The sequence below is a fragment of the Mixophyes fleayi genome, chromosome 3, assembly GCF_038048845.1.
Source record: "Mixophyes fleayi isolate aMixFle1 chromosome 3, aMixFle1.hap1, whole genome shotgun sequence".
NCBI lineage: Eukaryota > Metazoa > Chordata > Amphibia > Anura > Limnodynastidae > Mixophyes > Mixophyes fleayi.
This window is the reverse complement of record NC_134404.1, coordinates 335,951,665-336,061,894: the sequence shown is the minus strand read 5'-3', so window position 1 is coordinate 336,061,894 and position 110,230 is coordinate 335,951,665. Positions and strand designations below refer to the sequence as shown.

Genomic DNA, 110,230 nt, shown 5'->3' with positions numbered 1-110,230 from the left:
TGGAGGAGAACCTTCCCTGGTCTGACCACAGCCTGGAGCAGAAATTGTGCATCTGGCTGCTATTGACAACACCGGATTATATAAATCTACCTGTAGAACGATCTTTTCCTAAATGTTTCCCATTGTGTATCACTAGCATGACGTACTGTACTATCACAGCACAGTTTGTAGGAGTTGGACACTGTTATCGGCTAACGAGGGTTGAACTTGGGGAAATTGTTCATCACAAAACTATTTCACCTTGTAGATGTTTTGGCAGGGGCTTATCTCACGCCTAGGCGCGTGCTTGACATACAGTACTGAGATCTGAAGCATTCAGCAGGAACTACTTTACAAGTGCGACTTCCAAACATGGAGCTTTTCACCCCCTTTATTTCAGACTCATTGGTGGCCTGAATTCCTTGTCTGGAGAAGATACAAGAATGTTGTGTTAGGTCTACCTCCCATTCAGCTGGGCGCTCATGTCCGAGGCTGACGTACACTAGTGGGAAACTTCAGCTGTAAAATAATGGTTTATAATTCGTACTTGTCTAACATTCTATGTCCAGTGCACCCATCTCATTGTAACTTGTCACAGACAGTATCAAATGTCGTGATTTAGGCAGGACGATCCCAATTTGAGGGGACTATACAGCCGGTCAGGACTTTTGTCCTAATTTCGGAACAGTTGGGTAAGCAACTTTAAGGCTATGCGTTATCTGCAGAAAATGGGTGTGACATTGAAGGGGTGTTTTGAGGGGAGTCGCTGACCATGCCCCTAGGCCTACATTTGGCTGCTGCCATATTAAGTTGCTAAATTAAATATGATCAAAGGCCTACAATAGAACAACGCCCCATATTTTGTAGATTTGTCATGAAAATGGTACAAGAAATGTTCTGCAAAACATGCAGCTTTCAAATCAATGCACCAGAATGTTTCTCTGAACCAGTGATGGGCATCAGATGGCCCTCCGGGCCCCCAGCTCAACCCTGCTTTATGCCCCATGTGCTCCTGTTCTTATTCTGAGATTAAACTTAAAAAGGGGACGCACTTTACCCTTAGAGGGAGGCACGTGAGGAGTATCCGGTTGCCTATCACTGCTCTAAACGTATCAAAAACCCCACTTACCCTGTTCTAAATGTGTCTGGGACACTGCGTTGAATTGTGAATTTCTGTAAATTTGACCGAATGGGACAACGAAACCAATAATCACTCGTATTTGTTGCAGCATTTTATGCCTGTAATAATGATTATTTTCCCCGTCACTAATATCTATTACAGCATTTAGAAAACTTTGCACACATTGGAAATGCAGTTGCCAAGAGGTATCCTTGATAGAACAACACACATTGCACTTGCAACACAAGTGGATACGATTCTATTTATAGGACTATAGGTTGCTTGGGTGCAGAATACAGCTCCCCCCGCTGGAGAACAGCTGCGGGTGCCAGATACAAATAGTTCAAAGACAACTGGCTGAGCTGCACACCGTGCTTCAGGGACAGCTGTGTGTGAATACAGGACACAATCCTGTCTGAGGAACACATGCTATGAAAAGCAAGACATTTAGGCAGACAGCGACTCCCCTGGGGCACGCACGAACCCTGCTCAGATATCAGCAATTGTTACTCAAGGCGTTGTCCTATTAGTCTCTATACTGGTTTCTACAAGCTTGGTCAACCTGTGGCCTCCAGCTGTTTAACTACAAGTTCAATATACTGTAATACTATCAACAACAACACGATCTCCTCATTTTTTGTGTATTAGTACAAATAGTTTGCACCTTTTAGAGATCTGCAGAACGTTTAAGTATTGTGCACAGTTAGTCTTGTTTAATAACACTTTAATACTTGTGGATTTACCATTGAGTGGTTGACACTGAATTTGAAAAGTTAAACCAGAGATGTTCGTGGCAGAGTTTACAAAGTAACTATAATCCGTCTACCACATAAGTCGGGTCTATGGTACATGTTTAGTCATTACTAGTGGAAAGCTGTACAAATATAGAGCAAAAGTGGTAATATCATCCTCACGAAAATAATTCTATACAAATCCTCGGTTACCTTGTACCAGACGCATGGATCCCTCACTTCCATTCTACTGTTTAATGTCATTTGTATCATTTTTACACTGTCTAATGGAACTAGGGTTCAATAAACATTTCTTTTAAAGCAATTTTATAGATGAAACTAACTTTCAATGGTATGTGGCCAATGTAATAATAGGTCCTGTTCTACAGTTATGGGACAATTAAAGCACATGCATATTTGTCAATGTTCTAAGTAGAAGTTTCATGAGATTATCAGAACCGAAGATAATAGGAGTTTCCGTCATACATTATAAACCTGAAATATATTATAATATCTTATTTTGGTTTGATTTAACTTTGCTTTAAACCCCTTTTTGACTTCCTTGTTTTGCTCCCGTCACCCTCTGTGACCCCACAACAGGCTTGAAGTGGGGATGCTGGAAGGATTAGGAGAAAAGCCAACAGCACAGGCAGCGTACAGAGAAAGTCTATAACGTCCGGCTTTCATTGCCGCTGATCAGGGCCACCCTCGGCTATTACACTTGTAGCACCCCAACGCTCTCCACACCAGGCTAATATGTGGTAGATATAAACTCGCCCGTATTCAGGTACAATCGGCTCTCGAAACGTTTCCAGTTGAGTATGTCTATACCTTACTTGCCTTATGCTGGAGGATCCACACCAGGCATATGTGCGATATAAAGTCTCACAACATATGGGGAAAAAATACAATAACACTTGTTATTAATATAATCATGAATACAAATCCATTTTTTTAGATGAAATACATATCTCAGGATATTATTCATCATAATCATCATCATTTATATAGCGCCACTAATTCCGCAGCGCTGTACAGAGAACTCACTCACATCAGTCCCTGTCCCATTGGAGCTTACAGTCTAAATCCCCTAATATACACACATAGACAGACAGAGAGAGACTAAGGGCAATTTTGATAGCAGCCAATTAACCTACCAGTATGTTTTTGGAGTGTGGGAGGAAACCGGAGCACCCAGAGGAAACCCACGCAAACACGGGGAAAATATACAAACTCCTTACAGATAAGACCATGGTCAGGAATCGAACTCATGACCCCAGTGCTGTGAGGCAGAAGTGCTAACCACTGAGCTGCCACATGACTAGTGTATATAAAATACATTTTTACAGTTGCTCTTAATTGCAAACACATGTTCTAGCAGTATACGTGTCAGTTATCACTGTCAGACGGCACTAGCACCTGATCTGTAACTAGTGCAAGTGATACGGCTAAAAAACACATACCTGAGAGATGCACAAAACTTGAATCGGACGCTGCTGCCTGCGCCCGAGCTCGGCACATCCTTACTGTACACCGACTACGTGCATACGCCCAGTCCCCACCACAGTTCCGCTATTCAATTAGTGGTTAGCACTTCTGCCTTACAGCACTGGGGTCATAAGTTTAATTCCCGAACATGGCCTTATCTGTGTGGAGTTTATATGTTCTCCCCGTGTTTGCGTGGGTTTCCTCCGGGTGCTCCTGTTTCCTCCCACACTCCAAAGACATACTAGTAGGTTAATTGGCTGCTATCAAATTGACCCTAGTCTGTGTGTGTATGTTAGACTGTAAGCTCTAATGGGGCAGGGACTGATGTGAATGAGTTCTTTGTACAGCGCTGCGGAATTGGTGGCGCTATATAAATAAATAGATGATGATGGTTCGAACTGTAGGCAGTCGGAAGTGTAATTTGTGTTCACTGACCTATAGTCAGTTTCTGAGCAAGCGCAGAGCAATTTAACACAAAATATGGTACGCTACGGGACTTACGGTCCTTAATGAATCAGGCCCAGGATAACCATCAGGTTAGAGAGGAGACATGAGATCAGAGCACATATAATAAAATCCGTTGCATGATAATTGTCATCATTCATCTCTATTTATATAGTGACACTAAAGCCGCAGCGCTGTACAGATAATATTTGTCACTCACATCAGTCCCTGCCGCATAGGAGCTTACAGTCTAAAAGATAACAGAACTACCACCACAAGTGAGCTGTAGACCACTTGTCGGTCTCGTGCCGGTCAGACGACAGCAAATACCCGGCTGTTTGTGGCAACATGCGATACAGTATTCGCCCTATGCCATGAAATAATCCTGGTGGTATCTGGGCACGTTGTCTCTACACCGACATCCCTCAGTGTATGAGGGATGTGATATTATTAGGGGTGATGGACGGATCTGTCTCAGGTTACAGAGAGTGAGAGGACACAATAACTTCTGTGCCATATGTCTGCTCATTAGCCGTCTCCGGCTCAGATTAAGTAATAGAGCTGAAAATGTCCCTATTGTCCTCTGGTCTGCGTGATACGGACTCCCGGTCTCTACGTGAGCAGCTGTCTCTTTCTCCCCCTGTACTGCGTTATTGGTTTACCCCTGACCATGGGGTCACAGGGAACAGATGAACGAGATCATATGCCGAGTGCCATTGTGTAATGATGATCTGCTGTCCAGTAAATATTGATATAGAGCCAACATATTCTGCAGCGCTGTACAAACAACTGCCCAGGCACATCAGCCCCGCTGGAGCTTACAACCGAATTTCCTTACTTTAGACTCTCAACTAACGCACACAGTTAATCACAAGTTAAGTAACCTACCAGTATGTCTTTGAACCATAGAAAGGAAATTAAAGTGCCCAGAAGAAACCCACGTGAACACGGAGAGAACATACAAAGATCACGCAGATCAGTACTGTGTTCTGGGTTTATTGTGCATATCCAAACCCAAGACCACGTTCTCCCTAACATATACACAGCAACAACATTAATAGAGGACTGTGCATCTGCAGACTGATTCTGAGGTTCTATGGGGGCAGGGCCCGTAACTTGGACTGTGCGAGAGGGGTGACGGCCCAGGACGCAACGTCCAAGAGGGGCGCAGTTTATGAATATTTTAGGCTAATTTGGTTAAAATTGAGGGCTAGAAGGGGTGGCAGTTTTTCTTCTTGCCCCAGGAGCTAACATTTTAAGTTACGGCTCTGCTATGGGGTTGGTGAAAGGACTGTATAAAATGCATGTGTTAGTAAGTCATACACCCCCCTCCCCACACTTGATAATAAGATTATTGAAATTTGACAATTATTGTTATAAACTTTTCTGCTTTCTGGAGGAAAAACAAACATTTTTTTTGCACTGACGTAAACGTACTGGACAATCAGTGAGATACAAGAGGAGCAGAAAGCTGAGATGTGTAGCAGACATTCCTCCGCAGACTGAGGCTCAGTGATTACATTACAAAGTATATTTCTGTTTATAATCCGTTCTTCCTTATATGGAGATTACATGGAGGAATTCTGCTCTGCAACCAGCAATGGACGTACATTTATGTTATACAAAGAGCATACGTTATGCATTTTTAACCATCGCTGTCTTTATTATAATTAGCTATCAGTTAAAAGAAACATTGAGTAGTGAACTCTGCATATAAACTACCTATATACCCTGCTGCCTTATTATAGGCCTCCTTGCTTTTATGTAATCTCTAAATACAAAATAAATAGGGAAAAATGATTCCCCTTCCTCTTGCTGACATCTGTTGTAATGTGCCAGGCTTTCTGGATGGAAATAAAACTCCTGCCCCTGTGACATCAGAGCCTGGTCTACCCCAAGCGGGCACATTTATGGTGTTCTACTGGGGATGCAGTTTTTCTTTCCTATCAAATGGGCAGATCCCAGTGATCCTGGCAGGAGGAGAAAACACCCTTCCTGTATCTGGCCTTATTCCTACTGATCCTAGACTTTATTCATGAAGACGCATAAGTAGAACAGGTTACAGCAGGGACCAATGATTTATATGCAGGACAGATCGTCTGAGCATGTGGGCAGGTGCACAGGGCTCTTAGTGGGCAGTGGGGCTGATGTTTGTATTTTGTTTATTGTAAGGTGGATGTCACAGTGAGCGCAGTCACAGAGTCTATGTAGCAGGTTAGTGTGTGATTGGATGATGTCACACAGTGAGTGCAGTCACACAGTCTATGTAGTCACCCAATCACACACTAACCTGCTACATAGACTGTGTGACTGCGCTGTGACATCACCATCCAATCACACACTAACCTGCTACATAGACCGTGTGACCGCGCTCACTGTGTGACATCACCATCCAATCACACACTAACCTGCTACATAGACCGTGTGACTGCGCTCACTCTGTGACATAACAGGAACAGCACAAAAAGAAATAACTTTGGTCATGGTGGCCACAAGTAATCCCTCTGATGTCTGCATGTGGCCCAATACATAGAATTGGTTTATGTGAATATAAATGCAATATTAAATTCTTAACATTTAACCATCCTGGTCACAAGCCAACGTCTTCCGGCTAATGTCTAAGGTGCTTCTATATTAAAGAAGAGCTGGAAGATTAATATGAAAAATTGTTGCACCAAATATATCAAGATAAATATTAATGTGGAACATTTTTCTTTAATCAACCTGAAGCACATAAATAAACAGTCTTGTTATTCTCTTGACACAATGTTGAAACAATATTTTCTGCATTCATTTTCAAATAAGGAATTCTTCTCTCTCCATTATGTGATTTATCAAGTTTTATTAACAACGTTACATCATAACAACAAATCCTCTATTATAAATTGATTACATCATTTTGTTTCCAAAAGGAAATTAGCAAAAGAAGGAAAAAAAACAAAAAGAAAAATGTTTGCTACTACAGGCATAATGGAAGCAGGTTATAGTTTTATGATTATATAATGTCACAGTAAATAACCGCATGCACGTGCAGATATCGATCATCTTCCAACTGCGATCTCCACCATGCCCAATAATGAGTATGGTTTGTGATGGGATCACTATCGGGTATTGCGGTTGTTTTGGGGCCACGCATGTGGTGATATCAGGCTAACTCCCTGAAATCCGCTGTCATATTGCAGAGTGTATCACCAGCTGGACTTGCTTTTAATGACTGACAACTGGACTTGTACTCTATGGGGTATATTTACTAAACTGCGGGTTTGAAAAAGAGGAGATGTTGCCTATAGCAACCAATCAGAATCTAGTTAGCATTTTTTACTACATTCTACAAAATGATAACTAGAATCTGATAGGTTGCTATAGGCAACATCTCCACTTTTTCAAACCCGCAGTTTAGTAAATGTACCCCTAACTCACCACTAGAGGGTGCAAGTTAGTTTAAGCCTCACGGATGAAGTCTGTCTGTATGTAAGATTCGGTTTAAGTGCTGGCCTGTGTTATAGCCGATTACTCTGACTCCAAGATCTACTATGTAAATCTCATCGCCCAGTAGTGATCTATCTTGTAAAAGAGTTGCTATTTCTGTTTACACTTCTCCACTCACTGTACAGATCTGCATATGGGATGAACACAACCAGTGTACAGCGGTCTATACCCCCCCCCCCTCTTTATGTATTAATGCCAGAGGCTACAGAGATCCATTCATGATTTAACAACATGTTGAACGAAAAATTTTAATGAATTGTACGGCTACAGGGGACCTGTCCAATCAGATACAACCAGATTGTACGTGTAAGCCTAGCCCCACACCTGGGAGATCCCCCAAAACTTGCAATTTCCATATAAGTTTAAGGCACATTTTTGTTACCTGAATAATAGCAGCATTTTCCTCTAAATGTTTCAAACTAGAATTTATTACTCAAATTAAGTCTCCCATGGCTTTACTGCATGGGCCCTGCAAGATGCTATCAATGTATTAATATAGAATATACCTCCCAAATATCACATGCTAATAACTACCTGTATTTTATTTAGTTATTTGGTTTTCATCTCTATATAAATACAGCAATTTCTGCACTGTAAGTAACGCTCTAGTGTCCAAACTATGATTATAAACGGTTCTAGAATTCTATCCAGCAGCAATGCTGATAGTTACATTGTATCTCCTCTATATATTACTTATTACACTCTAATTTCTGTTCCACTTTCTTTACAAACTGTTGGATATCTTGAGCCAGAATTTCGGGCTCTTCAAAGGCAGCAAAGTGGCCCCCTCGCGGCATGTAATTGAAGGAGACGATGTTATGGTGTTTCTGCTTGGCCCAGAGGAGAGGACAATGTACCAGCTCGTTGGGGAAGGATGCAATGCCCGTAGGGACAATGACAGGTATCCTGGAAGACATTAAGATAGAGAGAGAATGAATGGCTTACACTGCACGTAACACAGCCACTATCTGTTATTAAACTTTATTAATTAAAGGGGATCTGCACTCAAAAAAGTATTTCAAAATGACCTTTATCTCAAACTACACAGATTGCAGATTCTGCAGCTGTTTGTCCCATCTTTACTCTGAAGGTGTCTGTCGCTCCACCATCCCCTGGCTCTGTAACGACGGTGTTAGCGATTTCCTAGGTTTCCCAATTCCCCAGATCCAGCACAAACATGGGGATGAAAGTCATGAAAGGGGCAGGCTCGAACATCTATAAGGTGCTCACATTCTGCTAGATCGGTGCGGCCAACATAGGGCGAGTCGCCTGCTCTATCCATAAGTAACTTTTTACCAAACAACATGTTCACCCCATGTTTCCTCCAGGTGCTCCGGTTTCCTCCCACACTCCAAAAACATAATGGTAGGTTAATTGGCTACTATTAAACTGCCCTTGTCTCTCTCGGTCTGTATGTGTATGTTAGGGGATTTAGATTATAAGCTCCAATGGGGCAGGGACTGATGTGAATGAGTTCTCTGTACAGCGCTGCGGAATTGGTAGCGCTATATAAATAGATGATGATGATGATGAACATCCGTACGCAGACAATTAGCTGATGGAGGACATGGAATCCGTGTGGTTGTCAGACACTACAGATGAGAACAGAGCAGACGTTAAGTGTTACTGAGCAAGTGGTCTTGGTGTTTGCTGGTGGGTCTCGGGTTCCTTTCTGCTAGTCTGGGGTCTAGGTTTGGTGGAATAGAGGTGCTGTCTACTTAAGTACTGCATTGCATTCTGGGAAAACGGTTGTTATTTATTGGTCAAATGGGTGCTACATTGCATGCTGGACAAACGTGGTATGTCAGTATAGTGACTGTAATAAAAGGCTTGTGGCACAATAAAACAGTGCGTTGCCTAAAATGTTTGGCACTGCGCCAAACAAGGCCCAACCCCTGAGCGACAGGATCAGAGACTCTTTCTGACCGCATTGCCAACACATCCATTAATGATTCAATGTGATAATTGTTGGGGGTCATATTGGGACCACCTGGCGTAGGCAGCATTACAGACTTGCAATTGTGACAAAATATATATTAAGTCTTAGGGGTATATTTACTAAACTGCGGGTTTGAAAAAGTGGCAACCAATCAGATTCTAGTTATCATTTATTTAGTACATTCTACAAAATGACAGCTGGAATCTGATTGGTTGCCTATAGGCAACATCGCCTCTTTTTCAAACCCACTGTTTAGTAAACATACCCCCTAGTCTTAATGCTCCTTTCAGACCACACCCTAAATGTCTACCGCATTTATACAAAGTATTTTAAAGGGGATTCACTTCGACAGACGTCTTAAAGGCTTTGCCGTTAAATCTCAATACATTTTGATCTTTAAACGTGCAGCAGTGATATAGACATTATATGGATTATAGTCTTTCTATGATGTTTTTAACCTTCAGATGACATCTACTAAACACACTGTATGCATAGCTGTATTGTTATTTGCATCCAATGCATAGTGCAGAGCTTGGCTGTCATACCCACGGGCAGCGAAAAATAAACAATTGTGTCCGTAAGATATAAAGAATACACACAAAAAAACTGGAAAAAAATATATTAAATGTCGCAGGAGGACGTGTACATACCAGTAAAGTTACCCAAGGGCAGATGTCTCTAGTATAATAGGTCTCTTGTCTTTATTACATACACGGAGACTTCACCACAAGACTCGGAAACCTCTAGAACCACAACATGCACAGTACAGGACACTTACTTGTCATGTTTGGCCTTGCCAATCCCTCTGCCAAGATTTTCCTTGTAGAATCTCATGGACGACACAATGGAGCCGGTCAACCAGTAGATCATGACGTTGGTCAGAAGGTCGTCCAAGGTGTATTTTCTGGAATGTGCAGAGAACATAGCGTCAAACTGAGGTGCAATTAGGAAACCAAATTAATGTGCAATATTATAATAGAAGTACCTCTCCAGACCCCCATCCTCATGATCACAGAAAGCGGGGTCTGTCCAGGTAGAGAACTTCTCCAGGATATAAGCAGCAAGTCCAACTGGGGAGTTATTTAAGCCACAACCTGCAGAAGAAACATATTAGGTTTTAAGGGGAAGGAAGACCGAGTTGTACTTTTTCTGTTCTGTAAATAATATAAATCATTATACACAAATAACTATTTTCAGATTGAGAGTTTAGATAGCGAAAGCGACAATTTGATTGGTCGCTATGGGTTACAGCACACTTGTGCACAGTGCGCCGTGTTATTAAATAATCCCCAATATGTCGTATCTCAACTCCCCAAATCTGGAAGAATGGGAACCATAAGGGCTTGGATCTCGGTGGCCTCTGAGATAAGAGATTTTGTCTCAGACTTGCACGCTCGGAGATTGATCAGGTAAATATTTATTCTGGAGGGGGATTGAAGGAAAAATATAGTTGCAGGGTCTACTGGTGTGTTAATAGATAACTAAAGAACATGCACAACTTTAAGACTCTATGGTCCCTTTGCTGCGTGAACATGTTGTAAGAAATATGGGGGTAGATTTACTAAAACTTCTAAAAAGGAAAAGTGGAGGTATTGCCAATAGTAGCCAATCAGATTCTAGCTCTCATTTACATTCTTCAGAATGATCGCACAAATCTGATTGGCTGCTAAGGGCATCATTTCCACTTTTCCTTTTTAAGAAGTCTTAGTAAACTACGCCAAAGTGATCATGGGAAAGATTGACTCAGCTGCTGATTAGTATGCGGGTTACAATCCTCTAAGTGACGTCCGATTTAGGTCAATCTGCATGGTAAAACAGGAAACATCCTTGCTAAAATCGTTTTTTCTCTCGGTCTGACCCATGTAATGAAAGCACCAACAAAGCTTCAGTGAACCCCATGCTGGTTAATAGCCACACAGCCAATCAGGACCGTTTTCTTGCACCATTCAGCCAATCACAGATAGTCTGAGCCTCTCCAGGTACCCCAGGCCTTTACACGTCTGCAACATTTAATAAATGCATCACAATATTATTCAGGCTTCTTCTATGATTTTCTATGTTCCTAGTAAACAGACAGGTTAATTAAAATGTATGTTTATGTGTATTGATTAATATATATATCTACTATATAAATGCCTAGTGGCGTGTGTGTGTGAAAAAAAACAACAAGCTGCAGCGCCACCTGCTGGGCAGAGTTATACACTGACCTATATATTTCTTGAAGGAGAAGTGACAGTTGGGAGTGGTTGGTGGTTGCCGTGGGTGACAGTGGGGAGTTTTTAACACCTTAAGTAGCTTGATGAAGGATGTGGCGATGAAGATGAAGGATGAGGTGATGGAGAAAAATTATGAGGTGGTGACATGTGGACAAAACCACGTTAAAAAAGGGCGCTTGCGTCGGGAAGTAACGCTCTTCCCCTGAGGAGGCCTGGGCTAGGCCCAAATGCATGACAAGAACCTTTTTAACACCTTAAGTAGCTTGATTTGACTAGAATGCATGAGTATCATGCATGGGTTAATTATATATATATATATATATATATATATATATATATATATATATATATATATATATATATATATATACATACATATATACATATATATATACATACATATATACACATATATACATATATACATACATACACACACATACACACATACACACACATATACACACATACACACACATATATACACACACACACACACACACATATATATATATATATTCACATACACACACACACACACAGCAGTCAGCGGGTGACTTGGCTTACTTGTCATTTCATTAATAATTGACATTAAACTAGAGCAGATGCCGCTTCAAAACAGATCAAAGTTCCATTTAGCTATACATTTGCAATGAGGTGAAAGAGCATCGTCTAAGATCTAGAATCAATGGCCTTTATTCATGAATATGGCAAGACAGACTTTTCTGCTGAAATAACTGCATTAGCGCCATTGAAAGAGCGCAGTTTGTTTCTTTATTAGCACCTGTATTTTTCTCAGACAGAAACAATTTATAAATACCAGTTTAAAGGAAATGCTTATTTTTATTTTTTTTACCTAATTACAGTTCATAAGCCCAAAGAGTAATATTTGAGTATTGTACCCCCTGCCTGTTTTCTTTAGTTGGTTAGATACAGTCTCTGGCAGAGTGTACCCGGCAGCTGAGAAATCACGTATGTGTTCAAGCAACGTTCATCTTGTATTTGTGGTCGTTTAGATCTAAAACGTATGAAATTGGATCGCAGATATCAGCACAGGGCAAATTAGAAGACCGGAAACAATGCAGGATAAAGAACCTTCACTTTCAGATGTACATATACCAGAATAATGAATGGAGGCAGCTGTACTTACCATTATACTGACTATTCTCACATGTGGGGCGTTCTCATGCGAGGTCAATGAGCGGACACATGTAATATAATACACTCAACTGCAAGTCATGCTTCTACTACACCCTCAGCAATAAACCATCTTTACGACTATAAGCCAGAACAAAGATCCCGACATCTGGGAACGGACTGCGCTACATACGGGATAGAGATTGTGCAAAAAAAAAAAATCAAAACAAACCCACCCCCACTTGTGTTTGATTTATTTGACCACATATTTAGCCTGGTCTTCGATCTACTAAATAAAATGTCTGAGATGTGACAGTATGTTATGTTTATGAAGTATCTGTGGGTAAAGCCATAACTGTGGGAGATTGTGGTTAAGTACAACAGGCCCCCAGTGGTCCCTTCTGCCCCTGTAAACACTGTAGATGTATAGTTTGGGGCTGGATCAGGTAGAGACAGGGGCAGGCGGGCAAAGGGTCATTTGCCCACCGAGCTGGTCCCATACTGGGCTACCTTGGGCTGGCTCACTGAGCCACCTGCATTTTTTTTCCTTTAAAATGTTCCAAATAGGCTTCGTAGTCATCTCTTGCCCCCCCAGGGTAAAATTTGCCAGCCCTCCCCTGGGTAGAGTGAAGGGGGCATTGAAGCCTATACATTAAACGAAGGCCCCAATGCATGCACAACTTACTATAACCTACAACACGAATGACTATTAAAATATACTTGAGAATTAAATATAGGACCAATCTGCCGTTTGAAATCTTATTTTTCTTATATATGTTTTTGATTTGTTTTTTGTTTATTTACATTTTAGCTAAAGTGTTCTTAACATTTTATTGTTCAAACTGTATCACAATTACCCACCCCCCTGGATTTATTAGTCCGATTAAATCACACGGGAAAGCTGTAACAAAGAGGGATAAGAGTTCTTTAGAGAGGTTTTCTGATATAAAACAGAAATGTCCCCTGTAAACAATAAAATTATCTGGAAACATTGTATCTGGGGGGTTTTAATGGGACGTTCTAAATGCGGGCACTGTGAGTGATGCAAATCTACAAAACAAAATATTTTAATCATCCACTACCAGAAGAAACGACGTACATTACACACCCGTGTGACTTATCTGTTACAATGCACTTGCACTTCTTAAACAGCGACAAATTGCCTACACGTTTGACCAAACAACCAATACGATAGTTCACACATTTCTGTAAAGTTCAGGTTACAAGTCAGTTTTCAGAATGAATTGTAATTCATTCATTTGAATCATCTCATTGGTCATTAGCTGTACTGATAAAATTAGGAGATTGGAGTCCTTTGTTTTTAGGCTTTAAAATGGTGACAGCCAAAACCGGACACCTTTAGCTGAATGTAAGTTTAAACCTTTATTTTTATTTTTTTTCAAATAAAATTAAAATGTTAAATATAATTTTGGATTGCTCACACACTCATTTGGAGCAATAGTACATCTTTCCAGCAATAATTGCATTCCTTAATGGTATCTATTTGGGAATTTCCACTACCTGAGATACATGTAAGGGTTAATCTCTAGCAAGTTCAGCAGAGCCTGTGCCCTTATCACTTCTCCAGATCCTCCTCTGACCTGCGGTGCAGGAACTGGGAGTACTAGCAGCCTTTACACATACATGTCATGGCTTTTATTGTAGAATATAGTATTTTCTAGACTTCATACTCCCATAGTGAACATATGCTCTATTAAACATGTTCCCACACAGGACGGTTGAGGTGGGATTGCTGTGTACAACACCAGTGCCAACGTGTAGGATGCGCTATACCACTCCAAGAAGGACAGATGGCACCAAGAAGAGTTGGACAGCCAGAGGTATTATTCTATATTTTACGCCCTGAGGTAAAAATTGTCCCCCCCTGCGCCCCTTAAATCATAGTACAACATGCAGGTGTTATTTATTTATGTGCAGTGAATATTCTGTCTCTCTATTTCTGTATATTCACATAGGAATGTCTAATGTGGATGACGCCTCTACCACATTCTGGTACTGGCTGCCGTATGTAATACATACGGGGGATAGATTAACTCAAGCTTCTATAAAAGAGTATTGTTGGTGTTGCCCATAGCAACCAATCAGATTCCAGCTTTTATCAGGGACATTCTAGAACACTATAGATAGAATCTGTTTAGTTGCTATGGGCAACACCTCCACTTTTCTTTTTTAAAAGCGTTAGTAAATCTATGTATTGGATAATCGGGATCAGGGATGTAAACAGTGGTTAAGACTGCGATCAGCCAGCACCTATCAATGTGTCATTATTACCCTCGTGTTGAGCTCCACTCATCTGGTATCCATACCTCCAAACATTTGCAAATGAACAAAAAAAAAAAATAAAAATAAAAAAAAAATATCTAAAATTAAAAAAACAAAAAAAATCGTGATGAATTAGGCCCCGGAAACCATGCCCGATCTTTCGGTCCAACGTGTTGGTTGTTTGATCCCACTGAAGACTTCAGCAGTTAAAAAATAAAATAACAAATATTTAAAAAAAAACAAAACAACATAAAACAAAAAAAAACAGTTTTCCTTTAAAATCGTGTTTAAATTGCTCTAGGAACGTTTATCAAATTATCAGTAGAGTATGATGTACAGACATATGCTAATGAACGCTAATCCCACATAATGAGCTTCCTGGTATACAATGCATTTAATAACATTCTGCTGCAAAAAAAGTGCATTTGTATCATGTTTGAGGAATAACACACGACAGATAGTAGTCATTTCATTACGCACTTCGCTATTTATAGAATTTACACGTGACTGAGGAAGAACAACAGATGGAGTTTTGTTTTTCTACAAACTGCATTGTTCCAGCCATTAACAGACTCGGTTTATCGGTGAAAGCGTAAAATGGATAGAAATTGTCTCCTTTGCTTAATTCGCTGCTTACGTCATATCACGTTTCTACAACGTGACAATTTTCTATCCAGAGATTAGACAATTTCTTGCTTCTTTTTAGCTTCTGATGTAAAACAGTATTAATTAACATAACCATTCAAAAAAAAAAAAAAAAACATTATGCAGATGATAAATGACTAAAACATGTCAAAATCAGTCTTTATGTACATTTAAGTAAATCGGTTGCCTTCACATAGTGGAGGTGGTTATCTCCATACCTACAGGGATGCCAGTCACCGCTGGCTGCTTTATTATTGGTGGCTGATAATGCCCCACACACTTTACCCACCACCAGCTTCATTTGTTATTCCTCTAGTTTATGTATCACGTGTTCCCCACTTCTCATAGACTGTAAGCTACGGGGGGCAGGGTAATCTTTACCAACTTTCATGTCTTTGGGGGGAATTCAATTGCCGCTGAACAGCATCGCCATGTCCTGCTGCGCTTATTGCCGGTCATTACGGTAAGTAATATCCACTCATTTTTCCTGGCGCCTCTATAGGTTACGAGGGAAATTGAGCCGGGATTACAAAACACTGGCACAATGTGTCTCCGGAATGTCCACGGAGACACATCGTGGTGAACTGAATCAACCCCTTTGTGGGTGTCATGATCCCTTCAATGTTATAAATAAATAAATAATAATAATAATAATAATAATGTGCATATCTATGTAATACATCAGCGCTTTATAAATAATAGTAAGAATAATAATGATAATAAAGTTTAATGAATGAGCAATCTAGAAATTAATAGTAGTCACTGTACAGGTGGTAAACGGATAATTCCAAGGTTCCGGACAGTGTTTAGAAGCCAGGATGTACAGGTATTTAATACTCTGAGCAGACAGACTAGATGCCTTCACCTGGAAACCACTTAAAATGTAAATGATCCTACAACTTTGAAACCAATTCTTCGTTCTTACTGGTGCTCAACAGACACTGTAATATAACCCAGGACTTCAAATCACTTACGATACAAATGTTCAAGCCCCACTTAAGTAATATAGTGTTCAACAACTAACAGCGCTGGAAACGCGTGGATGCCATGACAAGGAATGTGCAGTGCTCCTCACCTGCTGTGTCCGGTTTGGTGGCCTGGAGGTGCATGTAGCCGCTCTCCTTCACAGTTTGATGGAATACTTTCTTCACAAAGGGGAACATCCTTCTCACATCCTCATCCTGAAAGCCGAACAGACCCGGGAAGTGTTGTCCGAGGAAGACGGAGAGCACCACGGGCAACTTAGGACTTAACGCGAACACCACATTAAGATGCAGACCTATGACATTGCTTAAGGGTGGAAAACAGATGAATAAGATATTTTTTTTTTGTGGCATGAAAATAGATCCAATACATGAGTGTTGTGCTTAGAATTCACACAGGATCCTCACCTGGGGGCGATCTGGGCAATGTTTGTGCAGATCAACGATCCCCAATCTCCCCCCTGAGCGTAGAACAGCCGGAAGCCCAATCTTTGCATTAACTTGTAAAAGATACGAGCGACAGCGACAGAGTTACATCCTGGCAGAGAGAGACATAAGGGCCTTTAAAATGAATAATTGGCGGACACAGCAAAGCACCAATGGTCTGACTAAAATTACAGTCATTCAAAAGCCTGTAGTGTGTACCTAGCTTAAGACATCATTTGTTTTGGGAAAACAAAACAACAGATAAGAGATACTATCAATTAGTAAAACAATGGAGTACAGCTGTAGTCTGCCTAAACTATACTTAGTGGGTTTTATCATTGGGAAACAATTACAGACAAGTTAACCCGTGCATGATACTCATGCATTCTAGTCAAATCAAGCTACGTAAGGTGTTAAAAAGGTTCTTGTCATCTTCATCGCCACACACACACGCCGCTAGGCTTTTATATATTAGATAATGCTAAGAATTTAGTAGGTCAGTGTAGTATATAACTCCGCCCAGCAGGTGGCGCTGCAACTTGAGCACTGTCACACTTTTTTCCACACAAACACACACACACACACACACACACTAACACAGCATGTGTGTGTTCATGAGGTAAAATTACCTCACGAAAATGAGTTTGAGCCCTCAACTCGTAAATTTAGCCTTTACTACCCCTCCCACGGGGGGGGGGGGGGGAAGGGGGGATGATGGAAGTTAACTGACTTCACTATTATAATTTTTTGGTCAAATAATGTCAGTATACCAAATTTCAGGTCAATTGGATGAGCCCTTTCTGACAAAATAGTTTTTTTTCACACACACACACACACACACACACACGCCGCTAGGCTTTTATATATTAGATTATATACCTAGCTTGTGAGACGCCTCTGAGAATCCGTAACCGGGAATGGATGGGCAGATGACCTCAAAGTATTCACTTAGACCGTGGCTGGCGGGATCCGTCAGGAGGGGGATTATTTTGTAGAACTCGTAGAAGGATCCTGGCCAGCCATGAACCATGATAAGGGGCTTGGCTTTGCGGCCCGCTGGGAGATTTACCGGCTTCACGTGAAGAAAGTGAATATCCAGGCCTGGGCGAGACAGACAAGAAATAAAATCTGTTAGTTCCACAAAAAGTCTATTTGACATTATACCACAATTCTCAGCTAAGAAAACAGGATGACCGTTACATGGAGTTTTCTGTGCATATGGCTCTGCTAAGCAGTCTTGTGATAAACAGGACTGTAAAACAAAGATTTAAAGATTATGTGGTAGATTTATCAAACCTTCTAAAAAGGTAAAGTGGAGGAGTTACCCATAGCAACACCTCCACTTTTCCTTTCTAGAAAGTCTGATACATCTTACCCCTACATTGGATTCTACTAATCTTAATTTAATAGCAAAATCTACGACAGGCACAGATGAAAGGCAGTTATATGACATGAGAGCTAGTTACTTCATGTTGGTGTTAATCATTCTGCTGAGGATCCATCTCATCTCCAGTTGGGTTAATAATAAGCCAAATATTGGTAAAAACAACTGAAGTTAACAGACAGCTCAAGCGAATGCTTCGTATTACTAATGAACTGGTATCCTGCAACTAGTGGGACTGTGGAAGTCCTATATCCAGGCTCTCAGGGGTCAGTAATTACTTATTGCATGACTGTGTTCTTAGACCAGCAGTGGGGTAGATTGGAAGTAAACAGCATCATTTGCATACAGTCATGGGCAAAAGTTTTGAGAATGACACAAGTATTGGTTTTCACAGTTCTTAGACCTTCTTGTCAGATGTTGCTATGGTATACTGATGTAACATTACAAGCATTTCATAAGTGTCAAAGGCTTTTATTGACAATTACATTAAGTTTATGCAAAGAGTCAATATTTGCAGTGTTGACCCTTCTTTTTGAAGACCTCTGCAATTCGCCCTGGCATGCTGTCAATCAACTTCTGGGCCACATACTGACTGATGGCCGCCCATTCTGGTCTAATCAATGCTTGGAGTTTTTCAGACTTTGTGGGTTTTTGTTTGTCCACTCGCCTCTTGAGGATTGACCACAAGTTCTCAATGGGATTAAGGTCTGGGGAGTTTCCTGGCCAAGGAACCAAAATTTCGATGTTTTCATCCGCAAGCCACTTAGTTATCACTTCTGCCTTATGGCAAGGTGCTCTATTATGCTGGAAAAGGCATTGTTCATCACCAAACTGTTCTTGAATGGTTGGGAGAAGTTGCTCTTGCTTTTGGTACCATTCTTTATTCGTGGCTGTGTTCTTAGGCAAAATTTTGAGTGAGCCCAATTCCTTGGCTGAGAAGCAACCCCACACATGAATGGTCTCAGGATGCTTTACTGTTGGCATGACACAGGACTGATTGTAGCGCTCACCTTTCTTTCTCCAGACAAGTGTTTTTCAGATGCCCCAAACAATCTGAAAGGGGATTCATCAGAGAAAATAACTTTACCCCAGTCCTCGGCAGTCCAATCCCTGTACCTTTTGTAGAACATCAGTTTGTCCTTGATGTTTTTCCTAGAGAGAAGTGGCTTCTTTGCTGGCCTTCTTAACACCAGGCCATCCTCCAAAAGTCTTCGCCTCACTGTACGTGCAGATGCACTCACACCTGCCTGCTGCAATTCCTGAGCAAGCTCTGCACTGGTGGTGCCCCGATCCCGCAGCTGAATCAACTTTAGGAGATGGTCCTGGCGCTTGCTGGACATTCTTGGGCGCCCTGAACAACTATTGGACCTCTCTCCTTGAAGTTCTTGACGATCCGATAAATGGTTGATTTCGGTGCAATCTTACAAACAGCAATATCCTTGCCTGTGAAGCCCTTTTTGTGCAAGCAAGGATGACTATACGTGTTTCCTTGCAGATAACCATGGTAAACAGAGGAAGAACAATTATTTAGAGCACCACCCTCTTTTTAAAGATTCCATCTGTTATTCTAACTCAATCAGCATGACAGAGTGATCTCCAGCCTTGTCCTCATCAACACTCACCTGTGTTAACGAGAGAATCACTGACCTTATGTCAGCTGGTCCTTTTGTGGCAGGGCTGAAATGCAGTGGAAATGTTTTTGGGACAAAGTTCATTGTCATGGCAAAGAGGGACTTTGAATTGCAATTCCTCTGATCACTCTTCACCACATTCTGAAGTATATGAAAATTGCCATCATAAAACCTGAGGCAGTAGACTTTGTGAAAAATAATATTTGTGTCATTCTCAAAACTTCTGGCCATGACTGTAGTTATCCATTAGATTAACACAGTGATGGATGGAAATAAGTGATTGGACAGAAACCACCGTCATCCAATCAGGTGCCATAATCACTGCTCAACCGTTCTCCATTCCACATTTGCATTATCTGCAAAAAAACCCTCAAGTTTCACCCTTTCATTTGCTTCCGTCGTCGAAACCTATTCCACTCACTTCTGATTGAACACCTTGAATCTGAATTCAGTGCACTTTATTTCTAAAGTTTCAAATAACCTTCTGTCTGCTAAGCCTAAGGGTCACTACTTATCGTTAATCCCTCTGGACATCTCTGCAACCACCGATACTGTACACCATCATCCCCATCTCATACAGACCCTTAGCTTCTTTAGTCTTTAACAACACTTTACAGACTCCTTTATAGAATATGACTTAAGTATAGTAACTACTTAAGTCACCGATACTCGTCTGCACCATTGTAACCGAATATCCCCCAGATTTGTTACAGGGTTTTGCTTCACATGGTTAAAAAACAAAAACGCACAAATTGCCAACATCAATACATATGTAATAACCCCTGTCTGTCCCGGCACTGTAGACGCTTAACTCTGTGTCGCTACAATGCACAGAATCAGTGTCTGAACATATAGTGGTGCCAGCTTTTGTGTACGCACACTTCCATTTATACAAGCAGATGTTAATGTCCAACAACAACAGGACGACTTGTGTTGTGACGTCAGTCTATGAGTTCTAACATTTCCCAACTCTGTAGGATGCACTCGTTATCAAAACCATTTGAGGGGCCCCTGACCGATCTGTAGGGGGAGGAATATTAAAGCAGGAACTTTTCTCTGCAAACTCAATAATTAGCAGTCCTGAAAACCACATGGACGGCCCTCTAGCCTTCAAAGGGGTCCGCACATTGTCCTTAACCTCAGTAATAAATTGGTGCAAGTTCTGAAATCTCTGAGACAATAAGACGACTGCGGAAAACATTAGTGTTTAGTTTGTGAACTATTTATATTACTTTGAGATATACACACTCACAGATTTAGATAAACCATATCACAATATAAAACACTGTACGTTGGAATCAGCATTTGGTGGAGAACACTATTTAATAACAATGAACACAGCCATTGAATTACTTTTACCAAAGCAATTGGGTGCAAATCACACACACAACACAGACAGTGATGTTAAGCTTTAGGAAACTAGACTAGATGCCAAAGGACACTCGCAAAACCTTTGCCCCAGTGGCAATGCATACATCCAAGAGAACACACGGATTGCAGCCAAGGTTTATAAATTCACAAAATTAAGCCTTAGGGCCTCATTTAGTTAGGAGTTAACGCTAAAGGATGCAAATTAGCACATGGACAAACCATGCTGCTATGTAAAGGGTACACAAGCAATGTCTGTGTGTTGTGTTGCATGTAATACACAAATACTGGGCAGCTTTATTTTCACTCTGCAATTCAGAGTTGAACTAGAGACTCCCCTCCCAATTCTAATTCCGTCCACGACATTTAAATTCTCCTCCCGTTCAGTGCAATATGGTTTTCCCCAAGGTGCAAAACTGCACTTTCTATCTGGATTTGCTGTGAAATAATCATTCTAGTATGAACTCCTTATTGATTGTTCATAGATTGTGCCGCAGTGATCACCAGCCCACATAGTCCTAGTGTCAGCAGCCACTCCGATCAGTCCGACAGATGGCAACGCCGCAGAAACACAACAATCCAACATTCTAACTGGACAGATAGAGACACTGGAGGCCACTCCCCTTATCTGTCCAGGACACACATATAAAATCAGAACTGTCCGAGGAAATGTGGCCAGTTGGTAGTTATGCAATAAAAGCCCCCAAATCCTTTATACATGCACCTTCAATTCCTAACGGTTTGCTCACAAAAAGATAACAAAAAATAAATGCACAACAGGATGCCTTCCTTCCTGCCAACCCAGGCCTGAACGTATTGATTGCACTCCACAGATTTAATTTTCTTCTTTTCATGTAGATGAGCGCCACTGTTCTCCGCTAACAATCCATTGCGTTAACCCCCTCCGTAAACGGGACGCTGGTCTGTGACATCCTGGTGCTTATCTGTATCAGATAAACTTCTTTACCAGTTACATAAAGAACTAGACTAATCAGTGCCCACATGCAGCAGGGGTTAACGCACCAGAACAGTATCGGGTAATGACGGACCACAAAAGCTTTTTTGTACTTGAGCTCTTTTCTAAACATTCCGCAGCTGGAATTTCTTCAGCTACGAAAATGATCTTGTGTTCTCCGTGGAGACCCGATACGTAGCCGGCTGGCAGAATTTATGGTAACCATATCCAGGCCTAAGAACTTGTCCACACAAGCCAAGTATTCACGTTGTGCTCCAAAAAGAAGTATACCTTATTCAAGGGCTCTATTGGTCCTTACGCTGTGCCAATGATGCCATCCACACGGACGTCAATAAGATATGCCGCTAGAAAGAGACCACAAGAAAACGATGCAGACACATTTGTTTGCCGTCGCTTCCCCGCTGCATATTTCCACGCTGTCTGTGTGGACATCTTACGTGGCACAGCGTGGAGATCAATAGGTTCCTTGCTGCCCGCATCTAACCAGAGGTTTAATCGCGTCACGTTCTGTTTGGAAAGTTGCAGTGACTTTTCCATCGATTATCTAAACAGATCAAAGTACGTGACAAATATACACATCAAAGAGGCGACATAAAAAAGCTGCACATTTTAAACTTAATTAAGCGTGAACTATTTTCACAGGCCGTCTCTAACTAATTCTGGGTGAATCATATTTAATTAAAAACCTACACTGTTCCCACATGTAAAATTCCCCCTGGATGTGGGCAGAGAAGTAGGCCACAAATGACAGCGGTAATGGAGGAGAGCGAGTCAATTAACGAGGATATGTCAGACGAGCTCTGTGCGTGTCTCAGCTCACGGATAATACATCGGCCGTCACGCTGGGAAGTCTATAACTTGTTATCGAACTTTTATCCGATAGCAAAAAGAATTCAGCGTAAGCAAAGAACTGTATACAAAACACAGGTTGTTTGATCAATTTATACGCAGCACAGGGTGCTGGAAAGGGAGGGGTTAAGTGCATATATAAAGAAAACAATAATGCATAAATCCCTAGCACTTATTAGCAGCCAACATACTAATAAAACTTCTGCTAAAGTAATAATAAAATGCAGAAGTGTCAGTTGCATAAATTAGCCAATAGACAGTAAGCCAACCACAGTCTATTCCTTCCATTAACTCTAAACAACAACTCCAGATGTAGTGCCCCATGAAACGGCTATAGGGCCCCGCAGTATAGGGCCCAGGTTCTGGAAGAACATATTTTTACAAATGCACTCGCTCTGGCTGCATATTATTTGCTTTGGATAGTTAGCAATCAGATCAAATAGTCCCTGCAGATAAACATATAGATAAAAAAATATATAGCATTGTACAGCAGTCATGTTAGTGCATAATGTTGGGTTGTGTATGTACAGTGCTCCAATTAAAATCATTTAGCAATAGCAGCTCAATAGTCTGACAACGGAGTTTGTGTCCTCACAGATGTGTATTTACAGACTGTGCGCCCATTTACACTGATCCGAACATGAAGCTGAATTTTGCAAAGGATGCTGGGTAGAGCTGGCAGACAGCGGACTTGCTTACCACTGTGAGATAGGTGCAAGGGATGCACCAGGCTATGTGGTAAATGAAAACTCAGGAGGGGTTACATGGAGCCTAAGCGAGGGTTAACTGGCAGCATTATTTGGTGAAAATCGAGGATTTACAACGTAGGAGTGTACATCTGTACGCATGGACGTCGGCACAATTATATCTATAGAGGCACAAATACACAACTTCTGCACATGTCTAATACGATACCTTCAATTTTGGTCTTGAAGTGCGGGTACTTGTTGAGGATTTCCAGTTGCTTGCTCCAGCTGAAGTTATTCCTCCAGTAAGACACCACTTTCCTGAGATGGTTGGAGTTGAAGCCATAGTTAAAGCGGCTGCCCTCCAGCGGATCGGAGAAACGCGTTGTATCAATCCGATGAAATAAATCCTGCAGGAGGGGCAGAAACAGATGTCATAATTAGAGAGACGTTGGAAAGCCCCTGTTAAGTATATTTATTCAAGAGGTGAACTAAATCCCCAATAATAGCACTTTGATTGGGGTCACTCCCCTAGGACTCCTACCTTTGCTATATTTAGCAGTTACAGTGGACTCACATATAGGCAGGACCTGTGCGGACCACCAGGAGGGAGATCGGACAGATTGGCTGGAAGGCTCTGTTTGGGCACTTAGTGCCTCTGCCGTGTATGCTGTTACCACCCCAAAGCCCTAACTGTGACCTATACAATTCGGTCTGACTACAAACCGATTGGATCTCTCACATTTTCTAACGCATATATATGTTTGTTTGTATCTAGCCGAGATCCGCGGAACGCTGCTGGGCATTAGGAGTGACCAAATGGATTACTCAGTGTACGGGCATCAGAGCGAACAATTATACACACAGCAGCCAATATAATTGTTTGAGGGCCCGGAGGCTCAGGGGCCCAGGAGAAAATATGTGCTTCTGCCAATGCGCTTAGGCTGTATTCTAATTTATTTAGATACCAAATCAGCCCCAGCTTCTATTGTGTATTCAAGGAATGTACATATAGTTCAGCCACTGGGTCAGATTGATAACAATGGAATTAGTCTTCTACAGTGATGGGAATGGAACAAACCAACTTTGGTGATTAAAGATGTGGGGTGAATTTAAGGTCAGATTTTGATCAGATGAATTTTTTTTTATCTTTCAAGACGGAAAAAAATGATCATTGTGTGACTTTATCAGCGGCAATCAGTCATATGTTATACTGCACTGATTAAGCCCCATAGCCCACTGATTAATAATGTATGGCCAGCTTTATTCAATAAGCCAGTGAATATATCACAAATGTCATGTCACCCAGAGCAACCAGTTAGATGTTAGCTTTGCTTAGTCTGCTATAAGTTATTATAATAAGCCAATATCTGATTGGTTGCTGTACCTGTAAACACATACGTGCACTTTGTATGATTTTATACAATATGCAACAGGACAGTCTGTTAGTTGTGTAGTTATCACACCCCTTTTCTCCATGTATTAAATGTAATCTGATTGCAATTTATTCTGAAACAAATAATTATGAATAGAATCGGTTCTAAGCTGTAGGTGGTCGTTTACACACATTGAACTACATGTCCCATGATCCTTAGCCAGTGATAGGTGGAACATCACCCAATACACTTAAGAAACCATTGTCAAAGTCATTTCTGCTCTAATTCGCATGTAAGCAATGTGTGAGTATGATAGATTTCATATTACTATTATCAGTCCGCCATTCGGCAGGCTGCCTTTGTTTCGGTCTCTGTCCCATAATCACCTCTTATTCTCTCACAATCCTCCTGATAATCTTGTGAATTAACCCCCAAAAAGTGGCCAAAAAGCACCAGGTCTGCCAGACAATGACTGTGACATCGATCTGAGCAGGTTATGGGTGGTTCGGAGGCATGGCCTACTTTGTCCTAAATCATGAACACTGGCAGGTATGTACTGAATATACATCAATTCCGACTAATCTTGTTATTCCAGGTGTATCAGGAATCAGAATCCTACTAAAAACAAACAAACAATCTATAGGGCTGGAAAACAGGGACAGTCCAAAGAAACTATAGGACATGCAAGACCAGCCCACCCCAATGCCGGATCCATCAGATAAATTTCTGATTGATTAGATGTGCTGGTCATTGGTCGGAGAGGCTTGATCAATCAGTGATTTACTGAAGCCATGATATCAGAATATACCACAAAGATGGCATCAGACACACATCACCACATGTCTCTGCAGTTCGGTACAAATATTAAGGGGGGTATTCAATTGTTCCTCTGGGCGCCGCCGGAACGAGCGCGTTAAAACTATTACCGTTTATACGGTAATATTGCGCGTAATTACCGTTCATACGGTAATTTACTCGCTCAATTTCAGCTCGCTGCTCAGGGAAATTGAGCGAGTAATTACCGTATAAACGGTAATAGTTTTAACGCGCTCGTTCCGGTGGCGGCCGGAGGAACAATTGAAAAAAAATATATATATATATATACACACACACACACACATATATATACAATATATATATACATATACAATATATATATATACATATACAAGTTAACCCGTGCATGATACTCATGCATTCTAGTCAAATCAAGATACTGAAGGTCTTAAAAAGGTTCTTGTCATGCATTTGGGCCTAGCCCAGGCCTCCTCAGGGGAAGATCGTTACTTCCCGACGCAAGCGCCCTTTTTAATGTGTGTTCATGAGGTAAAATTACCTCACGAAAATGAGTTTGAGCCCTACCAAATTTCAGCCCTTTGAATTTTTTTTCCCACACACACTAAGAATTTAGTAGGTCAGTCTATAACTCTGCCCAGCAGGTGGCGCTGCAACTTGGGTTTTTTCCCCACACACACACAGACAGACAGACGCCACTAAGCATTTATATATTAGATACACACACACATACACACAAAAGACAAAAGGACAAAAGAATACCAAAAGATTCAAGAGCACCTTACATTCAATTCTTCTTCCGAAGTCTCAATTGTAAAAGGACGGATGTCTTCATTCTCATCGTCGTGCCTTTGCCCAGCACCCCACCAACCATCTCCCATGGGCAAAGTCTCATCTTTTCTTCTGAAAACAAACTGGTACAGCAGTGCCCCCACTACCAGGGCTATGACGATCTCGAGCAGCATTATACCTGCAACAAAGAATTGTGTATTCAGCACAGACAATAAACATTCTTATCACATGGAACTGTGTTCTTGTTACAGCATCTTAACAGCGCATTGTATCCACATAAGTGATGCCTTCCTCCTATTAGTGGAAACGTGGGGATTCCCTCTGGGTGCCACTACAATTATCTAGATATAGCTTCTGTGATGGGTAAGGCTTTGTTGTTCTCCAGGCGTTGCTCCCTAAAGAATTTGCAAGAGGGGGGAGGAAGCAACTTGCGGGATCACCCCCGATCTGCTACCCAGAACACTTATGTGTATTTGCATGTACAGGGCAATCCTGCAATTGTTACTTAACACTTCCTTTATCTTATTTTCTTCCTACTACTCCATTCAGCCACGTTGTTATACGATCAGTACATTATCTTGCTGTCCTCGGATACAACACTAAGCTGCTCTCTACATAGTATGGTTGTGATAACTAATCTAGGTATGATGTAATGACATGGCTGAAAAGGAAGTTAGAGCAATGCAATTAGTACAAGTTGCAGAAAGGGCATGTACAGGCCAGTAAAGTAATCTGAAGGTGAGAGATTCCTTTTAGAGCATTTAGTTCATGCACCATAAGCAGCTTTGCTCCAGACTAGTTTTGGATAACAGGGAAGACTGCAATGTCCTTAATTGCTGCTAATCTACTCTATGAAATATCAAGAAGCCACAGCAAGTACCAGGCATAGGAATGTCAGGGAGACTTCTAAACTTCCCGCCTGATCAGATTGTGGTTTGCGATGTCACATCCGCCGCAAATATCACTTGGACCTCCCCTTCGGGACATCCAGATAAGCTGCAACTAATCTATATCTGTATTAAAAAAGCTCTCTGCATGGTGTGTTCTTCCAGTGGCCGGCTCTATCGGCTATAAAATGACAAAAACTGGTGATGTGACAATATTGATAATCTTCTTTAAGAACAAGTAAAACCCACTATGGGATTATTGGACTAAATAATAAACTTGGAACGACTGAGGTGGTTATACTTCATTAAATCTGCTCAACATGCGATCTGCCCCATCCTATTGTTGAAAGCAGACACCTCTGATCCAGCAGCTGGAAATGGGGTGTGGGTGTCGAATCTAAATCAGATTGTTCACCTGTAAGTGTCAGTTTATCAGTTATGAGCTCCTCAGCCGGGGAGATAATGACACAACAAGTTCAGTGTGTACAATTAGCTCTAATTTATTAGTTACAAGCTCGTGTCTTTATAGCACAAAATCACATATTACAGAAAACTACGCCCCAAAAGGTTTTAACCACTTTACTTAGATCTTGCTACATTCAAACATTTTCACACAGGAATACTCCCCAAGGAGGAGTTGGTTTTATCTCCATCTGCTATATCCAAGGCATGAGCACGGTTCTTGCAAACAATGAATTACTCCTACAAACTAGCTGTATCTAATCTTTCTTTAAGCTATAAGCGAATAAAATTACTATAAGGCAACAAGATGGTGTCAGCTTAGCAAAATCACATTTCTCTTGGGTATTCTCTATGTTGCATCACTCTGGAATGAGGATGAAGGTGTAAAGCCTGAACTTCCATAAATATCCATAATTGGCTAGCGGTCTCTTATGCAGCAGAAATACTTTGTACAGACTGATAGATACGAACAGTCAGAGTGTAATCAGTGATATTGCAGCAAGTTCAAAGGTGAATCTTTGACAAGCTGTGGTTTGTTTCAGCGGAAAGGTAAGAATGTACGTTGCATTTAGCTTCATACGTGAAAAAGTCAGTTTTGCTGCTTATTCATCTATTTTTAATTATTGCAGCCATTCACATGTTCGCCCTGCACTCACCTGGGACCCAGCCAAGATTCCCAGGGACCATCTGCAGTGATCTGTATGTTCTGCAAGGCATTGACTGCTATTCAGCAATACAATGATGCTCGTAGGCTCCATCATACAGGATAACACAACAGAGCAAGTGTTTTCCTGAACAACCCGTTACAAGGAAGATCAGTTGGTTTTGTTTACATTACAATTAAAAGAGGGAGTGTCCAGGAAACAGTGTTCTACGAACAGTAAGAGTAGAGGACAACAAGCGGCCCTGTGTTTTCTTAGTTCCTTATTATAGAAATACGCAAATAAGGCAACAAGGTTATGTCAGTGCCGCTACATTAACGCCGATTTCTGCAGAATTTTTGAATGTTGGAAACTGGTTATATTTTGTAGATTTCTTTCTATAACACGAGTTTCCTGTCAACATTTTTCCTGATATTCCATTGAAGTCTATGGGTGTTATTTCTTATTATCTCAGCTAAGTATACCAGGATATTTTCTTATTTTAAAGACGATCTGTCACCTATACACAGGGGTAGATGTAGCAAACCTTCAAAAAAAAAAAATGGAGGAATTGCCCATAGCATCCAATCAGATTCTTCGAGCTATCATTTATCTAGTGCATTCTAGAAAACGAGAGCTATAATCTGATTGGTTGATATAGGAAACACCTTTACTTTTCCTTTTTCAAAGGTTTGATACAACTACCCCACAGTCTCCACTCTGTAAAGGGGACAGGACCACTTGAAATAAAGACCCTCTCCCCAAAGTGTAAAAGCCACAGGTGTCCCAATAACTGACCTATTATTGGCATTGGCAATTTGCTTCTTGACAGGTCTGAGGTCAGTGTGTAGGAGGAGCCTTGAATAATGAGATGACCTACAAATGGGTTATACATTTCCCTGCTGTCTTACGGCTGAAGCATTTGCATAGATGCCAACATTCCGAATTAGAATATTTTTATTCTAGAACAGCTGGCGATATCGTGCGATAGGCCAAAGATTGCATTTTGTGTGCCCTGATAAGCCAATCAAAATCCAGAGACCCTGGAACAGAGACAGCCTGAGCGCTAAACGTGTTTATCTCATACAGCTTGGTCACTTGTTGGGACAGTGATTATAGTGCTCAGATCCATACGTGGCTAGCTATAACCAGTGGCAAACCTATTGCCCCACGCAATGGGTGAAGCGGCTATGGGCAGGGACACCAAGAGGGTGAAGAGAGCAGATATAAAGTACAAAGGTTCGGGCCTGTCTTTGTTGTGGGAGGTGTCACCAACCTGGTGTGGCCCCCGTCCCCTCCATTGGATACAATCTGTTATTAACCCTGACGCTAGAAGAAAAGTTTAAACGCTTTATTTCAAGATATGTGCATTTTTAGATGTTCCTGGCTCTCTAAAATGCAGAAAGAGAACAAGTTAAAGTAAGCAGAGGATTGGTTACAATTTGAAATTTAGAAAGCCCTGGAACTGCCCTATTCAGATTTTCTTCACGTGTTTTTATGACGTGACTCAGACACCTGACACGTGCCGCTCACTGTCTGTAGGCAGAAGGTGAGAGAGCAGAGTGCACGGGGGCGAACTTTACTTAGCGGGGTGAACTCTGTGCAGACAGACATTGATTCTGAAGTCCATGAACCTGGCAGCTGGAGTTCTAGATTATATCTGAGATGTCAGACAAAAGGATCTATAAACCGACATCCGGAGATAATGATTCTTATTGAAGCAATAACAAATCTGATATCACTGCAATTTATGAATAAAATCTCACCAAGGCAGCTGTGCGATACATTGTATGGAAGATTACTGCACAGGTATAACTTGCATTTCATTAGACTAATTATAACATCTATTCTTGTAAGCATTTACGTTAGGAAAGAGATCGGACAATATGTAAACATTTCGTGCATGTAACCAATTCTGAACTCACCGGAGGACCCCAGCAAAGTGATATAAAGTGACCTGACAATATATCAATGTTCTGCTCTGATAGAATATCTTTTTTGCTATTTGTACCCTCTTGATGTAATATACAGGGTTTTAGGACAAATAAGAATACTTACTACCCGTCATTTATTTTCAGGGGAGGGGGAAAATTTTTGGTCTAGGGGCTAAAAATTTTGGCCACAAGCAAGTGGCAAAGGATCTTCGACTAGAGCAGGCCTAAACAACCTGTGGCTCTACAGGTGTTGTGAAACTACAAGCCCCAGCATGCTTTGGCAGCAGATAGCTACACGATTGTTGGCAAGGTATGCTGGGACTTGTAGTTTCACAAACACCCGGAGAGCCACAAGTTGGCCAGGCTTGGACTAGAGTGTCGGAAAAATGGGTGTGACAAAAATTGTGGAATATAAATATCTGGGATATCTGGGGGTGTAAGTGCATATACTACCTTTATATAGGGGCAGATTCAAATGTCCCTCAGAACATCGCAGACCTGCTTTTTTACAGTTACTATTACTATTGTAAACAGTATCGCTGAGTTTTGCTCGCACCTCTAAAAATCAGCGTCAATTCTGCCAAAAATATCCACGCAAGGCCGTTCTGGAGGCACCTCGATCGGATATTTAGGAAATTAAATCTGCTCCTATGGTGACTTTATAATACAGACTTCCCCCAAATCTTTGTTGGGTTTTATAACGCAGATATGTCTCAGAGAACGTCAACGTACCCAATACACAGCTCCTAGCATTCTGATTGGTGGATAGTTCCAGCCATCCCCCACTTACTGTTTGGATACCTCCCAACATTCTGATTGGTGGATAGTTCCAGTCATCCACCACTTACTGTTTGGATACCTCCCAACATTCTGACTGGTGAATGGCCAGCACAGTCACCAATAAGCATGGAGGGTCTACTCTCTGCAAGGTATGGCTACGTACTGTACGGACCAGTTCAAAACTAACGGTACCGGCCCGGGTGTGAATGCCCTCCTGAGCCCCGGGCTCAGGCTGCTTATTTTCCTAAAAAACATGTATGGGACTAGCATTAATTGAGGGGTGCATATTACATTGATTTAAAGCGTTAAGTGTACTTTACTTTCCGGTACTACTAAACAATGGTAAGGGGCTGCTAATTGCAGTTTCATCCACTGTAATTTACTGCTGAAGCCTCCGGGATGAAAACCTCCCACCTACACTCAGATGTGCCTGGTTTTAAGTGACAGTCCTGGCAGCCCTATAGACAAGTCTGTCTCAAAACACATTAGCTGCTCCCACAATCCCCCAGTTATCAGAGATTAGGACAAACTGAGCTCTCAGGCTGCCAACAACAATACACAGAAGGGAGGGGGAGGGGGGGGTGTTATACAGAGGGAAAGTATGTTAACCCTGTCACTGGCTATAACATTACACAATGAGAGGCGTTACTGAGGATGTGTGAAAAGTATTTTAACCCTGTCCCTGCCAATTTTAATACATAAAGGAGTGGGGAGGGGGCACGAGAAGGTCTGTAGGGAGCTTGTTAATCCTGTCACTGAACAGAAGGGAGAAGCAAGGTCTGTATTCAACCCTTCCATCTCCAACACAGTTACACAGCCAAGTTACAACTGGAAAATAAGTGGGAAAGTCAGAAGTATACAATTCATCAGGAGCAACTATTTTTATAGCGCAACTAATTCCGCAGCGCTGTACAGAGAGCTCACATCAGTCCCTGCCCCATTGGAGCTTACAGTCTAAATTCCCTAACACACACGAGAGAGACTGGGGTCAATTTAATAGCAACCAATTAACCTACTAGTATTTTTTGAGTGTGGGAGGAAACCGGAGCACCCGGAGGAAACCGGAGCACCCAGAGGAAACCCACACAAACACGGGGAGAACATACAATCTCCACATGGATAAGGCCATGGTCAGGATTCAAACTCATGACCCCAGTGCTGTGAGGCAGAAGTGCTAACCACTGAGCCACTGTGCTACCCACACACAGAGTCATGTTGGCAGGGACGGGAGTCATTATGATAAGGTGCATTATTCTGCTCATGTTGAAATCTGTTTATTGGCATCACCGTACAAAGGACTGGTCATGTACCGAATAACTGTATTGCAGTGATAATACAGGTACTATACAGCAATGATGAACAATGACCCCACACAAGCAGCGATAGGGGCCCTCATTTGACCTGGTTTTATGTCATACCCAATCAAATACTGATGTGAGTGAGTTCTCTGTACAGCGCTGCTGGAATTAGTGGCGCTATATAAATAAATAGATTATGCTGATGAAATACGAACCAAAAGGCAATGGATTTTGATTGAAGTAATGGGTGCACACGGGATACAATTTGTCAATTTAAATTAAATATTTAGGACTTGTTCAAATCATTTGCCGTGTTCCAAATGGGAATCAATGTAAAAATGTGCTCCTAAGGCACACTGACGAAAGTTGCATTGCTGGCAGAAGCTGAACAGAGCTGGGGTTTTGTTTTTTTGTTTTTTTTTTTTAATATTAAGTGCTCGAATTGAAAAAGCTGCCTAATGTAATTTTAAAGAGAAAGTTTAGGGCCCCTACACATCCCAGTTTTTTCATCATTATATCCATATTGATGATGTTTTCAGACCTTGTAAATGAATTTTTAAAGCAACAGTCCGACATATACTTTTTTTTAATTATCTTTAAATAGCAATTTAAGTACCTTTTAAGAATATATTTTATTAGCTATTCTCCTAAAGATCAATATCCACTTTTCCAAATCCCTCTCATTGGCAAACAAAAATGTCATGTGATGGCAGAGGGGGGAGGGGTGAATGTCACAGTGCAGACAGAGCTCAGAGAGGCATATCAAAGCCTCTCTGCTCACTATATCATGTGACTGTGGTTTCCATGGTAGTTCAGAGTCATAAATTACTAATAGCAGCCTGAAAAGAACAAGACAAGGAAAAATTGTGGATGCCAACATTTTGTCTATTCTATAGCCTGTGACAGCAAGTTATGTAAAAAAAACAAAAACATGGGATTGCTGCTTTAAATTATGGTAACAAAACACCAAATTGACATAACATTTGCATTTTATCCCCACAATTTTTAAAAGGGCTGCAATATGTCCATCGTGAGCCGTTAGCGTGAAGGTTGAATCTGAGCGAGAATTTTGTATTTAAACCCCCCATGAGTGCAACTTATCTTATTTACAGCAACTTACCAGTGTGAACTGAGCCTTACCGTTTGTATCGAAAATATCACTCCCACAACAGCATTGTTTGTGTGAGAAAGGAGCCTTTATCATAACTTCTGATACAAATGTAATTCTTAAAATATTTCTATGCACAAAAAAAAAAAATACCAAAAAAACGAACAAACAGAAAACAGACAATAAAAAATAATGGCTTGGTCTCATTCCAGGATTTTGTGTGTCAAAGTTGAGGATTACATTAATCTGTTATACTACACCCGACTGAAATTCTATATCAAAGACTTGTTTCCCACTAGCGAATGTCACGAAGTCTAAGTTTGCTAGCACAACAAAAAATCCCACAGGTCTGAAATTCCACCATTAGGCACCTGCAAGCCACGACAAATGTTAAGAGACTTTGGTTGATTGAGAGGTCTTTAGTTTTACCGGTGCTTGTTAATTATACAGGCACCGCTCTAACTAACTATCGCAACGGCACTTCCACTTGAACGACTATTGCATCCATATAATTAAGTACCATTTAACCGTGGACCTCAAGAGCAGACTGCCGACTTGTGGGATGATAAAATTATTTAGGAGTATGTAATGAATCTGGAAACACTGATGATTCTGCGTGTATTGTATCTTGCACTATAACCTTTCTAAACTACAGAGGCAAAATGTACCAGATCAATTCACAAATAACCGATGTCAATATGTATAAACTCCTCTAAATAAAATCTCCAGAAAACAGTGAATTCTGATAACACCTCTTAAATTCTGCAAGTTATGATTAGGAAAAGGAATATAGTGTGTGTATATGGAATATATAGGCTAGATTAAGGGGCATATTCAATTACGATTCACGGGCGCGATTCCGCGCGGCTGCGCATATAAAGCGTCATTACGATAGCGCAATATCACGATGTTGCGGTACCAGGACCCGTGCGGCAGCGAATCGTAATTGAATATGCCCCTAAATGTGTATAGACGGATTAATGTTCTCCCTTACTGTAAACTATTAAAGATATTAGAAGTAACCTCTGATTTCTGTGACCTGTACAAAAGCACTTAGGGGTATAATTACTAAACTGTGGGTTTGAAACATTGGAGATGTTGCCTATAGCAACCAATCAGATTCTCGCTGTCATTTTGTAGAATGCACTAAAAAAAATCATAACTAGAATCTGATTGGTCGCTATAGGCAACATCTCCACTTTTTCAAACCCGCAGTTTAGTAAATCTAGCCCTTAATCTTGCAATTTTATATGATCACAGGACTCCATGGTGACTACAAATATCCATATAATTTTCAATAGTGAGGGCATTATCCAATGTATAAGGGCTCGTTCAGACAAGAGATTTGGCAAAATTTGCTTATGGTGAATTCCAGACACAAATCGGCTCAAGCAAATCTCACATGAGCTGTAGTGTGATCTGGAGTTAGAGCAACACAGTGGACCATACAGACCATGGACTAGTTAGGAGTGAGGCGGATTGTCATGAAAATAGTATATGTTAAAATGAAGTTAACCTATAAGCTGTGTCTGCGAAGTGGGTGTTATATCTCATTTATTAAAACTGATGCACATCTAGCTGTGCAAAAATGTTGCTGCGAGTTGTATCAACCGTAAGTTTGCTTTTATTTTCAAAACTGTACAAGAAAAAATATTAACATTTGATTTGTTGCTATTACAGTCCATTTTTTATGTACTTGTACCCATGAACAGGGTTAAAGGTGTCCCCCATTTTTGACTGCAATGACAGCAACGCATTCCATCATGCATCATGTGACGCAGACAGACAGGGTCTATTTACTGACAAAGTACAAAAGGCGGGGGCGGAGGGCTTGCCTAGCGTCTGGTGTTTAAAAAATAAAATAAAACTGTAAATAATTAAAATGCACATCCTTGAATTGAGACTGTGTCTACAGCACTGATATTTGCTATCTAGATCTTGTGCAAGGTTTCAATGGCCTTAAACGCAGAGATAAAAAGCTGATGAACGACCTATGAGCTTTTTTTTAAATTTGCAATGTAATGCTGAATCGAAAACGTCTGTGGTGCCCGATAGCAGTTGGATCTCACCAAATTTGGCTACCAAAAAGCTGAATCTCATTTAAGTGTATGCAAGTCCCAGGTTTTGAACTCCAGAGAAAATTGCTGGTATTGGAAAGACAGCTTTCCAAAAGCATGGATCATAAGTAAGAGCCGGATAAAGGTTCCCTGAAATGAATGGAGGGAGAGAGAGGGCCTCCATTCTTTAGGCCAATTTTGGGTCACCTGACCTGCCAGTCAGACAGCAAGATAATTAATAGTTGCACCTGCAAGATTGCTCAGTCAGTCTCTCTCCTTACCTGGGGAAAGTAAACTGCTATTTGTTCGTAACTTGAACTAAACTGGACATTTGCAGTTTGTTTGTGAACTAGACATTAGGCCTTCCACACAATGGGGTATATTTACTAAACTGCAGGTTTGAAAAAGGTTGAGATGTTGCCTATAGCAACCAGATTCTAGTTATTTATTTAGAACATTCTACAAATTGACAGCTAGAATCTGATTGGTTGCTATAGGCAACATCTCAACCTTTTTCAAACCCGCAGTTCAGTAAATATACCCCTTAGAGAGGGACTGTCTAATGAATTAGTTACAGCATTTATTTTGGTTACCCTCTTTAACAACACTGGCTGAGGCACCATGTACCAGAACACTGAATTTTTTTAGCGGCCACGTAGATAAGCCTCCTGATCTCGTGACTGCATATATATTCAACCGTAAGCACATTGTTGTAGTCATTGATTAATCTTATGTAATGGCAGGTGGATAGTAAAACTAAACACAACACAAAGAAGCACTGAATTAAAAAAAAAAAAGAATTAAAATAAAAGTGTTTGGATAAAAATCTACTTTAATGGTATGCCCAGAAAGACGTTTTGTTTTTTTTTGTTTTTTTTAGATGTCATAGGACACCCCTCCTCACATTATTATCTTTTATTTATAATGGCACCACAACAGGTCCGCAGCGCCGTACACAACAGATCACATGGAGGGGAGTGGAAGATAAAGCAGCCCTGCACCTGGCATGTTCTAAAAATAAATAAATGAAGGTTGAAAGGGTTTTTTTTTTTAAAGAATTCTATTCAAGTGAATAAACAGGGATTTCAGAGAATGCAAATAGCTTCAGACGCACTATCTGAACGCACAATTGTAGTAGCTGTGGACCATTACCCTCACAACTGATTGACACATTACTCACAATATCAGGACAGCACACTGTGGGGTAACTACAAATTACTGGTATAACAACGCTTTCAATGTCCCCTCCAAGACACACCACAGTCACACCAGCCCCAAACAAACCCAGAAATTGCAACTTACTAATTATAGTTTTACCAGCGTTACAGGTGCCTGAATGTTAATCACATTCCTTCTATTCTGCTGGATCCTGAAAAAGTAAATAGGAGCCAGGTTTTTACTATGGAGCCTGTCACATGAGCCATTTACACACATAGTGAAACCTATTGTCAGCTACAAAGTACTACTTATGGCACAGACATTATCCGCTCACTACGCACACAAACTTCATAGTAAAACATATTCAAGTCAACCTCTTGACACCCAGCTTTTATCACAGACTGTTTTCCTACACAGCATCATTAAATCATTTGTTGAACGTTAATTAATGTTATCATTAACACATTTTTGTATCAAACACAAACTTTCCCAGCATAGCTATGCAAAAATAGGCAACGCAAGAATTAATAACAGACACAATACCAGAGGGCTTGTCTACAGTGACTTGCAAACTTTATATCATATATTTACTACACCATATAAACTGCACTACTTACAAATGCTGCAGTACAGGCTTATGAAGTGTTTTATCACATGCATATAAAATATTATAGTGTTTTATTGACCTTATTATTGCATTTTAATAGTATACACTGTGTGACTGTGAGTTGTGTATTACTGACTTTATGACACATATACCATTATCAGATATAGTATGACTTAGCTTAATGCAGGTATATTAATATTAAAGTGTAATATTAGCTTATTACATTTATATTAATACAGCACAGGGTGTACTATGAGGCAGATTATTGCATGCATTATATTAGTAAACTACATAGAGTGTTATTGCACAGTATATTAAGGCAGAGGGGGGTAATGCAGGTACCTGGGTGGGCTCTGTCCTCCCTGGTGTCGGCTGGATGCTGTGCTCGGCGCTGTACTCTCCAGCTGTGTTGTAGTCTCTGCCCAGCACACACCTGTCCTGCACAAGCAACGTGTCTGCAGCTGACTTATCTGTATCTCCCTCTGCTGCATCATATACCAGAACAAACAAGAATGCCGCGGTGCATCACGGGACTTGTAGTCCAGAGTGGGGAATTTAGCTGTACACCAAGCCTGGTGTTATTATGTCATATACATGAACTTGTGGCCTCTGCTTCCTCTTATTTAATGCATTGCTCACAACTGAACAATGCATTTAATGTAGGAGGTGGAAAGTGTTTATGAATCCATCATAGACCTGGATTATTGTTTCCCTGAGATTAATATCTCTTTATCTGTGACATCTTTGTAGATTAGAACAAATGCAGCATCCTACCAGCTTTCAACTTGAACAAACAGTCCTGTATAATTAATGTTTATGAGTACATTTATAGTTATTGAATATAAATGTAACTATATCTGTTACAAAAAAAATATCTTTATATTTTTTCCATTGCTCTCTGCCCAAAGTATACAACATACTGTCAGATTACAATACTGTAAAATTGATCTTTCACTACTTGTTTATTATTTTTTGTCAGTGACCTGCAATGTGTGATGTTCTTTCATAGAAATATGGCAACACCCAACGATTAATTTCTGGTTGGTTCTATGAGAAACCCTAATACTTGGACATGCAAGTAAAGAGAATAACCCCCCATTACTCACGCAAACATGGGGAGAACATACAAACTCTACACAGATAAGGCCATGGTCAGGAATTGAAATCATGACCCCAGTGCTGTGAGGCAGAAGTGCTAACCACTGAGCCACCATACTTGTCTGTTTGTTGTGAAAATCTCAATAAAAATACTTTATTTACAATAAAAAATATTGTGGAGTACTATTTCATTATCATTGGGGCAATAATATTTTTTCTGATGTAGCAACACTTAATATTTCCAGATGGGGACACCATTTAAAGTACATATTTTGCGCTTGATTCACTTACAAAGTGATGGGTAATTCAGCTATTATATATTCAGTTATTATATAAATCTAATCTGCCTCCCTGCATTTGGATCTACCCACTTTTACCTTTGCTTTATATCCAGGTATATCATAATTCCCCCTAACTCCTGCAATCATCTGCCTGCAATAACTTGTATCATTTCCATTTATGTCTCTGCTGTGTCTAGTTATCTCTCGATCAGTGATGCAAATTTTATGACTCTAAACTAGCTTGATTGTTCTCAACCCCACTTAGCTCACCAATTTGTTCACACGGGCCTGTTCATGTAAGCCTAGGGGGGATGCATTTGTGATTTCTATGTTAAGAGCTGGAAATTCACAGTTGAACAAGCATTGAATACCCTCTAAATGCTGCCAGCAACAATCTTCATCTGCTACATCCGGAAACTGCAATCACCCTCTCGCTGCCCTGGACAATGATTTGCTTTCTCACTACTTCCTTTTGTTTGTTTGCTTTGGTCCCTTGCCACTCATTCTCAAGCCCTTATCAAACCCTACAATGCTCAGTGTTTGAGCTTGTTTTTCTGTTAGAAAGTAAAAAGATAAAAGCAATTTTTTTTCCTGATGCCTTTTCTAAAATGCCAGTAACAGAACAGATGTGGTGATGGTACGAGTGATAAACAAACTGCACTATGCAGAGTCATACCACTGATACCTCACCTTGCTGTATCTTGTGTTCTCCAGCTGTCTCTCATTCTCATTCTAGCTCACACCCTTAACCCTTTGACATACATCCCAAATATTTGAGAACCTGACAACGGGATAGGGGGAGTAGTGAATACTTCCCTACTCTCACGGAATGTTGGGGAGACTCCTGAATTCCATGTATGTAGCAGCCAATTCTCCCGCATTCTGTCTCTGGCGGGCCTCAATGATGCAATTCGTGGCGAATCGCGTCATTTTGGCCCCACCAAAATGATGCAATCCACTATACCCCTCTTCTGGTATCTCCTGGAAGGATCCAGCAAAAAGTAGGTAAATATGGAGTAGTGACACCACAACGGGACATAGTGACATCCCAACGGGGTGTGGTCATGTCACAATGTGGGCGTGGCTACTCCCCCAGGGGGCTGCCCCTTAAATATCTCCCTTCCCCTCCAAACACTGCAGCACACATCAACAGCAGGAGCGCGGCACCCATTCAATGCTGTTCTACTATCCGCAACTGGGAAGGGAAGATACCTCCTAACATTTCTACCCACGGGACAGTGGGACAGAGTCCTAAAATTGGGACTGTTCCAGCGGAATCTGGACAGGTGTGAGGTATGCTCCTGCCTCCACATCATGCCCTTCTTACCCTTCTCTCTCTCTCTCTGCCCCATTCAAAGGGCATCTGCATGGCAGCTTAGAAGACCCATTGTCTCTCTGGTGCCAGGGTGGCAGCCGACAGGGACATCTTCAAACAAAATCTGTTATTTTGTTGAGTTAAAATGTTGTTATATTAGCCCCAAAAATACTGTAATTTTCTTAATAAAGATGTTGTATTTAAAATTAAGGGCTCTATTTATCAAAGAGTGAAAAACTCTATATCTATTACCACTGGCGGGAACCACTTCAACATTATGTTTAGACAGGAAAGGCTTCTCCATGCGTTTGGATAGGCGGAGAGCCTAATGATCAAGGATGCAGGCGGTACTTCTACTGGCACAATACCCGTTTTGGTAACACCAGATTCTTTCTGAATATTTTCTTTTGTCCAGAAGAGCTGACTGGGGTCCTCTAGAGCGCTAAGTATCTCTTATGACTCTGGATATTTCTCCCTGTGGCAGCTGAGAATGACTAATACAATAAAATAACGATAAATCGGGGAGATAAGTCATTTTTTATTGCTGCGATAAAGAAAATGTCACTTTTCACAGTGATAACTATAACGATAATTTGAGCCCAAAGTAGTGATAATAAAATTATGGTAATTTCTCTGTTTTATTGTTGTTTTACATATTAAAATATAGAATAAATGGTAGCAGGTGTGTTTCCACTCGCTTTGCATAAGTTCTGATCACCTATTTTTTTGTATGGGGTAAAAAAACCTCCTATTACCCTATAGATTGTAAGCGTGTGAGTCGCGCCCTCTTACCTCTCTGCCTGTGAATACCCATTCTGAGTTCCTTCCCAATTGTAAAGCCCTGTGGAGTATACTTGCGCTACATAAATAAATGTTAATTATAGTAGGAGGCGCCATTCGTGTGATTATTTATAGCCAGCAATGTGGCCATCTCAAGATGGCGTTATCTTACCTTTACAATGGAGTCTATAGCCGTCCATTGGCAGGGGCGGATCTAGAAAATTGCTATACCCCGGGCGATTTAGGGGGGGGCGATTTAGGCCCTGTCCCCTTTTTTACATCAAAGGCTGCCGGCGGCTGCACAGTATGTGCAGGTCCGCTCGGCAGTGACAGTGTGCTATATAGTTACTATAGAGGAGGGTTCGTCAGGGCGAACCAATGAACCATACAAGAGGATACTTAATGCTGCCCACTATCCATCAATGATAAATAGACCAAATAGTGGTCCTTATTCATTAAGAAACGCAAGTCCATTTACATGGCGTATTTTGCCTATATCTCCGCACTGCGCATGTGTGAAACCAAGACTTCGTCAAAGAACGCAATGTATGTTCACATGTAACAGACACATACGACTGCCTACGATTTGAAGGTTGGAAGGAGGACTAACGTAGGCAATCTACAGTAGTACAATCTATCTAGTACATTCTACAAAATGACAGCTAGAATTTGATTGGTTGCTATAGGCAACATCTCCACTTTTTCAAACTTTCAGTTTAGTAAATATACCCCCAGTGTCTAATTATTTACTGCCCATGTGGCTTATCGCGTGGAGTCAGCCATGTTGGTACCAATTCACAAGGAACTAGTCACATCACTGAGGCGTGAGGCACTACTTATTTCATGCCTCAGTAATATCACTGGTTCCTGTAAAATTGAAAGTCTGTGTTCTCATGAATATTAGATAGCTCACAAAATGGCTGCCAACACTGTGTGAAGGTGACAGATAAGCTTTCAGCACATTACATCAGACCTAACAATCGAAATTTCATTGAAAATTCTGAACAATATGACCACGCCCCTGAACCACCCAAACCAGGTGTATTTTGGATGAGACCACACACTTTTTCCAATAAGGCCACATTGCTTAGAGTGCCAAAAACCTGGACTGACCCGTTAAAATTGGGAGTGTTGGCAGAAATGACAAATATGATACAGGTAAGGTTACTACACAAGACATGTAAACCAGGACACGTATGAATTACACCTGTGACGTCCCTCGCAGGTGCGACCAAAACATTTGTGAGTGCTCAAGTTACCTCACCCCTATATGACTGAAACATGCTATACATAGATGTCGTTAATGGCTGAGGGATATGTTTGGGGTGCCCAAAACCCACAGCACCCACATAGCTGGCTCCTATGGGTGTAACACGGATTGGTGTTTGATGTAGGAGGATGTGAGTGTACCGGATTAATGTTTAACTCTTTGGGCTGCACCAGCAGGCTGGTTTACCCACAGGCAGCCCTATGTACAGTCTTGGCACACCTGTGGGTACGAAGATCACCAAGCAAATAGCTGATTAAAATAAACGTACATGATATAGGAGTCGGCTGCTGTGATCGAACGTTATCAGATGTGCCAAAGAGAGGCGTAGAGCTGTGATTACCAGTTTGAAGGTTACAATGGAGCCTGAGTTAAGGATATGTCGGAATCCTAGGGCGCTGATTGGCACTAAGGTGAAGATTGGGTGTCTGCAATTAAGGAATCTAAAAAACCATTACTCTAAAGCTGCAGAGCAGGAGTGATGCTAAACAGGCTCAGTCCAAAATGAGTGAGTGTCAGCTCTGGGGACAAGTAAAGGTATAAGCTGCCAATAAAGGCAGGACGGTGGCTCAGTGGTTAGCACTTCTGCCTCACAGCACTGGGGTCATGAGTTCAATTCCTGACCATGGCCTTATCTGTGTGGAGTTTGTATGTTCTCCCTGTGTTTGCGTGGGTTTCCTCCAGGTGCTCCGGTTTCCTCCCACATTCCAAAAACATACTAGTAGGTTAATTGGCTGCTATCAAATTGACCCTAGTCTGTGTGTATATTAGGGAATTTAGATTGTAAGCTCCTATGGGGCAGGGACTGATGTGAGTTCTCTGTACAGCGCTGCGGAATTAGTGGCGCTATATAAATATCTGATGATGATGATGATGATGATGATAAAGCCCAGTAATGGGTGGGATGTGAAGTGATTTATACCACCAAATTTATTCATTCTGCAAGAATAATGCTGACCAAAGTGATTTATGCTTCATTGTGTATATATATGTATTTATCTATATGTATATATTGAGAATGTACAAATGACATTTATTCATCCAAGAAAGATGACTTGACACCAATTTTTTGTTTCATAAGGTACTCAAGCAAACAAGGGGTTCCACGGCTGCACTAGTATACACGTACGTTCAGTGCTTTTTTTGTAAGAAACAAGGTGCCGGAACTCACATCATGTAGTCAGTCACTGTACACACACCCGCACACGTCAGTTGTGTAACGAAACATAACGGTCGCCGCCGACAGTAAGCACTCGGCACATAACCACACGACCAATCACAAGCTGAGCAGCGCCACAAGCCGAGCAGCGCCATCACAACCAGCGCGGATGAAGCACGCATGCACCGGACTCGACACACAAGCAGCCCGCATGCACCGTTTAATGATGTTGCTGCCGACCTGCTACGCTCAACAGCAGGGGCGGATCTAGACTTTATGTTTATGGGGGCGATTTTCATAATCACGCCCCTCCTTTGCTCTGATTGGCTGGCCTGCGTTAACCCCGCCTTCCGCCCGCGGTTGGCCCCGCCCCCTCCCGTTGTGGTCGCCGGCTGGGACCACTCTGATTGGCTGGCCCACATTTAGCCCCGCCCCCCGCACTCGCGCTTAGCCCCGCCCCTCCCGTTTTAATCGGCGGCTGGGATCTAGCTTTTTGCTGCTAGGGGGGGCGAATGCCCTGATCGCCCCCCCTGGATCCACCACTGCTCAACAGGGCGATTCAAGTCCACGTGGACTAAACATCAAATGTTCAAAAGTTACTTTTAAAACTTGGAAAATCTGTCGAAAAAAGGTGCTGGAACTTAGTTCCGGTGAGTTCTATGACAAAAAGCACTGTGTATGTTGCAAGAAAGCAGTGTCTACTATGCAGATATACAGTATGCATGTGAACTAATTTCAGAGCAGCCATGCAATATGTATATACCATACGTTTCTGATATACATGGCTGATCATATCTATTCATAGCAGATAACAGGGTATGTAAAATGTTGTACCCAGCAGTGCACATATTACTGCATGGCACACAGAGCCTGGCACTGGGCACATTTTACTTGGCTCCCTAGTGACAGACGGACGGGCAGATATTTATTTTTTCATGGAGTTCAGTCTTTCCATTGTTTCTCAGCGTAATAGACTCTGTTGACCCTATCGCCTGTGCCAGAGGCTGTTTCCTCATATCCCAGACAATTATGATGCCAGGGCCTGCCCAGCATTCTCCTGAGGACTCTCGTTATAAAATTCCCAGCAACATGTTTTTATGTGATAACAGGAGATGTTGCCTATAGCAACCAATCAGATTCTAGGTATCATTTATTTGATTCTACAAAATGATAACTAGGGGCCTGATTCATTAAGGATCTTAACTTAAGAAACTTCTTATTTCAGTCCCCTGGACAAAACCATGTTACAATGCAAGGGGTGTAAATTAGTATTCTGTTTTGCACATAAATTAAATACTGACTGTTTTTTCATGTAGCAGACAAATACTTGATAGCTTATTTGTACACTGAAATTTAAAGTTGATATTTGTGTGCTACATGAAAAAACAGTCAGTATTTAACTTATGTGCAAAACAGAATACTAATTTGCACTCCTTGCATTGTAACATGGTTTTGTCCAGGAGACTCACCCCCCCATGCTTTTAACTTAGTTTAACAGAGCAGTATCTGCTATTCTTAGGGCTGTGACATCATAGCCTAGCGCCACACCCCTGACAATTACAAATATGGAGGAGCAGCTTCACAGGTAAGATGGTGCCAGCTCTTGCCCTTTCGCTATAGCTGGCCGGTGCTCAGTATATGATAATGAAGACCCTGAATGAGTGGGTGTTACGGCAACCAGTGCGGCATAAACTCATAGAACAGGTAGAAGAGGTTGTCACCTTTAGCAGCCGCCTTTCCCATAGAGACTGGTTATGCTCACAGGTACTCGGATGCCCCCAGGACTTATGCTCAGAGTAGTATAAGTTTATGCTCACACGGCAGCACACAGGTACAGGAGGTAGTACACGGAGCAGAGGCATGCCAGAGATCTGCGGACTGGAGAGAGCACCGAAGGAGATGTCAGGTTCCAGCAGGGTCAGAGTCACCGGCAATGGTTCAAAGTCCGGGTACAGGCAAAAGGTCAGGGTCACAGGCAATAGTTCGGAGTCCGGGTACAGGCAAAAGGTCAGGGTCACAGGCAATGGTTCGGAGTCCGGGTACAGGCAAAAGGTCAGGGTCACAGACAATGGTTCAGAATCCGGGTACAGGCAAAAGGTCAGGGTCACAGGCAATGGTTCACGGTCCAGGGACAAGCAGAGGTCATACACAGAAAAATCAATCCAAGGTTCAATACCAAACAAGCACAGGAGCAGGCAGCAGTACTGAGGCAGAACGCTATAACCGGCAGTGAGGCTCAGTCCTCACTGCCTTAAATAATGCCAAGGGCCAATCAGGGCAGAGCCCTGAAAGCATCCCCAGGTTTTACTTAATTAATTAATGGCCCTGCCAGCCAATGCAGTGCCCAGCTGCATAGTAATCAGCCATATAGTTTCCACAAGGACTGCCTCCAATCAGCCCTAGACAGCTGAACTAAATAGCCCTGCGCGCACACGCCCAGCTGTTTGACAGCTGGCCGGGAGTGGCGGCAGGGAGATGCAAGCATCCCGGTTGCCTAGGCCGGAAATGATGTCCCGGTCGTCATAGCGACGGCCGGGACGCCAGAGACCAGGGGCGGAGAGTCGCGAAAGTTGCCCGTGGCCGCCGCGGCTCCTGACAGTGGGATTATGTCACTCATTCAGTGTTTTAGGAGCTGCAGAGACATTGAGTACTTTTATAGGCATGCTGGGCTGACGGTGTGCCAAGCCGAAAACTATTGAGTGAAACTGTAAAGCCGGGTAGCCTGAGCAAAGTAACTGTAATCTGTGTAATATTCCTGTCTAGTGATACAGAGACAAGGGACATTTATTTATAACAGTGATAAGCTGATGCAGGAGGGTCAGGATAGGTGTTACAGAGATCAGAGGAGCAGGAGAGTGATTATCTCCAAGCCGTAGAGTGCTAGCTCTTGCTCAACATATCAGGGACTATTCAATTCCCCAATACATGATACATTTTAGCTACAAGCCATTCTTCATCATTTCACAAAACCAAGAACAGGACTTTTTCCTATGCCCCCCCTCCTCCCCCATGGAAAGTAAAGTTCAAGTTCAAATTCTATATATTACTACACTTGTTACTTTAGCTCACGTGTAATGCCTGAAACTGCTTGTGATACTTTGGGAGAAGGTGGGATGCAAGCTCAAGTGTGCCTGAATCCCATTGTAATTCATGTTAACTTATATGTCATATAAGAAAATACTCATTTTAAGTATAGTCTAATCTGGATAACTAGGAAAATATTATGTTAATGTGTTCCTGATCAGTCCCAAAATCTGAAGTTGCAGTGAACCCTTTTGTTTATTCCCAGTCCATAGAAAGCTTCAAATACCTTTGGCTAGAAAGAGCACTCAAAGTTCAGTGTATATTCATTATTGGGAATATAATAGATAAAAGCAATACTTCCCATAATACAAGTTTGTGAAGACCTCTGTATAAATTTGCAAACACTGAAACTAACATGTGTGTGTCAGTGATATATACATGCTACATTAGGAACCTGTACAGATAATTTATCTCCCCAAAGGCTCAATGTAACATAATCTTGTTTCATATGCATATGTACAGAAAATAGTACCATGTTTAGCAGAAATAATATATAATATAATCTTTACTAGAACTATTCTTTGAAAAAGGGCAAATAAACAATTGTAAAACAGATTAGCATACCTCTTGCAGTGATGTCACAGAGAAGGGGGTTCGAGCAAGAAAGAACAAGGTTTTAAATGGGATGGAATGATTTTATAAACAGTTTGCTACTGAAAACTGTCCATCTTCTAGCTTTCCCCCAGAATACCTGAAAAAGTATGCAAGTGTAATTATTATGTTTCTGTGGTATATTTCTGTTTTATTTTAAATACAATAATATAAATGCAAAAAAATGTGTATTTCAATTTGTTATCACCATCTTTATTCAATAAGCGTTCTGTCTTTGTTTTCTTAAAGCATTCACATGTGACTAGGTATGTTTTTCTTTATAATGCAACATCTGTACAGTGAATATTAACTATTTATTAATGTAGGTTGTGATTGTGTTTTGGGATAAACCAGGGAGTAACTGAAGATTTCCTAAGAGTGTCAGCTCTTGAACTAAACCAGGATTTGGTATTTATTAATGAGATGAGATAATTATGCAGATTTTCTGTATTTTTTTTAGACAAACCAGGGTTTGTACTGATTGACACTTTCACACAAACATGTCACGTATACCTAGGTGCGTAACACCTCTGTTATTATTAAAAAAATATAGATATCGCCCCAATTCCATCTAGACAGCTTGTCCTTCTTCCCCAAGCTGTTTTTAAGGTGCCTATTATTAAAAATCTTCTTTTCACTTCAAAATTGCAATTTTATTGATTTTATTGATTTCATTTGGCTCCGTCTCCTGTGATGTAATGATGCAAACGTGTCACTTTAGTACGGGGAGGGGGGGCGTTTGGCCACAATGATGCGATTCCCGGAGAATCGCATCATGGAGGCTTCAAATCTGCCGACTTTGCTAGGAAGTGGGCAGTTGTGGGAGAATTGTCAGTACTCCCAGGAGTCTGGAAGTCTCCCGGGCATTCCGGGAGAGCTGGCAAGTATGGTATAGGGCAAAGAGAAAAAAGCTCCTCAATCTGAATACGTAATAAAATAAGTGGCCCGAATGACACCCCAACCCCTAAAAAAACTTAGTAACAGCCCGAGCGCTACAAAAAGGCAGGTTTTTTTCTCTCCCATTGGATAACAAAACACAGAACAATTTCCCATAAGATTTTATTTGATATTTAAGTGGTGAACAAGGAGTTGCTGTGTTTTATTCAATTACACTGTGTTTTGAAATATGTGTTTTGTTTGCTGTTGTGGAACTTTCTGTTTCAGCAAGCACTGGAAAGCAATGGCTTGGTGGGCATGTTGTTACTTGTGGTTCAGTGAGGATCAGTACACCCTCCCAGTCATAGGCTAACAGTGCATACTACTTCTACAATAGCTGCCGTTAGTATCACAAACAAACAGGAGAATCAGCAGTGTTCAAAGTTTTTCATCCAACTTTCCGACTCACCAAACCTTCCATTGAATTGGGCGATTCTTTGGACGTGATAAGTGGAACTTTGACCATGGAAAAGTACACTATTTTTGTGTTAGTCAGCCCAATTATTGCAACTGCAAAGTCTGTGCTGGACGCATTCAATAAAGTAATGGACTTTGTCAAGAGATTGGCTCATTTATTACAACCATGAATTATATTGATGTATTTGTGATGTCGTACTGTTGAACTGTTTTTCAAAATTGCATTTGCAAGGGCCCTTGCACATTCTTTCTAACCCACATAGCCCAGGAATGTGTAGAGACTAAGTCAGCCTGGTTGAACTTTGAGCAGGAGGTAGGTACACTGCCAGCTAACACCCACATACTTACACCTGCTACAAATATATATAAAATGCTGTGTATTACTGAGCTGAAAATATATAAATGAAATAACTGGTATTTTTTACATGTAAGTGTACACCATGCTAGTTTGCAGCAGGTTGTTAAGAAGGATGTGTTTCCTTAATCGAGAAGGCAATGAAGGAATGACAGCCTGCTAGTGTTACTTTTCAGAAAAACACTGCAGGGATTGGTTAATTCTTGCACAGGGGTAGGGCCAGTGATGTCACAGTAACTCAAATGACTGAAGTCTTTTCACCTGTATCAAATTCCATTAGTTAAACCACCAGTAAGCCCGGCTACCGTACGGCCACACACCCCTTTTACCCATGGGCGGAGCTTACCTGGAGGCCCCTCACGAGGAGCCGGCCTCCCCGCTGCTCATTTGCGATCGCAGCTGCGATCATGTGACCCGCCCCCTCCCCCTGTCAGCTGATCTTCCCGCCGTTTGAAGAAGGGAAAAGGAACAGAGCCTGCCCTGCAGCAATACCAACATATAGGTAAGTTAAGTATATTCTTTAACCATTTATTTATATTATATATATATATATATATATATATATATATATACATATATATATTGTGTGTGTGTGTGTGTGTGTGTGTGTGTGTGAATTGTGGTCACTTGCGTGGCATAACATTTGGGGCACTACTGGGTGGCATAACATTGGGGGTACTATATGGCATAACTTTGGTGCACTACTGTGTGGCATATCAATGGGGGCACTATGTGGCATCACATTTGGGGCACTACTGTGTGGCATAACATTGTTTTGGGGGCACTACTGTGTGGTATAGGGGGGCTGCCTATCTATACTAAACTATAGGGGGGCTGACTATACTAAACTATAGTGAGGGGGGGCTGCACAGAGGTCTAATTATTAAATGTGGGTGCTGTTGATTTAATGGCAGGGATGGTTGGCGTTTCTAAATGTACTCATTATTTTTTCCAAATATGGCCCTCAACATTGCAGGATCCAGACAAGCCGCAACTAAAGAAACCAGCAGCTACAGGTGGTAAAAGTGACAAGAACAGGTAGGACAGTCTGTTCAATGTTCTGAGTCTAGTGCAAGGTTGGCTAACTTGTGGTACTCCAGGTGTTGTGAAACTACAAGTCCCAGCATACCCTTACAGCAATAAGCTGCTATATATTGGCAAAGCATGCTGGGGCTTGTAGTTTCACAACACCTAGAGTACCACAGGTTAGCCAAGCCTCGTCTAGTGGGACAATCCTGCTTTTTGGTGACTGTTCTGCCCAATCTAAGGGGCAGGTCAAGACTGTGTATTCTTTATACACACACTGTATGCTTTATATACTACACTAAGGTGCTAGCTGTCCTTCGTGGACTGACCACTCCCCCTCTAGTGTCAGGTCCCGCCTCTATGTTGGCTGACCACACCCCATCTGGTGGGCCCCTAGTATTGCAGTCCCCCGTTGGGCCCTTCATGCCCCAGTCCGACACTGTAAGTAACTGCAGTGGAATGTCAAGTTAACACGTTGTTCCAGGGATATGATTACATTAAAGTGGCCCCGAACTTCTGATTTAGGGCTTGTGGGAATATAAGGGGAAGGATTAGGTCTGTTAGGCTACAATTGCATTTGGATAAGCAATGTAAGTAAAAACTGTATCCTCTTTAAAACAAGGGGGTCACTTATCTTTGTTGGAGACAAGGGGCCTGCGATTGATGCTCCTATTTATGATGAAATATTCGAAAAGTCTAATGGTACCCCTGTTCTAGTGAGGCTCAGGCAAATCCCCCTTTTAAATTATCCCTGTACCCAGCGATGGAGTATTATGAGAAACCGCTCCGCTAGGCAGAATCCTTTTCCCAGCATCAGAGTTTGGACGTCAGCCCTGAGATCTCTGTTCATCAGACTGCTGAGAGCCAGGTCCCTAAGGCTGGTCTTCTGGGTCAGTTCCATTGTTCAGTAAATAAAATAAGCAGCGTCTCCGTCACACAGAGGAACAGATCAGAATACTCAGCAGAAACGAATGCCGGTCGCAGGGGACACAGCAGAAATGCAGCCACTTTCACTGCTGCAAATGTATTGGTCTCCGGGAAACGTAACTGGAAATTGAGACCAGCAGATTCCTCAGCGATTATTATCAGGCAGACAGTAAAAAGTGCAAGCGAAATAAATCACCATAAAGGGAGATAATTACTTCTTCCAATGTATTAAACTATAGCATTGTACTTTGTTTCACACCGCTGTCTATTCTTTTCACCTCATGGGAACTATTTTTATGTTGATGATTCTTAAAGTGCTCCTATCACCTGCGCACAGTGGGCCTCAGTCATCTCTGGACGTCAGTACCGTGGCGTGTCATATTTTGCATGAAATGGTCTGCGCATGCTCATAAACAGACATTACTCTGGAGAATGCCAGTGCCAGCAATTCATGTCCAAACGCAAGTGACACTTCCGACAGCCTACGAGTTAAAAAGCGTAACGGGGGAGGGAATAGGCGGACGCATGTAAACAGTGTACAGTAAGGACAAGCCGAGGTCCAGGTCATGTACAACTGTCCAATTTCAGCTCTGAGCATCTATCATATAACTTTCACCAGCTACAGGGCAGGTCTCAGTGCCGAGTGATAGTGAAGACAAATGTGTATGCGTGCTACATGTGTCTGCAATTAAGACAAACTGTAAAAATGCATGGTATGTACAGTACGCATTAATAACATCCTGAAATATGTATTTTTATTAAGAATTATAGTATTAAGAGGTGTTAATGTATTTAATATTTGTTTTTACCTATGTGTTCTGGACCTTATATTGCATAGTGGCAGTGTGCTGTGTCTGTCTGCATATGGTAAGTAATGTATAGCCCAGTGTTGGCTAACCTGCGACACTCCAGGTGTTGTGAAACTACAAGTCCCAGCATGCTTTGCCAATATATAGCAGCTTATTGCTGGAAGGGTATGCTGGGACTTGTAGTTCCACACCTGGAGTGTCACAGGTTAGCCAACACTGGTATAGCCAGACTGTACTTACACCCCGATTCACATGGAAATGTTTCTTTAGAACCTCTTGAACACAGTTGTACATACCCCCAATTTCCGGCCGATTTTAAGAGCGTAAACACCCATCTCCCACTCTGGTGATGTTGACGGGATGCTGCCAACAGAATGCTCACTGAATGGCATCACCAATGAGCTGAACTAATTTCCCACTTATGTGAGTGGTATCGGTGCCGTCGCAATGCTTAAAATAGCCACTCAAAATGTAGTCTAGTATCGGGTACAGTTCTTAACATTAAATCCTGTCTCACACTTACATCTGATGCGCCGTTATAATATCTCCCTGGCTGTAATCAGTGGCGTGGCGGATGACGGTTCTCATTCATAGACCATGAACATCTCCTAGACCTCATGATTAACAATTATTCTGTATTTTCTACTTGGTTACAATGACCATATGGTGTAAGGGGTAAGTTCAGAGAGCCCGAGATACAAATTAACATGTTTAATTCAAAATATATTGTTTAATTTTTATGTAACCTTTGTGTATTGGATGTTTTATTTCTGTCAGTGTTATCTGGAAGTACAAGGATCGGGTAGAGAAACAAAATCACAAGACGTTACATAAACTCAGTCATGCGAGTACACGTTCAGGTTACAATCAAGAAGTTTAGCTGCTTGAACCGACAGAGAGCGTTCAGAACTCATTCAACGTGGCCGTACTCCATGTGTGATGCTGTAACAGGACTCATGGATGGAGGCGCTGGTTTAGCCTTTGGCCATGTTTGCAGTACAACCCTGTGCCCCCAACATTATTATACTGTATATGATGGAGGACTCTGATAGTAATAATGCTCTAACAGCAGGAATGTCAAAATATTGACACCTGCTGTATGGGAGGCAGGTAAAGCGCATCAGTCCTATACACACAGAGGCGTCAGCCACTTTCAGGGGTGAACGAATGTTCCTGAAACTACCCTGTGTCCCAGTAAGGTCACCGGTGCCCAATAAACTGCATCTGGCACTGAATCCAAAATCTGAACACCCGAGTTTTCCATGAGAACACTGATGTACAAGTTATTTGGGACACTATTTTTCTTCCATTACCGGTTGGTGTCGGGGAGATTTCCAATGGACAGGTGGGGAGATGATGTGGGCTGTTTGGTTGCACTCTGTCAATCACACTAAACATGCAGTTCAGCGAGTGCACCAGTGACACCTTCAGCAAGCTCAATTCATTTCACTGACTCTGTATAAAGCATCCCCAGGGCAATACTTCCACCTGTTGGCCGGACCTGAAGATACCGGCATAGAAGACGACTGTGGACAGTAAGTAACCATTGGGTATTTCACTACTCACCTGAGAATCTAGCAAGCGACCCTCCAACCCGCATCAGCTTTTCATTCCAGCCCCAAGGTCAGATTGTCCCCTCTTCAGATACCAAAAGGCGAGGGCCCGAGTTCCTGGCCGCACACGAGAGCTGGGACACTGCTGTTATATTGGGGAAGGCTGAGCATTTAAGAAAAGGCTGTAGCAATGTACAACTAAGCTAAAAGCTGCAAAACCCTGTATGCAGTGGCAGAATCACCACTATAACATTATAATACTAAACAACTGTGTAATAAGGAATCATTTTCTCCACTAGTTATAGCAGAAATATCACCACGTATTAAACAGATTACTACACCAGTTACATTATAAAGACTAAAGCCAATAACGTGATGATTTTAATCACATTATCCTGACTTCACTTTTTTTTTTTTTTTAAGTTATTTCACTAACTATATTGTTGTAGGAGTTAAACAAAAAAAAAAAAGCATTAGAATTTGTTTGTTGCCGTAACTACTTTCTTATGCTCATATACAGCTGATTTCCATCAGTTTTAGAAGAATCTGCCTATTCCAAAGCTACAGAAGTCTTAGGGGATGTGTAAAGGTGGTCAGATATCTACATTGGAGGCTACAGACTATACCTATAATTGTTACACCTACTAGGATTTCCCCTTGTCTATTAAATTGATGCACAGCTTTGTGCATCACATTTTATGGAAATTTAACAGACACAATATTTTTTTTTTTTTTAAACCCAAAGTACATAGATGCAATTAAACAATTTAATGTTCATAAATGTGGAGGCATCTCCACTGTAAGCAAAATGAAAGCCATCCCTCTTTAGTCTGCTTTTGGTACAGAACAATGATCAATACTTAAAATACGTTAGAGGCCAAACACACTTAACATTTTGTTATTTTTTAATTAATGTACCATAGCTCGTACCAGTAATACTGTGAAAAAGAAAATAAAACTTTATTTTTTTAACATGAATCACAGACTTTAGCAAGAATGTTGGTATTTACCATTTTCCATTTAAGCTGCTATTAAGGATTTATGATTCTGGACTACCATGGAAACCACAGGCACATAGCACATTATGCAGTGAGCAGAGCTTTAGAACACCTCTCTGAGCTCTTTCTCATCCTACTTCTCCGCTGTCTGCTAGGTTGACAGCTGAACTTAACTTGCTATTTAAATGTGTCATTGTTGCTTTTAACCGCTAGATCTTTTAAATTAACCACTCCACCAATCGCATTTGCTTTTCATGTTCCAGTTATCAAGGTGAACATGTGGCTTAATTGATTTTCAAAACTCCGGGCTAGGCACCAGAGCCAGTAGCTGAAAACCTCTCCCCATCATAAAGTGGTGGACATTTGCGGTCACCACTTTAAACTATCTCCAGAAAGGGTGTTTGAGAAGGAGGACCAATCAGATGTACAGGATTGTAGCTTCTCATTGGTACTCCTCAGACCCCTCTTCAAAACATCACACAGCCCTGGGGGTCTAATCACGAAGCCCCAGGAAAATCGGCTGCACGTTGCAGCATGAAGTGTAGAGGGAGCTATAATGCGCCAGGGGGTACTGTAGTTTTAAGAGGGCAGTCTGAGCCCCCGGAGTGGTTTCTTGTGAGTGTGAAGGCCTCTATGTATATAGCTCACTGATACTGCAGCTTAAGCAGTTATAGGTGGACTGGTAAAGGAGGTAGATCTGTTGGGAGTTGTATTACACATTTGGCTTCTGTAGTTCTGCACTTCCCTCTAACTCTCCAGCTAATCAGTTTTCCTAAACATGGTGTCAACGAGATTCCTGATTTTAGGGCAACAAAATATACAGACAGCTACAGTATGTGAAAAGAAGTTCTATTTTAGTTTCAAGTTTATTGCAGGTTAACCCTGTATCATAAAAACTCAGACACCCACAGCCCAGCGATCTCCGGATGAACCAAGCGTTGTGGTTTCATCCCCTCCCCTCTCTCAGCATACAATACATCTACCATGACACAAGTTTATGAGACATCATTCCGAGTTCTATAACATGTGGTTAAACATTTCAAGCAGAGAGGAATGCACGACAGTCCATACATATAAACACAGCTCACAGAAATGACAGATTGTATATGCAACGCAGGATCGTGTGTGACAGGAAGGGGGAAACAAAAAATTGAAGTTGTATATATTTTTATACCATTTAATGTATTTGAAAATAAACCTGGAACACTCCATAAGGCAGATGTCTTTTTGCAACAATATTTCTCGCATGTCAAATTCTCTGTATATAGTTTGTTTTTGTTTAAAAAAAAAACCAAAAAAAAAAAAAACCACATCCTCAATTATATTTACATTGCTGCCTAAACCTTATATATTTTGGGGGGTAAAAAACCAAAACAACAACAGGCGTCCACAGGAGAACTTGAACATCTTGCGTCACTTCCCAAAAAATAAATAGAGGCTTTTGAATGAAAGAATAGAAGTTTCAAGACTCTCCGACATTGCGGGTACATGAGAAAAATAGGATTGATTTTTTGGGTGCGTCAATCTTTCCCTCCGGTTTCTCGTTTTAGCAAAGTCATTTTCTCTTTCCTGGTGGACAAAAATAAAAATAATATACACGTAGATGGGATCTCTGGTTTCCTTTTCTAGAAGTCCGAGATTCAGTCTGTTTCCATGGCAGAGCTGCGGGATTCCTTAGCGACCATTAGTCGCATCAGCTGACTATGGAACTTCTCTACCTTCTTTACGTCCTGAGCCTGGTCTGTACTGTACAGCAAACACTGGAAGAGACGGGAAAATACATCACCTACTTATAGTGCACGGCCGGAGGAGCCAGGACAAGCTTGATACAATCTCATTGTGAGCTTATACCTACGTCTGTTTAGATACCAAGGTCACTACAGGTCACCTCAAAGATCCGTGACCCGCCCTAGTCTCTATATGGTCATGGAACACCTCTGGCCTTTAATAACCATATAATATATGTTGGGGAATTTAGACTGTAAGCTCCAATGGGGCAGGGACTGATGTGAGCGAGTTCTCTGTACAGCGCTGCGGAATTAGTGACGCTTTATATATATATATGATGATGATAATTTAAAGTTGGGAGTGAGATATATATATAGGGGGGTATTCAATTGACTGCAAGTTTTTTTTTCCTGCAGCGCTAAACAAACAAACAAACAAAAACAAAAAAAAAAAATCACACGCGGGTTTTTAACTGCTATAGCGACAGTTTTTAGTTAACGAAGCATGAAAACTGGTGCAATTCAATTGAAAAAGAGGGAACGCTGCCCCGGCGCGTTAATCATTGTGTTTGCGAGTTTTTAGGGGAGTTTTAACGCAGTCGTATATAACACAAAAAAAAAAAAAAGATTGGCATACATTAGTTTGCATTACACAACCATTCTATTTAATAGCTACATTACAGTACTTTCGTGAGCATATTTTTTTTATTTAACTATTTATTTTACTATAGAATCATCTATACCATGTCAAAACACATTAGTACATACATATTTGTACCAAAAACATACATAAATATATTTAATTAGTGATTTTTATATGGTTTTTTTCCATTATTTTCTCACAAGAAAATCAACTTTTACATGTTAGGCATTACTGATAAACATATTTTTTTTTTATTTTTCTTTCCATTATTACATGATTTCAAATAGTTTTCTTAGTTTTTTATTTTTAATCACACCCCAAGAAGGTGCGAGATAAAACAGCTTATTGGCCTGTTGAATGCGCCGCGTTAAAAAACAATTGAACAGCTTTTTATGCGTCTGCCTCTCGCACACCCTATACTTTCATGACCGTCTACTGGAGCGCGAGAGGACCGTCTCATGAAAAAAAGAGGAGCATTAAAAATGGAATTGAATCGCGGGTAAAGTTAACCCGCTCGAAAAGGATAAAAAAAAAAAAAAAACAGCGTTAAAAAGACTTAACGCGGTGTTAAAAAAATATCTCGCGGTCAATGGAATTCCCCCCATAGTATAGTGTATATCATATTTCAGCACACAACAGCATTTCTTACCACTACATCGTCTGTGACTTTGATACGTAAGCTCCCATCGCAGTGCCTGTATTTCAGCATGACACGGACCTATGGAAAGAGAAAAAAAATGCATTAGAACCTGCACTTGTGCATCTAAGTTATATACAATAAACGGGGGAGAGAGTTACCACCCACCATTTGAGGACCCTGTAAGACCAACTTGGGAGGCTGGTATTATGAAGGGCATTTCTAGAGACTAAGGCTCACGGCATCCCGCCTCCAAACACCGTGTTTAAACGGCACACCAAGATCCAGAACAGACCACAGCGGATATCGCTCATATCACAATCAGACAACCATCCTACCACATCATGCACTGGCACAAACAAACCTGACATTCCAAATGGAACATTATCAGGCATGTAGTAAATCCGTAGACAGTTTGAGTTCACACAGTGCGATCACTTATATTTATATTCAGATATTAATAAGCTCATTTTTGGAGCTACGTGGACAGAATTATCAATTTAACAGATACTGCCTATAGTCAAAGAATCAGAGGAGATGCCGCCCCCATCAGGATGCTGCTTGCACTGCACTAGTGCCTGGGTAATTTTGGTTGTAGGCGGGTCTGTGGTGTGTTGGTGAAGTCTCAGGCACATGTTCCATCTGCTTCCATCACACACAGTTACAGCAGACCCGCTCTGCACCAAAATCCTCCATGCATTTCCTAGAGAGCAGAGCAAGGCAGGTGATACAGTACCCCACAGGTGTCATTGGTCCACTGGGTGGAACCTCCATAGTTTTATTAGCAGAAGACTAAGTAAAAATAGTAACGCTCATGTTTTTAGACTCTAGAAGGGAAACAGAAAAGCTAGGTGCAATACCTGCCTCATTTAGAAAACATCATTTGGGGAGGGGGAAGAGCAAGTCTGCACTTTGGCAAATCCATGTTGTACTGCAGGAGCGGTGGGTTTAAAATGTGTGGATTTAGAGTTGGGCATGCCCTAGATAAAGTCTAAATTGCAATGTAAAAATAAAGCTGTCCAGTATGTGTGTGCTATATGCAAAATCATTTTCCCAGCATGCAAAAGAAAAATAAACACATTTGCACCCCTTGCATTCAAACATGGTGCGTCCTGCTCCTAATTCTAAATGATGTCCACTAGGCTTAATCTAAAGAGTTCTGCCAATATAACAGTTAAATGTTTAGACTGTAATGAGCGTTTCCGCCAACAGGCAATGACAGTCCATGGTATAACACCACTTTCTTGCGTTTAATAGTGACATATCACGACGAGTCAGTCACTCTGCCGGTGACCTGTAGAGGTCAGTAAAGTATGAACACATGACTATCTGATGTCAGACTTTGCTGCTCACAGCGGTTACATGGCAGACTGGCTGCAGATGATTCCAGCGTACTGAGCAGTGTTTGTCGTTAAGCCGTCACTAGTCGAGTAAGCACTTCATATAACGGACATAACAGGAGCCCAGAAGAACAAGGAGATGAGTTGCACATTTTCACAAGTGGGTTTAAATGGGGCAACAGCCCATTAACTACTGCATTTATGAACATTTTTGGAAATGTACAGGAGCCAGAATTGCAAATTTCCCCATGCACAGAAAATTAACCAGTGGGAAAGTTTCACCATCCAATTCTTAATTGATTATCTAAAACAGCAGATGTGGAATAGAAAATGAATTTTCAGAACAATCGCATTGATATGCCACTAGGAACGCAGGAATGCACTTTTTAGATCTCTTATATTGTCCTGGTGGTGATGTATGGAGACATTATGAACGGAGTAGACATATCGGACAAAATAAACAGTATAAAGCACGCATGCTGGGACTGTGAAACAGTAAGAGGTTCTGAATTACAGGGTACACGTTTTAACTCACTAGTTGCAGATAGGTGGGAATTTACAGTAATCCACAAAACTGCACAGTTCAGACATATTAGGTCTCCATAGTAACTATATTATTTTTAGACTGATTAAAATGATCTACAGTGAGAGATTAGACTTTGGTTTCCGCTGCCTACTTTATATCAGCCTTTTAAATCCCATTACTGCACAGCTGAGACAAAGTATTTCAAACTACAAGGCTGGGGGCAACATGTTTGAAAGATTGTGTTTTATAATCTCCCCCTGATATTAGGACATATTATCCACTGAGGTTCACTGTAAGCTTTAAGACTCACAGCAGATCAACACGTAAATGGATGGGCTATAAACAGACAATCCTTGGCCCAGATCCTATCAGTGGCGCCCACACTCCTGGGCACAGGTTCAGCTTGCTCTGGTTCATTCCCCCACCTCTCCTCCTTCACTTTTTTAGTTTGATAGTGTTCTGGAATATCCTTATACTTTATTGCCCTGTGTGTCTATTCAAGGATTTCAACTGCAGTGTTTTTATTATGTCCTGTAATGTTATGTTCTGTTTTATGCTCTCTGTACGGTGCTGCAAACCCTTTGTAGCACCCGATAAAGGATAATAATAGGCAGCACGGTGGCTTAGTGGTTAGCACTTCTGCCTCTCAGCACTCAGGTCGTAAGTTCAATTCTCGACCATGGCCTTATCGGTGTGGAGTTTGTATGTTCTCCCCGTGTTTGCGTGGGTTTCCTCCAGGTGCTCCGGTTTCCTACCACTCCAAAAACATACTTGGCTGTTAACAAATTGACCCTACTCTCTCTCTCTCTCTCTCTATGTCTGTCTGTCTGGAAATTCAGACTGTAAGCTCCAATGGGGCAGGGACTGATGTGAGCGAGTTCTCTGTACAGCGCTGCGGAATTAGTGACGCTATATAAATAAATGGTGATGATGATAATGATGAATAATACAGATTTTTTGGGGGGGCGCGTAAGATATGCATTTCTGTACTGTGCACCAAAAAGACGTCCATATTAAGCCTTTTGTGTATAGTAGACTTGCATATTGCACAAAGTAGAGGGCGTGAGACATAATTGGCTTTCAATGGCGCATTACTTGCGGGCAGGCTCAAAGATATGCTATGACAACCATAAGCATATGGACTATATGGCGGATGACGGAGGAGCGGACTTCTCATTCTCCCCCTGCGATGAGGTTTATAATGGCAGCACACACACAGTGGCACCAAGGATGCTGGCAGGGCAAGTGGGATTTATAGGCCCAAATTCTGGCCCTCCACAAAACTCATCACCTCAGAGAGCCAACGCAGCTAGGATTTGCCTACCAAACCCCTGCTTCCCTACTTAGTATAGGAAAACGAAAAAGCACTGTGGCAGTTTAAAGAACACCATGACACAATAACATGTATCTCAATAGATCCAGAACTGAACAATTTGAATCAAATTGTTTGTTGTGCACATAACACATTGAATAGCTCTAGTATCGAAATTAAATATATACTAAAACAGAATTTAGAAACAGCCCAATGTTTAGCCTTGGCTAGGAGGATGGGGGCTTTCTGCTAATAACCGCGCACTAACTGAGAACGAGAAGATAAAATCCTGTTGCACATACAGCTTACTGAAATCTTAAGCTTGTACAGCTGATCTCACGGCTTCTATCATCCTGCCAGGCCCACTAACCGGAAACAAGACCTAATTCATCTTAAAACCAGGTAAAACACTAAGATGACCTGTCCATCATCTGACATACAGAGTCTGATGGTCTTGCAAGGGAAATATTAGTTTGTTTTGCTGAAGAACAGATAAATCCATTACTTCCTAATAACTTACCTCTGACTTATGAGGATCATTTTTAAGCCTCTCAATGAGCTCAAATCTCATCTGGCTTCTTATAATTTCCAGATGGCCCTTAGAACGGCCTCAAAGAATTAAGAGTTTTACATCCAGTTGTCAAACCCTTGTAAGCCGTATTAAATGTGATATTGATCATCATCATAGTATAAACACATTTCAAAACATTCACTAAAACACCTGTGATCTCTATTATATTAGCACATTGCAGCTTGAAGATCTATTAACAGGCCAGGGGCCTTCATCATCATCACCATTTATATAGCGCCACTGATTCCGCAGCACTGTACAGAGAACTCATTCACATCATTCCCTGCCCCCATTGGAGCTTACAGTCTAAATTCCCTAACATACACAGACAGACAGAGACTAGGGTCAATTTTGATAGCAGCCAATTAACCTACCAGTATGTTTTTGGAGTGTGGGCGGAAACCGGAGCACCCGGAGGAAACCCACGCAAACACGGGGAAGAACATACAAACTCCACACAGATAAGGCCATGGTCGGGAATTGGACTAATGACCCCAGCGCTGTGAGGCAGAAGTGCTAACCATTAAGCTAACATGCTGCTTCACTTCACTGATACTTTAAAAGAAATTTCCATCTAAGTCATTTCACCCCACCAGGTCTTCTCTCTGTGTGGACAACAGGGGAATATAAGTTGCGAACAGTGTGTGTTAGTTTATAATAGACTATTAGTGCACAGAGCATCAGTGATGTTCAGTCACCACCTGTGTTACAGACTAACAGCAGTGTTTGTATTCCATGTCTCCTGAGCGGTCATCTAGGAGTACAACCGGCATGGAACCGCCTCCATTCTGCTAGTTTTGGAGGGTTGGGGACTAAAAATTTAGTTGTGGGTGGAAATATCTTTTAAACTGACTGCAACATTTTATAGGGTGATTGTCATTGTATTTGCTCTCCCAGATCTCTCCGCAGAACCCCCTCATCTCTCCTAGATCTCTCCGCAGAAACCCCCCATCTCTCCTAGATCTCTCCGCAGAACCCCACATCTCTCCTAGATCTCTCCGCAGAAACCCCCCATCTCTCCTAGATCTCTCCGCAGAAACCCCCCATCTCTCCTAGATCTCTCCGCAGAACCCCACATCTGTCCTAGATCTCTCCGCAGAAACCCCCCATCTCTCCTAGATCTCTCCGCAGAACCCCACATCTCTCCTAGATCTCTCCGCAGAACCCCCTCCATCTCTCCTAGATCTCTCCGCAGAACCCCCCATCTCTCCTAGATCTCTCCGCAGAAACCCCCCATCTCTCCTAGATCTCTCCGCAGAACCCCCTCCATCTCTCCTAGATCTCTCCGCAGAACCCCCTCCATCTCTCCTAGATCTCTCCGCAGAACCCCCTCCATCTCTCCTAGATCTCTCCGCAGAACCCCCCATCTCTCCTAGATCTCTCCGCAGAAACCCCCCATCTCTCCTAGATCTCTCTGCAGAAACCCCCCCATCTCTCCTAGATCTCACCGCAGAAACCCCCCCATCTCTCCTAGATCTCACCGCAGAAACCCCCATCTCTCCTAGATCTCACCGCAGAACCCCCCCATCTCACCGCAGAACCCCCCCTCTCCTAGATCTCTCCGCAGAACCCCCCCCTCTCCTAGATCTCTCCGCAGAACCCCCCATCTCTCCTAGATCTCTCCGCAGAAACCCCCCCATCTCTCCTAGATCTCACCTCAGAAACCCCCCATCTCTCCTAGATCTCACCACAGAACCCCCCCATCTCTCCGCAGAACCCCCCCCATCTCTCCCAGATCTCTCCGCGGAACCCCCCTCCTCTCCCAGATCTCTCCGCAGAACCCCCCCTCTCTTCTTCTAGATCTCTCCGCAGAACCCCCCCTCCTCTCCCAGATCTCTCTGCAGAACCCCCCCTCTCTTCTTCTAGATCTCTCCGCAGAACCCCCCCTCCTCTCCCAGATCTCTCTGCAGAACCCCCCCTCTTCTTCTAGATCTCTCCGCAGAACCCCCTCCTCTCCTAGATCTCTCCGCAGAACCCCCCCCTCTCCTAGATCTCTCCGCAGAAACCCCCCTCCTCTCCTAGATCTCTCCGCAGAACCCCCCATCTCTCCTAGATCTCTCCGCAGAAACCCCCCTCCTCTCCTAGATCTCTCCGCAGAAACCCCCCTCCTCTCCTAGATCTCTCCGCAGAACCCCCCCCTCTTCTTCTAGATCTCTCCGCAGAACTCCCCATCTCTCCTAGATCTCTCCGCAGAACCCCCCATCTCTCCTAGATCTCTCCGCAGAACCCCCCATCTCTCCTAGATCTCACCACAGAAACCCCCCATCTCTCCTAGATCTCTCCACAGAAACCCCCCATCTCTCCTAGATCTCTCCGCAGAACCCCCCATCTCTCCTAGATCTCTCCGCAGAACCCCCCATCTCTCCTAGATCTCACCACAGAAACCCCCCATCTCTCCTAGATCTCTCCGCAGAACCCCCCATCTCTCCTAGATCTCTCCACAGAAACCCCCCATCTCTCCTAGATCTCTCCGCAGAACCCCCCATCTCTCCTAGATCTCTCCGCAGAAACCCCCCATCTCTCCTAGATCTCTCCGCAGAAACCCCCCCATCTCTCCTAGATCTCTCCGCAGAAACCCCCCTCCTCTCCTCGATCTCTCAGCAGAAACCCCCCCCCTCCTCTTCTAGATCTCTCCGCAGAACCCCCCCCTCCTCTCCTAGATCTCTCCGCAGAACCCCCCCCTCCTAGATCTCTCCGCAGAACCCCCCCTCTTCTTCTAGATCTCTCCACAGAACCCCCCCCCCCCCCCTCCTAGATCTCTCCGCAGAACCCCCCATCTCTCCTAGATCTCTCCGCAGAACACCCCCCTCACAGACGCCCCGGAGCTCACCTTCATGGGGTCGGCCTGGTAGAGTTTCTCGGCGGCGCGGGAGAAGTCCTCCCAGGTGCGGTGATACGGCATGATACGGCCGCGCGCTGTACGTCTGACCAGGAGCCCGGATCACACATCAGCACTACTCAGCACACCGTTCAGTCTTCCGATTGGCTGCCGCAGTGACCTCCAACCAATCAGCAACGACCACAGATCACTATAGGAAGAATCACTTCCGGAGCATTGGAAACTCTATGGTACTGACTTTGGGCGCTCTATCTTTCTCGGCTCTATGGTAAGGATGTTCCACGCCGTCTAGTGGTAGATAGCAGAGAAATGCAAACAGTGCATATTGGTAATGCAAGATTGTTAGACTGGGCTGTATGTCTTCAATAATTGTCTGCAGGAGGTTTACTAAGGCTGTTGTGCAGCTAAAACTCTCAGCTGGAGATGGACAGCCACAGGTTATTTGCAGGTATAGGTTTTGTTGGGAGTTTTAGTTCCACAACAGCTGGTGTGTTATAGGGGATCTACTTGGTATAGTTTTATAACAATGTTTCCACAAGTTGCTCCATTTTAAGGTAGGGGTAATTTAGTGTTAGTCTGGACACATGAAATGCACATTTCAATTAAATAAGCTACATGCTACCATACCTCCCAACTGACCTGATTTAGGGAGGACAGACCCAAGGTGATGTCTGTCCCTCTGTCATTCCTACTGATGTCTGTCCCGTGGGCCAGAAGGTTAGCACAGCAGAGCAGCAGTTGACAGGTGTCACTCAGATTCAGGCTGCACAAACAAGTGAGGCACCTTCTGGAGGGGACCATACTCCTCTGTATTCTCATTGACCACCTCAACCTGCACTATATTTAGCGGGCACAGTGGGCACTATTCCTAACCAGGTTCAACTTCATCATAAACTACCTGTCTGGATCCAGCAACATCAAGGCCGACACACTCTCCCAGCAGTTCCCTCCCAAATGGAGAGCAAATCGATTACCCCTTTAGGCTTGAATTTAGAAACGCCCATCTTTTCAGAGTTGCTGGACAGGATCCATGGAAGCGCTCATCAAGTTGCCAGAGACACCAGAAGACGAGGTTTGTGCCTCCTGTCAGTTTCAGGTCCAGCAACAGGGACATAACTCATGGTTTTTATCACCAAGCTCCCATGACAACAACACCATCTTGGTGGTAGTAGATTGCTTCTCCAAGCCAAGATAAACCCATTTTCCCTCCAACAATCTCAGATCTTCACCAGAAAGGTCTTGCGGGAGCACCGACTTCCGTTGCAGATTATCTCTGACTGAGTGGTCCGGTGTGTGTCTAAGGTTTGGACGGCCTTCTGCAAGGGACTGGGAATTTCGCTCTACTTCACATCCAGGTACCACCCGCAGTTGATTGGACAGACAGAGCGGGCTAACCAATCCCTTGAGCAGTTCCTATGGTGCTTTGTCTAGGATGCCCAGGACGACTGGTACCAGTTGCTTGCATGGGTAGAGTTCTCATGGTACAACCTGATGTATGACTCGTGATTATTCCCAATCTATCTAACCATGGTTTCCACTTGGTGGTCATCCTCTTTTCCCACTAAACAGAGCCATAAAAATGTTCTCCTTCAAAACTGGGACATAAATACATCTGTCCATATCCAATGAGCGGAGGGATAAGCCCAGTAGCATACAGGTTACGGATACCACCTTCCTTCAGACGCACCCGGTGTTTCACGTCTTCCTTCTGAAACTGGTAAAGGACTCATTTCCAGGACAAGTAGTGGTTCTCGTCCCGCAGTAGAGTCAAAAACCCACACGGAATACGTCATCCAGACGATCATTGACTCCCGCAGAGAGTTAAAATTCAGATTTGTGATTCCTTATGTCCTTGTTGATGCTTCAAACTGTTTTGTTTGTTTGCCTGTTCATTGACTTCATTCCAAACGTTTCTGCCTTCTCCAACCCATCAACTTCAGCTTTGTCCCTCATAACCTGTCCTGTCAGAACTAAGCGGGTTGGCCAGACATGGTGGGCCTGATTCATTAAGGAAAGTAAAGCAAAAAAAAAAAGAGTAACTTTGAACCTTGGCAAAACCATGTTGCATTAGAGGGGGAGGTATATTTAAAATTTGGGGACAGATTTATAGCTGGGTTAGGGCATGTCCTAGATCAACTTTTAATATCAGTATAAAAATAAAGCTCTCAAGTATTTGCGTCCTACATTAAAAAAAAAACAGACAGTATTTTCCTTATGTGGAAAACAATAAGCTAATTTGCACCCCTTGCATTGTAACATGGTTTTGCCAAGGTTCAAACTTACTCATTTTTTGCTTTACTTTGCTTAATGTGTGGAAGTCGAATAATTGGAGGAAGTAGGCTAAATTGATTAATACCGTGCGATTGTGATTAGTGCGCTACGGTTAATAACGCAATCGCAACAGGTACATTCACACTTACATTTCGTAAATAGTACACATTTATTAAAGTTCCTATTCACATTAATTTATTAGTAAATGTATGAGAGATTATTTATACATAGATAATACTACAGTAAAGGTATTTAGGGTTCAGCTCCTCTGAAATGTGTGGAGTTTGGTCTCATATTGATTTCATACTTGCCAACTCTCCCGGAATGTCTGGGAGACTCCCACATTTTGCGAGAGTCTCACGGAGAGTATGGCAATCTCCCACTTCTGGTAGAATTCTGCCCACAGAATTAGGTCCAAAACGCCGCGATTCACCGGGAATCACTGCATTTGGCCATCCCCCTACTGTCAAATGACGCATTTGCGTCATTACGCCATGGGGGCGGGGCTAAAATGACACAAATTTTGGAGCCCCGTCCCCATCATGCCCACCTCCCCCGGCAGGCTCCCGGAGCAAGTCTTCAACAAGTTAGCAAGTATGATTAATTTATATTTTACCAGCTGAAATACGCTGTCAACAGAGTAGCGATTGCATCTAGAGATTGCAAATTATGAATAATATGAGATTAATACACTTTGTTTATGGGTCAGTTTAAACTGGTTCTTCGGCGGGAGGACACGTAGGCAACAGTTGGGGTGTGTTGCCCCCATCCTTGGAGAAGATCAAATGAACTGACCTATGACCAGCAGTCTACTAGACCATCGTAAACCCTGGACTAACGAAGACCTCACTTAGCGTTACCTGTGTATATTTGTGATATCATCACTGTTTTTGTTAACTCAAACTGTATATAAGCAAGCCCCTGGGCTTAAATCTCTTTGACTGCAGACATCAAGACTGACGCTGTACCTGGATCCAGGGGCGCATGCGTAATGTAGTCGGTTTATACTTTCATGTATTTTGTTTATACTTTCCTGTATTTTGTTATTCCTTCAAAAAAGGTTATGTAACTTATATATTATTTACTGATATATATTTTTGTTTAATATTTCTTTATTGACTTAGACATGTGGTTATACTTAGACATGTAGTTAATCCTCATTTTTGAAATAGGTGCATTTAAAAAATGAGGACAATATTTAGAAAATGAGACAAGACTTTATTTTTCCAAACATGGAAATTGCAGCCATAACACAGGAAAGTGGACAGGGTGGTTGGGGTACAGGAAATATGGGGGGAAATAGGGGGCAAGGGGGGGGGGCTTGTGGGAAGAAAATACAGGTTCTTCGTCTTTGTTGATATGAAATGGTTCTATATAAAATACTTTTTGTAAAATACATACACACACACACACATATATATATATACAATTTGTCAGCACACTTTACACACTATCCCAGGGCAAGTTGTGGCCATCAAATATTCCAACTCGCATACCTACTTTTTATTTACTACTGGCTGTCCCAACTTTTCCAGCTAATTGCACCACTGTAAGATAGGGGGCGGTACAGAATATGCATAATGGAAGTTGACGGAGGCTGTTGAGTGATAGTAAAGCTGTTAAGTTTGGAGACCATAGACAGCCCATCATAGTATATAGTGTATGATAGCATTATATTACAAACATATTTTGGCTGGTCACTGCTTATACGAAGATTTATAAGTAGGAGAAATTCCCTTTAAGAGAAATCTTGAGACTGGTCGAGCTATATTTTTATGCCATAGTTGTAATCTGTAAGCTCTGCTCTGAACATGGGTCACGCTCTAGGAAACAAAAGGTAAAGTTATTTTCGTTCCCATCCTCCGCACTCTTTTCTTCCCCAACACTCATGTACCACATCAACGAGATGCCAAATGCCACTTTTCCACTGCTCCATCACTGTGTCTTTGTTGGGGGGATTGCACACGAACAAAGGCCAAATAAACAGCAGTTTGGAAATAGCTACCTAAGGGAACTACTCTTAAACCGCTCAGGAGTCTCAGGGCTGATTCACAAAGGGAGCTGTTGTTCCAGATTAATTTCTGCAAGCTGAAAATTCCTAAGTCCCATCATGTTAGGAAGTAGAAATTCTGGGAAAGGAGCCAAATTTAAGGAGTCCAAAGTCAGAGCTACGTACTCGGTGCTTTGGGCTTTTTTTTTTTTTTTCCCTTTTCTTTAAATACTTCCTTTTCAAGGTTGACTAAACTAAAAGCACATAAGATTATTCGCCATCTAAATAGGGGTTAATAGTTCTGTCCTGCATTAAATCTGCATAAAAAACACGACTTTCACATACTGAAACATTCTATACATGTTTTGCATTGTTAATATTTATCGACCAATTTTTCTTTAGTTTGTTTTCATTTAGTGCCAGTTTTTCTCCTTTCATGAATAGCGTTCTGGCTCCCAAAATGAAAAGGCCAATATCTGCAAAATAGTATCGTCTCTTGATCAGCTGGGCATATTAAAACATAAAAACATACTGGTAATTATTGTTTCAATCAATACACAACTCTTTGGGTCTGATTCATTAAGGAAAGTAAGCAAAAAAAGAGTTTTCTCCTGGATAATCCATGTTACAATGCAAGGGGTGCAAATTAGTTTATTATTTTAAACATAGGTTAAATACTGACTGTTTTTCCATGTAGCACACAAATACTTGATAGCTTTATTTGTATACTGACATTTAAAGTTGATCTAGGTCATTCCCTACCCCAATTATAAATCTGCCATCACATTTTAAATGTACCTCCCCCTCCAATGCAACATGGTTTTGCCAAGGTGCAAAGTTACTTGTTTTTTTTTTTTGCTTTACTTTCCTTAATGAATCAGACCCAAAATCTTTCTGTGTGACAAGGATTCGTTTTCCTTTGACCAATCATTTTATTGCCATTTGCTCTACACTTTTATCCCATTCCAACCATAGATATTAAGGTAAGGTTTAGGCAGAAGAGGTAGCTGCCTAGGGTGTATGAAAGATTGGGTTAGCAATTCCATTGCTTTACACCCATGCAGCATCTTCCTACACATACTACAAACATATCCAAGTGTTTGCTCTGCTTAGAAACTGCAAGACATGTAGTCAAGAGAAGACAATTGTTACCACCAGGTCACAGAGCTGCTATCACCCTGTTTTATCGGCTGATAGAGCCCCTTTTCTTGCCCTGCACCAAACCCACAATAATCTGCTGGAATTAAACTCATAACAGAATAAAGCGGAGGTCTATCAGTCAATCCAACCTGCTGTCATAAGATCTGGGGCTGGAGAGTGTTTGAAGAAGCATATGAGCAAGTACTAGCCAGCAGATTGGGCTCAGCTCCTGTGTACTAGCCACCAGTTATGGCTCGGCGTCTATGTATTAGTCACCAACTATGGCTCAGTTTCAGTATACTACTTACTAGATTGTGTCTCAACTTTTATATACTAATCACCAGAAACTAGAGATGTACTGAATTCACTGTTTTAGGATTTGGATGAGTCCAAAATCCTCAGTAATGGATTTGGCCACATCACAACTTGTTTCTTTCTTTGCTGCAATTTAATGAACAGTAACACTAATTAGTGTGCAAACTGTCTTTGAGAACGTCATTTGACCTTCACTACCTCCGATTGTCCCAATTTGTCCACCTCTACTTTCTGTTGTCCGCAATTGCCCAGCTCTTCTTATAATTGTATCCACTGGTTCTCCTTTGCTTCCGATTGTCTCCATTCCTCCTCCTATCCTTCCTATCGTCCCCATTTATCCTCCTGTCATTCCTTTTAATGCCATTTAACATCCTCTACCTTCCTTTTGTTCTCATTTGTCCTCCTCTACCTTCTGTTGCCCACAATTGTCCTCGTATTCCACTGTACTATTTTTTTTCTAATTATTTGTGTGAATTTATAACCATCTTGTTCTTCTCTCCAACCCTAATGGTTGTCCTCCTCTCCTATTATATTCATGTTATTGTTTTATTCACTGTCAACCCCATTTAATTAAATGATTGAGTTTGTTGTTGTCTCTCTCCTCACACTATGGGGGACTATTAAAGTGTTTACTCGTGATAATGCTTCATATGTGAAATTGCACAATATTATTTTAGCTTTGTGACATTCAAACCTTCCCCATCTAGCGCTGTTGTGATAATAAAGGACTTTTTATGCACCAAAGTGATTTCCCTGTAGATAAGTATAGTATTAAAAAATATATATATTTCCCGAATTCCATTGTTCATTTTCCTTCTCTTCCCTAGTGTCATCCTTGTGACTGGCCAATCCTCCACTCAACCGCTTGACATTGCCATAAGTACATGTTTTAAAAAAATCTACACTCTTATGATCCTATGGTGTGTACATAAAGTGACCATGTCAGGGTTTCGTTGCTGTTAATGGATTCAGTCTAAGCCAAATCATTACAAAAATGGCTGTATATGGCCAGAACGCCGGATAGAATCCAGGGTTCAGTACCAGATACAGCTCAGCTTTATAATCTACCCACCACAGAGGATACAGACCTGCAGGACAAAATACAAGGGTCATGTCACATGCCGGGCGATCGGGCTGTACACCCGATTCTTGGCACTCTTACCTGCACTCTTACCAGCCTCAGCCGTCCGCTCGCTCCGTCCTGGGCGCCACCATCTTCGCCATGCGCAGACCCACTCCATTCATTTACTCGGCTCCTCTCCTATTGGCTAGGGATTTTGGCTCTGAGTTTAAAAGGCACCTCCTCTGAATCCTCAGTGCCTGTTCTTTTAGTTACCTTCTTGGTGCTAGACGTGGCTCCCTGCTTCCTGCTTGTCCGCAGAGCTGACACTCTACTCCAGCGCAAACATCTCCCTCCAGTGAAAACTGCTGACTACTGACCTGACGCTTCCTAAGTGTTCCTGCCGCTAATCCAGTGGTAACCAGTCGTCCGCAGCGCTGACTCTCTTTTACAGCGCTACACTTCTATTCCAAGTGAAACCTGCTGACTACTGAACCGACACTTCCTAAGTGTTTCTGCCACCATTCCAGTGGTAACCAGTCGTTCACAGAGCTGACACGCTATTACAGCGCTACACCTCCATTCCTGTATAATCTGCTGACTACAGAGCTGACACTTCCTAGTGTTCTGCCGCCATTCCAGTGGTAACCTGTTGTCTGCAGAGCTGACATCTCACTCTGTCTCCTCCGCCACTCCTGAGGCGTCCGCCAATCCCTCCTGCTCTCCTCAACAAGTTGTCTGTCATTGCTGACCCTCTTTACTTGTTCCTCTAAGTAGTTTCGCCTAGAACTCCTACTAAGGGCCGCGACCTGCGATATAGACGCAGCAAAGACCAAACCGCCTTGCGGCTGGTCCCTGGTGAATACCGTCTCCTCGTTAGACTCCGCGCCTTACTTGAGTATTGTTAATATAGGCAAACAGTAGGATCCATTCTAGTGAACCGTGACAGGGCACTTAAAGTGGGCACAATGTTCATCCACAGTCATAAAAAGCACAGAGATATTGGGTACACTATACACAACACTATTGTATTTATTGTAGGATGGACACTCACAAACATTCCTTCTGGAGGACTCAAGATTCCTCGGCCCAAATCTTCAGATATTACTGCTGGTTCTCAGTGCTCAGTTTGTACCATCACATGGACTTCTGTCTACTTAGTAAATGATCCTTCTGTCTCGTGTATAAAGTGGGGATTAATTTGCCACAAAACAAGGAATTAATGAGTTTCTCAAGTCACTGAGACAGCTCATGACAAGTCTGGCTCCATGAATTGATTTTGAGCCCGCATGGATATGAAGTGTGGTGATATTCCAGAAATGAATTTAGGATGTGGCCATTTACATACAAGTATATACTTCCCGGTATAACCAGCCTTCTGTAACTCGGTTGATGCTGAACTGGATATTGGAACATCATGGGAGATGCTGAGCGTCTAAAGTTTGTTTATGCTAATCAACAAAAATAATCTCATTGCTACCAAACTCCAGTATGAGCTCCATGGGCAGACAGTTAGTCATGATGCCACAAACCCAGCTCTATGAATGAATGTCAAACACTCACCCAACAACGCAGGTCACGGAGGTCAACATCTGTTATATGTGGAAACCCAGTGAGATCATTACAGACTTTCATCTGGTACATTGAGCAGGAAGAGGAGCTGCTACTGGGAAATACAGTATTTATTGTTGGTCATCGTTCTGAAAACAGAACTGAACTATCCGTCTTCTGGTTGTCTGTCTGATCTGTTGGTACAAAAGTGAGTAATTGCTCTTCATCTGTCTGATAATGTGAATGTTCTTTGTATCCACCTTGCTCTATGTACAGTGGCTATGAAAGGTTTTCTCTCCATTTTGGGGTATTTTACATATTGTTTTCTTACATCAGAGATTACCACTTTGTAATCAATTGTCACAAACAATGCAGAAGCCATATTGGGTAAGCTGTTTCACAAGTCACGTGATTACGCCCTAGAGGCGTTCATACGACTGGCCTGATTATGTTAGATATCTCTTATTGAATAATTTAGTCACTGATTATGATTCTTGCCTTTTTTTTTTAACAAGGTGTTAGAATTATGTACTTCATTATACAGTAGAGAGACAAAGCAAGATGAGACGGAGAGGACAACGTTTCCTGGTCACCATAAGTGACAGTCCGCAAATGTCACTGACGTACATTTTCCAGAACGTACTTATAATGCTAAATATTTCCACCAAGGAGTCAACGAATCACTGGAGTCATCAGTCATTTTGGTCTCCGGAAAAATGTCTGCCGTGTTATAACTCAGACAGTATTAGAGTCACACTGTAAGATAAAAGTTAATTCATAGAGCCACATCTCTGTCCTCTGTATGTATGTTTGTGTGTTCCATTATGCGTCTGTGTCTGTGTGCCCCATTATTATGTGAAACATGGGAGAGGTGGGGACACAGTGGATAGTTTTGCTATACCTTTGTATTGTACTAGATAGTGCATACTTGCCAACTCTCCCGAAAAGTCCGGGAGACTCCCGAAATTTGGGTCAGCCTCCCGGGCGAGCTGGCATTTCTCCTGCATCCCGGATATCACAGAGAATCACGCCATTTTGAAGGGTGGGAGGGGGCGGGACGAGGCCAATCGCGTCATTTTGGCCCCGCCCCCCACAATGGAAATTACGTTTTCGCGGGGGACGGGACCAAAATGACGCGATTGGCCCCGTCCCGCCCTCCAGTCACGCCCCCTCTCCCGGAAACAAGTTTGCAAGTATGAGATAGTGTTAAAGAGCATCTGAAATAAGGACTAAATTAGTTTAAACCTATTAAAACACTTAAATCTTCGGGGGCTAGTCCGCCCCCCGCCATTTAGTTACATTTTCAAAATTTTCGCCTCAACCACTGGGTATTGATATGTATTAATGCTACACACTTATAAGTAGGATTTGTCTGTGCAGCACAGTGTTTGGATTAAATGTTTGCAGTAATTGATAAGTGTTTATTTATTTATCTAGAAAGCATAGCTCCCAAAAGTACAGATTCTCAGATTAAAAAATGGGTGTGTTACTTTTTATATTATTATTATTTATATTATTATCTAATTATATATATATTTTGTTTAATAAGGGCTCCTATAGCATATTGGTGACAAAATATTCAGCCTACTAACTGAAGCTCGTTTGACGCAGCTAGATGCCTGACTTTGTACAGGGGATATTATTTTCATTGTGGAATAGTAACAAGTCATGACTTCAGTTCGACCATGACCTTATCTGTGAGGAGTTTGTATGTTCTCCCTGTGTTTGCGTGGGTTTCCTCCGGGTGCTCCGGTTCCCTCCCACAGTCCAAAAACATACTGGTAGGTTAATTGACTGCTAACAAAATTGACCCTAGTCTCTTTGTGTCTGTGTGTGTTACGAAATTTAGACTGTAAGCCCCAATAGGACAGGGACTGATGTGAGTGAGTTCTCTGTACAGCGCTGCGGAATTAGTGGCGCTATATAAATAAATGATGATGATGATATAAAATATGAAAATAAGGTGAGTTGCTATGTAGGTAAGTAGTACATTTAACTGCATACCAACCACAATATCTCTACATATTCCTTCTTCTATGTGTCATTACACTGTCTGGCAACAGAATGGTTAATTGAATACAAACTGCTAATTTAAAACCATTTAAGAGGAATAAAAAAGAAAACAGCTGTTTTTTAGTAGCTAATAAAATATTTCTATAAATCTCTGTTTCCAGTTGTGATAATCTTTGAGAGTCTATTTTTGTTCTGTTTTCTACACACTGAGCTTTTCCAGATCACCCCAGTGATTGACTCCTTGGTGGAAACATTCAGCATTGGAAGCACCGTCTGGAAAATGTAAGTGAGTGACATTAGCGGACTGTCGGATACGGTGAAGAGGAAGCTCTGTCCTCTCTGTCTCTGTTTATGTCATTGTATTGTCAGTTTCCTTTGTCTCCCTACTGTATACGGCTGTACAGTTTCTTTGCTAAAAACAAGAATATTTGTCAGGGACTAAAATGATTCGATAAGAGATATCTAACATAATCGGGAGTCTCATGAGGGACGTAATTGTGTGACCGGTGAAATATAACAAAAAGGACCCGATTTGTGCCCAAAAGTTCCACTTATCACTTCCGAAGAATCATCATCATCATCACTTTATTTATACAGCGCCACTAATTCCGCAGCGCTGTACAGAGAACTCATTCACATCAGTCCCTGCCCCATTGGAGCTTACAGTCTAAATTCCTCAATACACACACAGACACAGATAGAGAGAGACTAGGGTTAAATTTGATAGCAGCCAATTAACCTTTATGTTTTTTGGAGTGTGGGAGGAAACCGGAGCACCCGGAGGAAACCCACGCAAACACGGGGAGAACATACAAACTCCACACAGATAAGGCCATGGTCGGGAATTGAACTCATGATTGCAGAGCTATGAGGCAGAAGTGCTAACCACTGAGCCACTGTGCTGCCCAGAATCACTCAATTCAATGGCCGTGCCTGCTCGTTGGACTTCATGCAAGAAGTGCAAGGTTTAGTAAACAGGAAAGTTGGGTGTAATACTAAAATATTGTGTGCAACTTTGACCAGGGGCGTATTTCCAGATGTTTTTGCCTTACCATTATGGAAAAAGGGAATTTTTAACGTGGCTACCGTGGAGCTGTATGCTATGACCCTAAAGCAGTGGTTCCCAAACTTTCTCAATTCGAGGCACCCTTAGGGCCTCCATATTTTTTTCAAGGCACCCCTAAGCCGAAATAATTACCGGTAGTCCCGTTTTTTAAGTAGTTGGGTCAAAATAACGTAAGAAATATTTAGGCCCCTTTACCATCACATTGTGCCCATTCATCATACCACTGCGCCCCTTCACCATATCACACTGCACCCCTTCACCATGTCACATGTGCCCTTTCACAATGTCATATGTGCACCTTCACACTGTGTGCACCTTCTCCAGATCACACTGTGTGCCCCTTCTCCAGATCACACTGTGTGCCCCTTCTCCGGATCACACTGTGTGCCCCTTCTCCGGATCACACTGTGTGCCCCTTCTCCGGATCACACTGTGTGCCCCTTCTCCGGATCACACTGAGTGCCCCTTCTCCGGATCACACTGTGTGCCCCTTCTCCCGATCACACTGTGTGCCCCTTCTCCGGATCACACTGAGTGCCCCTTCTCCGGATCACACTGTGTGCCCCTTCTCCGGATCACACTGAGTGCCCCTTCTCCGGATCACACTGTGTGCCCCTTCTCCGGATCACACTGTGTGCCCCTTCTCCGGATCACACTGTGTGCCCCTTCTCCGGATCACACTGTGTGCCCCTTCTCCGGATCACACTGAGTGCCCCTTCTCCAAGTCACACTGAGTGCCCCTTCTCCGGATCACACTGTGTGCCCCTTCTCCGGATCACACTGTGTGCCCCTTCTCCGGATCACACTGTGTGCCCCTTCTCCGGATCACACTGAGTGCCCCTTCTCCGGATCACACTGTGTGCCCCCTCTCCGGATCACACTGTGTGCCCCCTCTCCGGATCACACTGTGTGCCCCCTCTCCGGATCACACTGTGTGCCCCCTCTCCGGATCACACTGTGTGCCCCTTCTCCGGATCACACTGTGTGCCCCCTCTCCGGATCACACTGTGTGCCCCCTCTCCGGATCACACTGAGTGCCCCTTCACCAGATCACACTGAGTGCCCCCTCTCCGGATCACACTGTGTGCCCCTTCACCAGATCACACTGTGTCTCCCTTCATCAAATCATTCTATGTATCCCACTTCACTATATCATTCTGTGTCCCCCCATTGCTTTTTCCTCTCTGTTCCTTTACTTACCTTCTTTCCTCATTTTCTTCTGTTTTCTTTCTTGTTGCTCCTCTCTGCTGCTGCTCCTCACTGACACCGTCGGACGTGATGACCTCACGCCCGACAGTCAGTGAGGAGGAAGATCCGGCGTTGAATTGGTAAGTTCTTTTTTTTCTTACTTTTGCCATGGCGGCCGCGGCACCCCTGTGACAGCGCCGCACACTTTGGGAACCGCTGCCCTAAAGTATGATACTTTTAATGGGTCATATTGTCAGTTGCACTTCTTTGATAAAACGAATTTGAAGGTGCAGTTCGACGAATGTTCTAAAAACCCTTCAACACAAAAATCTGCACTAGGCAGACAAGCAGGGGGACCTGTGCACACGGAGCACTGCAGAACTAATCATGGTGATAACAGTGATGGACGGCACAGCAGCCAACGAATCACCACTATTATATCACTGCTATTAGTGTGTGCCAATAGATAGAGAAAACAAGAAGTATATCTTAATATAGTGTCATGTGACCGTTCCCATCACATGACTCACGCTAGAGGCTTGTATTCAACACAGAACTATATAAAAATCTAATTGACCTCCAATGTCTCATTTTAAATCTTAAGCTTTATTCACACTGTATAAAAACTTGCAGCAAAAAACATTACAAAACTACCATAGGAACAATAAAGTCATACCCAGACATGAGTCCAAAAGAGTAGGACTACAATACAGTGTGTCCTGCTACACAGCTACCCTCTCCTAATTACAGGACCCTGTAATCTCCGTGTGGGATAACATGCTAAGACTATTATGCCAGCGTGTCATTGATGTTAGCAGCAGGGGCAGACGCAGGGTTTGTAGAGGGGGGGTGTAGCTATAATTTTAGACAGTGCTTGGCTGCTCTCCAACTCTTCCTATCCCTATAATATACATGGGCAATGCTGCGTGCACTACTGTTAGTTGCACGCAGCTCTCCCTTTTCAAGCAGAGCCGTGTGTAGCGGGGGCAGGGTCCAGTCACCTCAATTATACAGTGCCCCAGGCTTGGAGGGGGGTTTCCAGGGACGAAGAACCCTCCCCCCCCTCAGTTTGCCTATGAGCAGTGCCTACACACAGTATATACCCAACAAATAACCCTGCATACACTATTTGTACATTATTGCTGGTCTCGTGGAAGATTACAGAGGGTGGCAAGGCTGTGAGATGTGTTTTGCTAGCTGAGCCCAAACATTAGAGAATGTCTTAAGCTGGCAACACACAAGCTGATCCTTCACTGGATCTGAGAATCAAGTCACGCGATCATTGTTCAGAATAACCACACGTGTCAGTAGCCAAATTAGACATCATCCTGCTGTTCATTCCTCTGGTCATGCCCAAAGCCACCAAGTGGAACCTCGGGTCTCAATGTAGTGGCTTCTTCTTTAGACTGGGTGTGCACCTTGGGCAAGAGCTGATGATGTGCACGCAGCCTAGTGGGATGCGACCGTGTGGACCAATAGGAAGCTAATGGTCCACAGTGTCATCTGCCCCGATATTGCCCTGGTTAATAATAATGTGGCTTGGATGGGGCCAGTATCATGGGCACCCCTGAACCTCAAGCAGTCACACCATTTGCCCATGCTAAAGCAGCCCAGGGCCTTTTTATCCCACCCTCCACCCAGTTGCCCCAACGGTGGGACTTGTTGATTTCAGCTTTGCAGCCTGTTAGCTCAGTTCCAAGATGACCACTCACAAGCTGTGATCTTCCTACTGCATTTTTTTACCATGAATGCATAAGATCCTAACCAATTTGATAGGAGGATTATTTGGCCTTGCGATACGATTGGGGCCACACACTATGCAATATTGGGCAGGTGCTAATAATGATCCTATAGAAATTGATAGGATCTATATTAGGCATGGGGCAAAAATGTGGTGGGGAGGTTACCGCTATCCTCTGTGTTTTTTCTGATAGATACAAGATCTCGTCTCAGTAGTCCATCCACTTGAATTTATTGCTTTACCTTTCCTTTGCAGCCTTAGTAAAGGTTGTTTGCAACTAGGCTACCAGTTATCATTGCCAGTGGTATACTACGTCTTAATGCAGCACAATGCTTTACTGTGTCAGTAGTCTGCAATGGAATGGCAAATGGGATTGCATACCACTCAGGTTTGCCCCTTTCCCCAACCCCCTTCCCTCTAATCATCCATTGCCATGTTCACCAGTGCTCTGTTATGCGAATAGGAGATACCTCCCAAATTCCTGACTCGCAGGACAAAGCTGCCCCGATCGGGAAGGTGGGACAAAGCCCTCAATAAAGGACAACATTTAACTCTACATCTCTTCTCCTGACTCCCCCCACCCTCCTCTCTAGTGTTTCTGGCTGCCTTTATCTTATATTTCTTCCTGGATGTCTTCATGTTGTCTCAAAATCAACATTGCTAAAAATGAATTCATTGTTTTTCCGCTTTCTAAATCTTCACCCCACTGTGATCTCTCCATCACCGTTAATATCACAACCATCTCTCCTGTTCCCCAACTCTGCTGCCTGGGTAACACCCTCGACTCCTCCCTCTCTGTTGCCCCCCACATTCATCTATTGCCCAATCGTGTCGCTTCCAACTACGGAATGTTGCCCGCATCTGGCCCTTCCTTCCTCAGGATGTCACCAAATCCATAATCCACGCTCTCATTATTTCCCGCCTCGATTACTGTAACCTTCTCCTCACCGACCTGTCCCACTCCCATCACGCCCCCCTTCGCTCTATTCTCAATGTGGCTGCTAGATTTATCTTTCTTTCATGCCGCTCTTCCTCTGCCTTGCCTTACACTGGCTCCCTTTCCCCTACAGAATCCTCTTTAAACTCCTCACTGACACCTCAAAGCCCTCTCCTACTCTACTGCCCCTTATATCTCTAACCTCCTCTCCATCCACAATCTGTCACTACTTTCTATGCTTGGACCTAATGAAGTCTTGGTTATATATTTGTTTTACTCTGCACTCTTGTACCCTGTTTGGTCTATTGTTTGTACTGTATCATGTATTTTGTATTGTGTATGGCACTACGGAAACCTTGTGGAACCATAAAAATAAAGAGTATTAATAATAATAATACTAAAAAATCTGTCAAGTTGCTCATCTCTGTTAAGGAGCACAGTTAACCTCATGTCTGGTATCATGGAGTTATATGTGCTGGTAGAATATTGGGTGATATCTCAATATACAGCAGAACAGGTTGGGAGAGAGAAATATCTTTAATTATTATTTACCAGACTATTATGCCTGCACTAGAGCAGATGGCTCCTGTAGTATGTTTTCTAGTCATTAACATTATAATACAGTTTACTGGGACCCATTACCGTTGGCCAGATGTATATTTGCAGCACGCATATAGCGTATTACCCATCTATTTTCAATAATTAAAGGATTAGTCCACCTTAGTGGAGTTTCTTTTGACTTACAATCTCTATAGTTGCATCTAACACCGTGGCAGAAACCTGACGCACTCCAGGGGCTGAATGGACCCTCTAGCTTTCGAAAGGACCGCACATTACCCTAATTTTCAGTACTAAGGTACATCCATATTTCTTTTTACATTAAACAACGTCCATCCTGTGGAATCAGTACCAGCGATGGGGTCATGGGGGACTTTTCCTTTTATTCGCCTGAATTGAGGAGTACAGACGATTGGGGGTCCCATACACCTGAAGTAATGATAATATATAATGTGACGTCACAAAACAGCATCTCTGACCATGGTAACAGTACTAGGGTTCAGCAAGGCTGAGTGGGGAAGTTGGATGCTGGGAAACCATAAATGTTTGTAAATTTTTAATTGCGATAAATGGCTGGACAGCACGGTGGCTCAGTGGTTAGCACTTCTGCCTCACAGCACTGGGGTCATGAGTTCGATTCCCAACCATGGCCTTATCTGTGTGGAGTTTGTATGTTCTTCCCGTGTTTGCGTGGGTTTCCTCCCACAATCCAAAAATATACTAGTAGGTTAATTGGCTGCTATCAAATTGACCCTAGTCTGTGTGTGTGTGTGTGTATATTAGGGAATTTAGACTGTAAGCTCCATTGGGGCAGGGACTGATGTGAGTGAGTTCTCTGTACAGCGCTGCGTAATCAGTGGCGCTATATAAATAAATGATGATGATGATGGTTAGATTTGACCAGACCTTGATGAGATATAGGTACGTGTTAAATATAGGTACAAATTAGATATAGGTGTGATATGGGATAGGGGTTATCTTATTTAGCCCCTAACCCACGCATAAAAAAATAAAAATACACAAATTATTTTAAATTTTAAATCTTAAAGACGGTGGCCCCAGAATAAAGCTGTATTCTCCCACCCTAGTACTACGGTGACCAGTGTATTACATAACCCTGCCAGTAACACAGTGTTTATCTTATTAGTAATGTCTTTGTCAGTAGCACATATGGAAAACATAAAATTGATACGGGACTTCGGGAAGGTTTTGGAACGTATTACAAAGAACCAGAAAAGAGCTGCTGTTCGATAAGATACTAGTAAGCGAGACAAGAAAACCATAAACTAAATAAATACATTATCTGCAATGTTTTTCTTTTCAAATTCACTGGAAATATAGACTTCCCTGAGGCTTTTCTTTGGTATGAATTAATATCCCACACTCCCAACAATTTGCTGCACTGTCAGGGGCAAACACACTAATTTCAATTATTTCATTTTGGAACAAAGCGGAAACAAAAGCTTGCCACAATAAGCCTGGAACAGACACTTTTCTGTTGTCTATTTTATTTATTAGACCTGCTAAGAAGCAAAAGTGTAGGTGTTGCCCATAGCAACCAATCAGATTCTAGCTATCATGTTCTAGAATGTATCGGATAAATGAGAGCTAGAATCTGTTTGGTTGCCATGGGCAACACCTCCAGTTTTCCTCTTTAGGGGGTTCTATGTATTTAAGTGCGATGAGTCATTAAAACAGAGAAAACAGCAGTTTTCTCCGCAAATTGGCCATAGCAAAATGTATGAAGGACTTATGAAGGACTGTCATAATAAGTGTCATAACCCATTTAATGTTAAAGTCACTGTAGACTTAATGCTTTTTAATGCAGCCACCGTAGACTAATATGGGGACTGCAAAGTTCCCCAATGCAAAAATCTTTGAAAAGCTTTGCTTTTCGCAGAAAGGTGACGATATCTCAGGATTACCTGTCATTTTCTATGAGATCCAGCTGAAGCCTTTCTAGCTTTGCAGGATCCCTTACCTGTGCAAGTGCTGCGCATAGGCAGAGGCGGAATTAGTGAGCTGTGGACCCCGATGCGTAAAGGCGGGGAGGAGGGAACCGGGGCCCCTGACCCTCTTCATCTGCCATGCAGCGGGCCCCATTATCTACACGGGACCCCCTGCATGCACCTGCCGCACCAATGGTAGTTCCGCCACTGCGCACAGTACTTTATCCTTTCACCAGCAGTGCTAGGCTGCCGGTAACTAGTAAAACAGTTCATGGAACTTCCAGAGCAGCCCCGGCATGGTGCATTTCAGTGGTGATTAAATATCCATCAATGTATGGTGATTGACACGGAATGGTTTTAATACATAGCCCCTAAGTTTGATAAATCTTCCTGGAGGGTTAAGTCACTAAGTGTTGCATATTTACATAGTGTAAGGTTCCCAAAGCGCAAAATTGAGGCTGCATCGGCTCAATATATCAACCCACCGGTTATCGCAAATAAAACTGTAATTTTTGTTATAAATTCTAAATTACTTTTCGCCACGATTTACCAATATTTTATCGCCGTGGCAGCTTAGCAATATTTGGCTGCAACGGTGAAAAATATCCGAAATATATGAAAAATATAGTTATTAGGGTTCATTATTGCTGTAGAGGGCCATTCTTCTGCTCTATTGGAATATGTACAGGTGCATGGAGCATCTCATTCTTGTCAACTCTCCCGGAATGTTCGGGAGACTCCCGAATTCCGGGTAGGTCTCCCAGACTCCCGGGAGAGTAGGGAAGTCTCCTGGTGTAGATGGCAGAATTAAATCCAAAATGCAGTCATTCTCAGGGAATTTGGCACTGCCCCTGCTGTAAAATGACGCTTTTGCATCATTACGTCATGGGGGGAGAGGGACAAAATGACGTGATTTGCTCAGCCCCGCTCCCCGCACACCCACCTCTCTCCGGCATCTCCCAGACGCCTACTTCAGGAAGTTGACAAGTGTGGTCTAACTGGAATCTCAGTTTTAGCTTCCAGCTCCACTGCGTAAGCCAAAAAATAATAATTAAAGCTTTTGAAAAATTATCAATATAAATATATATAAAAACAGCCACAATAGCTACATTAATATTATTTCAGGTCACAAATCGGCGGCCTCCACTGTGTGTTGGTGTCAGGTACACTTTAAATTTCTGTAAGATCACACAACAGCAGCCAGTGTCTGTGTATTCAGCAGAGAGTATTTGCTACACAGTTATCCTGTGAAGATAATTCTTTATTGTGAACACTTGTAATCTTCACAGCATCAAGTTGCAATTCTATTTTTTAGCAATTTTTACAAACACAATTCCTTGTTGAGAAGTAATATGCAAAACCGCGGGCTCCTCAGTCTTATAGTCAGTGATTGCGCTGACGGAGGAACAGAGTTGCAGCAAGCTTTTGTCTGGGATGTAACTTTATTTTTAGTCTAAAGATATACCTCACAAAATGTCTGTCCCCACCAGCAGGACAGGGGGCATGGTAACGGTAAAATGGTGGCGTGACCAAGTCATAACGGGGGCATGGAAAACTTGGGTAGAATTACATCCATGTTACTAGGGGCAGAGACGGTCTGGCAACAGTGGTAGGGTCGATTTCTCCTTCTCAGTAGTGTACAGAGGTGACTAGAATGCTCTCTGTATTGTACAGAGGTCACCAGAATGCTCTGTATATTGTATAGAGGTCACCAGAATAATATCTTTATTGTATAGAGGTCACCAGAATGCTCTGTATATTGTATAGAGGTCACCAAAATAATATCTGTATTGTATAAAGGTTACCAGAATGCTCTGTATATTGTATAGAGGTCACCAGAATAATATCTGTATTGTATAGAGGTCACCAGAATGCTCTGTATATTGTATAGAGGTCACCAAAATAATATCTGTATTGTATAGAGGTCTCCAGAATAATATTGGTATTGTATAGAGGTCACCAGAATGCTCTCTATATTGTATAGAGGTCACCAGAATGTTATCGTTATTGTATAGAGTTCACCAGAAAGCTCTTTGCATTGTGTCGAGGTCACCAGAATGCTTTGTATATTTTATATTTAATGATATTTAATGATATTGGTATTGTATAGAGGTCACCAGAATGATATTGGTATTGTATAGAGGTCACCAGAATGATATTGGTATTGTATAGAGGTTACCAGAATGATATTGGTATTGTATAGAGGTCAACAGAATGATATTGGTATTGTATAGAGGTCACCAGAATGATATTGGTATTGTATAGAGGTCAACAGAATGATATTGGTATTGTATAGAGGTCACCAGAATGATATTGGTATTGTATAGAGATCACTAGGCTGTACATTGATAGGACTGTGTTGTGTCTGGTTATAGCTCTTTGAAATAATTTTTTTTCATATATTTCATTGACTCTGTAAAACCCGTGCCCACATTAGACAAAGTGTTTGCTCCCTCAGGCCACAAGTTGCCAGCCCTTTCCTGCCTTGGGATGCAAGACAAGCATGAAACCCACTGAGCCACCCAAAATCTTATAATGGTAAATGTCCTGTATACCGCTTGATGTTACTAATAATAACAGACCTCCCAATAGTCCTGATGTGTACAGGACTGTCCCAATTTTTAGACCCTCTAAGGGGTATGGCCTCTCAGAAAGTAAGCGCCACTTAGCAGAATTGTGAGAATGGGTAAAAGGATATGGGCAAGTTTTAGGCAGGATTTTTATTGTTCTGATTATGATTTTTAAAATGCTGGGGGGTATAATAATAATAATGATAAAACTAATGATAATATATTTATACATTTGTTATATAATATACAACTTATCATATGCTATACTATTAATTATAATGTGTTTTTTAATCACATCTAACTCCTCACATTGTAAGCTGGATGGTGTTTCAATGAGGTATGAGCTCATTTATTGAGAGGATTTAGGGCTACAATCAGTCATATTTCTAGGTGCACCCAGGTTATGTAAAGGACTAGAACACAGACAGCTGTAATAAATTGAGATGTAGATGGATGGATTTTGTAAGGGAATTCTGAATAAGCTTCGGGACAAATCATTTATCTGCACGTTCTCTGGAAGCCGTTGCGGCACAGAAAAACCTGAAATAAAATGACTGCGGTCACCGCTTGGTCACAGGAAAACATTGCACAGAGTAACGTCTCCTCTGACGGAACACTGTCTGAACAAATCCGAAGGAGTCGGATTTTCTTTAACCCTTCATTAAGTGTTATATATTTGAATGAACACAATTGTAGGCACAAGGCACATGGCACATGTTATCTTCTTTTGTGACTTCATACTTAATTTTAGGATGAGTGCATAGCGCTGCTCCTTTGTCAGTGATGATGTCACAGCCAGCGCCGCACACTTATGCTGACACAGAGGTACCGAACATGCACCTTTCCGCCTGTTTGCTCCACACATGAAAAAAAGCTGGGGGTTCCTGTGGGGGTCAGGGATTTAGTACCTAAGTGTGTGGGGGGGGGGCTGGGGGCTCTGTCTGAGCATGACAATATCGCTTCACCATTTATATCTACTGTGCATTGCAATTTAACAGCGCCATCGTGTGGTCGAATTGTCATGAAAAACTGTAGACTGTCTGCATTGACGTGTATGAAACCCCCCAGATGCATTGCAATATTTATCTCAAACAGCTGGGGTACTCTCATTCACGTCCAATCCTGGGACACCATGACAGGGTGAGCCCCCTGCTGCTGAGCCCCCCGGCAAACCATAATAAATATGGTGACGCAGGGCAGCACGGTGGTCTAGTGGTTAGCACTTCTGTCTCACAGCACTGGGGTCATGAGTTCAATTCCCAACCATGGCCTTATCTGTGTGGAGTTTGTATGTTCTTCCTGTGTTTGCATGGGTTTCCTCCAGGTGCTCCGGTTTCCTCCCACACTCCCAAAACATACTAATAGGTTAATTGGCTGCTATCAAATTGACCTTAGTCTCTCTAGACTGTAAGCTCCAATGGGGCAGGGACTGATGTGAGTTCTTTGTACAGCGCGGCGGAATTAGTGGCGTTATATAAATAAATGGTGATGATGATCAGGGTCGGATTAACCATAGGGCTAACTGGGCTACAGCCCAGGGGCCTATGGTATCCAGGGGGCCCTTGAAAGTGCTTAGCAGCAGTATTGATCGGTCGGGGGCAGGGGCGCCCCCGGCGCGATCAGTGCTGCTGAGCACTTTCACTACGGTCGTTCTCCGGCGCGCTGTAGTCTCCTTACTGAGGAGATCTCGTGAGTCTCACTCTCACGAGACCTCCTCAGTAAAGAGAGTACAGCGCGCCGGGGAAGGAGGTAAGTGCCGGGGGGGGGGGGGGGGGGGGGGCTTGCAGCTCGGACCACGTGGGGGGGGCCCTCACAGGGGGAATGGAGGCCCTCTTAGCCCAGGGGCCTCCATTCCCTTAATCCGGCACTGATGATGATGATTCACCAGCCGATGTTTGTGAATCTCCCAGACATGAAAAATACCATAGAAGTGAGTTATTTATAAAATGTCTGTTTGAGAAAATAAACCAAGCATAAATACATAATCCCATTCTTTTCAAATGAGGTCCACAGAAGGACTGTGTGCCCCTAACAGAAAAACAAACGTTCAGTCCCAGATCATTTATAATATCACTGAAACACGGAGATTACTGAGATGATAATATTTGGATAATGTTGGGTCATACGAAAGTCAAAGAAACAAGATGAGTCACAGGGTAAAATTAAACCTTCTAATCAGACATAAATGTTTCTGCATTATGCATCATATACTGTACTCTATACCATACCGTTAGTAATCACCACGGCTTCCGATCTGCTTAAATCATCAACATAACCGCTTCACATTAGCTAATGACATAATGCATTAAAGGAACAATGTGCTGGCAAAAACCTTCTATTGCAAATAATTCACAAATCTTCTCAGTCAGTTAAGAAATAAACGATTTCTGCGAAATGTATTACTCGGAATTCCGTGCGAGCGTTCCAGTACTTTTCATGGTTATGTGGCCACTGGGTGGCGGATTGTGATTGAAGTCTACAAAGGTTGATTCTATCTCAGCTTACGCTCACGTTGTCAAATATACTAGCAAATTAGGCTTTCTCTGCTCTATGGATGGATTTTGATAAAGTGTGTCTGTAAATTTAAAGTTTTCCGTAGCCAAAATAATAATTCTCTGTCCTCCCCGTCTGTTTATTGTAATTTTGTCTTGTACTTATATTCTACTTTTCTATTTATGCAGTCAGCAATTCCAGCATTAATCAAGCTTTGTGCAGATATTTTATACCACTCAGCCACTTGCTCCCAGCCTCTATGGAATCCATATGACGGATCTGCAGCTCTCCTACCTCTCCAAACCACTGTGTTGTGTGGACAGGGCCACTGAGAGTAACCTGGGTCCTGGTACAGCCGCGGTTGGCTCCCAAGCTCCCCAGGCTGTGCCTACAGCCAATAGGAAGCTCTTGGTCTATGCCGCCACCTTGCCCTGTCTTTAATTTGGCTCAGATGTGGTTGGCAGATAGGCCCATCTGCCCCCACCACCAACTGCCGGGTACCCCTTGGTTGGCCTGTGTTCTATATGTGATGTAGGTAGGTTACAATTTAGTTTATCAAATTGGCATATTACACCATGTAAAAGGGAAGCAGAACAGCAGCATGGAAACTTTGGTCTGTAGACTCGTCAGTATGTTTGGATGCAGGCTGGTAGCGGGGTGCTGTGCTAGGTACAGTGCTTCTACCATACCTCCCAAAATTTGAAAAGCAACAAAATCGGGAGAAAAAAGTTCTGCCTCTGATCCACTAACCAGACCTATGGAGCATCCCCATTTTGCACATCCCATGTTCTCATCCCAACTGACCACATTCCTTTTGAGGTTCTGAAAATGTTGAGTGTTCCATCAAAAATGGAATGTAAGGTCCGTAGACTGCTCCATCGGTGTGGGTTTCGACAATTGCTAACCATAAGGAAAAAATGAATAACCATTATTGGGCGTTGGGAATTGGGTGTCCATAAACCGATAGGAAGAACCTCTATAAGTGTTTCTATGGAGCCTATTTATCTTTATTGATGTTCAAAGTCCTTGAAGCAGCTTCTCATTCCCTATGATCCCACTTGGTCACTTGGATCAGCAGATAAAGGACAGCTGAAGGTACCTAGAATCTCCTATACTTCATATGGGAACCCAGCTTTGCTCCTACTCTCTGGAAATCGCTGCCTTGCATAGTCCAAGAAGCCTCAACTCCAGAAATCATCAAAAGCAGAAACAGTACTTGGTACACACTGGTGCAATGATTGTGCAGATCACACGCTAAACAACCGTTTGGTCAGATATTGCATGAGTGCGTACGCTCACACGATCATGTTTTATTGTACCAAAGCTCATTGTATCGTTTGATTTGGTTTTATAAACTTCCTAAAAATCACCATCAACGATAAAATGTCGGGCAAATGTTGAAGTGTGCACGCACTCATGACCAGCAGCGTAGGCAGATATCTGTACAGTGTGTACAGAGTCACAATCTTTTCAGCAGATGGTTATGAGAGATGAAGATCACAGATCTGAAGGTAAATCGTGTAGATTTGTATACAGGACTAGACATGATCATCAGGACTTTCAGTCATTGATGAAATCTTTACAGAAATCGCATCTGTAGTCCTTTTCAATAGTGTGCACCCAGCTTTAGGCTCAGAGATCACTTTCTGGATACAATATAAGGTTTTACTTGTTTTTTTGTTGTTAAAGACGAAAATCCAAGAATAAAAATAATAAATTTTGTTACTAAACCTCCATTACTCCATTGATGCCCGGCGGTGCTGGTAATAATCACAGAGGTATAACTGGGTGTGGGCAGCAGGGGCAGGAACCAAGAGCGCAGACACGGGTGTAATATCACATTAGAAAACAATCTCTTTATCTTACCTCTCACTAGCAAAGGGGATTATTCCCTGTTTTTGCATGTAGTGACATCATTACTGCGGGAGTTCGGACTCCTGCTATTGTACTAGTTGTGTATTAGGATGTTTATCATCATTATTTATTTATATAGCGCCACTAATTCCGCAGCGCTGTACAGAGAACTCACTCATAACAGTCCCTGCCCCATTGGAGCTTACAGTCTAACTTCCCCAACATACACACACACACACACACAGACTAGGGTCAATTTAATAGCAGCTAATTAACCTACTAGTACGTTTTTGGATTGTGGGGAGGAAACCGGAGCACCCGGAGGAAACCCACGCAAACACGGGGAGAACATACAAACTCCACACAGATAAGGCCATGGTCGGGAATTGAACTCATGACCGCAGTGCTGTGAGGCAGAAGTGCCAACCAGTGAGCCACTATGTTGAAAATTTTTTTCCCTGCAGTTCTCCTTTAATTTCTGATTATTTGTACTAAAACTGACACTGTTAGCTTACCAACCTTTTTAACTATGACACAGAAGAATGGAATATAAACACTTTTGGAGTTATACGGATGAATGATGTGCGAGAGATCCTGGTGAGTGAATGTTAGTGATGTGTAATTATATCGAGCAGATGAAGTAATCCGGCTGAGTCAGGAGACGAGCGCTGTAAGAAAACATATGTGCACACGCAGGTCACTGTGACCGATAGTAAAGGATGAAAGGGGGGGACACAAAGGCAGCAGTATCGCCAGTAACAGAGTGTGACTCACCCTCAGCTGGAGCTGACAGGACGGGCCGGACAAAGCAGAACATCTGACAAAAACCTCTAAGGTTATTTCAGTCAAAGTACAAAGGACACAATCCAGATGGAACAGTGTGTAACAGAGGAAGTGACTTCTCACATAGCTTCTTGTTTCAGTGCTGTACTTATACAACACAAACTATACTTACCTGAGTCATTAAGGCACGGTGGCTCAGTGGTTAGCACGTCTGCCTCACAGCACTGGGGTCATGAGTTCAATTCCCGACCTTGGCCTTATCGGTGAGAAGTTTGTATGTTCTCCTCGTGTTTGCGTGGGTTTCCTCTGGGTGCTCCGGTTTCCTCCCACACTCAAAAAACATACTTGTAGGTTAATTGGCTGCTAACAAATTGACCCTACTCTGTGTGTGTGTGTGTGTGTATGGTAGGGAATTTAGACTGAAAGCCTCCAATGAGACAGACAGTAAATGAGCTCTCTGTACAGCGCTACGGAATTAGTGGCGCTATATAAATAAATGGTGGTGATGATGTTACTGAGCGCATTGTGTGTTTGTTATAAACCACACGTGAATCGGCTCTCTGTACTCCCAAAGCCAACAAGGAATGGATCTAAAAATACGTGTGGTAATGACTACAGGTGTATTTGGCTGTCCTTAATGTCTACTGTACATAACGGACATTTATCCTGACTGCAGACACATGTTATATTGAAGTTATATGCATGTATAGGATGTTGACATCACTAGGACTCAGGACTTAGACTAGCCCTGTAGCTGATGTAAGAGATACGGCAGAAAAACAAGTAACTTTGAGATGGCCAGAGCTTGATTGGCTCAATGGTTGGCACTTCTGCCTCACAGCACTGGGGTCATGAGTTTGATTCCTGACGTGGCTGCATGTGTTCGAGCTTGGCACGCTCTCACTGTGAACTGACTACAGCCAAACGCACCCTCCCTGCCCTCTTCACTCCCCGAAATCATAGGCTGGAGTAAGTGTCCGTCATTGTGTCCGCATACGCAGCTTTCAGGACTGTGTTCACGGCCGTATGCCCCAATTCTGGGCATGCGCAGAGTGATTTTGCGGACGATGTACTCAAAATCGGCCCTAATGACTCAGGCCCATGGTGTGCTGAGCTACACGAATGAATGGATTCATATGTGAAGTTGTTCTTAAAGTATAGCCGGGTAGAGAATAGGTATCATCTGGGGTTTTAGTATGTATATAATATAGGGTGTGTAGCTGACCTAGTGGGACCCATAGTACATTCTCATAAGGGACAAGTAAGGAATAATCCTATTGACACAGACATATAAGAGGCATTTTGGGAGCTCAAGATCTTGCCTTTCTCAAAAAAAAGTACTGTGCCCCCTCGAGGAGCCCTCGAGGAGCCCATCAGTGTCTTTTGATGGGCTTCTTCTGACCATAGGAAGGTTTTAACAAACTTAACTTTTCTTCCGCATAACTAAGATATATAAATCCTTCTTCTTACAGCAAAGAAACTAAAGCGATCGTCCTGTTACCCGTTAGGTTGAGCTGCCGATGGAGAGTTTTTTGGGGGATTCCCCACCATGATCTGAGCATTGAGTAAGAGAAAGGACCAAGTGGTGGCTCAAGGTACTGGTGCAAGTTGTTCACGTGTCGACTGTGACAACATTTATAGTGACACACAAGAGCACTTACTGTAAGTCTAAGGCATTATGTAGGTATAAAAGATGGGGTTTTGTGGTGGCCCCATATGCCCAATCTGTCACAGCTCCCCTTCCTCACCAGTCCCCGCTGTAGAGAGTGCCATCTGGGAGAAAGCATAGAGCATAAAGTAGACTGACCTAGCTGGTGAGTCGGGCTACTCTGTAAGACAGTGGTGGGCAACAGGCAGCACGTGGGTCCGCCAATCCCTCACTACTACTCAGCCTACTACTACACTGCTCAAAAGGGACCCAATCTCCCATCACCACAAGGACCAAGTGCCCCCCTGAACTATCAGGACCCAGTGTCCTCTTCACTACATAGAGCCTAGCGCCCCTCTTACTATGCAGGGCCTAATGCCCTCCTAACAACAAGGGCCTCACACCCTTCTAACCTATCAGGGCCTTGCACCCAAGGGCTTGGTGCCCTGCTAACACTAAGGGTCTTGTGCCCTGCCTAAATACAAGGGCCTGATGCCCAGTTACTACCTATTGGGTCTTGCGCCCACCCTAACTGCCTATGGGCCTTGCGCCAACTAACTAACTATGGGCTTGTGCCCAAGTAATCCTACTTGCCAATGGTCCTAGTGCCCAACTTGCGCCCATGGGCATTGTGCCCAACCTACAAGAGTAATTATACAAGAGTAATTATACTTACCTGCTCCACGCAGGATACTCAACTTGTTCCAGGAGTCTTCAGGTCTTCCAGACCCTCCAGCCGGCGGCACCTCTTCTTCTGTTCAGTGCGCTGTGCTGTGGCCATCTTCTCGTGAACGGCTATCTCCTCCCCCTCACAAGGGCTCCCTGCCACTTCTGCCACCGACATCTTCTTTCCTTGACGCGGCGTCTCTCTCATCGTCTTCTCATGGCAGGGTAGCTCTTATCCCTTACAAGGGCTCCCTGCCACTTCAGCCACCGCCTTCTTTTCTTCTAGACGTCCCACGACATCCTCTCCTCAGGGCTCCACCGCAAAACTGACTTTAAGATGGCAGCACCCAGCGGCTTATATAGCCGCAAGCGCGCCGACATCATGTGCCGTCATGGCGACAAAGATTCAAATGGCCGGAGGGGAACCCTGATTGGCTCCCCTTCAGGGCCCTGGACTCATGTCAGTCCTCTGAAATATTGTACTTGTGGTACTTCTACATTCTGTGACTGCAGCTTTTGCATTATGTGTTTGTTGATCTTTAGTACTGTTTTGAATTTATCTCCATGTGTTAGAAGACACTAAAACATCAGGAATGGATGGAATAGACCCCCCGCTGGCCGGCTCTTATGTAAGAATGTGGATGACCTAATGCATGAAGCAATATCTCGTATATATGGAATGGTTTTAATTTTACATGCCTGCTTATGAGTGGGAAGAGCTGACTCAGATCCAGATTGTTTTCTTTTATAGCACACGTAATTAAAATAGCAATGTTAGTTTTACTTCATATTTTCACATTAGCTGAGAACTGAGTCAGCTTGCCCTATATCCATGATATGCAGTGGGTATGAATCTTCATGGTGGGACGGAGAACTTGAAACTTTTCTAAGACAACATGGAGGCTGCTACATGCTGACATTTATCCCAAGTCTCCTCTGTTCCTCTCACAGTCCTGGGTAAAAATAGTAGCGGGGGGGATTTAAAGCAGCAGTAGCTTTAAAGGCATGTTTTGCCTTTAAAGTAGAGATGCTCGGGCTCGGTTTTCTGAAAATCGAGTCCACTCGAACTTAGGGGATCTGAGTAGGCTCGCAAGCTTGCTCAAGACTTTCGCTTCCTCGGATCTGAATCGAGCAAATCATCATTCTTGCGTTGTCAAATCTCGCGGGTTTTGGATTCCATAAGTACCTCTTTCCCCAGGAGATCCAGCGCCATTGCTCACACAGAAAGAGTGGTAGCAGTGTTCTTGTCACTCTCCAGTCTCCAGTGACATTGCTCATACAGAAACAGGGGTAGCAGTGTTCTTGTCACTTTCCAGTCTCCAGTGACATTGCTCAGTGCCATTGCTCACACGGAAACAGTAGTAGCAGTGTTCTTGTCACTCTCCAGTCTCTAGTGACATTGTTCAGTGACATTGCTCATACAGAAACAGGAGGGGTAGCAGTGTTCTTTTCACTTGACAAAAATTGACTGGAAATGACTGGAAATTAATGTTATTGAGTTTAATAATAATGTAGGAACAATAAAAAGAGCCAAATTATGTGATTTTGGGAAAAAATTGGGATTTTAGAAAAAAAAAATAGGGATCCAAAACCGAGGGTGATTTTGCCAAAACCAAACCCAAAAAACGGGGGTCAGTGAACATCTCTAATTCTAAGGGGTAAATTGATCATACCTTCTCAAAAGTAAATGTAGAGGTAGAATGCGCTAGCTGAATAATAGCTAGAATCTGATTGGTTGCTATGGGCTACACCTCCACTTTTCCTTTTTATAAGGTATGACAAATCTACCCCTAAATCTTCAACGAATGGATGAAAAACATTATGTACACTTCGCAAACTATGAATCTGAATAAACAATTTACTGTTATAATTGACTTAGGAAGTAATTTTGCTCGGAATAAACATCTGTTTGTTTACCGAGTGATTACATTGCTGTTTAAATCAAGAAAATCAGAGTTTTGTGTAAACTGTTCCAATCAAGGAGAATGAAGCTATAATTTCAGAACTTCACCACAATTCCAGAGTTCTTTATCCGGTGATATCACAAAACCAAGCCTTTGGAAATAATCCAACTTTAATTGGTTCTGGTAAGATGCCATGTCTCATTCCCGGCAGATGACACTTCCTAAATGGGTATTTTAGCAGAATGTATGTAAGTCTATGGCAGGGGCACGTCATAGATTAACAAAATGCAGCAATTTTGTCTTTTATGGAGAGGTTTTAGCTGGATATCCCATTGTAAAAGACAAGTGACGCCATCCTGAGGTAGCGTTACTTGGCTGCAAAAAGGTTTGTTCCTTTCAGCTTAAAAATTGACCAATGCTACTGTCCCGATAGAGGTCTATGGATAAGCTCCGTAAATAGCTTAAGGCCTGTGCACTCTGATTACTCAACCCTTTATTAAATAACAAAAAGTGGTGAAAGAGCCTTTTGACAGCATTTGTGGTTGTCCACTGACAACTAACTGCCAGCAGGGGGCGAACTGAGTACCACCGTACCCACGCAAGGCATCGGTACCCATCGTAAGTCATCTTTTGGCATAAGGTTTACTTACCATATTCGACACAACACTGTAGTTTTAGTTGTAGGTGAATAGATTCTTTAAGTTTATTTATGACATCGGCAGCAAGCACTTTCAAGTGCCCCCTATATATATCGAGCGTTGGAAGTGACGTTGTGATGTCGCACCTTGTGTTTCAACCATCTTGCTCCATCCTCATTCACCGGTTTGAGAATCGTGCCGGTTTGGTGTTATACAAGATGTTGGCTGGAGGGCCAAATAGTTCTGTAAACCAAAGCACCAGAAATGAATTTGTGACAAGTAATGGAGCTGGATCTCTGCATAACTATTAAGGATAAAACCCAACTTTCATTGGTCTTTTCAGTAGTTTAATAAACTTGTGCAGAGTTTTCAACCCTGTAGGACGCCCCTGAAATCCACCCATGAGAGATAATGGAGATTAGTTCACTTCCTGTGCTCTACCTAAAACTATACTGCACTTTGATCCATTCTGAGTTAACAATATGTAGAAATAACAATATGTAGAGGTAACAATATCTTAAAACAATCCTATATTAAGCCTCCCTGTTCTTTGTCTCTCTCACTCTCCCTCCTCAAGCAGGATATAATTAGAATTGTTTAGTGTTTCAAGATGTACTGAACAACGGAGATCTGACTATATTCCAAACACATGCAGGTCTTGTTCTATGGCTGCCAAGTCCCCTCTGCTTCAATGTGTAATGTTTTCTGTCTTTCACTAGATATTTCTATAACTCTGGAAGCACAAGCTCTAATCACCTCTCATATTGTCTATTGGTCCTGTAATTAATAATTAATACATCAATAAATGGCTTGTTACAGATTGGGCTGATCTTTTTCCTTCAATGTCAGAACAACTGCGCTAATCCAGAAAATCCATTTTATTAGCTTAGTGGTGATGTAGCAAATCATCTATTGCAGTGGTTCCCAAACTTTTGCAGTTCGCGGCACCCTTAGAGTCTCCAAATTTTTTCAAGGCACCCCTCCAAAATAATTATTGAGCAGTCCTGTTTTAGAAGTAGTTGGGTCAAAAAAATTATAATAAGTATTTAGGTCAGGACAGAAATACTTATTTAGTTGTATGCAAAAATGCCCCCTATGCATCCAGACACTCTGCCCCCTCTACATCCAGACACTCTGCCCCCTCTGCATCCAGACACACTGCCCCCTCTGCATCCAGACACACTGCCCCCTCTGCATCCAGACACACTGCCCTCTCTCACACTGCCCCCTCTGCCCTCTGTCACGCTGTCCCCCCTCCTCTGCTCTGTCACAATGTCCCCCTCCTCTGCCCTCTCACACGCTGTCCCCTCCACTGCCCTCTCACACGCTGTCCCCTCCTCTGCCCTCTCACATGCTGTCCCCTCCACTGCCCTCTCTCACGCTGTGTCCCCCTCTGCCCTCTCTCACGCTGTGTCTCTCTCCACTGCCCCTCTCACGCTGTGTCCCCCTCCACTGTCCTCTCTCACGCTGTGTCCCCCTCCACTGTCCCTCTCACGCTGTGTCCCCCTCCACTGTCCCTCTCACGCTGTGTCCCCCTCCACTGCCCCTCTCACGCTGTGTCTCCCTCCACTGCCCCCTCACGCTGTGTCCCCCTCCTCTGCCCTGCTGTGTCTCCCTCCTCTGCCCCGCTGTCCCCATCCTCTGCTCTCTGTCCCCATCCTCTGCTCTCTGTCCCCATCCTCTGCCCCGCTGTCCCCATCCTCTGCTCTCTGTCACCATCCTCTGCTCTCTGTCCCCATCCTCTGCTCTCTGTCCCCATCCTCTCCTCTCTGTCCCCATCCTCTGCTCTCTGTCCCCCTCCTCTGCTCTCTGTCCCCATCCTCTGCCCCGCTGTCACCATCCTCTGCTCTCTGTCCCCATCCTCTGCTCTCTGTCCCCATCCTCTGCCCCGCTGTCCCCATCCTCTGCTCTCTGTCACCATCCTCTGCTCTCTGTCCCCATCCTCTGCTCTCTGTCCCCATCCTCTCCTCTCTGTCCCCATCCTCTGCCCCGCTGTCACCATCCTCTGCCCCGCTGTCACCATCCTCTGCCCCGCTGTCACCATCCTCTGCTCTCTGTCCCCATCCTCTGCTCTCTGTCACCATCCTCTGCTCTCTGTCACCATCCTCTGCTCTCTGTCCCCATCCTCTGCTCTCTGTCCCCCTCCTCTGCTCTCTGTCCCCATCCTCTGCCCCGCTGTCACCATCCTCTGCTCTCTGTCCCCATCCTCTGCTCTCTGTCACCATCCTCTGCTCTCTGTCCCCCTCCTCTGCTCTCTGTCCCCATCCTCTGCTGTCTGTCCCCCTCCTCTGCTCTCTGTCCCCCTCCTCTGCTCTCTGTCCCCATCCTCTGCTGTCTGTCCCCCTCGTCTGCTCTCTGTCCCCATCCTCTGCCCCGCTGTCACCATCCTCTGCTCTCTGTCACCATCCTCTGCTCTCTGTCCCCATCCTCTGCTCTCTGTCCCCCTCCTCTGCTCTCTGTCCCCATCCTCTGCCCCGCTGTCACCATCCTCTGCTCTCTGTCCCCATCCTCTGCTCTCTGTCACCATCCTCTGCTCTCTGTCCCCCTCCTCTGCTCTCTGTCCCCATCCTCTGCTGTCTGTCCCCCTCCTCTGCTCTCTGTCCCCCTCCTCTGCTCTCTGTCCCCATCCTCTGCTGTCTGTCCCCCTCCTCTGCTCTCTGTCCCCATCCTCTGCCCCGCTGTCACCATCCTCTGCTCTCTGTCCCCATCCTCTGCTCTCTGTCCCCATCCTCTGCCCCGCTGTCGCGGTCCTCTGCTCTCTGTCCCCATCCTCTGCCCCGCTGTCACCATCCTCTGCTCTCTGTCCCCATCCTCTGCTCTCTGTCCCTATCCTCTGCTCTCTGTCCCCCTCCTCTGCTCTCTGTCCCCATCCTCTGCTGTCTGTCCCCCTCCTCTGCTCTCTGTCCCCATCCTCTGCTCTCTGTCCCCATCCTCTGCTCTCTGTCCCCATCCTCTGCTCTCTGTCCCCATCCTGTGCCCCGCTGTCACCATCCTCTCCTCTCTGTCCCCATCCTCTGCTCTCTGTCCCTATCCTCTGCTCTCTGTCCCCCTCCTCTGCTCTCTGTCCCCATCCTCTGCTGTCTGTCCCCCTCCTCTGCTCTCTGTCCCCATCCTCTGCTCTCTGTCCCCATCCTCTGCTCTCTGTCCCCATCCTCTGCTCTCTGTCCCCATCCTCTGCTCTCTGTCCCCCTCCTCTGCTCTCTGTCCCCATCCTCTCCTCTCTGTCCCCATCCTCTGCTCTCTGTCCCCCTCCTCTGCTCTCTGTCCCCATCCTCTGCCCCGCTGTCACCATCCTCTGCTCTCTGTCCCCATCCTCTGCTCTCTGTCACCATCCTCTGCTCTCTGTCCCCCTCCTCTGCTCTCTGTCCCCATCCTCTGCCCCGCTGTCACCATCCTCTGCTCTCTGTCCCCATCCTCTGCTCTCTGTCCCCATCCTCTGCTCTCTGTCCCCCTCCTCTGCTCTCTGTCCCCATCCTCTGCTCTCTGTCCCCATCCTCTGCCCCGCTGTCCCCATCCTCTGCTCTCTGTCACCATCCTCTGCTCTCTGTCCCCATCCTCTGCTCTCTGTCCCCATCCTCTCCTCTCTGTCCCCATCCTCTGCCCCGCTGTCACCATCCTCTGCCCCGCTGTCACCATCCTCTGCTCTCTGTCCCCATCCTCTGCTCTCTGTCCCCATCCTCTGCTCTCTGTCCCCCTCCTCTGCTCTCTGTCCCCATCCTCTGCCCCGCTGTCACCATCCTCTGCTCTCTGTCCCCATCCTCTGCTCTCTGTCACCATCCTCTGCTCTCTGTCCCCCTCCTCTGCTCTCTGTCCCCATCCTCTGCCCCGCTGTCACCATCCTCTGCTCTCTGTCCCCATCCTCTGCTCTCTGTCCCCATCCTCTGCCCCGCTGTCGCGGTCCTCTGCTCTCTGTCCCCATCCTCTCCTCTCTGTCCCCATCCTCTGCTCTCTGTCCCCCTCCTCTGCTCTCTGTCCCCATCCTCTGCCCCGCTGTCACCATCCTCTGCTCTCTGTCCCCATCCTCTGCTCTCTGTCACCATCCTCTGCTCTCTGTCCCCCTCCTCTGCTCTCTGTCCCCATCCTCTGCCCCGCTGTCACCATCCTCTGCTCTCTGTCCCCATCCTCTGCTCTCTGTCCCCCTCCTCTGCTCTCTGTCCCCATCCTCTGCCCCGCTGTCACCATCCTCTGCTCTCTGTCCCCATCCTCTGCTCTCTGTCCCCATCCTCTGCTCTCTGTCCCCCTCCTCTGCTCTCTGTCCCCATCCTCTGCCCCGCTGTCACCATCCTCTGCTCTCTGTCCCCATCCTCTGCTCTCTGTCACCATCCTCTGCTCTCTGTCCCCCTCCTCTGCTCTCTGTCCCCATCCTCTGCCCCGCTGTCACCATCCTCTGCTCTCTGTCCCCATCCTCTGCTCTCAGTCCCCATCCTCTGCCCCGCTGTCGCGGTCCTCTGCTCTCTGTCCCCATCCTCTCCTCTCTGTCCCCATCCTCTGCTCTCTGTCCCCATCCTCTGCTCTCTGTCCCCCTCCTCTGCTCTCTGTCCCCATCCTCTGCCCCGCTGTCACCATCCTCTCCTCTCTGTCCCCATCCTCTGCTCTCTGTCCCCCTCCTCTGCTCTCTGTCCCCATCCTCTGCCCCGCTGTCACCATCCTCTGCTCTCTGTCCCCATCCTCTGCCCCGCTGTCGCGATCCCTCTCACTCTGCCCCGCGCCAGGCATAAAAAAAAATAAAGAACACAGAAACTTACCAATCCGCCGGGCGCCGGGACCCAGCAGCCTCCTCTCTCCCGCAGCTTGTTACTGACATCGATATTCAGTGACAGCTGCGGGAGAGAGGAGGCTGCTGGGTCCCGGTGCCCGACGGATTGGTATGTTTCTGTGTTCTTTTTTTTTTTTATGGCTGGCCCGCGGCACCCCAGTGACAGCGCCGCGGCACCCCAGTGACAGCGCCGCGGCACCCCTGGGAGCCGCGGTGCACAGTTTGGGAACCGCCGGTCTATTGCACACGCATATCAGCAGCAGCTATTTATATAGCGTCACTAATTCTGCAGCGCTGTACAGAGAACTCACTCACATCAGTGCCTACCCCATTGGAGCTTACAGTCTAAATTTTCTAATACACACACACACAGACAGAGAGAGACTAGGGTCAATTTGATAGCAGCCAATTAACCTACCAGTATGTTTTTGGAGTGTGGGAGGAAACCTGAGCACCCGGAGGAAACCCACGGGAAGAACATACAAACTTCTCACAGATTATGCAATGGCTGGGAATCGAACTTATGACCCCAGTGCTGTGAGGCAGAAGTGCTAACCACTGAGCCACCGTGCTGCCCACTATATCAATGTGTGATATACCCCTAACCCTCTTCCCTGACAGAAATACATAAAATTTGTTTGGTGAAAAAAAGAGGTGACAGTTTTATTTTGATCAATCTTTTGAAATGGTGGCAAAGAAAAGCAGCATTACATCCATCAGCTCAGCCATAACCATAAATCACATTAAATAAGGGGGGGACTTCATACCCTCTGGTGCCCACGACCCTGGGGATCCTCACCCCCGTTATCCTGGCTCATTACAGAACACCCCATATGGGGTATCCCCATGGTTGCCACTTGCGCTCCCCCCCATGGCCGCTAACTGCAGTGTTTTTTTTTTTGCCATGCTGTGCCTCGTCTGCAAATCAAAACACGTTAATATATAATACAAGTTATAGCACATCTGGGGTGTGGGTCGGTGGGAATTCTGAAAGATAATTCCACTCCTCTTCCATTGGTTCCATCCTAACCAGCATCCCCCCATCCGTTTCATTCCTGATATTTCTATTCAGTTCCCCCTTATCTCCCCACCCCCCTCATCTTCATCTACTTAGTGCAGACATAGTCCCAGCCTTGGCATATATATTACTTCTGTCCTAATTAGCCCTCTGTCTTCTTTAGTGATAACCTGTTAGTAAGTGATAAATTGACTGTCAATTTAGTCGGTAAATTGGCTGTTTAGTGATAGTCTGTCAGCCAGTGAACGGTTGTCCATTATTTTAGTCAATACATTAGTAATAGCTTATTAACAAGTCAGAATTCTTGTTAGAAAGTTAATTGTCACTAGATAGTAGAAACAATTTAATTAATATTACTATAAGAGCAGAATTAATCAACTTTGGCTATCCCCACAAAATGGCTGCCTGTAGTTCAGGGAAATGGTGGATATTGGCTGTGTTCAGTCAGACAGAGCTAAAATGGTACAGGCTGGCTGCTGTGTGCTATTTTAGTTCAGTGCTCCTGTATAAACCACAAGATGACAAAGTCAGACTGGTTTACTTGTTCCATCGACATTACACTCATAACTGGACATTCCTAACCTATAAACACATTGCATCGTAGCCCGGCCAGGGAGCCAGTGAGGAAGAGTCTGTGTCACAAATAGCTTCATGAAATGCAACCCCTCTCTGTTATTCGAATACATCAGAGGGTCAGCTCTCTGGCTTTTACTTGGTAAAGAAACTCTCAAAACAGTTTCATTTTAACATGTGAAAATGTTCATGTTGCCTAAGAAAAGTAGAGGCAGCCATTTTGTGATCTGAACCAATAGTCCTGGAGATGCCGCCTATTTAAAAGGAGCTACTGACAGTGCTGAGGCATGAGGCACAGATAAAATAAGATGGAATTTATACGGACATTAGAGTTATTCTCAGGCCTTCTGGACCACACCTGAGGCCAGAGGCAGATTAAGCTCCGATGGGGTATTAGGCAACATACTGTTTTGTCCCCTTTGAACCCTCTATTTGTCATAAAAAACAAAACACAATTATGGGTTAAGATAATCTGGGTCACCCAATGCCCGCTGGGTCCTATCCAGGAGCCTATGTTGGTCAATGAATGCTCTGGGTATTCCTAGGGCACTTCTTGGGTGGAAGCATGAAGGTGAATGTTTATTTTTATTACAGTCTTAAGGAAACCTGTGTCAATTCCATTTGGCACTAACAGACCAGGGGCGCGGAGTCTAACGAGTTCCCCGGTTTTCACCAAGAACTGCCACAAGGCAAGATGGGCTTCACTGCCGAGAACTCGCAAGTCGCGGCCCCCTGGACTGCCGTGGGATGTAACAACAGGGAAAATATAAGTAAGAAGTACCATGTAGGTGCAGTGTAAACAGGAACTGAGACTGGTTCACGGGAGATCAGGCGGAGGATTGGTAGACAGGCAGGTTCGGTACACGGGAGATCAGGCGGAGGATTGGTAGACAGGCAGGTTCGGTTCACGGGAGATCAGGGGGAGGATTGGTAGACAGGCAGGTTCGGTACACGGGAGATCAGGCGGAGGATTGGTAGACAGGCAGGTTCGGTACACGGGAGATCAGGCAGTTATTGGTCAGACAGGACAGGTACGGTACACAGGAGATCAGGTGGAGGATTGGTAGACAGGCAGGTTCGGTACACGGGAGATCAGGCGGAGGATCGGTAGACAGGCAGGTTCGGTACACGGGAGATCAGGCAGTTATTGGTCAGACAGGACAGGTACGGTACACAGGAGATCAGGTGGAGGATTGGTAGACAGGCAGGTTCGGTACACAGGAGATCAGGCAATACGAACACACAGGGGCACGTTTGAAAAACCCGCCTCTGCAAACGAGTCATGTGACCCGCCTCCCGGAAGTGCCTCGCGCAGCACGGAGAAGCCGGCGCTGGAGCGAGGAGAGGTAGGTTATGTTACATTTTTATACAAGTTCTGTGGCATTTGCCAAACCTGTTCATTTGGGATAGCACTGAGGAAACATCTACTTCAATCAAGTTAACACAGGAGCCATAGAAAAGACTTTCTTCTGGAAGTGGAAGGTGGTTACTGCTTCTGTTGGCCAAAATCTCCCTTCTTGGTGAGAGCAGTAATGGGGGAAATGATGGAGGAATAACAATAAAGCCATTGTCTATAGTATTTTGCAAATCTCAGGAAACATTGGGCAAATACTATCTTAGGGTTATTTCAAAGGCCGGATTTAGAAACTATACATATAACCCAGAAATGAAACCTGTGATATATTTTTTAAGCTTGACATACAATCTATCTTCTCATAGGTGTTGGAGAAGATATTTGATATGGGATCATTGTGAGATCCTGGTCTAAAATAAAACATACATCCATGATGAAATCAAAGTATCATCCAGTAACAGGGAAACCACTGCACCAACATCTTGTGGCCGTGTCTTTATTTATAAAGTGTTAATGGAGATTGTTAAGAGATAACTTTAGAAGACTAATATTAAGCAAATAATAAGTAACACTGTTAAAGAAAATAAGGCCAGGATCATTTAGAAGCTCTACTGAAAACCATCTCACTTCAGCTGTCATTGCTGCCGCCATCTCTGTTCCACATTTGGTGATCTCCGCGGCCGGGTTGAGGAGGCTGCGGTGAGGAACAAGAGGAGGGAAGGAGTGAGAGGATGTCAGAATCTGTGACAGGTGGGAATGTGGACAGAGTCACAGGGGACTTTGAAATGGGCTGGGGTGAGGGAAGGAAGATTTGTAAGGAGGGGGTATAATGGGGATGGAGTTAATATTTCCCTTGCAGTACAAAGCAAAGTGATAAGCAGAGGGGTTGAAGGCGGGGGGTAGAGAAGGGAGTTGATGGTGGAAAAGAGGCAATCTGGTTTTGAACTGGGAGGAGATAAGGGTTTTGACGTAGGGCTGCTTGGCAAGAGAAAGGGCAGGGTAATAGGATGACAGGATGAATTTGAAATGTATAAAATCTGCAGTGGGATTTGAGGTGCTCATTGGAATGGGAGCATCTCTGAAGGCAGTGAGTGAGCGTTGAGTGCCAAGTTAGGGGCTTAGAATGACGGAGGGCTGCAGAGATTGTGGAGTTGTAAAAGGAGACTGCTGGGTTAGATCAAGACAATGAGGAAAGCAGAGAGAGGAGTGGTTCAAGGCTGGAAGAGAAACTGGAGAGGTCTAAATCACGCAGGTTGCATAGTTTCCACAGGGTATTCGGTGCAGGAGGAGGCGGGAGGAAGAGGTGGAAGGAGAGGAGGTTGTGGTCAGAAAGCGAGAATGATGAATTAGAGAAATCTGAGTTGTGACAGAGGTGAGTTAATACGAGGTCAAGAAAATGTCCATCACAGTGTGTGGGAGCAGGGCCGCTGAGAGGGGGGGGGGAGCGGGTACTAATTACCCGGGTCCGGGCATGCCAGTGAGCCCGGCCCGGGCCCTAGCGCCGACGATTTTTTTAAATTTATTTTTTTTCAAAACGAACCAGGGTTGTTTTGAATTATCTAAATGTAGCCATTTTTTTTCCAAATAGGGCCCCCAGCATTCCAGGATCCAGACAAGCCACAACTAAAGAAACCTGCAGCCACAGGTGGTGAAAGTGAGAAGAACAGATAGGAGAGAGCAGGACTGTATGTGAAATGTTGTGATTCTAGTAGGGACAATGGCAATTTTTGGTGAGTGTACTGCCCAATGTAAGGTGCAGGCCAAGACTGAACTCTTTGTGTACACACTGCATTCTTTCTATACTACACTGTGGTGCTAGATGTCCTGAAAGTCAGGAGTGGTTGGACATATGTGATGCTCTGGCGAATTCAGAGCCTAGTGATTTTGATGTGTTAGCCATGCCCCAATGCCGCATTTGTCACGCCCCCAAATGCATGACCACACCATAGAAAAAATTTGCGCTGCGGTAAGGCGGCGCAAATTTTTTAAGCATACTCAAATATAAGGGGGGCCCCATGAATTTGTTGTACCGGGGCCCTGAATTCCTCTTGGCAGCCCTGTGTGGGAGAAGAGGTCCACTGAGTGAGACCATGGACAGAGGTGATGGAGTGGGGTTTGGAGGTAGAATTACCATTGTGGGTATCAACAGGGATGTTGAAGTCCCCAAGGATGAGGGTGGGTAGGTTGGGGAAAAGGAAATGGGAGATCCAGGCGTAAAAATTGTCGAGGAAAAAAGAGTTTGGGCCAGGGATAGATTTAGATGACTGCAACACGGAGGTGGAAAGGGGAGAACAGATGTCTAGTATGAGTCTGAAAGCAAGAGACGGAGAGGGAGAGGGGAAACAATTCTGAAGGTGTGCATTTGCCCCATAAGTTAATCATAAATTAATTTTGCTGATTAATCAGTAAATAAATTATTGCCCCCTTAATTCTTAAATCAATGTGCCTCTTCTTACGTTCTGAATGGCAACTAGTAATGGGTCTCAAGATTTTAAAATAACATAAGGACCCCAACTTGTAAATTGAGATAGGCAGTTTTTCAACAAATAAAGACCCCTGGAATCACAGCCCCATCAATGGTGGTAATATACAGGGGGTTTTCAAGAGAAATTACAGATATATAGAAAATTTTGATCCAGGCCTTGTTCAGCAAAATTACCAAATCCAAATCCAGGAATGATTTGTGCTACAAATGCTGCTGGACTTAAAAACAACAGTTGGAAGCACTAGCGATCTTTAGACTCTAGCGTCTGTTCATGCACAACAAGGAGGAAGAGGCATGAGCTCATGACCAAGCAGAAGACTGGGATTGGAAACGAGTGTATCCAACAAGGAAACTCCACCAAGATCAGCATGTTAAAATCATCATGTGTCCATTGTCTCATTACTAAATTAATTATAACCTTGGGCCTTTGCAACTGTAACATTTTCAAGTACAGAAATATTAGCAAAATCTCAACACAGGTAGAATAACATTAACTGTCTTGGAGTCACCAAGCAAATCATACTGATAACGGCAAAAACTAGATGACGTCAACCTAACCACAGCGTTGAGGACATAGCACGGCGGCCTTGGCAACGTGTCTAATCGTTTCCAAATTTGGGAAGACAGGAAATAGAGAGCTACTTGTGTGGCCGCCTCACTGGAAATGAATGTTCTGTTCCGACACAAAAGAAGCCACGGAATGTGGGCATCATAGTGAAATAATCTACAACACCTCAGTATATAAATGGCAATGCATTACATACAGCGAAGGAATCCCAGAGGCTGATTGCATGTTATAAGTCACAACGGAGCATGACATTGGCCTGCCAGAAATTTCCATGTTTACCCAATCTCCCCAAGTGACTACATCATGCATTCCATTCGTTCGCTCTAAGTTTAGAAATACAGAATGCATCCCCCCTGCTCTCGAGTCATGTCTTTTATTACTCACAGGGATGTTAAGCAGTTACATTTAAATACTTGTGTTGCTTCTTTACTTGTGAAGCAGGCAAGGCACTATATATAATCCACATAGGTACAGAAATGTAATTATTCATAAATTGACCTATAGTGACGTTTAAGGAGGGAGCCACATTCTCAAAGTTCAGGTGAAAACATATTACCATTTGTCACCTGGTATGTTAGTTACCGCTAGCCTCTTTTTAGTAAATCTTTAATGTGCATTTATTATTTGGAAATGACAAGCCACTATGGATTTATAATCCAGCTGTGTCAGTGTCCTCATTCTGCTACACAGACATTGGAATATATTTATGTGCAGAGGGACCAGAGGATTTTGTTCCACATTTGCTGGATGCTACATAGCCACGGCGCCACATGACGGTGACTGCAAAGATCATGTGACGGAATCCTGGGACAACATTCTACTGCTCAACTGAAATTCTATGATTAAAGACTCTATGGTTCACTTAGGGCTTCTATATATGAAGCGCCTATACTGGAGCACCCAAGTGAAACAAAGTTTTCACACAATATAAAATCTACCTCTTGCTTTGTATCGGGTATCAAGTGCAGGAAACAATTATCTAGTCCTGAATTCTGGCCACAGGTTTCTGAGTGCAGAAAAATAAGCATAAATGGTAAAAACGAAAGGGTCTTTTCCCAGAGGACACCAAGGCAGGGCTCCCCAATTACCACTCAGTGGCATCATGGGACTACAAGCAGTGCCAGGCTGTCTACAACACTCTCTATCTGCCCTGTCCTAACCACATTGTATGCCCCAGATTCCACACCAAGGGGGTGGAGGCGGGTGTTACATTGTGGTTGAATACTTCAGCTTACATGGGAGCAGTGTCCTGGATGGGGGCAGCCATAGACCTGGCTGGCAGTAATTGGTTTGTGCTACCCTATGCCATGCCTCCAAAACATTGCCAATATCCAATTTGGGACACAGCTCAGAAAGGGGGCGTGTGTAGGTAATTTTAGGGGTATTGTCTGTGTCATGTTATGGGCTTGGCCACGGTGCAATAGGTATGATTACATAACCTGGGGGCGTGTCCTATGCTCTTAAGCGCTGGGCCACCCCCAATACCCCTCCCATCCCCAAAAATCACCCTTCACTTGCCACAGGCACCAGAGACATATCACCCATGGCATATCACCATGGCATATCACTCAACTTCCCCATCTATCGGGACAAATATGTCCCGATCGAGAGGGCGGGACAGAGCCCTGAAATCGGGACTGTCCTGCCTAAATCGGGAAAGTTGGTAGGTATCCTATGCCACTCTGAGGAACCCAGCACACTTGGTGATCACTTGGTTATATATGATTATATGATAGTTATCAAAATATCCAACTGATTATCCAGTGAGCCAGGACACCAACTCCCTCGTGCCCCACTGTATGACTTTCAGCTGCGTCCCAGTGCTATAAACTGCTATGTGATAGAATTTGCTTCCCTGTAATATATTATATTATATCATTATACCCTGCTTGGTTTCATGTGAAACCCTTTACCAGTAAATACTACTGCATGCGTTGGGCAGCACAGTGGCTCAGTGGTTAGCACTTCTGCCTCACAGCACTGGGGTCATGAGTTCAATTCCCGACCATGGCCTTATCTGTGAGGAGTTTGTATGTTCTCCCCGTGTTTGCGTGGGTTTCCTCCGGGTGCTCCGGCTTCCTCCCACACTCCAAAAACATACTAGTAGGTTAATTGGCTGCTATCAAATTGCCCTTAGTCTCTCTCGGTCTGTCTGTCTGTCTGTGTGTGTGTGTGTGTGTGTGTGTGTGTGTGTGTGTGTGTGTGTGTATGTTAGGGGATTTAGACTGTAAGCTCCAATGGGGCAGGGACTGATGTGAGCGAGTTCTCTGTACAACGCTGCGGAATTAGTGGCACTATATAAATAAATGGTGATGATGTTGATAAGCAGGGCAGTATATGTTGTGATAAACATAATATTAAAAAGTAGTGAAACCATGGTACCTGGTCAGGTGATCTTAGCTGTAACATAGACCCTCACCCCGAATATAACAAGGGATAAACCACAGTTATCTGGGCTCATGAAAAGAGCACTTACAGATGGGGAAGCACAGAAAATAATAAAAGCACTAGGCACTTTGAGAGAGTTTTGAAGGGTGGGGGGAAATGAATTACAGGGGCGATGGCTGTTTGGGAGAAATACAGGTGAGTGAATAAAGGTGATTGGGGAATTGCAGAAAATACAGGTGTGTGTAGTGGATAATAAATGACAAGGGAGAGAGCCACACACATACATATATGCATACATACATGTATGTACTGTTTCATACCTCCAAACTGTCCTGATTTTGGGCACCATGCCGACTGCAATGACAGTTGAGAGATATGACCTGCTTCATACTGCTCTGCAACTGGGCAAGTAAAATAAATGGGCAGGGAGTTGGATGACCACCACCATCCTATGTCATGGTCATGCCATCCTGGGGATAAATGTATCAAGCTGAGAGTTTTCCGGCGGGTTTGAAAAGCCAATCAGATTCTAGCTATCATTTATGTAATACATTCTACAAAATGACAGCTGGAATCTGATTGGTTGCTATAGGCAACATCTCTACTTTTCAAACCCGCCGGAAAACTCTCAGCTTGATACATTTACCCTGTGGAAGTGTAATGAGGGGACATGGGTTGAAGTTTCACTTGGTGTGTCCATTACCCTAGCAAATGCCCTGTTTCTCTGTCTATTATGAAGGGCCAAATACCCAGCCTGTATATTATAGGAAAACATGATGGGCCTGATTCATTAAGGAAAGTACAGCAAAAACTTTTAACTTTGGCAATACCATGTTACAATGCAAGGGGTGCAAATAAGTTTATTATTTTTGCACATAAGATAAATACTGGCTGTTTTTTCATGTAGGACGCAAATACTTGATAGTTTTATTTTTACACTGACATTAAAAGTTGATCTACTGTAGGATATGCTTTACCCCAGTTATAAATCTGTCCTCATATTTTAAATTTACCTCCTCCTCCAATACAACATGGTTTTGCCAAGGTTCAAAGTTGCTCATTTTTTACTTTCCTTAATGAATCAGGCCCGATATGTTTGCTCCACTCCCATTTTTACTGTCAAACAGCTAATCCTTTCCTGATGTCAGAGAGAGAAAGGGAATATGTCCAGTCCCAACTATTTAGAAGGCAACACATTGAACTCAACGGCAGTCTAACAATTAGGCTGTTATGTGACTAAGTAGCCAGAGAGACAGAACTGGCCTAACAGAGTGGAGGTCCGCCCACTTTCCTCCATTCATTCCAGGAACCCTGTAAACTAGCTTTTACATAACCTGAATAGAGCGTAAAGACATCTTCTAACTGCCAAACTAAAATTCACCCTGGAATTTAAATACCATAGCAGAAAACCTGGGACAAATGTAAGTGCCATCAAACAGTTTGCCAGTGTTTCCTTCACACAGAAGACAAATTGGGGAGGACAGGTAGACCTCTGCTGTACTTGGGAGGGTAACAGTAAAGTTTAGATAATAGATGAATTAGACCTCTCACAACATTCTTCAAGACCAGCAATCCTTAGAACTTCACTGTGGATGTCATACTGGATCTGACATGGTGCGCTCCTAAGGGGAGTAAAAATAATGTGCTCTTATGAGATCTTGATCTTAGGCTATTCAATAAAATTGCTGTTCTAATATTTATAGCCATGGATGAAGCTCAGCTCCCTGTCTAAAATTACACCGACACAATTGGCTTCCAAGGCATGTTCAGTGCTCATACTGACATCACCCTGAACATCTCTGTAATACATAAAAAAGTAGAATACAGAATTCATAAGGGACATTTACAGTAAACCTCACACCCCCCTGGTGTGGTTGAGTTTCAATAGTTATAAATAAGTTGGTGGTTTCTCGTGCCCTGTGGTTGTCCCATTCCACAATTATTGCCGGACATTTATCGTGACACCCTTTAAAGAAACTTAATGTCAAGATATCCAGTCGCTGCCATCTTAAACATTAATTTTACACAAGGAAAGCAAGTTCCATAATGTCAACCAGATGTCTGAAAGTAACAAAATATTTATCCAGCCAGCACACAAGTTACCAAGGGAATACGATGACGCATCCACACATTTCGCCAGCTACATTTAAATTTGGGCTATGTGTCTTAATTTTTAGCTTAGTAAGCAGTTACCCTGGTTTGTACATAACTATAAGTTTCAGGGATGTCAGTGGTATATAAAGTCATTTTTTCCCCAAAGCACTTGTATTGTGGTTCCTCAATTTTTAACATCAACTAAAATATTTAGAATAAAAGGCCCAAAGATCAACTTTGTGGTTTAATTGGGTCATTGGAAGCTTTATGAAGATTAAAACGCAAAACTCCCCGAAAATTAGCATGGAGACATTTCATCAGATATCTCAAGAGCATTTAATAAATATCTACGATTCCTGGCGCCTCCACTTAAATAAATAAGGGGATAAATCACTTTGATTTTTGACAAGAGAACGCTTTATCAACCAATGCAGCGGGCATAAGGATCAAATACCAATGATGATAGTTGTATACATTCATCCAAAAATCTTTAATCAACCCATTTTGGTTTATTTTAGTTCTGGTATACATGCATTAGCCGTTCTCGCCAATTTCTAGTATTTATCAATAGTTTACTTACAGAAACCGGATGCAATGTTGCTTTTAGGAAGGTTTTATCAGATGTTCAGAGGTTGCTAGATTCCTTTGTAGATTGCTGTTGTTCTATGTGGCATTTAAACTTCCTCCATTAAATCCTGCAGTTCTTTTCATGTCAATATATCATTCAAAGAAAAGAGTAACAGGACGGAACCGCTATCCTGTTGCAATATTCTTTTATTAACATTTAAAATCAATGATC

At 43.2% G+C, this 110,230-nt stretch overlaps 2 protein-coding genes across 3 annotated transcripts; both read right to left on the bottom strand.

The window, feature by feature from the left end:
- Window positions 1-6,584: 6,584 nt before the first annotated feature.
- Window positions 6,585-38,160, bottom strand: EPHX1 (epoxide hydrolase 1). Of its 2 annotated transcripts, XM_075204338.1 has the most exons (10): window positions 38,012-38,160; window positions 37,207-37,273; window positions 26,731-26,915; window positions 24,004-24,184; window positions 17,760-17,981; window positions 16,863-16,992; window positions 16,547-16,761; window positions 10,176-10,284; window positions 9,969-10,094; window positions 6,585-8,157 (listed from the first exon to the last, which is right to left on the bottom strand). In XM_075204338.1, the coding sequence occupies exons 3-10, from the start codon at window positions 26,908-26,910 to the stop codon at window positions 7,941-7,943; spliced, it is 1,380 nt and encodes a 459-aa protein (XP_075060439.1). In that variant the 5' UTR covers window positions 26,911-26,915; window positions 37,207-37,273; window positions 38,012-38,160; the 3' UTR covers window positions 6,585-7,940. The 2 variants fall into 2 exon arrangements, with proteins under 2 accessions (XP_075060439.1, XP_075060438.1); XM_075204337.1 differs by lacking the exon at window positions 37,207-37,273.
- A 16,952-nt stretch (window positions 38,161-55,112) lies between these two features.
- Window positions 55,113-64,011, bottom strand: SRP9 (signal recognition particle 9). Its single transcript, XM_075204339.1, has 3 exons — window positions 63,852-64,011; window positions 57,285-57,353; window positions 55,113-56,025 (listed from the first exon to the last, which is right to left on the bottom strand). The coding sequence occupies exons 1-3, from the start codon at window positions 63,921-63,923 to the stop codon at window positions 55,906-55,908; spliced, it is 261 nt and encodes an 86-aa protein (XP_075060440.1). The 5' UTR covers window positions 63,924-64,011; the 3' UTR covers window positions 55,113-55,905.
- Between the last annotated feature and the right edge of the window lie 46,219 nt (window positions 64,012-110,230).

What these genes read in the sequence shown, in the direction of transcription:
- EPHX1 (XM_075204338.1), bottom strand. Translation starts at nt 26,910, where the DNA reads ATGCTGCTCGAGATCGTCATAGCCCTGGTAGTGGGGGCACTGCTGTAC. An exon ending in GAGGATGGGGGTCTGGAGAG is followed by an intron (nt 10,095 to 10,175) that starts GTACTTCTATTA and finishes TGCACATTCCAG; the next exon opens with AAAATACACCTTGGACGACC. An exon ending in GGCAAGGCCAAACATGACAA is followed by an intron (nt 8,158 to 9,968) that starts GTAAGTGTCCTG and finishes AATGTCTTCCAG; the next exon opens with GATACCTGTCATTGTCCCTA.
- SRP9 (XM_075204339.1), bottom strand. Translation starts at nt 63,923, where the DNA reads ATGCCGTATCACCGCACCTGGGAGGACTTCTCCCGCGCCGCCGAGAAA. An exon ending in ACCAGGCCGACCCCATGAAG is followed by an intron (nt 57,354 to 63,851) that starts GTGAGCTCCGGG and finishes CTCTTTCCATAG; the next exon opens with GTCCGTGTCATGCTGAAATA. An exon ending in AAGTCACAGACGATGTAGTG is followed by an intron (nt 56,026 to 57,284) that starts GTAAGAAATGCT and finishes CGTCTCTTCCAG; the next exon opens with TGTTTGCTGTACAGTACAGA.